Below are 144,179 nucleotides of genomic sequence, written 5' to 3' on the forward strand. Positions count from 1 at the left end.
ACTCCAAGAGGAGTTCTGATTACTTCCAGCGATGATCTTGTATTACTCCAGGATGACCCCCATGACAACTTCAGGGTGGTGCGGATTATTCCAGGATGACTTCATGAACGTCAGGATAGGTGGGGGATTACTCCAGGATGGCCCTGTGACAACTTTAGGATGGGTTTGAAATTGTGAACGATTATTGGAGACAACTTCAAGAGGATGTTGGTTTCAAACAATTTAGGAAAAGGGTTTGGATTCCTTGTGTGTAAGATGGGTGGTATTACTATAAGGTTAGACTTTTGGATAGTGTACTGGAAAACATGGAGTTTGCAGCCATTACTTGCCATCTTTGCCTTCTTTGCTAGAGCACTCAAATGAGTTTGCCGATTTAGTATACAAAACTACAAATCCACCCCCACAATGTCACGAACCAACCTCTAAACTCCCTCATTTCATAGCTCACCTCTAGCTAACATGGCATTACACCCAATAAACTCCCACAATTACAAATCACTGCACTAAAATACTTTTTGACACAGACAGAATCCGTTAAAGGTCTACCTGTATGACAAGACTGCTGATCACTTCACCCAATTTCAGTATGAGCAGCTAGCAATTAGTTTGACCATTCACCACACCCAAGAAAAAATAAGCTGACCCCCCCAACCGAAAAGCACAAAAACATGTACCATTTACAAGTTGGCATCAAACTACAAATTCACCAGATCAACTATAATCGTTCTACACACAAGAGCACTTGCATCTTCAGTTACACAGAGCAGCATGTGATCTACAATTACATTGTAGATTAGTAGCAGGGGCTGGCAGATCAACCAAACTCGGTTGTGGGGATGTTCCAATTCCATTGTTTTTTTTTTAAACCTTAATTGCGCAGGTGTGTGGTAACATATAGGTGTCACTTCATTGTCTAAACAGGCATGACCGTCATACTGTAACAAGAACACACTGTCTGACAAAACATTTGTAGCAAACAATTGACAGGTTACTTTATAGTCCAATGTTGCACAGCTACATCTCTGGGAACTGCAACATTACAGACATCTGCCGATTTAAAGCTGGGTCTATCAATTGTCCAGGTGAAATAAGAGGCAGGTTCTGAGGAAGGAATGTAGGAGGAATGAATAACACTAGCCATCCCTGCCAAGACTTTCCAGCTTTTGTTAACAGCCGTAAATTTTGGAATAGTCCGTTTTCACCCATCAGCTTTTACAATATAATTCTCTTGTTTTTTTCACAGCATCTTCTTTTTCCAGATTCCATCGGTAGCTGCTTTTTCTCCTCTACCTTTATTTTTAAAGACACAATTATAGCTTTTCGTTATTTCATCGAATGTTTCCTATGTACTGTTTCTTGGCTGCGGGTATGAAAAAGACAAGTTGAAACATTCATAATGTGACTACCAATACAACATTTTGCCCGAGCTGTACACTGGGGTGACTCCCTTTAAGCGCGATCCTATCCGCCCCCCTTAGAGTTTTGCTAATTCTTGCTCTCCTTGGCGCTTTCCTTCCCTCCCCAGGCAGTTACCCACAACTCTGTGTAGATGCAGTTTGTATGGGTACATACCCTTGAGTGTGCTGTGACCACTATAATTTATATATAGTGACGAGCTGCATCACCAATTCCACAAGGTCTATGCATAAAGACCTTGAATGAATAGGAGCAAAAACGGATTGGTATTTGCGAATCGCACTCTATTGATTCCCCAACCCGTGGACTACATTTTCAGGATTGCTCCCAAGGTAAAAAAATAATAATAAAATCAAAAAAGATAATTTAGGAATTTCGATTTTGGGAACCAATCCAGGAAGCACCACTAAACACTTTCAGCACAATGCGCCAGCCATCGACAGGTCTCTCTGGACTCAACCATTTATCATCAAGTACTATCAGAAAATTGTTTCAAGATATTTTCACAATCAACTTCCAAACCTGGTCATCATACGAGGTGTTCAATTTCAAGGCCTTGAAGACGGCGAACGCCAAAACATGTGTCGGCTGACGGGACTAAATTCACCTACAGATGAATAACCGGATATTGTTTTACTTTCATTCTAAAAGACTGTATATTTAACTTTAAGGAGGTGGATTGGTATTGGAGAATTGCACTCTATTCTCTGTCCTAGCTGCACACATAATCTGACCTGGACTACGGTCCCTGAGGGCGTTCCATAGCGCTTTGCCAATAACATAAGAGAAATCAGTAGACCAACTATACTTTAGAGAGTTACTCTAGAGGAAAGAGGTGCTGTAAATGAGGTGGGCATTGTGCAGCTTTTATCTGTATGTGTAAAAAAAGGTAATGACTCTGCCTAGGGACGTCAGAGATACCCACCTCCCCAAAACATCAAATAGGTGAACAAAAAAAATAAATACTTTGCTTACCTAACAAGAAAAGCATGAATGCCTTGAAATCCTTTTCTTCACGTATTTCTCTTCTACTTTCATCGATACCCTATATCAGCAATTTACAATTAACTTCACCAGGATTTGCAAAGGCTCAAATTCCCCATCCTTTCAAAAGCACAGAGAATTGACAGAATCAAAGAGTTCCATGATTGGAGTTATTGTCTAAAAGAAGAAATTTAAAAAAAGTACATTTAGCATGCACCAAGTGTTAGGCAGAATCCTGTGCAGTTCCCTTGGGGAACACTGCAAAAAAGATTAAGACTACAGGAGTAAGCAGTAAAACTAACTGGTAGCAGTCTGTACCACCCAGATGTACCTGGTAGCTGTGGCTGAGCAGTCAGACTTCTCTCAAGAAGAGTTCGGCAGTATACAGAGGATACACAATAAGGCTAAAAACACAGTAGAACAAGCAAACACTGACCAGAGCTTGGTATCAAAAGTATATAATTATTTATTTAACACACACTTTAGAAAATACACTAGCACTATTAATCAAAGCAAGTTCAAACACAATCAGAAAAATATACACAATTCCCTCAAGGATTATTAGACAAGTCTAAATCAAAACACCACTTTTTCTCAAAACAGAGGTGAGCGCGTAACCTAGATGGCACTCCAATAATTAAATAAAAAGGGAGAGAAAAAGGCAAGTCATAAAAATAAAACAGTTCCCAACACTTTTAAGAGACCAAAACAAGTTAGTGAAGGCAGAGTCTACTGTAGAGCCAAAGTTCATAGGCCAGGCCCACTTTAAATGGAGCAAGGTGAAATGTGCCCAAGATCACACAGTTGAGAAATGCATTCAAGTCTTTGTAGAAATGTTCAAAAGAGGTTGGGGTGATTCAAAAGGTAACGTTGGAAGGACTGGGGCCAACCCAGTTGGAAAGCAAAGGATTTAAGGGTCATCTTTAGCAAACCGTAGAAAGGGAGGCCAGGTGGAACACAGTACCTTTAAAGTTGAGGAAGCTCCAGCGATGGCAGTTGTTCTTGGCAGCGGGTGCAGTTCGTGGTTTCGACCAGGGGAAGAGATCTCGTTGAGGAGGAAACTTGGAGTCGTTGCACTGCTCAGGGAAGAGACCAGCCACAGAGTTTGTCGGTTAAAAGGTGCGTTCCTGGTATTCACGGTCACAGTGGTGAAGCTTGGCTATCCGGCCGCCGGGGTGCTTGGCACGGGCGATTCGACCAAGAGACGTCCTGGAAGGCGAAATGGCGAACTGGTTGATCCCACCAGCTAAGAGGAAGAAGACTCTTCCAGCAGAAGATCTCTTGCATCGGGAAAGTGGCAAGGTTGTTGCAGCAGGGCTCCACCGGTGGTGTCGTTGTTGCAGATGGCTCAGCTTCTCCCCTCTTCGGATTTCTTAGGTCCTGTGGCGACTTCTGAAGTTCCAGTCCCAAAAGCCCTGCTTTTATGCAGAAAAACCCCCATTCAACAGCCTAGCTGTCACTCATACATGCTAAGTGGTGAGCCGGGCGGCTCACCACTGGGCCAATCAGAACAGAGTGCGACTTGAGTTGCTAAGGCAACGCAGTCCAGGGTGCCAATTCCCCCACCCACACATCCTGTGGAATCCAGACAGAGTGGCACCAGTTGGAGGGCTTCTGTGGAGAAGCCTGCCAAAAAGTGACACAAAGGGCCTGACCTTGGTTGGAGTTACAGAGACGGACACGAACGTCATTTTAGAAAAGAGTTCTGGCAAAAAGACCCAAACGGGCATTTAATATTAAATAAATAAACCAACGGTATCTTTAACATTGCACCAAAAAGTGGTGCGTTTAAAATCAATGGGAAAATCCCATAGGAAATATTCCAGTGGACTATTTTGCGTGGTAACCACTGCCACCAGCCAGAAACTCGACAAGGGGGGACTGGACAGTGCCCCTTTGGAAACAGACCCAGGGGCAATCGAATGAACCCCTTCCAGTACTTCCACAATATGATGGTTTGTACTTGTTCTGTTCACAATGTTGGACTAGTAAAGTCAATTGTGACTTTACATGCCCTGAGAGACAGTAGTCAGTCCCAGGGTATGGAGTCTATGTTTGGGGATGACACCCCCTGTGTTACTGCACTGAGGGTGCTGTGTAACACATTCACAAAAACAGATGATACCCTATGGAGTAAAAAAAACCCATAGCCCATAAGCATACAAAAAGTCAAAGACATACCTCAAAGCATGCCTAAGAGTGGGAGGAAAAGAGTCTCACTCTTAGCAGGAGAAAACAACAAACCCCAAAAAGCAAAGCTGCTGGGGGACTCACTAGGTTTGGGGAAATTAGCTTATAAGAGAATTCTCCCTAACACCAAGTATTTGTGGAACAGGTCTGTACCCAAAACCATTAATTCATAGTGGGATTGCTATGGATGTTCCTGTATGATGTGTCCTGATTTATGCGAGAAGCGTCTCTTGGTGCTTGGTTAACTTCCTCCAAGGCTTCCACATATTGTGGCTTTAATTAGTTGCATCTGTTTGCAAAATTAGAGGTGGGTGTTCTGGAGAGGCAATACGTTTTTAACTGCAGAGCTCTTGTACCTAAAATGATGCAGTTATTGTGTGTGTGTCCTTTAAAAGGCAAGCACATGTTTCAGTTTCTTAAACGTAAATATCAACCATAGAGAGCCCCAGCTTGCAGACAGCAACATGCACAGGAAAGAGGAGGGTATGCAGGGACAGAACCCATGACTAAAGTGCTCTTTACTGGGGGGGAACAAAAAGTAAAAATTATACCTTAGCATGAAGGCCTTTGCTAATATGAGCCAGCCACCATCCTCCAGAAGGGTCGGAAGTCTACCCCCCCACTCCCCTATCCCCATAAGCATTGCTAATGTGCAATAAATGATGCACTACAGCTGAATTAGTGCAGCACTCATAGCAGTGGAAAAATCCTGCAAAAAAGTAAACCAAGCCATGGGTAAACTTTGCAGAGGCATGGTTTCTCACATATACACCACAGCCGGATACATGTAGATAACCTATTACATAGAGGGTTGGGTGCACCCATCTGAGGAAGGCATGGACTATTTTGTGTGGAACATTGGAGCAGCAACAGCATTAAAGCCAGAGAGGGGCAGCCAGTAGGAGCATTTATCTCCTACTTGGCGACGGTTTGAAAGCAATCAGCCTGCTCAGTACAACAGTCATTGCGTGAATCTGGGAAGCAGTCGCCCCACCCACGAAAAGGGGGCCTCTGTATGCTAAACAGCTAGGGCGCCTTATGGCAGAAGCCTTCAAACTGGGAGGCCCAAAGGATGCCAGGTGGTGGGGGGCTTTAAGGATTATGCTGACTTTGTAATAGAAAATAATAGCATTTGTGGCGGGGGGAGGGGCAGAAATTATTTTACTCAAGGGGGCTCACCATAAAAAGGCTTGAAGACCAATGTCTTAAAGGAATAAAGTGACCTCCCACTTTCAAATAGCAAAGCAATTTACAGCACTCCTTTCACGCCCAGCTCAGAAGACTCCTGCTACCGCGCCAGCCCTCTTATACACAAGGCTGCTGAAAAATCCAGACAAGCAAGAAACTAGCTCAACATCATCTAACAAGAATGAACTGGTCCCATCATTAGAGAAAAAGAAAAACCATAAAAAATCATTCACCCCAGATCATCATAAATAATGATCAAAAAAGATATCTTCGGGATCACTCTCCCTAGCAAGAATTCAATACAGTTTACAGACAAACTATCTTGAATTAACTGTTGAGGTCAAGTGGTTGGAAAAAAACAAACCGCATTGAAGGGGCAATAAAATCCCTCCGGTGTCCTCATCAACCTATATAGAGAATGTGACATAAGTATAACTAGAACATGCAGTAATCCCCGAAACTTACATTTGTATATATTAAATCATGTAGAGATTACCCCAAAGTGTTGAACAAATTAAACGTAGATGGAGTAGAGTATGAGTCATGGGGAGAATTAGAACACAGTCCCCTGCGCATTAAGGCTGGCACAATTAGCCCTACTGTGAACCTAAAAGGCAATGGAAAACGGGGGTAAACAAGCCACCTATGTGCTCTTTAAAATAAATGGCGTAAAAAGCTCTGCCTCACAGGTATAGCATCCGTAACTTCCAGCAGTGAATAAATTATATTCAAAAGCATTACAATACAAAATGTGTCTTTGAATGCCAGACAGTTCACTTTTTATGGGGGGCAGCTTTACAGAACCTCTTTAGGGGTGCTTTGACCTTGAACTTCAGTAGTACCTGCCCTGTACACTTTTCACATTACACAAAACTCAACAATCTTCCGCAGCTTGAAGGGGTGGGGTGTTGAGACTCTCCTTTAATGCAAATTCAGTTGCTGGACAATACATTTTTTTAGTTGGCTGGTGTTCAATGGCTTACGTGAAAGCAATGATCAGGTTGCAAGCATGGTTAAGAGAAATAAATAGATGGGGAGGGGGGTGGAATCTGTTCACTGTTGGTTAAAGGAGTCTTTTTCTCTCCCTTCTTCATGAGAGCTTGGATGGCCAATAGCTGCAACCATTCTCTGTGTGCAGAATCACAACAGCAAATCTAAGCCCAAAGCACCCTGTGCCACCAGAAGGAGGAATGCAGGAATCAAAGAACTCATTCATCAGTGCGTTTCAACCATCCCCAGCCTGAGACTACACCTGGCGGTGTGTGCAGCATACCTTGTACCACACAGCGGTTCAAAAAGTCTGCCACACAGTTGAAAACTTAGCCAGCCTTCATGCTAGCCAAACAAAACTTTGCCACTTGGCAGCCTGCTTCAGAATTAAGCAATATTAAAGATGCTGCGAAAGGCACACGCTTCACACAAGCCACACAACAATCCTCAACACAAAAGAAATCTATGCCAGCGGGCGTCTGTGCACTGGCATGCAGCTGTCTGGGCAATTTATTGAAAATTACAAGCACTGTGCCCTTTATATACAATAGACACATTCTCACAGGGGCTATGCGACACTGCAATGTTCTTAAGCAGACAACCGAGTCAAATCTCAAGTATCGCTGGGTCCGTGCAACTTTTTCCTTCACAGTAAAGCACTGGAATGATTTCGCTCGTACCCACTGAAGGTGCAGTCATGTGTACGAGTTGTATATTCACCTTACCGGACACATAGCAACGTCGCACACAAGGGCACAGCAAGCACGTGGATAATGGACGACTTTAAAGCGACCAGGGATTTTGCAAAGGTTTGTTTAGTACATTAAGCTTCCGCCGTTTAAGCCCACACGTGCACTGTCCCCTAGGGACCAGGGAGGATAAGTGCTCATCCAAACTAGCAATCAAAATATATGTTAACATATAGCGATGGCAGCAAGACAACAATTTGTTTTTTTGCCTTTTTTAAAATAAAATAAAAATCTTGATAACAAGATAGTCACTCTACAGACAGTGGTCTTCAAACTTGTTTTGCCCCCTGAGCCCTCTATAAGAAGAAAAAAAAAAAGACAAAAAAAAATACCTGGCTTGGGCCCCTCTATACACATGGACTCAAAAATCTTTATCTGGTGTAGAATGGTGCCAAATGGAGGTGTGGGTGCCAAATAACATTCTTTCAAAATTGTTGCTTGCAATTGGGTAAATATTTGTAAATGCAGCATTCAGATTTTTTTGCTACAGGGGACTGGACTAAAAGTACAACTTGATTACTTATCAATGCACTCACTTGCAAGTTGGAGAGTGGCATACTGGAGAACTAGTGTGAAGGGTGGGCCTGCCTTTCAGCAGTCAGCCATCACTATTGGGTTAAATGTTTTCAATAGCCAATCACAGGTTTTCTTCCAACTTTGACCGATATTTAGCCGTTAGGGCCGCAAGTGTTGAAAATCCAATCTTGCAAAGGTACGAAACAGTACATTGAATGTGCATTTGGATAAAGTAGGAAACAGCATTTTGCCAAAATCCACCCAAGGACAATTTTTTGAATTGGCTCTCCAGTAGGCGGTCACTTTGAAGTTCCATTAGTTCCTCCTGGAAGTCAGCACCTCTGAGAGTCCATTCCCCATATTGCGCACAGGCAAAGCTTCCCGGGGGAATCACGCAGTGCGTCCAAAATATATGTGGAGCTACTACCAACACTTCGCTTTTAACCCAGTTCTAGTACCAGACATTGAAGGAGCACCATCCAAGCAAATATCAACACACGCCAGTGGAAACTTAGGAAGTAGTAAACAATGTGATACAGTTGCTCTGCCCTGAATTGGTTTACAAAATATTTTTCCAATATTTCAAGCACAATATCAATTCTGTACTGATAGAAGAGGACAGGTCATTGATGCGGCGGAAAAGTATGGTGCCAGACATGAGGATACTTTTGCATTTCTCTGCTGCACCGTCACTAAGCATTACCCGGTTGACAGCGAGAATTGTTGGCAGAATTACTCCCAGCATCTGTAAAGGGCTTTTTTCCCCCCAGATAATGTGTTAAGAAGCTTCCAAAGCATTTGCAGGTACTGAGGCCACATTTTAACAGTGTCTTTTTGCTTGTGTAGGTTTTGCAGCTGCCATACAAACAAATCCCTGGTCTTTTTTTGCTAAAGTTTTGTTTCCAAATGCCGCCTTAATCGTGTTGGCTTCAGGCTTGCTAATGTAGCGCCACAAACCACACACTGCAGCTTAACAGCAACTGTGATCCATGTGAACCCAAAATGCAAAAAAAGACATTTCTGTGTTTTTGCATTTTTTTTTGTGTCCGTTTCCACCTCTCCTTCCGCTTTTCATTTGAGATTGCTACCATCTTTGGGCACTAGGAAACTATCCACTTCTATGTGTTATTTCTGCATTTCTGAACACAAAAAAGACTGATTATTTTCCCAGCCGTTTTTCTATGAAATCACATACTGCCCCCCTCCTTCCCCACCCGCTCATTAACTCGTCAATCGGGGTGGGGGGGCCTTGAACACCCAATTTCCCCACCCCAACACACGCATTCTACCCACATGCGCACACACACAGAGTCCAAAACTCACCTCTGCCTCCTGCGACGACTCTGCTGGGGCTCACAGCACCGGTCAGCCCCTGCGCGCACTCGTGTGCGACAGGGGTTTGACAAGTATGATAGTTTGATTTAGAAAGGCCACTCTGTGCGGTCACAGAGCGGTCTTTCTAAATCGATCCCCCCAAAATCGGTACAGTGAAAAAAGATAGTTTCACTTAGTACCACCAATCCATCTAAAAAGGAGCCTGACTGAAGACATTGCAAACCCCCACGTTAATTTATGTTACGTTATTTTTTTTAAAACCATTTCAAGTTTTCAAAAAAATAAAAATGCTTTAAAAGATTTAAATTGTCAAACACCACAGAAGATTTAAAATGAACCACGTGAAAAGGCTGGGGAGGAGTTTGGGGGTTTACGAGGGACAGTCCCCAAACGAAACCATGTGAACAGCTTTGGGGGGAGGGAGGGGGACGGAACTCAGCAGAAATGGGTCAAAAATGCTGTTTGGATTAAAAAAAACACCATATTAATACAAGTCTCAGAAGACTCCCTGTTCAGATCGTGAAGTTCTAACTTGAATTTTTTGTTGAAGTGTGGGGTCCTGGACTAGGCCACAGATTGGCAGCGAAAACACCTGGATGCACATTGCACAGGGCTGATATAAACCTTCAGCACTTCTACTCAACCGTTATTACATAGGGAAAAGAAATCCTTACTTGCCTGTGTGACTGGGTCAAGTGCTTCACTGGATTTTTCTTGCTGGGACACAGGTGGTTAGGTTGATACACCAACGCTTGGAGCAATGCTGCTGCAATGAAAATAGTTAGTCAAGGATACATGGGTTTAACGCTCACCTGGTATCCACGGGGACGCCACTCAGCCTGTTTGGACCTCCTACGACCTCAAACCCTTCCCTGGAATCTGTTCGACAGGAGACTGGGCCTGGAAAACAGGATTGCCAAAGTTTAACTATATTGTCTCTGCTTGCTTGACCCCCTCTTCCTTGGGGACCAAACCTTTCCCCTTGTCCACACCTCACCTTGTTTTCTTGTGTAGCGCGCTCTCCGTCCTGCCCTCCGGTGCAGGGGTGCGTCGAATGATGCGGGTTCGATGCTGCCTAGTTGCTTCACTTGCGCGGGCCCGACGGACTGGGCTTGCTGTAACTTTAGCACGACCGGTAAGTAGAATGAGTCTCATCAACTGTCCTCTTGACTCTTGTTCCTTCTATAATGTGTCTCTTCTCCCTTAGGTGTTGGAGGGGGGTCGGAGATGGCATCGTGCTGCTGAGATGAGCCGAGCACTAAGGGTGAGTGAGAGCACGATGCTGCCCGCTCTTCCTTGCATTAACCAATGTTCGTCTCTGTGTCCCTTTCCGGTGCTTCAATATCCCAGCGTGGTTGCCAGCTAAGAGGATGAGGTGCGGTGAGTAAGCGCGATGTGCGGCACCTCCTTATGCTTTCCGTGCTAACCTGGAATGTCTTTTCCCCTTGCAGGTCGCTGGGATGCTCTGGAGCTGAAGTTACCCCGAGCAGCTTAAGTTCAGGTAAGCGTTTGACTCTTCTTACAGTTTGAGTAAGCCAAGTTATGCAGAATGCTTACTAATGTCTTTTCTTCTATTCGTTTATCCTTCCCTAGGATGTGGCGTGCCGAGATAGAGATGACACCGCCGTAGCTGCCCATAGGACTGGAGAAGCGATGGATGGAAGCTGGATGCTCTTCAAGGCAAGTCTAATAATGCTGTTCTTGCAGGTGCGTGGGATGCGGAGGAAAGGCGCAGGCCTTCAGGAGACCGATCCGAGCACAGCGAGTGTCACGCTACAGGTGCAGAGAAACGCAAAGCATGTTTCTCGACCCGGGCGTGGTTTAAATAGCCTTCAGGTATCCCAGGTATCCCTGGGTTGAACTACACCCAAAAGGCTAGACTGCACACTCAGTTCAAGGAACTGGGTTATGTGGGGGCCTCCACCTTGCCCACAATAAATTACAAGTCCAATGCCAAGTGAATCGTAAGGTTGTGTGTGTGTCTGGCGCCACAGGCGCCAGGTCTGACTGCACATGGGTTTCTTGGAGGATGGAGAGGCCCTTAGGGGCCATAAAGGTGATCATGGCCTGGCTCCAGCCTGATATCTCAGAGGGCTGGGGGCAGGAATCATGACAGTGGCTCTACCTGTGACTACAAAAATGAGCAAGGGTTAAAACCAGCCCTTGTGTGTTAGGCATCAGCTAGTAAGCAGGACGCAATGCTGGAAAACCAGGAGAGAGTACACAGTGCACTGTAAATGCAACTCCCACATGAGATGAACTTTCAATACCGTCCGAAACTGCACATGAGAAAGGAGCAGCCTCAAACATAGGTTTGAAATCCCTGATTGTGACTCCTACTTTACCTTTAAAATGACCCACCATCACCCACAGCAAAATACAATTGTTTTTAAAAAAAGACATTCTTACCGTCGGCAAGTCCTATTACAGATGTCAGGATTTTTTATGGTGCCTTTGCTGCTGGGGACTTTGCTGTCCAAGATGGGATGATTGAGCCAATTTGTCTTCATGCAATTGAAAAAGTACAATAAAAAATATTAAAGACTTACCAGATTGACCATACCAATATTTGCGCACTACACTGCCAGTCAGCACACATCCTCCCCCGCACACAAAAGGGACCTAGGGTGCAGGGTCCAACCGGGAAATCTCCAAAGTTCCCTATAGGCCAGTCCACCCCAGCTGGCAGAGAGAGCAGTCAGGGCACAGACCTAAAAACGTGACTCATACTCAGTCACAGAGACAAATAAATAATAGAGCGAGCAAGAGAAAGAGCATCAGCTTGTTATATTTTACCCTTAACAGTTGAGATGATCAGCCTGCTGGCATTCAAATCATTCATCTACATAGCTTGCATAGAATACGACACGGTAGTTCTTAACTCACTGAGCTAACTTTCCGAAAAACATTGAGTAATAGCCATGTAGCTTATACTGCAGTTAGGTGACCACTGACGTAGCAGCAGACTGCTGCGGCTGCCATGCCAGGCACCAGGGCCCCTGGCTTCTCTGCAACATATGGCGCCAAATGCAGGTGAAGACCTGGCACCCACAGCAGGATGATATACATGAATTCCACTTTAAAATCACTTCTGTGGCAGCGGTGCACTTAAAGTGCTGTTGGTAATGCAGTGATTTTAGTACATCAAGGGATGCATAGACTTGCTCTATAGTAGATGGCTCCCGGGGTAGCTCAGCAGGTTGACAGACCATTGCTGAGACTGTGTTTAAGGCTGAATTTAACCAAAACAATAAAAACAAAAAAAATATATGCAAAACTTGTTAATCGAATGACTTTTTGCAATTACACATTAAAAAAAAAAAAGGAAGTGCTATAAAATGTGTTTGGCCAAGGGATGGGTTGGACAATGCAGGTAAATCAAGCAATGAAGGAAGTCGGTCCTATACAGAGAGAAAGAAATAGTGGGGGGGGTGGGTCATCAAGAAAGACATCTTGTGGTGCAGACTCTGGCCGGTGCAGCTCAATGCACTTCCGGGCAGCACTGAGCGGTAATGTCAGGCAAATCTCCCTGCAATGTTCAGAACCCCTCACCTCGTAAAAGGCAGTAAAGTTACAGAAATCATACCAAGGGAACTGCATGCCGTCGTAGTGAGCTCATTGCTGTTTTAACAGTGAAAGATGTGTTGCGCAGATAATGGCAGCACTGGTCATTGGGCCGGCTCTCGTCGGATCCGAGATCCGGCACCAGATGTGTAGCTGGATCACGGGATCCAGCCAGAGTCAGCCGTTGCAAAACCCAAACCCATGCTCTGCGCTGGGTTACTTAGGAAAAAAAAAAGAAAGCGCCCGCTGCAGCACGTTGTAGGGGGCGGAGCAGCTCATTGCCGCCATGAGCTCTCTGATGGCTCCGCCCACTTCGTGTACACAGCAGGACTGATACAGCTGCAGTAAAAGCAAACCAACTTCCTCTTTTGACCCCGTGCAGGGTGCATGGAGTCACTAGAGCAAGTTACAGTCCTCAGCCACGACCCGGTTTATTAATGCAATGTTTGTTGGATACTTGTATCCGACAAACATTGCATGAATAAATAAATACCCCTATTATCATTGAAACTATGCCACACGATGCTGCCACCCAACCGCTTTCAGAGGGGAGCTGCAGGAGCTGTGCCGGGTGTGGTTCAAGTAAAAGAAAACATGCTTATGGCGAACAGAAATCAACAGGTTTTAAGAATGAGGTTGCAGGACAATCCCTCGGTTTAAACCAGGATTTCCGCACCAATTATCTGCTCTTTCACCATTAGCTAGAGTAATTGCTCTTCTTAACAATTCTTTCACAGTCTGCTTAAAATACTTCTCTGCATGAGCTCAGATTACAGTGTAGACTAACATTGCTGTTGGTAGTTTAGGTGCACAGATGGCTGGTACGGTTTGCTCCCGTGTACATGGGCGGTCATACTGGCCATAAAATTGTCTTGGGCACCAATCAAAAAGTGGCCCATAGTTGTAAATAGCAATTCATTCCTTTTCAGACCCTGTTTGAATAGTACCCAAGAGGGAGGTTTTTTTTAAATAAAATGGGATACAAATTGTGCATTTTAAAGAATATTTACTCAGCAACACTGGTCAAAACTATTATTCACATAGTGAAGTAACATCAGCAGTGCCAATGGAAGTGGTTTAAAGTGGAATCGATATATAGTTTGGAAAAGAAGCAGCATGAATGAAATTGTGCCATTTTAAACTATTATTTTGGCCATTTCCTTTGATCGGAGGTCAACTGCCAGCTCCACCCCCCAAACCCTGCTTCTTTGGGTACCGCCCCCTTCAACTCCACCCCACCCTTGTGGGACCCCCCCACAACCAAATTGTTTCCTTTTCCACCACTGGATAAGGGTGAAGATGGCAGTACAACCCGACTTGCTGCTGGCAGCCAAATCTGCCCTGACATTCACTCGGTGTGTGCGGCACGGCCATAAACCACTTCTGTGGGGGTGGGTGGAGCCGAGGATGGGGATACCAGCCAAGAAGACACACAAAGATCTGCTGTTGGTGCAACTGAAATCAAAATGGGAAAAACAAACCCATCAGTGTTTTGTTCTCCCCTGTTCCCCTCCCTTGCCTTGTCGCACTCTGAACCACCTGTGTATGAGCTCGATATAAATACAAATATCATTAAATATACCTGGCACTTCTACGAGATAAGCGCATTATAAATGCGCAATCAAAAATAAATACCTGCCCGTGCACGGCATGGAGCGCTCCTTCCTCCGTAGACATCCCCCATCTGCTGCACATACCAAATCCTCCAATCCTCTCCCTCCCCCCTCCAGCGGGAGGAAAACTAACTGCTCGCTTTGAGAAGTCCCATTGAGAAAGGAGGAACGCACTGTGCCCATCCCCACTCCATAAAACACAACTCCCCCAGGCAAATTGCACATCTGCATGAGAAAACACCAAAACGAATTGAATCCACCTTTACTTTAAATAAATCTCAACCTATATACATTACAAATCCCAAAATACACAGAAATAACCCCTCCCCAATACTGCATCTGCATTAAAGTAACACTTAACAACCAAATAACAATCAACTATATGAAACGTGCTTTCCAACAGAGTAATGATCGCCCCCACAACGCCTTGCCTTCCCGCTCGTGCAAAAAAGATGATAAGGTGAACGTTAAAACCCACGTGATGCAGAGCAGCCCATATGATGAAGTGGACGTTAAAGCCCACGTGATGCAGAGCAGCCCACGTGATTAAGTGGAGGCGGGCCTTCTAATGGTCCGTTTCTCGAATAGGAACTAGACACTACCCTTTACGAAACGCTCATATCCAGTTTTTAGGCAGCATCAGGTGAGTGCATGCGATCCAGCTCTTGTAGTGAATTTTATATGCGTTTCTTTAAGCATCCATCAACTTAGACGTTCTCACCCCTTTGTTGTTATATTGTCAAGAGGAGCCCTTTTTCAACCTCTAGGAATGCACGTTGAAGCTGTAATTCCATGTATTGTACTTATCAATTGTTGAAATTAAATATTGTGAGTACGTGATTTTCTAAACATCTGGTTTTGAAATTACACGGGGCAGCCTGTTGTTGGCATAGACACAGTAGCTGCTCCGAAGCTCATTTACGTTACGGATCAGGTTCTGCAACGCTCTCAGACGTAGTAACTGCTGTGCAGCTACTACACAGACCATGCTCTTGGTGTAAGTTACGATATATGTATATATAGTGGTGGAAATGGAAAATGGTGGGGGATCCCACAAGGGCCGGGTAGGGGGAGGAGTTTGGGGTGGCGACTGAGGAGGCGGGGTTAAGGGGGGGTGGAGCTGGCAGTTGACCTCCAATCAAAGGAAATGTCCAAAATGATAGTTTAAAACGGCACAATTTCTTTCATGCTGTTTCTTTACCAAACTATATATCAATTCCACTTTAAACCACTTCCATGGCACCTATGCGGATAATAGTTTTGACCAGTGGTGCTGAGTAAATCTTCTTTAAAATGCACAATTTGCATTCCATTTTTTTTAAAAAAAACTTCCCCTTGGGTACTATTCAAACGGGGTGATTTCTGTTTGCCACGAGCAACGTTTTCCTTTACTTGAACCACACCTGGCAGAGCTCCTGTAGCTCCCCTCTGAAAGCAGTTGGGTGGCTGCATAGTGTTTGATGTTAATAGGGGTCTTTATTTTTGCAATGTTTGTCGGATACCTGTAGATGTATTTATTTATGGAATGTTTGTCGGATACGGGTATCCGACTAACCTTGCAAAAATAAATAAATAATCCGGGTCCATGTATCTGACAATATTCCAAAAATAAACCAGGTTGTGGCTGAGTACTGTTACTTCCTCTTGCATGGGGTCAACAGAGGAAGTTACAGTTTGCTCGCGGGCACTTTAAAAAAATGTCCTTCTCCCCAGCGCATAGCAGTGTTTTGGGGCAGCTGACTCTGGCCAGATTCTGAGATCCGGCTCCACATCGGATCTGGTGAGAGCCGGCCCAATGACCAGCCCATTGTATGCATATGTGTGTGTGTAATATATATGTGCCGGATAATGCTTGCAGACGTGGTAACTGCTGTGCTGGTACTACACAGACCGTGCTCTGGTGTAAGTGACTATATACTGTGTGTATATATGCCTGTGCCGGCTAATGCTTGCAGACGCAGTAACTGCTGTGCAGCTGCTACACAGACCCTGCTCTGGTGTAAGTGACTACATATATAATTATACCTGCGCAGGATAATGCCTACAGAGACACTATGCAGACCGTGGCGCGTCCCTCAGCAACTGAGACAAACCTTTTTTCGCGCGGGATCGGGTACAATACGGAGGCGTACGCCCCGTCTTGAACTATAGAAGAACTCGGGTCTCCCATTGACAGAAGAGCATTATTCCCTCTGCCGTCCCTCGTCACAGCAAGCAGGTTAACTGCAAGGTACATTTTCCGCACGTGAGCCATTTAGTTTCCTGGAGAAAGGGGGTTCAAACGGATGTAGTACATTCATTGATTGTCGTTGCCTATGTTTCACGCCGCATCTGCCTAATTTTAAGGTACACTTCCCGTATCTGTTCCCATTAGACACAGAGATGTGGGTCTTAACGAATCAAGCGCATTCATTGGGTGCTGTTTTACTTTGATCATCTATCCCTGTCTCCACTCAACCAGAGGTTGATCAAGGGGTTAGAAGATTTAATTTCTACACAAAATATCACTTTCTAGTCCTGACTAAGGCCCTGTTACACCACCTGAGAAGACCACTGCATGGATGTGTACTATCTCCACTTAAGAGGCCGAAACGCAGGGCATCATAACATCTTTGCTTGTCCATGTTTTCCATCTAAAAACGAAGGAAGATGACAGTTAACAAGCACTTTCCAGATACGGTGCTGGGTTTTTTCTCAAGGAAAAGAGTGACTATGAACTCCTATAAAACACACCTAAGGAGTGTTCTTCCCACGTTTAACAGCAATATGGGGTCTAATTACCAGGTTTTACCCCTGAAACATTCTCTAAAATACCGCTCTGACTTAGGAAGCTCATTAGATCAAATAGAACTTCCTCTTGAACTGGACAATAGCACAATATGCTTGGTATGACCATGAATGTTGTAGTGTGTATCTCTGAGTGCAGGTGACATCGCTGACCTGGAATGCTATGATGTCAGTGAGTGTAGAGTGCTGGTGTGTTATGTTCTGAACTGGGGTTCCAAAATGTACAGTTGGAGTGTAAACTGGCACAGAGGGACATGCCAGTGTTTTCCTGGCATATACCTACCAATAAACCTACAAGTAACTTACCTGCTGGTGCGGGTGTTTACTTCAATGAACTAACCCAGTATGAATGATTTTTGAGTTGTGTATATTGATTTGTTTTTACTTATGTATAAATAATATGTTTTGTTTAGATATTGATAGGATGTTTTTTCTGAATAAAATGTGTTAAAACCAATTGGTCTACAACAGTTAAGTAGAGTGACTAACCCCTCAGGGATAGTCTGTGTTTTTTTTTTGACGAATAACAGTCCGTAGGATAACGGGAGCAGGAGGTATTTGGTGGTTCATATTTTCACATATAGAAGTACCTTTTATACCACCTTCCCCTCGTACACAAAAAATTAGTAAGTACGACCTTTTGTTTACTGGTGTAAGCGACTGCATGTTTAATTATACCTGCGCAGGATTATGCCTCCAAAGGCAGTAACTGCTGTGCAGCTACTACACACACCCTGCTCTGGTTTAAGTGTCTGTCACAAAGTGTTTGTGTAGGGGTGATGGAGTTATTTCTGTGAATTATTTGCCGATTCTTGTGGCCTAGTAGTTATTTATTTAAATGTTTTGCTTTGAGGACTGTTGCTTTGTACAGTTTGAGTTGTCTGGTATATTATTTAGTCTTGTCTTGTGTATTGTTCCCTCCATTTTGCGGTAGTTTTTTGGCATTTTTTCAGTTCTTCTGTGAACCATTTTGCTGGCAGTTTTTTTGGTGTTGCTTTGAATGTTTTAGCTAGCTAGTACTAATTGGTCAATGGCCTTAGTGATCCAATTGTTGAGTGTGTCTTCTGTTGTATCTATGTTGGTATCGGTGGGATCTCTTTCACCTAGGTTGTCGTGGTGGGTTGATAGCATGGCACCCTCGTCCGCTGGTTTTGTTGCAGTTGGGGTTGTAAGAAGATGGTCTGCAGATCAGTAGGAAAATTATGTTGGATTGGTCGTTGAGTTCTATCTTGATTAGGAGGGATTCATAGTCTTCCGCATTGGTTGTGATGATTCGAGATGCTCAGGCATGTTTTTTGTGTATAGTTGCAATTTCACCTCCTCTTCAGTTTTCTCTGTTGGCGTGTATTAATTATAATTGTCGGGTATTGCCTCGTTCGCGATGGCTTTATAGTTGTCTGAGAGCCAGGTTTCTGCAAGGAAGAGCACTTCTGTGCCTCCTTCGCTTAGGTCATTGATTTCTGTTGAGTGTTTTGCCATGTTTCTAATGTTGAGGAGGCTGCAGTGTAGTTTGCTGGATTTCCCTTTTGTGTTGTTGTTAGTATTGTTTGTTCTGACCGGTGTGTCATTGGTTGGGTTTCCGTTGCAGGTGGGTTTTTCCCAGTTGAGACTTTTGGGTGCGGTGGTTCTTTGTTGGTCAGTCTCTTTGCCGAGTAGACCACTAAGGTTTATGGCGGGGTTGGTTCGTTTCTGGGTGGTAAATAGGGTAGCTACCCCTCTGTTATTCCAGTTTTGGTGATATAGGGGTGTAGAGTGAGTGTGATGGTTTCCAATGTGTTCCTTGTTGTCCATGGTGGAGACCAGGTTGGGATGGTTTATTGTCATCCGTTTGGTGTCCTGGTTGGGTCTGTATTCGTGAAGCTTGTCGGCTCGCGGGTCGTTGTTGTTGTGCTGTTTTTGTTTACCACGTTGTCGTATGTGGACAGGTAGCGAGCATTGTAGTCTGTCTTTGTTCTGTTATGTGTATGTCTCCTTGGGCCATCTCAGATGTTTGTTGAGTTTTTTTGTGGTTGTGGGATCATGCTGGTCTGTGCCTTTCCGAGTGGTTTGGGATTTCTTATTATTTCTGTTGTCTTTTCTGGCTTCTTTTTCTTTCTTGTGGCGAGGCATGATGCGTGGGTTGTGTTCCTTATTGGGCGTCCTCTTTCGATTGGTGTTTTTCATGGTCTTTTGGGTTTAGTCTTTGCTGCTTTATGGTTTGTTGCTTGTATTTGGTAGGTTGTGGGAAGCTGAGACCTTGTTTGATGGGACTTTGTGGTTCCGTTTGTTTATTGCTTCTTTCTTTCGTGGATCCTTTTTTTCTTTTTTTATTATTCTAGTGGTACTTTTCGTTATGGTTGTTGATTATTGGATTTTGCGCAAAGCAAACATGAATACTCTGTGAAGGAGTGCATGTGAATACTGGCATATATTGGTGCAGTCATGTTAGAGAATTCTTATTTCTGTGCTAATCCCCTTCAACCTTGGAGGCCCTGAGCTCTTTTGCTGGACGGTAGGACTTTTTAATTTTAACCCTGGAGTGAGTGAGACCCTTTTCCCACTGCCTCATGTGTTTTGACCTTTTGGATTATGTGTTTTCACTGTTTTGGAAGTCTGACAAACTCCATATGCATCTACTTTTTGTATGTTGACCCACAGCACCTTCTGTGCAGTGTCACTGAGAAATCCTTTAGATTTCTCATAAGGTTTAAAATACCTTTTTCTTGTGTGAACTACTGTTCCCAAGAATAGTAAAGTGAAATTGACTTTACTTTTTCTCTTTGTGGGTCCAGCACACACCATCTTATCTGGAGTGCCGGGGGGGGGGTTACCTAGTAGCCCCTTATCCTACATTTTCATGTAACATTTGTATGTTGCCCCACCCTACTTGTAAATGGCTAGTGGCAGTGGTTTAATGTTTCCTACTATTGTGCTTTTCTACCGCAGGCTGAACCGTCAGCTGCAGTGTAGCACCCATGGGTGACCATTTTATCAAAATGGCCCCTGTCTTCTTTTTTTGCCATTTTGTTTGTGAGGTCTTTCTTGGGTTTTACTCTGTGCGTCAAACAGATTGGAGCCCTTTGTTTGTCTAGCCTTTGGCACACTTCAGCCGTGAGGCCCGCCTCTGGCTCTAGTGTGTCTGGAAGGACAGGATGTGAGGGAGGGTCCCAAAACTCCCCTGTCCTTTGTCTCTAGGAATGCCTGAATGCAACCAGTCCTGAATGGCTGGCTGGCTGTCCTTTCAGTTGGAAGGTTGGATGGGCAGGTGCACACACCACTTTTATATTTCTTTTGTTTAATATAGTTTTTTTAATTTCACTATACTTATTAACAATCACAGGTGTAATTTGTTAAGTCTGTGCTACCAGACTAAAATGTAAAGAAATTGTGGGGTTCAACCGTTGTAAACGGAAGGCATAACAAATGCACACTTTTTTGCTGGAATCAACGAAAATACATAAATAAGCTTAACATTTCAATATATTCAACACAGTGTTTTGTGTGTATTTATTCCTTCATAAATAACATGTATACAATCAACTTTTGATCAATCACGGGGGGCGTGGCTACAAGGCCATGTAAGAGGACGTGTCCACTGAGGGGCTCCTGCTGATCCTGAATCGATCCGGATAAAAGCCATGCAGAAACTGTCCACGACGGCCGAAATTGTGTGTGCAAACTGATGAATACCCATGGCATGACTGGAGCGGCATTCTAAATGGATTGGCACAGTGATTCATGTGCATCCAGCTAAACGAAAAGTGCAGCAGCTCGTGGGGAAGGAAACAAAATGGCGGCCCATGGGGGACAAAGAGACTGATGCGACACTCGGAGCCCGTGTGGGGGTTGCCGCCTGCAGGCAAGCCAAGTGCACGCTGGATGACCAAGAACGGTCGGACTCAGATGGAAGGCACGTAAATATTGCTTGCTACGGACAAAATAGTGTGCGCAGGTTGATACACACCCAAGGTTCTGAGCGTACTGGCACAGTTAGTCGTGTGCATCTAGTAAAGTGTAGCGGCCCAGCGGCAGAAGAAACGGCACGGCGGCCAGCGGGACACAAGCAGACTAACGGAAACCCAGAGCCAGTGTGGGGGCTGCCGCTTGCCGGCGTGCCCAGAGCGCACCGAGACGAATAAAAATGCTCGGCCTCAGAAGAAAGTGCTTGGGATTCCCCGGCGCCACACAGACGGCCTGAGGCGTACGCCCGGGAAGTATGAAGGAGTGAATTGACGGTACAGTCAGCTGGGACACGTGTATACAGAGACACGAGGAGCTGCCCTGTGCAATGTGCACCGAGCGGATCGCTCAAGGGGAGACAACGCCGTGAGCGTTTGTCTCCTTTACTGAGGCAACATCAGGAGAGAAACTAGCACCGTAGCTGCTAACAGACAGATGATAATACGCTGAAATGCCCAAGACACACTAGATACAGTGCCACAACGGGAGACAAAGAAGCGCAGGAACATGCCCGCAAGCCAACCTACAACGAGCTCCACCAAGGCATCCTGTGAAGGCTGGTCAGCACAATGGTGTAACGAATTATGAGACACGGTCACGTTCAACTTATAAATGCTGATCCAGCCACCCAGGGCGCACAGACAGGCTTAGACCAGTCGCCTGTAGTGGGAACAAAGAAACGCATACAACGTGAATGGTACAACTGAAGATCGAGGTGTATGGGGTTGCCCCTTGAAAGTGGGGACCGGTAAGGGAGACCACCAGAGAGCACACTGAGTCAGAGCGGCGTTGGGGCAGGATTGCACCGTGGGAGACCCCACGAAAGAGGGTGGGTGGAAGCCCAAGCGGCTGCAGCCCGAGGCCACACAGTGGGTGGTAAAGGAGGGGTCCTGCCGGCTCACTCATAACTGGTCTGGATCAGTAGGGACCTCCTTCACCAAAATAAAGCAACCGGGGCACACAAACCCCCCCCCCTCCCTCACAGACCCATGGCCTGTGCATGAAGCAGGCATCCACGAGCCTGTGAGGAGACGGAGGAAGCACAAGGCACACCCAATGCCAAACAACGTCACACAGACAGGAGTGGCCTGTACCAATGTAAGCCAATACCAGGAACGCTACGCTGCATGGGGCAGCACATGCTCCTGACATCCAGAAGAAGGGCAGGAAAGGCAACTGAGTATCCTAGGTGATAAGCGGGGGAACCACTGGAAATCATGGAGACTGGGGCACTGCGCAAGGTGGTAAACTGAGAACACAGCGAGGGACTGCACGAGCCATAGCGACATCAAAACAGGCCCACACGCCGCTGGGCGCGCATACAGGGATAGGACCCACCGAGAGCCGGGCACAACAACAATAAGAAATAGTAGCTGCCAAAGAAATGGGAGGACGTAACCCACTCGTGACACTAAACCAACAGAACACAAGGACTCCCACCGTCGCTCCCCTCAAGCTTCATAGCTAAACACGGACTTACCCTGAGGCACTAAAGACCACACTCCTGAACGCCCGAAGAGGAACACACAGCAAAAGCTAGATGGCGAATAAACAGACCAAGGTCAAGGGCAAACAACCCACGCTGGAAGAATACGCCAGAACACTGCAAATGGCAGAGGGGGCCAGGAGTACGGAGAGGACCCCTGCTACAGAAACCGCCACGGCGAGCAAAGATCAACAAATCCTGGAAGCAATTGCTGACCTGAAATTAGCATGGGAAACAAAATTGCAATCGGCTATGGTCGAATTGAAGGCGGCACTGAAATTTAAAGTGGGGGCAGTACAGGAAGAAGTAAATCTCCTCGGGCAAGATGTCGGAACACTGGCAGAACGTACATGCAAATTGGAAAAGGACGTGGCCCCAAACACAGCTGCATTTGCGTCCCACAAATCGGAGATTCACATCCTAGAACAACACGTGTGTAACCTGGAAAATAGGGCAGAAGAAGCGGAGGGACGAGCCCGGAGAAACAATCTACGCATCGTGGGATTGCCGGAAGGAGCAGAGGGATCAGACCCGACGGATTATATTGAAACAATGCTGCTGCTGGAAATAACAGGAGGGGTGTTAACCAAGGATTTGCGGTGGAACGGGCGCACCGGGCCCTGACGTGGAGGCCACCACCAGGAGCCCCGCCGTGACCAATAATTGCCAAAATCGAACTATCGAGACAGGGAAAAAATCCTAGAGCATTTCCGGAAAGGAAGAACGATACAAAGGGCATCAGCGAACATCACGGCATACCCGGACTACACACTGCAGGTACAGAGATGTCGTATGAACTATGATGCGGTGAAAAGAAGATTGTGGGAAGCAGGTCACAAGTACATGTTAATATACCCGGCGAAACTGAAGGTGTATCACAAAAACAGGACATTGTTCTTCGACACCCCGGAGGAGGCGTCAGAATGGCTTGACATACAGAACTGCCCACCGGAAACTGGCACATAGAAGGAAGACGGCACAGATAAGTAAAACAGGGGCTGCGGCACCCACAGTGCTTCAGGCACAGACACTGGGACTAGAATATATGACGGGCCAAATCAGCTGGGACAAGGGCCACATGGGCCACGTAAACTTAAATGCTTCAGCGCGGTGGTATAGCGCAAACTGCAGGAGCCTCATGGAACCCGCTCTCACACCCCCACGAATAGACTAGTTAGAATACCAATAGCTCGGTAACACCCTGCTGGGTTCCTGATTTCGGCATCCTGAGATAGGACCAAATGCGGGGGAGCCTGAGATCCAGGGATGGAGCTGGGTGCCAGTTGGGGATGGGTGGGGGCGGGGGGGGCAGGAAAGGTGTGCAGTGAACATAGTTTTGGGAAACGGGGGGGCTAATTGGGGTGAAAGGGAGGGAAGGTTAGTTGGTGAGTTATTGTTACAATTGGGAGGGGAACAAGCCCATATTCATGCCAAACGAGACAAGAGAGAGGAACAAAGGGGGTGTTAGAGGAGACAAACCACAGAGTTTACGTTGGAAGAGGAAGGGGTACAAGCCCACTTTCATGTCAAACTAGACTGGAGAGGTAACCCGGGAGGGGAGGAGGAGGACCAACCACGCATGTCAATGGGTAGCCTTAGATTTGTAACCTGGAACGTGAAAGGCCTCAACAGTTATCTGAAGAGGAATAAAGTAATGATGTATTTGAGAAGGCTGAAAGTTTACATAGCACTATTACAGGAAACCCACCTCACTAAGGAGAAGCTGGAGGTGGTTAAGAGAAAGTGGAGAGGGTCTACCTCAGGAGCCACATACTCTGCTTATGCAAGGGGGTGGTCACGTGGGTGGCACCTCATGTACCATTCCAATTGCTTCAGTCCACAGTGGACCCAGAAGGTAGAATGATAGTGGTGCGGGGCATGTTGGAAAACAGGGAAGTGAGCATTATAAACTCATACGCCCCCATCCAAGACTCAGCAGCCTATTTTAGGGCACTATATGGTAAAATTAGCCCCCTACTGGGTGGCACGATCATATGGGGAGGGGATTTTAACTGTACACTACACCCGAAAATGGATAGGTCAGACAGTAAACTAGATGGACCCACCCCGGCTGCAAGAGCATTACAGGCCCTGTTGGGAGATTTTGGGCTAGAAGATATCCGGAGACAGCTACACCCGGAAGACAGGAAGTATTCATATTATGCGGCCCCACACAACCTGCACACAAGACTGGATTATGTTTGTTGCCTCTGAGCTGGTAGGAGAAATGATAGGCTCGGAATATAAGGCCAGAGTAGTTTCAGACCACTCCCCCTTGGTCTTGTAGTGGAGGCACCAGGCCCCTAGACCGAGAATCCCGAAGTGGAAGCTCAGAGCTGAGGCCCTGCAGGACTCGGGATTCCGCGATGACTTAAGGGAAGCGATTGAGTACTTTGATATTAATACAGGGAGTGTGCAGTCAAACAGAACCTTATGGGAGGCGTTCAAAGTGGTAGCAGCCATATCCAAATGTAGAGGGCTCCAAGGGGGCATAGAGCGGGAGCTACAGGAGACAGAGAAGGAGCTGGAAGAAATAATGCAGAGGGGGAGCACCTCACAGGAGGATGCCGAACAGGCAAAGCTGTTATAACAAACCAGCAGGGAGCACTGGGACAGATTATGTAAACTGAACTATAAAAAATATACTGAAAGGCAACATGCGGGGGGAGACAAACCGGGTAGGCAACTGGCATGGTTGTACAAAAATGAAACACCACGATCAGTGGTCAGGGAGATAAAGGGGGAAGAAGGCCAGACCTGGGATACCCAGGAGGGAGTCAATGAGGGGTTCCTTAGATTCTATTAACGCCTCTATGAGGACACGCGGGAGGAGATGGATCGAGAGATTCAGGAAACACTGGAAGACATAGGATTGCCCAAACTAAACGATCAGGAACGGGAGGACCTGAATGCCCCAGTCACATTAGAAGAATTAGAAACAGTGATTCAGCACCTACCCACGTGTAAGGCCCCGGGGTCAGACGGGCTCCCAAGTGAATTTTATAAGACGTACAAGCAGGAGGTACTCCCTCCCTTCCCCCCTCACCCCCCCACTGCTTGCCATGCTGAATGAGGCGCTGGAACGAGGGAGGCTGCCAGAGTCCTTGAGGGAGGCGGTGGTCATTCCGCTCCTAAAACCGGACAAGCCAAGCACGAATTGTGGGTCATACAGACACCTATCGATGCTCAACCAAGACAGCAAAATCCTCACAGCTACGCTGGCAAATAGGCTCAAACGTGTTATTGGCAAACTGATACACCCCGATCAAACAGGCTACGTTCCAGGCAGGAATATAACTGACAATCATAGGAGACTCCACCACATTATTGAACAGACAGAGAAGGACCCTGGCGACATGGTAATAGTCTCGTTGGATGCCATTAAGGCCTTCGACTCTGTAAGGTGGCCGTGGTTGCTAGCGGCCTTGAAGCAATATGGGATGGGGCCAGGGTACCTGAGGTGGGTCAAAATTATATATAGCTCCCCAATCACCAGGGTTAAAACTGGCGCAATAAACTCAGACAAATGGCAACTTGGAAGGGGTACTAGACAGGGCTGCCCCTGGTCGCCCATGCTGTACATTCTTGCCCTGGAATCACTGGCAATCTGCCTCAGACAACAGTATGGGGAGATGGGGATCCCCACGAAGGGAGGATCGCACCTTAAATCATTGTACGCCGATGACGTACTGCTATACTTGCGCTTCCCAGAAGAAAACCTACAATATGTCCTGGAGGTGATGGAATGTTATGCCACCCTCTCAGGCATAGTGGTAAACCCCAATAAATCAAGCATGTTCCCTTTGGGGAGATACAGGTGGGCCCTGCATAGAAATCTACGGTCTTGCCGATACCCTGGCAGACCAGGACATTCCGATATTTGGGAATCGACATATATCACATGGCCGAGGAGGAACACAAATACAACACGGTAAGGGTAGTGGAGGGCATTAAGAATAGCATGGGGTTTTGGTCCAGGCTACCACTGGCCATGGTGGGTAGGGCGGCTCTGATCAAGATGGTGGTCCTGCCGATATTGCTAAAAAAGTTTTTAACGAGCATCCCGTATATGCTCCCCAAATGTTTTTTTGCGATACTCCACAGCCTATGCAGGGGCTTTCTATGGCATAACTCCAGGAATCGGGTGGCCCTTTGGAAGTTACAGAACTCATGTGACAAGGGGGGTATAAACCTACCGAACTTCGAGTTATACTACCTGGCGGGACAGCTCCAGTATGTGGCCAGTTGGTTGGTTGTCTGAAGAAGAGACCGTCGAAGCCAGGCTATTGTACAATGACACTGCCCCCTTTTTTTTAAGAGAGGTTGTTATGTTGCCTAAATCAAAGTTGCAAGGAAGGGCTAGACTGTTGGTACTGGGCTGGGAAATATGGAGCAAAGCATGGCAGTTGGTGGGAAACCCGACCCCATGCTCCCTGCATGTGCCGCTAGTGGCGCTATGTGGGGAGGACCTGCAAATGATAAAAGGGATCTGCAGATACTGGGAACCGATGGGCCTTGCGACCCTCGGAGATGTATGGCAGGAGGGGGAGGCACTAGACTTCCAGAGATTAATGGAGGACACCAGGGGTGCATAGAGGCCAATATATTACCTATACAAGAATTATCAGACGGGTGCGAGAAAGGTGGCCTGAGGCACTGCTAGCGGAGCAACCCGATGCGGTCATTGAGACGATGTATGATATCTCGGAGGGTGGGCATAAAATATCCTGCATATATTAACTATTGATGACTAGGGTGGGCAAGTAGTTGCTCCAACTGAGGCGGGACTGGGAGGAGGAGGTGGGAGAACCTATGCTGGATGGACAATGGGATAGGGTTCAAAGGTACCACAAGAAGGTGTCCCGAAACGCAAGGTTACAGCAGATCCAGTTATATGTTACTCATAGGGCATATATGACCCCTAGCAAAATCGCCAAGTTTGGAAGCTCAGTGACATAGAAATGCCCTAGGTGCGGGGAGGTGGAAGCTGGGATGATGCACATGTTTTGGGCTTGCCCAGAGGTGGGTAGATTCTGGATCGAGGTTAAGCTATGTCTAGCTGAAAAAAAGGGATCATACTGGCGGTGGAGTCAGTTTGGGCATGGATGCTGGGGGGTTTTGCCAGACCACGTAACCTGAAGCACATTAGTAAGATGAAAGACCTGGCCTATATCCTGGCCAAACAGAGAATCGCAATGGGCTGGAAGGCAGCCCAGCGACCCAGAATAGTCCTGTTGGGATGACCTCCTGAAGTGGGCAGATGCAGAAACGCCAGCTTGGTATGAAGCAATCTGTAGGGGAGCGTAGGAGGAAGCGGGACCCTTGATAGCATGGAGACCACTGGCGGCCACGATGGCGGGACCCTCCCAGGCCGAACCTAGCGAAGACGACATGAGGGAACCCAATGTGGATGACAAGCCCGGAGATACGCAAGCAGGTGGCATTGAAGTAGGGGCTTGAGTTAAGGGGGCGGGAGTGGGGTGGACTGTGACTCGCAACATGTGAATATAATGATGTGAAGCTCAAATGTGAATGTCCTCGATGTTTGTAATGTTCGGAGAGTTGTTAATAAAAATTGTAAAAACTGTTAAAAAAAAAAACTTTTGATCAATCACTTTGCATAAAAGTATATACCACAATTTGTAGTGTGCATGATTCTCAATAATAACATTTTCAATATAACATATTTAACATAAACAAATTGTCTTAAGTTTCTCATAGATCTGTCTGTGTAGGCAATATAATATTCAAATTGTGCTGATAACCTCTATCTGTTGTTTCAATTGGTGCTCGTGAGGTGAGCCTCTAGGGCAGGGGTCGCCAACCTTTTGAAGGCATTGAGCAAAATTTGTATATGAAATAAAATGGTGAGCAACATACATTTTTTGAAAGAACATATAGGCGCTTAGTTGGTGGAAAAATGATTGCAACACAAATTAGAAATAATAAGGCCTTTAACTTCATTTGACATTAAATGGTTGTTTACAGGAAATGTTGAGTAAATTGAGTGGTCAGTAGGACATTTTTATACACATAAGACCAAGTCTAGTTAAATATAGTAGGACTAAAACATTACCAGGGGTTTCAGGTTCTTGAGTGAAATACTTTTTGAAAATACAGTGCAAATGTTTGGACAGTACAATTGGTCACAAATGGAGCACTGAATTTCAGGTGTACTTTAGGATTCTGCCTGGGGATTTTATGGGATCTTTGGGGCAAATTGTGCATTCCTAAGCATACAAGATCAGCTTGTTGATGATGCCTAAAGCTCAACAAGGAGGCATTGAAAGGAATTACTAATTCACTAGATATTAAGATATTCTCTTAAACCTGTTAAACAGTTCAGAGCCCACAAAGGAAAGTGTCAGTTTGTTAGTCTTTGGTTGAAACTATCCGGGTCAGAGCTGTTGGCAATCTGTCCCCAGGTTCAGGGAGTGCAGGTTATATATAGAAAGGCATGCCCCATGGTTTGAAGCAGAATGTAGAATCTAGAAAAGAAAATTGAACAATGATTTAATGAGTGGTCTGTACACAGCTTGGAAGAGTTATTGTTTCAAAATGGCATATAAAAATGGACAAAAGACAAACAAAAAAAGATTTATATTGTTAAACAATGGGAGCTTTTTTTTGAAGGACACCAAATAGTTTTGTGTTTAATGCAGTTGTCGAGACATGCATTATGCCATCTCCTGGGACAAGTAGTCCTTGGACCATCAGCCCCACACAGTTATAGGGAAATTTACTTACTGGACATTGCCAGTAACATATTCTCAAAATGTTTGTTGCTCAGACTGGAGGCGTGGACTCAAAGTAACATTTACTTCAAGCCCTCTCAAACGGGTTTCAAGGGATGGCTTAGTACAGTGGAATACTTCTTCACTCTGAACACCATCATGGAGAAATACAGTCAGGTTAAGGAAGGGAGATGATTTTTTCTTTTTTTAGATTTGGAGAAAACATTTTTTATTTGATTGATGAAAACATAGTGTGGCACAATTTACATTTTATTGTGTTCCCTAATGGTTTTTATTGTGGTCTCTTTTGGTTTATTAAATCTTATCCAACTATCATATGCAGACATCTCAGCATCTGTCCGATATGCAATATTGGAGAATTATACATTGTTTTTCCCCACCAATAAAGGTGAAAAGCAGAGATATTAGCTGTCCCCAATTTATTCCTTCAGACGTTGATTCTAGTACTCCTCTTAATCCACCCTTTCTCAAGGGTTCATTTTATAGCTTGCTTCTTTATGCCGAAGACACAGCTGTTTTGGACTTAACACTGGCAGGTCACAAATATGATGAAAACAAAAATGATGGTGTTTGGGAAAAGGGTGAAAACTTGTAGCTAGTGTTTAAATGAATGTAGAGATGAGGTGGCAGTCTCATTTTTATTTGAGCCCACTCTTCTCTAAGAGCAGTGCTTGGGTCAATCATTTTAAGAAGGCAGTTGAAAGGGCATCATTAAGGATTAATGGGCTTTTTTACATTTGTATTTCAAGTTTGTAGCATTCTGATTGGAAAAGTGCCTGGAGGAATATATTGCAAAGGTCTGTGCTATTATTTTTATGAAGGGAAGCACAATCTAGGCTGGTTCAAACTGTCATGTCCTGGAGGGGTTGCAAAATAAATTCCTGTGCCAAATAGCAAGTCTCCATGCAGACAGACACACCTGGTATCGCCTTATGAGATGAATTGGGGGTGTTCAGTTTGAAGGTGCCAGGCCACTTAAGATTTTGTACTCATTTTTGAAACGCATATCTGGGGTTTTCTGCTAATCATAGAGGGATTTTCGGTGTAAGTGCAATTGCAGCCTCCCCTGGTAAAGAAAAAGACTTGTGGTACAGGGGCGCGCAGTGTTGTAAGGCACTGTCCATTTGGATGGGGGTGGGGGTGACATAACTAAATTTGGCTTATTAAGTCAACTCAAAATATCTCTTAAAGCAAGAGCTTGTCCAACAGGGAGCGAGGCAGATGTCCAAAATATCAATTGGCTTGCCTCTTTAGCTTTATATGCAGATTTAGTACACATATAAAATGGCAAGGAGAAATCTGTGAAAGAAGGCCCCCAGAATTTTGGAGGCTGATGATAATGGTACAATTGAATGTACCCGCCCCTCAGTAAATTAAAGTGTGCAGGAGGAAGCACAAAGTGTGCCTGCAAAATCAGAGTTGATGAAGATTTGGTTCATTTTCCGTTAATTTGTGGTTGTTTCTGTTTTGTGTAAGCGTGGACATGCATGGGAGCTATGTTTTATATCATTAATTGTGATGCAGGTTTTTATATATAGCTTGTTTGAATATGCTAAAGCTGGGTTTTTTTCAGCTTGTTCTATGTGAATTTTATGAAATATGGATTTTTTTTAAAATGTTGCTAAATTAATGGAGAAATACGATTACATAAATATTGATTAATACTGGTCACTACATGGTAGACTTCAAAGATCACTACACTGGGGCTTTGGAGGTTACCTCCTGAATTATTTTGTCATGTAGTGCATTTTAAAGCTCACGGGGCCTGATGAAAAAGTAGGTAGGAATTAAAATTATATTTTTCTGAAGGATTTGGAGCTTCTTATCTCTTCCCAAAAGGGATTTTACACAAAGCTTTGAGCATTTCATGACCACTTCATAGAGGAGTGTTGTGGTGGTAACTTAATTGGCTGGTTAATTTATTTATTAAGTCATTTAATTGGATTTGAATATAGGGCAAATTAATTATGAAATGTGTGGCATGCCATTTACCTTATCTGCCCATTATCCACATGCCAGGTGGGCAGAGTATCTCAAACGATGACCATTTGTCCACTATGACACTATGTAGGACACTGTGTAAAAATAAATATTGGTCACACTAAAATGTATATTTTCAATAAATATAATGCATGGTGGCATCATACAAAAATCTGACTTGTACAAATTGCATTGCATGCAAATTGTTTATTAAAGGTAAGTTGAGCATGCATGCCACTTATTTGCCCATTATGATCCTACTAGCTGTACAAAGGATAGGACCATTTCCTCCGGGACCAAACATGTTTCAATCATATTGCTCAATAATACATTTGTCAGCTGGGCAAATTATCTGAAGAGGTCAGGGATTTAACAATGACACTGCTATAATAACGAAATTTATTGAAAAAATAATTTTCATGGTGGGAACAAACTCAAATCTTGCATATATAAAAATAAGTCACCTGGAACCACAGCAGACTCATGGCCCAACATTCTTGCACAGTCCAGGACTCTGTCCTGGCCATACTGCGACTGAGGTCTCATCCCTTCAGCACCTCCTTCTAGCCCTCTACACCATGGCCCAGAGCAACTGGCAAGCAACAATTTAGGGTGCTGCGAGCAACATGTTGCTCCCGAGCTACACGTTGGGGATCACTGCTCTAGGGTTTTAACCTAGGTCTTCCACTATGCGTTTCGGACTACTTCTCTGCCCTTCTTCAGGTGGTGATATCAGTACTTCCCTGTCTTTTTCTACAAAGTAAATATATATAGATACTTGATTAGTTTCTAGTTCCTTCTTTATTTAATTATACACACTTTTGGGCTCTTAGCACTGTACTAACCTTGATCAGCACAATTTGAATATAATATTGCCTACACAGACAGATCTATGAGAAACTTAAGACCATTTGTTTGTGTTAAATATGTTATATTGAAAATGTTTTTATTGAGAATCATGCACACTACAAATTGTGGTATACTTTTATGCAAAGTGATTGATCGAAATTTGATTGTATACATTTTATTTATGAAGGAATAAATGCACACAAAACACTGTGTTAAATATATTGAAATGTTAAGCTTATTTATGTATTTTGGCTTTTTCCAGCAAAAATGTGTGCATTTGTTATGCCTTCCGTTTACAACGGTTGACCCACACAATTTGGCTGTCCTTTCAGGACAGCGACCCTAATGTGTGATTGACAGCCTAGGCTGTGCATGAATGGGAGTAACCTGCTTAAACGGTGAGGGTTTTGGGACTAGAGGGCTTTGGGACTAGAGGCAGAGTTGACCACTGGGAGAAACACCTGACTAAGAAACCATGAACGAAGCTTGCTGCAGACCTGCTGCTGTGCTGAAACTCCCTTTTCAGGCAGAGAAGCTCTGGAATGGACAACTTCTCCCCTTGGGTTAGTGGGACCAAGTAACTCAGAGACGAACTCCACTGGACCATCTTCCCTGTCTGGCTGTACTTCTTCATTGCTGCACGAACCAAGTGCCAGGGGCCGAGTAATATGTAGTTGAGTGAAACGTCTGAAATCTGGCTAGAAGCTCCAGGAGTCTTCTAACGACCCTCCAGAAGCAAGACGACCAGAGCTAGGGTCCCCTCACCAGACCCAAGGAGTGAAGGAAGCCCAACTGTTACCAGAGATCCGCAACAGTGATGTCTACTAAGCGCTGAAACCACAAAGTGCTGCTGAACCGAAAAGAGCCCGTAGCTGCCAGCGACCTCCGAAGTACCACCAGAGGAGCCCTACAAATGTCCTCCCTCTTGTCCCCACGACTGCGGCTCAGGAACATGGGGTCTGCAATGCTGTTGCAGGACAGAAGCCAGCTGGACCACTCTACTTCAAACCAGAGGTACTGTTTAGACTTAGGGTACTTACCTCACTGTCTTGTAGTCTTGCTTTTCTCAGTTGGGAATTGCAGTGGCTTACTTTTAGAGTTGATTCCAACTCTGTTTTTACAGCTTGTGACCCTACAAGTGACTCTCCCTGCAGACTATTCTAGCCCACTGACTTTGATATGGTTTTTCCCTCATAGGTGGTAACTTGTTTTAGACTGTTATGGCTGGGAAAGGCTTTTCTAGATTTCATTGGAAGATTTAGTTGTCCTCACATATACTGAGAACCTGTTTAACCTTTTTCCTTCCTTAAACCTTTCCTTTCTGCAAACTCAGAATCTGCAAAGTATAACTAGTGTGATCTATAAATGCCTTATTGTCCTTGTGATTGAAGTCACCCCAGGGTGTAGCAATTGTGTATGAAGCATATCCAAATATTATCCACTAACTTGCTCTGATTCTGAAAAGTAATTTAAAAGTATATTTACACTGTTACATGAATTTTTTAAAGAACGCTTATTTAAACATTGATGTTAATTAAATAACTATTATATAACTGACACCTTGAGTGTAAGTGTTACTTGGCTACTTGTATTTACATATTTCATTTGTACAGCTCAGTTATCCCTCTTGAGATAGGCCTGGCTGCTCAGTTACACTGCCAACCTGTGTAGTTCAGACCTATACCAAAAGGTGGGCTTACCTAATACCAAGCAGATACGTGTTGTGTAGTCTCACACAGTGGGACTACGCCAATTCTTAACTAACAAGTCAGCATGGAAATGTATTGATTGTGAGGGTGCCTGGCTCCTGCTTTTGACTGGGATGGCAAAGGATTCTCACCCAGGGGGTGCATGCCATTTTTAGGCCTCTATCTTCCACTTTGGCCCAACCTAGCATTAGGCATTGTCAATGCCACATTGGGGATTGTGAGGGTGACGGGTGCCTGCTTTTGACTGGGATGGCAAAGGATTCTCATGGTTGCATGCTATGTTTAGGCCTCTGGCTTCCACTTTGTCCCAACATAGTCTCAAGGATCACTCAGCATAGGTGCAACTAAGTAGAATGACAAACTGTATTGGTCCGCATATCATCCTACAAACTCTGATGTTCTGAAGTAATCAGTAAGTCATCCCCAAATCATCAAGAACAAACATGTTTCATGACAATGCTTTTGAAAGCAGCAGGTCATCCCACAATCATCCCCAAATCATCAGGGACAAACGTGCAATCTCTTTAAGTGATCAGTAGGTCATCCTAAAAGCATCAGGAACAAAGAGTTTTCTAAAATGGGGATGATGTTAGCATATTCATTAAGGCATCCTAAGCCCATCCCCAAATCATCACTCACCATTCTGAGATATTCGCTGATGGCTTTAACAGCGTGATGACATCTCATGATGTGGAAATGACTGCTAGTGTAGTTCGATGATCATCAGATGACCCTAGGAGGGTCTCTAAAGTTATCCTTTTAGACCAGGGAAAAGTGTGGGGATAAAGAGGATCGCACTGAAGAGGATAGAGAGCATTGCGGGATGCCCAGGGCTGGAGTAAAGCGTGGTAACGTAAATGTTTGTCCAGGATTATGGGGAAGAAATGTTCACACTTGGAGGTAAATTGTCTACTGTGGGAGATGGTAGCAACATCTGCCCTGTGTGGGTGTTGGGGATGATGGTCATCACAGCAACATCTGTGTGTGGGGGGGGGTGTATTGCTCGCCAATAGTGCACGGACAGTAATTTATCACCAGTACAGCCGCAGAGCCAATACTTTGAACGCAGGTAGACAACGCAATGACTTACAACCACACGCACGCTTAGAGAGTAAGTAGTACTTATACGGCTATTTATTCATAGTTAGGCATATATACAATACAAGCATAGATCAGATAAATCATAGGAAAGACAGTAAATTAGCAAAAATACATCACCATGGGCGTAACTTGACAAAACCTCATCTCGCCAGAAGCGGCTGAAAGACCCCGATAACAGCCAGGCCAAGAGCACGACAGCCCACAGGTATATCGGACCAGGGCGTCCCCCCTCCGACTGAGGTCTTTGTGCTTATCCCGTCTGACCGTTGAGGGTTTCCGCATATATGCCCTCCTCAACAAGGTGTGGCAACTTCTCGAACCTTCTGGCAATGCGCTTGCGCATTGATGGGTGACCGTTGGTTGCCAGCTGGGTCAACCGACAGTAACCTCAAGGAGCAAAGCGCTTCCCTCTCTTAAACGCCCCGGAAAACAATTCCATAACTCATCTCAAAACCTTGGCGCAAGCATAGCAAACCAAAACAAACCTCGTTATCAGGTACCAGCCGGCACCTGCGGATCTTAGCTTTCCCAGCGCTGTGTCCTTGGCTGAGAAGGCCTGCATTCCAAACCCATCAGCGAATAACGTTGAAAACATGTTGTTTCGCAAAACAAGTGCAGCTTTCCACTGAGGCATGGATAAATATCCATTATGGCTCTGAGTTCCCCCAGAATGTACTGCGCACCAGGGCCATGTTTTTTAGTTCGAACACCACAGGGGGTCACGTCTTAACCTGGTAGCAAGGATGTGTGCCCTGATTGGGTGGAGACTCTGGTGGTGGACAGGTTTTGGGGGTAGCAATGTCTGCTGCGGAAGGGGTTGGTAGCAACTTTTTCCATGGTTGGAAAGTGTGGAATTGCAGGGGTCGAAATGATGCTTTGTGACCAGGAGAAAAAAGCAGCTCCTGCGTGTTGGGCATCACCGTTTAGACAGAAGCTAGAATGTTTTGCACAGCAAATCTAACGTGTGTGTAAGCGCCTAACAATAATTTTGTGTCCATTATGTTATTTGACATGCTTTAAATGTCTCTTAGTCTCTTTCATACACATTCCCAAACCTATACAGTTAATTGCATATCTATGTTTCTATGGCACCACTTGCCTGGAGAGTCACAAGTAGCTCCTGGTAGCTCTTAGTTTAAAGCTAACCAGGCTCTCCTTGGCTATATCACATGGCTATATCACACAGGAACGCTTATAAGAGCAAGAGCTAGTTTCTAGCAATACTAGTTTACTTGTTTCCATTTAATGTGTATGCTACCAATGTCCCTAGGCGGAAGAACACAAGGCGTCTCTGTCCCTGGGTTGGAGGTGGTGCGCCGCCTATCTAATTGGAAAGAGGAAAGAAAAATAAAGCATTTGTAAAAAGATAAATTGGTTGGACCAAGTCTGCCTAGTTTACATGGATATTTTCTCGAGGAAGTATTTCCTTGGGGCCCATGGGCCGTATTATTGCTTTATTGATCTTCAAGGAGTATGTGCATGTTGTGCAGATCAGATGGTAGTGTATGGTTCAACACAGGGTTGTAGAAATCAATTAAGATCAATAATAAACATAAATAGCTGAATGTTGAATTTATGGGACCAATAATTTTGTGTAAACAAGGTACCCTCTGTTTTATATTTTTACTTCACACCAGATAAATATGGTAAAAAATGAAGAGAAGAGAAATCGGTAATCTCGGTAAGAAGATGTTCGATGAGATCCTGTATTTCCTTTAGGGATATCGTGCATTAAGATGGTCGACTGGTTTAGATGATATGCTGATTCTGGTCATCTACTTCAGGACCTGTCGTTTGGATACGTCTCATCAGATGCCTTTTCCATCAGATGTGTTGGGGCCTCCACATCCGACCTTAAGCCCAATGGTGATGCAGTTCCATCTGGGCAGCTTTCACTTTTTCAGTCATAGTCAAAATTCTTAGTGAAGGCCTCCGGTTGGAATGATTCATGACCGGATCCCCATAAATGCGGGGTGATGTTCCGAACACAAAGCGCTGCAGCGGTCCGACTCACGCTGTCGGCACAACAAAATGGTTGCTAGGAGGATAGGGTGTTCTTCCGCCTAGGGACATTGGTAGCATACACATTAAATGGAAACAAGTAAACTAATATTGCTAGAAACTAGCTCTTGATCTTACAATACGATTTCTTTTATGAGACAGGGCTTCTTCCAGGATGTCTAGGAGCTTCATTATTCTAAGCAACAGCTGTTGGCTATTCCCCCACATGCATCGTTCCCACAAGCTCTCTCTCCACGTACTGGATGAGGTAAACAGAAAAGAGCCAAAAATCGCAGCCCTTGTTAATTCAAAGAATGTGCAATGTATTCTCAATCGATTTTAATTTATTTATAAAGAGCCGCAAGCCCTGGGGCATCTGTTTGCATACCTTGCATATGCATCGGTTCCAACATTACATAGAATTACATATATAACATATTCACAGATATTATATACATATTAACATAGAGGGTGCAGTAGGTTCACTTGAAGTATAATACAGTGGGCAGCAGAACATAATGAAAGAGAGGTTTGCTAAGTTTCCTGCTCGACGAGCCATGATTTTTTATTTTTCCTGAATGCAAAGTAGTATGGTTTGGCTCTGAGATTTAAGGGTATTGTGTTCTGTAATTTAGCCGCAAGGACTGGGAAGCTACTCCCTCCTGCCTTCTGAAGTTTGTATCTTGGGAGATTGAGGCAGTCTATCTGTGCAGATCTGGTGGGGAGGCTAGAGATGTTAAATGTTAAAGGTATTTGTACCGCGCACCGTTACCAACGGAATTGGTCCCCAAGCGCTCTGGCGGATCTGTAAAAGATAAGGTGGGATGGGTTAGTACGATGACGAGGGAGTAGGATAGTGAGAGGAGTGGTGTTCTGTTGGCAGCTTCAACTCTGTACACACCGGGTGCTGAGCTTTGGTGCGGGTATTGGATCGGTGTCAGTCCGCGTGTGCTGTTGCTTCGGCTTATGTGTTGTTGCAGTGTTGTGAAGTGTGTGTGGCTTGTGGTGCGAGAGATGGTTGTGTGTGTTTTTGAGTGCGATAAGTATGCAGAGTTTGAGGTTATATTGGTTAGGGGGTACCTGACCTTTAGCATGCTAACATTCACAGTTTTGTCTAAGTGTGGCACTTGTTGGCCTTCACAATCCTATCTAGAAGCGGCTCAGGCCAATGTTCAGAATTCTATCTAGGTGTGGGCATGCTAACATTCACAATCGTATCTAGATGCGGCGCAGGCTGGTGTTCACAGTTCTAAGTGTGGCACATGCTAGCATTGGTTTCATCTAGGCGCGGGCATGCTATCCTTCAATCAAAATCCTATCTGGATGTGACGCAGTCTAATGTTCACAATTCTATCTAAGTGTGGACATGCTAATATTTACAAATTCTATCTTGGTCGCTTGGTTTGTGAGACAGTTATGATTGAGTGATAGTGTTTTGAATGCAATCCTTTGATTGACCGATAGCCATTTCAAGTTGCGCCTGGATGTGGAGATGTGGTGGGATCTGGGAATGTTCAGTGCTGCTCTGATAGCGTTATTTTGTATGACTTTCATCTTTTTTAAGTTCTTTTGGTTGGTACCCAGGTAGAGGGGATTGCAGTAGTCCAGTTTCGATGGGACTAGTGCTCTGGCAACTTAAGTACAATTTGCAGAGGTTAAGAATGGTCTGCAAGCAGTGATTAATTTGCAGGTGTAGGCGGTGGAGGAAGCTGTGGCGTTAATTTGTCTTGTTAACGTTAGTGCAGAGATGTGGTAAATACCCAAGGTTTTCACATCCTTGGATACCTTGATGTGGTTACCGTCGATATTGAAAGTGTTGAATTGAGCATCTACTTTAAGTTTTTTGTTTGGGAACCTAGGAGGAGTAACTCTGTCTTATCATTGTAATACAGTCTTTGTTTGGCCATCCAGGCTTGTATGATAAGGTAGATGTAATTTATAGCTTTAGAGTCAGTAGCGTAGTCCCCTGTGATGGGGATGAGTATTTGGGTGTCATCTGCATAATTAGTGTAGGTGACACGCAAATAGTTAAGGTAATCGAACAGGGGTTTGGTAAACACATTGTATAAAGTCGGGGACAACCATGACCCTTGGGTGACCACAGGTGACTGGAGATGGCTCAGCCGAGGCAGCAGGTGCAAAGACCCTCGTAGATCTAATGTCTAGGAATGATTGGATCCACCTATTGGCTTTGTCAGAAAAGTGTGCCACTGAGGTTAGATGGTTGCAAAGGATCTTATGATCTACTAAGTCGAATGCAGCAGAAAGGTCTAATAGTAGAAGGATGGCAAGTTTGCCTTTGTTCTTGAGTTCTTCAATTTGTGTCTTAAGATCAATCAAGGCCGTTTCTGTACCATGTCTGGGTCGGAAGCCTGATTGCCTAAGACAGAAGAGGTTGTTGTTTTCAAGGTATTCTTGAATCTGTAAATGGGCTGCTATGTCCAAAATTTTCAGTAGAAACGGAACTGTGGTGATCAGTCTATAGTTAGTTGGGATATTTGGGTGTAGAGACGTTTTTTAGTAGGGGTAGGATCCAAGCATCCTTTAGGTTGTTAGGGACAGTACTAGTTTTGAAGAAGGCGTTGATTAGGGATGTGATGAAGGGCGCTAGTTCGTTGGCTGTTTCTTTAATGATGGGTGCTGGACAAATGTTTCCCTGGCATTTAGCCAGTTTAAGTTTGGCGATTATGTCTTCAACTTCTTTGCTAGAGAGGGGTGAGAAGTTAAATGGTTTGAGAGTATTCAAGACAGGGGTTGAGAGGATGGGTTACGTTGCATTAGGTGTGAGACCGACTTTTTTGGCTTCTATTTTGTCTTGTAGAGTATTCATTTTGCCCAATAATGCTTTTTGAATATTGGTGCACCAAGCAGTGTCTTTGATGCAGGTGTCAGGTGGAGACACCGGGATTGTCCAACTCTAAGAATTTTGAAGAGTTCTTTGGTACTTGATTTGGCCTGACCTATGTGGTCATTATATGTGTTTTCTTGGTCTGGAATATGGCTTCTTTGTAGTTAAGGGTTGCTATTAGGTATTTGTCCTTATTGGAGGCTATGGGCAGACTTTTCCAGAGAGCTTCTGCATATCTTTTGATTTTGCGTAGCGATCTGAGGTGCAGGCTGAACCATGAGTTGAGCTGAAAGCAGGGTTTGGCTTTGCGCAGTTTAATCCGCGCTATAGTATTGATGGCCTTGAGTAGGGCGTGGTTGTAGAGGTCAACTAGGACAGTGGGGTCCGTGTGTGAGATCGTTGTGTTAGTAATGGGTTGTTGCAAGGGTAGGAGTTTCTCCACAGTGATGTCATGAATGTTCCTTGTGAAAGTCAGGGAGTGAGAGGTTTTTGTGCTTCGTCTGAGTGTTTTCCTTAATCGTGAAAGAAATAATGTGGTGGTCTGACTAGGCCAGATAGGATGGTTATGTAGCATTGGAGGTCAGCCAGTTAAGAGTCCTTCCTTTGTTGTGTGTGGGTTCTTTGATGCGATGTAGAAAGCCTAGATCTGAGATTGTGTTGGCAAGGGATGATGCATTCAAATCTTTAGGGTCTTGGAAGCCTAGGTTTAGATTGCCCAATAGGATGAATTGAGATCCTGGCTTTGTGTTGGTCGCAAAGAGGAGGGTAATGTCTTCTTCGAAAGTGGTTGGGGGACCCGGGGGTCTGTATAAGAGGTGGATGGTAATTGTTGTGGATGCAGAGATGGGTAGTTTACTGGACAGTAAATCGGCTGATGGAAAAGATTGACACCTGGAGTGGTTTTAGCAATAAAAGCAAAACCGCCACCTTTGGTTAGGTTGGATTCTCTATCAAGGCAGATGATGGAGTAATTCTCTGGAACGGCCAAGGACAGAGAGGGACCAGCTGTGACATGGAGCCAGGTCTCTCTGATTGCTAAGAAGTCCAGGTCAAGGGAGGTTATAAGATCGGCTATATCCAATGCATGTGCGGGTAAGGACCTGGCATTAATGAGGGCACATTTGATCTGAGTGGTAGCATTCTTCTGCTTGCCTTGAGGGCGTGTAGTGTTATCCCAGGGTGGAGTGGCATTGTTTGTTGTTTGGTTGGTGGAATCAACTACTGAGGTGGTGAGTGTAGAGTTGGGTTAGGGGTGGGCTGGTGCAAATCTGGAACCCAGTCTGCTGTTTCCATTTTTCAGTGAGCGTGGTTGATTGCGGTTGGATTTCGTGGCAAACTGATTAATCCATTGGGCCGGTGTGAGGACAAGGGGATTACTCAGCGTGGGTTAAAAAGTTAGCATAGTTTCGGCTGGTTTTGGCAGCAAGGGGGTAGAAATGTTGAAGGTGGTATGTTGTCTGATGATGGTAGTCTATGGGATGTAGTTAGAGAGATGTAAGTCTTGGAGTGTGTAAAGGTCGTGGTTAAGACACACCATATTCATTTTGGTGTCATTATTGGCCATGGTGAACATACTCGGGGCGCTGAGTAGCAGTGGTAGGTATGGCCAGGATATGGTAGACTTAGGCATAGTTAAGTCCACTAGATGATGTGCTAGTGATCTTTGGGCGAGTATGAAGGTAAGTCGTAAGTGTAATCATTTACCTGTGGCCATGAATGCATAGGCCGTGGGATGCAATATAAAATTGATGAGGGAGCTTCATGTGAAACAGTCAGTTACCCATGGGTGTAACAGTCAAAATGGTTGCACATACATATGTCGCAATGTGCGATTACTGATGGAGAGTCACAAGTGCAATCATATACATACGGTCCTGAGCGCATAGGCCACGGGATGCATTGTATAGTTGACAAGGGAAAGTCATGTGAAGCAATCAACTACCAATGGGTGTAATAGTCAATTACCAGGGGTTACAAATATATATGCTGCAAAATGCGATTGTTGAGGGGAAAGTCACAAGTACAATCATATACATACGGTCCTGAGCGCATGGGCCGCAGGATGCATTATATAGTTGCCAAGTGAAAATCATGTGAGGCAATCAATTACCAGTGGTTACAAATATATATGCCGCAATATGCGATTGCTGTGGGAAAGTCACAGATGTAATCATTTACATGTGGTCCTGATGCGTAGGCCACGTGATGCAATATATAATTGACGAGGGAGCATCATGTGAAACATTCATTTACCAGTGATCATATGTCCATATGTCGCGAGCTGCATTGCGCTGGCGTGCTTCTGCAACTATAAAGGAGCAAGCAGTAATTGTGTGAGTGCGGGCATGGGATAGTCACTGTGAATGGAGTACTACTGGTAAGTTTTACAGTGGGCTTACTTTATGAATTGTTGACCATGGACTTCCTGTGACTGCAGGGCCTAATGGTTGGTGTTTCACTGCATGAATGGAGGGTGGGCAGGTGTGAGCACCAGAGATTATGGTTTCCTGCCCTTGCATTGTTTCTTCCTGAATGGAAGGAGATGCAATATCAGGGGGGTCTGATGCACACAGAGATGTGAAAGCTGGGCCTGTGCTGCTTTAGGGGCCTGTGCTGCTTTAGGAGATATCCCAACACGGAGCCCGTGATTCATTCAACTGTGAAACTGCATTCTTTGGTTGTCGGCCAGAGCCTGCTGAAAGGTGCTAAAGAATGCGATTGCCGGATGTGCATTTATTCTGCTCGTACTCCATGCGGCAGAAGCTGCACAGAAGGCCCATGCCTCGGGCCGGCTCTGTCCAGGGGCTAAATGGATCCCAGCTCCTTGCAAATTCGGACCCTGTATCTGTCCTGGGTGGATGGTAGCGGCGATGTCTGTCCTGGGAGGCTGGATGGCGTGGTTGGTGATAATGTCTACCGTGGGTAGGTGAGGGGCTGGTTGTGGTACCAATGTCTTCAACAACCGGATGGAGAGGGTGATGGTTGTGGTAGCAATGTCTGCCCTAGGCTGGTAATGGGACCGGCGGTGGTAGTGGTGCATGCTGTGGGCGGGCGGAGGGGGCATTGGTGGTAGCGATATCTGCCCCAAGCACCTGGAGAAGCTAGCAGTAGCAGCAACGTCTGGCTTAGGTGGATGGAAAGGGCGGTGGTAGCAGTGACGTGTGTCGAGGGGATTGGTGGTGGTGTTAGCGATGTCTGCTGAGTGGGTGAGGACCTTGTGGTGTCAATGTCTTCATCAGGAGAAGGGGGGGGCACTTGATGGTAGCGACTTCTGCCCTAATCAGTGGAGGCTACAGTGGTAGCGACACCTGACCCGGGTGGAAGGAGGGTCTTGGTATTAGTGATACCTGACCCAGGTGTATGGAGGGGGCAGTAGTATTAGTGTTGCCTGCCTTGGTTATGTGGATGGGTGGTGGTAGCCACAAAGTCTGCCATTGGTGGGTGGCGTAAATGTCTTAGCTGGGCATATTCAGAGGGTGGCGATGGCACATTTGATCAAGTTATACATTTTTTTTTTTCTTTCTGTGAGACATGTGATATGGATGCTTTTCATTGCATCTCATGATCCTTCCACGCACACCGCAAGGTTATTTATGACTCATTATGAGACCTAATTTCGAAGGAGCTAGAATTGTAAGCAGATGATGCATTTCTTCCTGATTAAAGTAAAATCTTGTATTTCTTACTGGCGCTAACAGTGCATGCTTCTAGTTACATAGGAACAATTATGTGAAGTGTTTCCATGAGTTTATATTACTACGTTAAAAAGGTTAATCTGTCGTGATACACACTGGGAACACAAGTGGTTGTTTCAAAAGCATATTCTCAAAATGAACTGAAAGGTTGGCTCTGTATCCTTAATTAACCCGTAGGTTAGTCATTGATAAATATGTTGAATGGTGTATGAAGAACATAATAGAGCTAGGTCTTTGTTTAGTGTGACTTCTGGCAATTTGATGGCCTCTTGTGTTTGGTTCTTCAAGAGTGTGAGGGAGACCAAATGTGAATCCTGACCCATTGTTGTGTGTAGATTTACAAGTACCCTTTCGCTGTATGCTGGTGAGCATCTCGATGAGTTGGGACACATGGAGTATATAGTGTTGCCATGTGGAATCCCAGGTGTTCTGCTTCGCTGCATGCTCGCAAGATTCACCCTATGAGCATGGTTAGGTGTCTGGCTAGTGTGATGGGATGATGCAACATGTAAGGGTGTTTTTTGGTGCAGCTTGAGCAGTCTTCGCTTTTTATGTGGAGTATGAGGTGGAGGTAGGAGTGTGATGGCGATTGTCATTAGTGCTTTTATCGATCTCAAAGATTGTGCGTGGGTTTGGTAACTGGGTGGTGAGGTAAAATGTAAGATAGCTATGCTCTTGAGCGGATGCAAGCAGACCGGAAGTATCCTGACCCTGTGTGCTGCGGAGCTTCTTTAAGTTCTTTTGTGCCAAGAGCTTTGGGGCATTTGTGTTCTAAAAGAACTTCAGTGCCTTCAGTGATGGGGATGCATTGTGTGAGACTGATTTGTTAGGTTTTTGGAGAGTCCTTCTTGTTTTCTGTTTGCTTTTAGGAAGTCGCCTGTGAGTGGCTACGTTGGTTTGCGTGTAGTGAGTTTGAGCGCAAACCTTGAGTAGTTGGTGGGTAGCATTAGCGATGGCTGCAGTGACATGTTACAGAGCAGATCAAGCTTTACTGTCATAGGGTCGAGGGAAGGACTGGTACGCCAAAACTGTCAAGAGACTTTAATGTAAGAATAGGTGAGGAAGGGAGTCCAGCACATGGGAGGATAGACTGTACACGGGGACCAAACATTCAAGCTACTGGCCAGCCTAAATTGTGTTCATTTTTATGGGGTGATGGGGGGGGGGGGTCCTGCCCCGAAACCCTACCCATTTCTTTGTGCTTAAACCAACCCCATTCTCACACGTTTTACCCCCTTACCCCTCCCCATATCTATTTTTAAACATTTGCAATGTTTTTCCTCTGTTATTGTATTCTCTATTATCACTGGATACCTGCAGCAGGCCATTACGTTTTCAGCTTATGAATGTGTTGAGTGCATGGGATTCCGTTTCTAGTGCCCACTCCGTTTATTTTCGAATTAAACCGAAGAGACCACATCACACTGGCCCTGAGAAGCCTACACTGGCTTCTAGTTAAAAAAAAAAAACGCATTAAAAAAAAAAAGCATTAATTCCAAAGCCCTCTGCATTGCTCACAAATTACTACACTGACAAGAAGCAGAATTATTCCAAGCCAAAATCAACCGCTTACAACCGGGAAGACACACTTAGATTGAGCAATGAACTCCAAATCGAAATGAAACACTACGAGAAAAGGAAATTCAGAGAAATCGCATTTTCCTGTTTGGTAGCAAAACTATGGAACTCTGTCCAGAAGGAAATAAGAACAACAGAAGATTGCCTAACCTTTAGAAAGAATGAAAACCTGGCTATTTAACTCACCGTGACTAGCATAAAAAACCGGCATCTTGCACAAAGGTTACCTCAGACCCAAGGCAACCCAGGGACAGTACGGATGCTGGAACCAAAAATAAAACTAACACACTGTACTAACCACCACGGCTACCCGCTCCTCTCCAGCATACCTCCCACATGTCACACACGTTGTAATGGACCATACTTAACTAAAAACTTAAAACACAACCTACGCATTTGCAAAAAAATAAACTGCTGCAACCAACCCATACACTGGGCGATAGCCCTCCGGACACAATAACCCCAGTGCACACAATCCCAGCACACTCGGAAAGCTGACACGCACAGACGCCAGTTTCTCCTGGTTCTGCAAGCACCAACAGAAGAGCACAACCTCTATCCTATCCCTCACTAACCTACCCAATTCACTTCTTACAGAGCCACATGAGCGCCTGGAGACTATGCAAATAGTAGCAGTGTGCAGTATAAATCAACATAACATTGAGGAAATGAATCCCGGTTGAGGGGAAAGTATGGGTTGTAAATTGATTTCTTCCAACGTGGATTGATTGATTGTTTATTTTTATAGCGCCTATACACAATGTGTTTCAAAGCGCTTCAAGGAGGTAGGGAACATGGGAGAAAACAAATACATTCTTACAAGTCCTTGAAACAGATCAGAATGTGAAAAATAACTATCAAATCATGACCGATAGTAGAGGAATAGAAGGGGTAAAGAGAGGAACAGACAAGTGACTATTTAGGTCAACGACTGTTCAGGGGAGGGAGTGGGAGGATAAGACAAAATAGGGGGGCGGACAAGCCATTATCAGTGGTCACAGGGACAGATGAGAGTTAAGTGCTGAGAAAGGGTTTATGGTGGGGGGGGGCAAGAAGGTTGCAAAGACAGGCGGCTATGAATTACTATGCCTAACTGCAATTGGGGTAGTGCCAGAAATTGACAGAGGAGGGAAAGAAAGGAAGGGGGGGGAATAGGGTGAGGGAGAGGGAGGAGAAAAAGGAGGGGGCAGAGGACATAAGACAAGAAGTGGAGAGAGGGGGGGAGGAGATCCTCAAGAGGGGCAAGGGGACATCACAAGGGGTAGAGGGTGGGACTAGATAATGGCGGGGGCAGATGGACAAACTGGCGAGGGGAAAGGGACACATGGACACACTGGCAGGGGGGACATGGCCCACACTGGCGAGGTGGCAGGAGGCACATGGACACACTGGCAGGGGCACATGGACACACTGGCGGGGTGCAAGGGGGCATTGGACACTCTGGTGGGTGTCGGGGGCACATGGACACACGGGCGAGGTGCAAGGGGGCACATGGCCGAGGTGCAAGGGGGCACATGGCCACACAGGCGGGGGTCGGGGGCACATGGACACACTGGCGGGGTCGGGGGCACATGGACACAGTGGCGGGTTGCAAGGGGGCATATGGACACTGGTGGGGGTTGGGGCACAGGGACACACGGACGAGGTGCAAGGGAGCACAGGGACACACGGACGAGGGGCAAGGGGGCACATGGACACACGGGCAGGGGTCGGGGGCACATGGCCACACTGGCAGGGTGCAAGGGGGCACATGGCCACACGGGCAAGGGGGCACATGGACACACGGGCAGGGGTCGGGGGCACATGGCCACACTGGCAGGGGGCACATGGGCACACGGGTGAGGTGCAAGGGAGCACAGGGACACACGGACGAGGGGCAAGGGGGCACATGGACACACGAGCAAGGGGGCACATGGACACACAGGCGGGGGTCGGGGCACATGGACACGTGGGCAAGGTGGCATATGGACACTCTGGGAGGGTCAGGGGCACATGGACAAGGAGCAAAGGGGCACATGGACACACTGGCGGGGTTCAGGGGCACATGGACACACTGGCGAGGGGCAAGGGGGCACACGGACAATGGCGGGGGTTGGGGCAAATGGACACACTGGCGAGGTGCAAGGGGGCAAATGGACACACAGGTGAGGGGCAAGAGGTGGAGAGAAGGCGTACTCGCGGGTCCCAGAGAGGGGAGGCTAGTGGCATACTGTGGTGGACAGGGGTAGATGGGACCTTAGGAGTGGGCCTTGTGAGGAGGGCCGGCCAAGCCTGCCGGCCTCCTCATTGGCCCAGTTGTAATTGGCCATGACCAATCCCAGGCACCCAGCACCGGAAAGAGAAAGCACACCGGTGCTAATGGAAGAGAACAGCCATCTTGGAATGGCTGTGCCTCGTGGGGTCAGTGAGGCCAGCACACGAAAAAGCACAGCAGCAGACGCACAGGTCTGCTAAAATGCTTGAAATGTATAGAAACATTACATGAGGCATATGTCATGACTCGCGGTGCAATTTAGATAGTCAGCTGTGGCGCCATCGTGCACCGGAACATAGAGCCCAGGAAGGGGCTTACCTACAGATGTAAATGAAGCGCCTCCGAATGATGTAGAGGAACTCATCGTTCCAGCTGCTCCGGTCACCGTAGAAGGAGGAAAATAAGTGGATGGGATATTGGATCTATTTTCTGAGATTCTGCTGCCCCTGAGGGTGTCCCCATGGATAGTATTAAACTGTGGATAACCACCTAGGCTCTTCTATGGGTAAAGTATAATTTCTTCATTTGTAAGTTGTTCTTGCTGCATGCTTGGGAGCGAACAAGGGCCTCTATAGTTGAACGGTTATTACTATAGAAGTCACTCAGCTGACCAATCCAGTTTTTCTTTATGGGGCCAGGTATTGATAGATCGAACTTTAAGACTTGATGTATAATAAATGTTTTAAAAAGTAACTGCACGCTTTTCGGCTTGTTACCTACCCAGGTCGATCTTCTTGCCCATAATATACATCTAGGGTTAATCTCTGTGTCCTTTTATTTGAGTGTTGATCCAGTGTTTTGTATTATTAATTAGGGAAACAGTAGTTTCTGCTAAATTTGGTTTTAACGGCACAACCCTTACCACTACACCCACCAAGGGGGTCGCTGCAGTTGGAAGTGGTAGCATTATGTCTGCCTTCGGTTTGACCACGAAAGGCTTGCCCATAGGAGTTATCTGATCTCCTAGATAATCAGACGGCACAGTTATCAACACAAACACCTGGACAGCTATCTTTTTGCTGTTTTAATTCTACAGGGCTCACCGCTGAATTGTGAGGTGATCTGGGGAGACCCATCAAACAGTAAAGTATCTAACGGAAGGCAATTTTTCTTTTTTGTAGTATACTGCGATAGCAAAGCTTTTCCCCTCCCTACAGTCATGTTTCCCCGCTCTCCTGGATCGTCTTATTAATATTCCTAATCATAATCCTATCATCCATAGTGTTGAATGAGCCCACAGTAGACTGCTTAAAAATGTTTAACAAATTGAAAATACTATTATACTTTAGATTTAATCCCCAAGCCAGTGTGGGGAAAGACTTGTATCAGTGTTCACATGCTCCTTGGCAGGAATTCTCCTCTGTGGCATTGGTAGGAGTTGAATCTGCAGCTTCTTTGGTAGTTTTTGATAATTAGACTTATGGGTTTAACAGCATTCTCTATAGTCCTACCATCATAAGTACTTCCTTTTAGCCGCAAGCTCTCATTGGAGGCCTGGGGGTTATTACTGAGCCCTCTGTTCTTGAGTCCAAATTTGTATTGTCTAGGGCTCTCTCTGCCATTTTGTATATCTTTTTTTTCCTCTAATTTACCTCTGATGGCTTTGAGATGGTCATCCAAAGTACCTTCCGGATTCCTTGTTGTAAGGGCCTTCACTTGTTTTTTTTGTTTCTTCCTCTCTGTTGAACCCGCTTGGTAGGTAGCCTTGCTTTTCCCCATTATTCTCGGGTCTAATTCCCCCACCAGGATGTAACTCCTAGCGATAAGCTTTATTCCTCTTAAAATATTATTTTAGAGTAAACGGGCCAATGGGGAAATGAATGACTACTAAATAGAGGGTAAATAATAGGTGCTCTATGCATGTGTAAAAAAACAGTGCAGCGACAGATACAAAGTACCTTCTTGATGATAAAACCAATGTTAAGCTCCATAAGCAGGGCTCTGTGAATGGAAAATTGTTCAATAAATTAAATGAATGTTATAACTTGGTTGCATTTTTAAAAGGATCAGGATACACAACTTTTGCACAGAAATGGTTCTAATATATTAACTTAAATTCAATATATCCTATATAACAAGAGCCCAGATGTATGTTTGTCCAATGCAGTCATGTTCAGTAGAGACTGCTCGCTTTGCCTGCTGTCACCGCTCATGGGAGTTGTTGCCTTAGACATATACAGTGGTCCTACTGTGTGAATGAAAACCTACTATATCCCACTTTAACACTCTGAAAATGTCTTTCTGCACGCACTTTGACCGGTGTACACAGGCTTTCACACTACTGTGTGTGTGCGTGTGTGTGTATCAGTTGAATCACAGCTGCAAATAATAATAAAACACAGGGCAGTCACTGATAAATCACTTGGGTCAAACAGGAACCTAACTATTTAGGTAGTAAAGCCTCTAAAATGTGAAAATCTGTGACCGAGCAAGAATAGGAAACCAAAAGAATTAACCAGCTCAAAGGTTAAACTCTGCAGTCACTGCTTCAAATACCCAGGATATACCAATATGCTTTGTGCTCACTAAATAAGCAATAGTAGATGTGGACAGCTCAAAGGCTACACAGCCCAGGATTGGTGCCTCAATGAGAATGAAAGCATGTCAGTTGTTCAATAATTCTCCACAGTTGCTTCATACATGTAGGCAGGTACACAGGCGTAGGAGTCCACAAGATTAAGCAGCTCAAAGGTTAAAATCACAGTCACTGTATGGGCTGTTAAATTCCCAAAATGAGCTAGTGTGCCTGATCATAAGCGATCATAAATGAGGGCAGCTTAAAAGGCACGGCGCCCACAGCACCACTGCCCCAAAGGTAGTGAAGGAATGATGGCAGTTCTCAGATTGTTCACTGTTTCATCATGTTTGAATTGTTTCCTGTGAATAAGCAGATGCACAGGTGAGCAGGAAGGGTTGGCTCTAGACCAGCCCCCCACCAAGCTCGTATCTGTTGATTTAATAATTCCCACTTGACTTCCAGCAGCTCACTCCCAGCTCCACGCGCTCCCAACATCTTCTGCAGTAGCAACCGAAAACCAGGTGAACATGCACAGAGCCCCAGGCTCTCAAACGTGGAAGCGGGCACACAAGTTCGAGCGAGCAAAAGCTGGGAACAGCTGTAAACAGTCTGGTGGTGACACTCTGTCTAAAGCTGTACCCACGTTCGTCTCCATTTTTTTTTTAACACCCCCTTTCTTGTTTTCATCATTAATTGTAAACACCCCTTATTATCGAAAATGAAGGAGTCCATAACAAATGTACAACAGCCTGATGCTTGAAACTTTCTAACCTGCACAAGATGACTGATAAGGCATGGGCACACACGACGCACGGTAAGTGTAGTTAAGGGTTTATAGTGGGCAGCAGCCACCACAGCACACAAGCTCTCATAAACTGCAGCAGGTTCCAGAACCAGTAGTGGTTCTGGAAAACAACAGAACATAACACATCTCCCCCCCCCTTAATAATAACACATAACACCCCAACAGCGAGCCCCTTTTAGCAAAGCATTTGTTGGATGTATTGACCCACTTTGCTGTGCTATGCGGCACCAACCTGCTAGTTCTGGTGCAAGAAGCAGCAACTATGGCAGCAAAACTCTTGTGCGTGCCAAAACCAACAAAAACCGCGTCCTGCAACACACCAAAAGAATGTATGCAGAACCTGCCACCCATGGTGCATGTGTGGTGGTATAGAGCACATGCTGCAGAAAAGGTGCCAGTGGGCTCCATGACCAGCAAACAGAGTGCAGAGGGAGAAGCAGCACTTTGCAATTGAAACTCAAAAATGTGCATACAAATGACATTTGCTTTGGTGCTAAAAACTCCAAAATGCCTATACCACAGCACTTTTCAACATCCAAAATCTTGCTTGGCTCTAAAATTCATGTAATCTTATGAAGCATTGCGAACATACAAGTCCTAAATGTGAAGAGCAAAACATTTCTTCAAGAAAACTGGATTGTCTGTAAACTGACATCCCCTGTCAAAATCTGTGTGTAGTACCTTGGGCTACCTGTGGATGACTGCTGCCAGAGGAGCCCCTGATGAAACTTCTAAGTATTAAACTAAAAGTCTGCCCGCTTAGCAAACATAAAAAAGATTGTTGCTAAAAGGAAAACAGATCTTAGTTGTGTTTTTGATCCCACAGATTGAAAGCTAAGAAAGTAATGTATTTATGTGATTTGATGCAGTAAGTTTGGTTTTGCTGGATTTTAATTAAGAATAAATTAGCTTTTCTGAGCTGCAAGAACTGGAAAAGCAGGTTTCTCCCAGGGGGAGGGAAGATCTCTCTCAGCAGAAACTCTCTGGGAGATTCTAATTGTGGGTTAGCCCAGACCTTTGTCTACAGAAAGAGAAGGAAAAATGGCAGAGCTTCAGCCCAGGAAACGGAGGTGTGAAGGGAGTCGTAAACTGCTCCTGGAAGGGACTTCCAAGAGGAGGGGGCTGTTCTGGGACTGCAGGGAGAGGAGGGGGCTGTTCTGGGACTGCAGGGAGAGACAAAGGGGCAGGACCATTTGCTGTTTAGCATGAGCAAAGAATGTTTAAAGACTTACAACTTGGTATTCAAAGTGGTGAAATATATACCAAGGACATATCTTTTAGTCTAATTTTTGGCTGCACGTTTTAAGAGGCGGCAGAACCGTGTAACATGTTCAGGACAGGAATGGCAATGTATGTGGTTTTATGTGAAATGTATTAATATTAGAATTGTGACAATTTACACACACATCCCCAGGTCGAACGCACACATTTGTGTTAATTTGCGGGAAATTCGTAAATTGTTTTCATGGCGAAAAGGACAAAATTCTGTAGAAAGGTGAAACAGGATCCCACAGCTACGGGATTTTGATGAGCAGATGCTACATAAAATATGGAATCGTTGTGTGCGATTTGTGTAAATCTGACCCATGTAGAAATATGTATTTAGGATGAAATCCAATTTTGGTACCATTAAGCAAACCATAAAATGTGACATCATCCGGTCTTAATCCAATCACTCAGTTGCAAGGCAGAGATGAGGTTTTGATCCAATCCCAGCTCACAGGGGCAGGCTTAGTTAAGCCGGCCAATACACCCATTTTGTGATGTCATTTTAAAGGATAAATAGAGACAGCTGACAACAGAAAGGGACTCACTGATTCACTCACTTTCCTGATCCCGGCGAAGCACTCTGATCCAACATTCTACATCCAGCTTTAACATCCTTCCAGATCCAGATGCCAAGACTCTTACAAACAGGAGAGAACTATTGTCTTTCTGCAAGGCTTAATCCTCAAACTTATTCTTGCAACCCAGTGAAGCACTGTGGTGTGAGAAGGCCTTTTGAACTAGTATCCTGAAATTCTCTGGCTTGCCAACACAAGGCGTGCCTGGGGAACTCGCTCTCCAGCTGATTGAAATATCGACAAACAAGGAGGGCAGACTCCATGCAAATCCGGTGACCGGCATAGCTGATCCAGTACCGTGCCTGATGTGATGACCAGAACTGACGGTCTAAATTAATAACTTATTTTGTGAGTATTAATAGGAAGAAAAGTGACCCGAATATATCTGCGTTGTATGATCCCAATCTCAAACCCGTCCCATTTTTAATTCAGAACCATAGTATTGCTAGAACTATCTTTGTGCTGACTCTTTTCTCATCTGTGTTCCTAAATCCTAACTTCTTATTGATTTTTTAAGAAAAGTAATTCCCAAACCAAACGGAAACTAGAGTATCACACATGAACTGTTATGAGCGGCTGCGAATGACCTTCCTGTGTGGCATTCTTCTTTTTGTAGTCTTTAATGTAGCATCAGAAACCCTACCTGTCATTTCTAACCCAAATTTCTGTTTTCCATTCTCACGCCTATTTTACAAAGCGTCTTTTACTAAAATCTCTATAACTCCCTCAGTTCTTATGATAGAAGCGAAATTTCAACTCTTAATTGTACCTAACATCCTTAGCTATCCATAGAACCCAAAAGTTTGCCGCGATTTGACATTCTGAGAAATTTTACACATGTGAATTAGCTTTAAATTATTTCCCACTTGGACTTTGAGATTTCAAATGTTTTCTTTTCACTAAATCATTGTTTGTGATTGTGTGCAACTGTTCAAAGTGGCTCCCATAGGAATTTATAATAATTTTAAGTATTTTTGACCATATTTGGTGTTTTTGCTCAGTCAATTCTAAAGACAATTTCAAAGCAATTCTGACAGCTAAAAAGTATTTTCTGTTTTTCTCTTGTGTTTGAAGGAGTAAGGTAGGAGTGATATTCTGCTTAATGTGTGCTATTCCTGAATACCTGCTCTGTCCTCACATCTATTTAATTGCCTATTGGGGGGTTGAGGGGTGTTGCAGGGGGACCCCTAACCATAGTGCCATCTATACCAAACCAACACAAAAGTATTATATTCTGTGCTGCAATTGTTTTCGTGCTCATTATTTTGACTCCTGGTGTATTAAAGAGATTATTCAGTGTTCTGCTGTTTACCTATTAAAATATATTGTGATTACATTTTAAATCCATAAATATTTACCTTTGCAAACTAGCCTGATTCCTGGTTCAGTGTGACCGGGGGGGGGGGGGGTTCCAGGAGAAGGGTGTGATATGAGTGATACATCATTCAGAATATTGAATTTAGAGATAAAAATAAATAAGGGTTTCAGTTGTGCACTACACGCTGGGCGTGACTTGGGTGTGTGCCGGATTGAAATCACTTACACATTATAATATGTGAATAGGTGAAGACCACTAAATTTAAAGCACCATTAAACATAAAGGACATTCTTAAACTTCACAGGACATTTCATAACTCTTCCACCAACACGCCGCCCGTCCATCACCACACTACTCTCAATATTACCCTGCGTACTCGCGCTTCCTCCATCCACCACCATATTACTTCCACCACTATCACTCTCCCCTTCATTCTGACCTTTACTCAAAACCAGCCTACCCTTTGACCACACCTCTCCACCATCCACAATCATTACACTGTCCCTCACAGCCGCAATCCGTTTTGGTCCCAAAAATGTACTTTCCAAACACTTGAGACCATACCTGGGATTCTTTATAAACACCAAATCCCCAACAACCCAATCCCATTCCTTTACTTTGGAAGTTTAATCAAATCCTCTCTTGTATTTACACAGAGCCTCCTCCACCAATCTCATCACCTCCTTTCTATCAACATTCATGCAACAAGCTAACCCCACCCAACCTGAACATAATTTGGTACCAGGTTACTGTCCCTTTAACAAGACAAAGGGAGACACTCTCCTAACCGAGTGAGGTCTAACACAATAGCTCCACAACATTTCTCTCAAAACTTTAACCAATGGCAGCCTTGACCTCATAGCCAACTGAATACTTCCCTTCAGGATCTATATACTCGCTCTACCAGACCATTGGCCCACGGGATGATATAACGCAGTGCAATGTGTGCCTAATGTCAAACTGTATCAAAAATGCCCTCCTGGTATCTGAGCAAAACTGCACACCATTATCTGTCATGATTTCTGTGGGAAACCCTTCCTGGAAAAAAGTCCTAAAAAAATATTACTAACTTTGCCATTGTGGCCCCCTTTAACTCTTTCCACTCAGTCCACTTCGAGTGATAATCCACCAACACCACGATATATTTGATACTGTTACCCAATCGCTGGATTGGACCCATCAAGTCTACTGCCACTTTCTGCCACGGCTCTTCAGGTACTCAAACTGGACAACATGGTGTCTCCCTCACCACTTTACTATTGTCACTTGCTAAACAAACACATTCCCTGACCTTTCTATCCACTTTGTTATCCATAGCTGGCAACCAGTAACTTTATCTTAACATCATTTTTGTACTATTCATACCACAATGTCCCTGATGAGCAATCTCAATTAGTTTGTACCTGGTGCTCTCAGGGGGAATCACTTTGTGCCCCCTCCTGAGCATCCCCCAGCCATCGACCAACCCAACTCGTCCCTTACCTCATAGAATCAATCACAATTCTTCTCTACTTCATCTCTGCGAGGCCAACCATTCACAGCCACTCCTTCACCTTGCTGAGTACAGAGTCACCTCTCTCGGCTACTATTCAAGCCTCTTCACTCAAGGCCCTTCTTCAATATTGGCTACAACCATCTCATCGTTCTGCAACTTCTCTTCAATTCTACTGTCCCCCCCCCCCACTGGAAGTCATGAGAGACAGTCCGCGACCACCTTATCCTTGCCAGGGACAGAACACATCTGGAAATTATAGCTCTGTAAACCTAACGTCCACTTTGAAATTCTGGGTGAGCCCTTGGCCCCGTTCCCTCCAGCTAACGTTTGCACCAACGGTCTGTGGTCACTCCTTACCTTAGACCGTTCTCCCCACAAGATAAACTTGTGCATGACACCCCAAAACACTGTTAACGCTTCTCTTTCCACCACGGAATAATTATTCTCTGCACCCCTTAATGGTCTGGAAGCAAATGCAATCACATGCTCGTCCTTCCCGCAGTCCAATTGTGACAATGACGCCCCCAGCCCCAGCAGGCTAGCATCCACTGTCCTCCGTCCACTCACAAATCCCCCCCAAAGGATGGTCTGTTAGCTATTCCTTCCTTTATCTTCTGTAAGACTTCTTTACATATCTCCGTCCACAAGAAGGTAACTCCCTTCTTTAGCAACTCTCTTAACAGCGTTGAAATAACAGCAACATTATAAACAAATTTATGATAGAACTCCACCATTCTCATAAATGACCTTAATTGATCCTTATCCAAATTCAAATTCTTTAATGTGATACAGTATGAAATAAATTCAAACTTTACACATATAATTTACATATTACAATTACATATAATACAAACATTACAATATATTCAATTCGAACCGTATACACATATATACTAATAAAATCATACTTGCAATACATGCAACCTTTATATTTGCCCACTTGATTACTGTTGCCACAGGGATTCTCTATGCACTCCCTTAGGCTTCATCCATCCTGTGATGATTCCAGTTCACATTTTAGTCCCAATTCAACTTGTTGCCAGATGTTATATAATGCGACGAATAGGTGCATATTACTGGTATTGGTACAGTACAGCCAAAAGGGCATTTCAGGAATGGTCGCATGATCATGCACAAAGTCCCCCAGATGACGTACAATCGTGGCTCTCAGTGCCAAGCATCCAGTGAGTACATGTCTAGCTGTCTCCAAACATTCTGTGATTTTACAGAGGCGACATATACGTTTATCAACCGGGATTTTTTCCCAAGCGCCTTGCTTAAACAGGGTCGGTAGTTGCTCACATCTAAATAGGATGATAAAACGTCTGAGTCTACTAGACGGAGACAGGGATAAATAAGCTTGAGGCTTCATGTAACTAAACAGGCGATATTTAATAAATTGGTAGGACCTAAGAGTACTTAAATGAGCAAAGTTCTCAAGCCAATCCCATAGATTCACTTTTTTACCCAGTGCATGCAGGGTTTCCCTGGAGACCATATTCCCTCTTTGGGTCCATCCAATATCAGTGAGAAATGTAGTCATGTCTTTATGTAAGGGTGACGTAGAATATTTTTTGGTCACCTCCTGGTGGATTACAAAGAGTAGGGGATTAGCAGGGCCATTTGTCATCTTGAGATGGAAGCCAGCTCTTTTCTTCAATACCATGGCTTTGAGGGACAATAGGCCCAATTCTAATCTAATCAGGGCCATCGGCACCCCTGGGGATAAACCCAGAATCCGCCTCCAGAACTTGCCCTCCAGTATTTGTAACCATCCAAGATCCATCGTATGCAGAGCATCAAGGCCATATATAATCATGGGTGCCATTACTTGAATATAGAGCTGCCGCGTTCCCCAGAGAGTAAAGCCACCCTGTTTTTTTGTAAACGAGGCGATAAGCGAGGTAACTTGCAACGCTCTTATACTCCGCCCTTGTCTACAAAGTGAGTAGTCACCGAGGGGCTCAATGTCAATGCCCAGGTAACGATACGAAGGAGCATAGGGTATGATGCTTCCATGTACTATCAGATTTACCCGTGTTGTTTTTTTCCTAGTGAATCTTAGGACCTTTGTTTTATCTAAATTAATCTTCAGGCCATTTAATTTCGCATAATCCCACAGGGCGGAAGCAGAGCGTCTCAGACCGCCTATGGTAGTGTCGAAGATCACCAGGTCGTCTGCATAAGCTAACACTATGCAAGGTATCTTACCAACTTTGGGGGGACAGTTGTTAACCTCGCTCAGGGCTACAGGGATGTCGTATACATAGAGGTTATAAACTAGGGGTGCGGTAACACATCCCTGCTTTACCCCACTATCTTGATTTACCTTTCGTGTTAGATTGCCTTCTTGATCAAGTCTAAGGCAAGCCGAAGTATTGTGATGTAGTAATTTTAGGTAGTAGAGCAAGCCGGGCGGGCATCCCAATTTCTCTAGTTTCGCCCATAGCCTCATTCGGGGGATGGTATCGAAAGCTGCCTGGAAATCGATATATAGAGCATACAGCGGAGGCTGTCCCTTACTAAGCGCCCGTGAGCGAAGTATGTCCATAACCAGAAGATTGTGGGAAGTGGAGAAATCTTGCCTGAACCCGCATTGGAATCTACTAAGAATGTTACACTTATCCGCCCATCTCTGTAACCCACTGAGAACTAATGAGGAAAAAAGCTTGCCCGAGACATCTAACATAGATAGTAATCTGTAGTTATTAGGCTCCATGCGGTTACCTTTTTTGAATACAGGTATCAAAATGGCAGTTTGCCAGGAGCAAGGTATTGTCCCCTGGTCTAGGATTTTCTTAAAGAGCAGGGATAGCAGATCTGCCCAAAATAGAGGGTGGCTCTTGATCACTATGTTAGCCAGGCCGTTAGGGCCAGGTGCTCTAGATGCCTTGAGGGCAGCTATCTTCTCCAATATTGCCTCAAGAGTGACAGAAAAAGGCGGACGTGGGGGTACTATTACCCCAAGGTTCTTTGGGGTTTCTGACCCTCCACTATTCCTTTCCAATAGGAATTTTTCCCACACCACCCTACTTATTGGATTAATTAAGGGACCTTTAGTCTTCTCCCTATTCTCATTTAGGAGTGCCCAGATACCACGGGAATTTCTAGTGCAAATAGTTTGCACTAGTTTTTGGTACCTATTATTTTTCTCACTGTTCTTGATATTTTTAATCTCTGCTCTATATCGATTTTTGATTTTCCTTATTTTCTCACGATACATAGATCCAGGTAGATTCATCAATTTCAATCTGCGAGTAGCTGCTCTTAGTCCTCTCTTGGCATCCCTAATTTCCCTGTTAAATGGAGGTATTATTCCCCCTATTTTTAGCATTGATCGCTTATTTGCCACTGCGTGTTTACATGAGAATCTGGATATCCAATCCTCAATCTCATTGATCGACATACATTCAAAATCGTGGATACCCAAGGATGCAATAGTTTCAAGTGATTCTTTGGCCATGGTAACATTTCTTTCTGACCATACAATTCTGGATCCTGTCACATTAGTTTGGATGGTGCCAATGTTCGAAGACATCTGCGGGTATAATGGGATATTTAAAGTACACTGCAGTGATGCATGGTCGCTCCATTCATTGCGCCCGACAGTCATATCCACTACTCTTGTCTGCAGCTCCGGGCACATAAATATATAATCCAATGTGCTGACCGACTTTCCATTTGTCCAAGTGGGTTTCCCCGGCCGGTCTCCCAAAGTTCGGCCATTTATCATGGCCATGTCCCAAGCTCCAAGCAATTGTAACCAGCCCTGCCCCTCAGCGTCTCTTTTCTCATGTGTCATAACGCACCTACTGTTAAGGTCCGGATTAGGGGGTAAGCGTGTTTCATCAATCATATGGCAGTTAAAGTCCCCCATGATCATTACAGCAACATTTCCTGTTTTTAGCCACCAAGATGACAACAGATCTTGTATCGCTTCCTGTAACAGATCCCGAGCCCGTGCTCCTGGGGGGTTATAGAGATTAATTAATAAGTACTGTCCCGGGCCTCTGTCGTCATGGAGTTCGACTTCCACCGCCAGTAGCTGCTCCTCTGCTTTGCACTTAATCCTATGAGACACAATCGAGTTCACTATCCCAATTAATAAACCCCCAAAAGGACGTCCACTGCTACCACGCTTGGCATCTGCTTGATATATGGTATAGCCATCGAGTAACAACGGATCGAGTAACCATGTCTCCTGAAGGCAGATGCAACTGTATTGTGCCAATAATTCTGCAGACCCCTTTGGTCTTAGAAGATGAGAAAAGCCTCTACAATTCCAGGAAAGTATTGTTAGGCATCAATGCTTCTTTATCAGTCGCGGGATGGCTTCTAGCAATGTTTTTAGAGCTTGTTGTATTTCGATGAGAGCAGGATTTCCATCTCCCATAGATTTAGTTGTCATCTCATCCTCCGTAGGTTTAGATGCCATCTCCACCTCGGATGTTGGATTAACTTCTTCTACTTCATGGGCTAATTGCTTCTCCAAAGGGTCCACATCAATTTCAATGTCCACTGCTATTAGCTCTGTTTTATATTTCTTAATCAATTGGGCTGTGGTCGGAAACATACAATGTATGGCTGATACATTCGGATTAGGACATCCCAGTGGTTCGATGAACATAAAATATATGGTATAGCCATCGAGTAACAACGGATCGAGTAACCATGTCTCCTGAAGGCAGATGCAACTGTATTGTGCCAATAATTCTGCAGACCCCTTTGGTCTTAGAAGATGAGAAAAGCCTCTACAATTCCAGGAAAGTATTGTTAGGCATCAATGCTTCTTTATCAGTCGCGGGATGGCTTCTAGCAATGTTTTTAGAGCTTGTTGTATTTCGATGAGAGCAGGATTTCCATCTCCCATAGATTTAGTTGTCATCTCATCCTCCGTAGGTTTAGATGCCATCTCCACCTCGGATGTTGGATTAACTTCTTCTACTTCATGGGCTAATTGCTTCTCCAAAGGGTCCACATCAATTTCAATGTCCACTGCTATTAGCTCTGTTTTATATTTCTTAATCAATTGGGCTGTGGTCGGAAACATACAATGTATGGCTGATACATTCGGATTAGGACATCCCAGTGGTTCGATGAACATAAAATCCTCTGTTTTCAGGACACGCAATTGCGGTATATGATATAATCTTTCCAACAGTTCCGAGCGTGCTAACCAGGGATTTTTACCACTAGGATATAGATTCTTAATGAAGATTATGCGATTAGTGGTAACATCATTCTCTATTTTTTTCTGGTCCATTGATACTATCTCCCCGGGGTTTGTCAATACCGATGTCTCGTGTACGCATTCCACCTGTGGTTGTATACTGAACTCCAGAACTGATTCCTCACGCATCACAGATGCTTCATTATCATCCACTTTGTCAGCCTTCTTTTCAAGTATCAGCCAATCTGACAAGGGGCCCTTGGCCTTAGCTGCCCGTTGGGCTGCTCTCATCATTCTTTTCCTGGCCTTTTTCGATCGTGTCTCCAGTACTGGTTTACTGCCTGGCGTGGGATGTTGAGCATCTAAGGCCGCCAGCTTATTCTTCTGTGCCTTTTTTGCACGTCTACGTTGTTTTCGTGTGAGAGGAGACCTAGGGCTAGGTTCCTGCTCCTGTTCATCCACCTCCTCCAAGGATATCTCCAGTATGCTGATGTTGTTAGGAGCCTCCAGGTCATCTATCTCCTCCATCTCCACTTCTTGTTCATTGATCTCATCACCTGCGCATAGCGCTGCTGATAGATTACTATCTGCATCTTCTCGGGGAAGATTTTTGGTATCCAAGTACATTGTAATGGCATTCGTGTTAGCCAGAATGCGCCCCGACATCTGGAGCAGTATCTTAAGGGCAAATTGTAGTGCCGCTACCGACGATTGCAGTTCGATTATCTTGTTTGCACTAGAGTGGACCTCGATGTTATCGTCCGTCCCATTATCAGGGTCATCCTCCATCGATGTCATTACTAGATTAGGTGAAACAGACAGACGTTCACTCCTTCCACCCACCTGATACACCCCTGTGGTGCTGTTCATACAATTATCTTTGGGGATCGTTATGACGCTTGTTGGTCTCGGTGAGGTTGGAACCCGCATCCCTCTCTGTATAGACAGGCAGAGCTCCAGCAAGGAATTATTATCAATGTCTTCAAAGTTAGTAGTATCTGGGGGATGGTCGTCCTTATCTTTAGATGCAATTGTTTCCTCAATTGCTGTTGAATTAATGGCAGGGGGCGGATTCACCGGGAAAAATTCAGTTATAGCTCCTTGAGTCACTGGTTGAGTGTGTTTAGCATTCTTTTTGGCTTTGCCCACTTTCTTTAAACACTCTTTAGCCTCCTTAGTCGGTAGGCACTTGGGTTTCCTCAGGTTATATATCGAGTGGAGGGCTCTACGTCCCCGCTGCATGTCTGTGGTATTAATCACAATGTTTTCTAAACCCCACAGATATCTGTTACTCCCAATTTATGGGGTATATGGTACAAGTAGTTGTGTGGTTAGGTAAATTTCCCTAGCTCCACACCCACAGGCAATGTTGTCTTCCTGCTCTTATTTTGTACTCCCCCTAGTTAATTGGTCAGGGGGCTACCCATGCCGGATCAAAGGCCCAGGCCCGCAGTCTCCGTGTGGGTTTCACAGTTTCCCTCAGTGTGGTGCTTAGGGTATGCTCTCCCCCAGTTAACTAACCTGGGGGCTACCAGGTCCCATTCGTAGGCAGGCCAGGGAATCACAATAGTATGGCACACGTAATCATGCAATCTGCCGAAGCTCCACCTGTTCAGTGTGTGCGCGCCGGCGGGTTCACTCATCCGCCCCCAGTTCACTGGGCTCGTCAGCTCACCTTAGTGCGCAGACTGCACAGGAGACGGCGCCGGCGCAACAGGCAGTAGGGGCAGGGAGACTGTGGCACAGGTCCCCGTGGCCAACTCCAGCTGTCCCTCGGCGCCCAACGCCAGGGTCCCAGTCCGGCAGCGGATCCCGCGGTCCGGTCACAGCTTGCAGCTCCCACTAACCGCACGCCGCACTCCACACGTCGCCGGTGTTGCCTTCACCGCCTCTCGCCTCTCGCCTCCCTGGTGAAGGAATTAGAGTAAAGGACCTCGCGCACAGCGTGACACGTGACTATCAAGCCGGCACCGCTAGAATACGAGTACGAGTGATTGTACTGCGGTCGCTTCCGATAGCGTGACAATCCCGTGGGGATGGGGCTTTATTTATACTTTCAGCAAACTTGCTTGGGAGAAATCCCTTGAGACAAGATAATGTGCCCCAAATATTCTACCTCACGCACACCAATTTTGCACTTACTGCGCTGTACTGTCAAGCCAGACTCACTCAATTTATCCAACACACACCTCCATACTCTATCATGTTGTTCAATGTCATCAGCAAAAATCAAAATGTCATCTTGCAACACAATCACATTCCTGACCCCCCCCTCCCCGCACAGCACTTTATCCATCACCCGCTCAAAAACAGCTGCAGCCGATGCTAGACCAAACGACATCCTAAGATATTTGAAAGTTCCTTCCGAGGTGATGAATGCTGTGAGGTCTTGACATTCCCTGAACAATGGCACCTGGCGATATGCTGCTAATAAATCTATGACTGTGAACCAACTAGAATCTCACAACACAGAGCCTCAGATATGACTGGTAAAGGATGCCTCTCCACTAAAATGTTCTTGTTGAGCTCTCTCAAGTCAACACACAAGCAAATCTTCCCATTGTTCTTTGCCACTAATACTGTTACGCTCACCTGGTCTCTGCAAGGACGTTGGGGCACAGTTGGAGCCCTCCCTGGACTTGGCTCTCCTGGATCAGTCTCTGCCCCCAGCTGCTGTAGTGTGGATTGCTCTGGTTGCTGTCAGTGCCCTTGGGAGAAGGTAAGAGGCAGTGAAAATGCTGCGAAATTGCGATTTCCCCCTCAAACCCTTCGTTCCAGAGTGAAATGAGCATACGTTTTCCCATATGGTCTCACCTGTTGTTGTTTTGTAACGATGAGCTCTCCATCCTGCATCTCATCAGCAGGGGCATAGTTGAGGACCTAGTGGCTTCACTGGTCCGTGTGCGTGGCGGCCCAGTCCGGCTGTGACCAATCCACTTTGTAGGTAAGTGTTCATAACTATGATTATTGTCCGTATCCTTTGCAATACCTTTCCCCAATGATTATTGTCCGTGACCTTTGCAATGTCTTTTCTCTCCCCCAATAGATGTAAAGATGGCCACGCAGTGTCGCAGTGTTGGAAGCGGGTCAAACAGTGCCAAAGGGGAATTGAGCAGGCCCCACTCGAAGGTAAGTATGGTTTTATGGTTGCACGCAAGGCTTATGTGTTGCACGGCCAAGTGTAAGATGTTTATGCAGTGTCTAACCTGAGCGTTCCTTTTCTCTTTCAGGGATGACCAGGCGGCGGCGATCCGAGGACCTGTCGGCGGTGCCAGATGGATGGGTCAGAGAGGATGCTGGAACAGGTGAGGATGCTGCCCGACTCCGATGGTTCCGGGAATCGGGTAAGGAGCTACACGCTGCAGGCAATGGGTTTGCAGAGTCAGGTAAGGTGCGTGCTGAAGATGCAGAGTTGGAATCAGGTAAGCTGCGCTCAAGCAATGGTATGGCTGGAGTCAGGAACGTGCTGAGCTGGAAACAGGTAAGCGCTTCAGACAGCGGTAAGCGTTACGCTGCACACAGCAGACTAACACAAAGTGCCTGCATGCGGGTGGGGCTGGCTTAATTAGCCAGGCTCCAGCCACTCCTTTAGCCCCGCCTTGTGGCTCCACCTTGCCACTCCCACAGACTTCTGCACGTGCCTTCCAATGCTTTCCAATGGCCACGCGCCTTAACCATAAAGTGTGCAGAGCACACTTTCCTATGAGCCTGGTGCCAAAGGCGCTAGGACTGGGTCCATTTGGACCCTTTTGAGTATATTGGTAGTGACCCTTGACCAGTGGCCATGACAAGTACTACTGGGGATAACCATTCCGTACCATGTACCCATTCTATCACACCCTTTTGTAGAAGACCGTCTAATCCTCATGCAATTGCTGTTTCGTGTTGTGGGGGAACTGGACGCACTTTGTGCACCACAGGCCGAGAACTACTCTTCACTTTGATACAATGTTCATAGTCCTCTAACTTCCCCAGATTCTCTGAAAATACCTTAGGGATCTCTGCCACCCATTTGTCATCCACTTCTTCTATTGACACTTGAATCGATGCAGTAGTTTGAATATGAACTCCCAATTTTCTTTGCTCTTCCCATCCCAATAGGGATGAACCCTTTTTTGACACTAAAATGTTCGCTACGCATTCTCTGCCTTTATAAGCCACAAGCCCTTGACATTTTCCCAGCAATTCTATTTCACTCTCACCGTAGCCACAAGGTTGTACTTGAGTGGGGGTGGGGGGAGACGACAATTGACGTACATCCCTCGACAGAGTACTCGTTAAGATGTTCTCCGACACTATGGTCCAAGGAGAGGCAGAGTGCACTTCACTGATGGCTTCGAGCCATCAATTTGAAATACATCCACCAGACCTTCTGCTCCTCCCAGTCATTGCTGAAATTTAAAATATACATCGAGGCGTGACTTCTCCATTTTGGCTAAGTGGGTTACTTTCTTGTTCACCATGGCTTTGTTTGTGCCCCACAGCACTAATGGTAGACTCCTTGCACATGCGTGCAAAATGCCTTTTGCGTCTTCATTTGATGCATTCTGCATTTCTCTCTGGACACAACATGCTGGTTGCTGCATGCCTAGGGTTAGCACATCTGGAGCACTTGTGCCCTATCCACTCCTTCCTTGACCCAAATGTGTTTTTTTATTTTTTTTTTTTGGTTCACAGCGTCCACTTCTTGACAATTCTTTTCCATTTCATTTCTTCCATATATTGCGTTTTGTTCAATACTCCTGGTCAATTCTACTGATTATTCCAATGTCATATCCTTTGCCAGCAGTATCTCTTGCACTCTGGGATTATTGGTGCATCTCACCAGCTGATCGCTAATCAACAAATTTGTCTAAGCACCAAATTCACAAGTGTGGCTTAATGTTCTCGGTACAGCCGCATACCCTTCTGCAGGTTCCGATGGGTCTTGAGTCCTTTGGAAAAATTAGTGTCTTTCGAAAGTCACATTCTTCTTTGGCTCGAAATGCTCCTCCTATTTTTTTTCACCGTCAATGTAAACTCATCTAAGTGCCCTGCACCTTTGCTTTGTGGTTCTGAGAGTCCATCAAAAACGCTGCTTCCCTCCTTGGCTAAAATGTGCAACAACAATGCTTGTTTCCTGGATGGGTTGAACTTGTCCCCACCCATGACCACCAAGTATGTCTCAAACATCCTTTTCCACCTCTTCCATCTTATCAGTGATGTTCCCGGTTCTGCCAGGAATGGGGGGCGGAGGAGGTATTGTAGCAACCATGGTTGCACTTGCTAATAGTTATGATTCCTTGTTTCTTAATTGTTTTGCACTTCAAAATTCACCCTAGAGTATTCCTTTTAATTTGTTTATCAAGGGGGGTTCCAAGTTGAGATGTGTGCAGTGCACTGTATCTTCAGTTCCCACTTTTCCTTTGTGCTTAGCTAGACCCTTAAAATGGTCTTTATTCCAATTGTAAAAATGTGCTTTGTTTTCCTTTTGTCCTTTTCAGGAACGTGTCAATATGCTGTTCATAGAGTTCTTATGGTGATGTGTTGCGTTGCCTAGCAACGTGTCACAATGTCTGGCCAGTAGAGGAGATCACATCACGCGTACTCTGTACGTGGCTTTGAGTATGGGGCGGCGCTTGCGGGGCAACGTTGCTCGCTCACGAGTCTGTTTCATGGAGATTTACGCTCCTTGCTTTTAACTTCCTTCGCCTTTTTTTTTTTTTTACGTAGGCCCTCTGCCCCCTGTGGGATCGCGCTGCGCCCCTCTCACCTTGTTACTGGGCAACACGCTCCCACGAATCCTCCTCTCGGCGGCGGCTGCTGCACTCCCTCTTCGTCTGTGCCCCATTGAGCAGAGCGGCTCCACGTCCTCGTCGCCACGGATAAGGCGGGGGCACACACGACACATGGTAAGTGTAGTTAAGGGTTTATTAAGATACATAGGGAGCAGCAGCCACCACAACCCCCCAAGCTCTTGTAAACTGCTGCAGGTTCTGGAGCACAACAGAACATAACGACAACCAGACATCTGTGTTTTGTCCAGCTTGTCTTCACATCACAGAATTGATTCACACAAGCGTCTTCTAAATTAAATAAGCAAGTGTTTATGCATTATTAACTCACTGTTTTTATGTCAATTTGGACACATCGCAGACTAGCTAGAATAAAAATCGGGTTTATGTGGTGCAGGCATTTACTGAGGTGTATACACAGAATGAGGGCCTTTGGTATGCTAATGGCTGCTTCCCAGTGACTTGTAGAGGGGGAGGGGTTATACAGTTCAAAATGCACCCCTTTCCTTGTTTTCAGAAATGAGGATGCTTGCCACACAATAGTTTGTCCCACCATTGGGGAGTATGGCTTGGTATGGATGCAGGTGTAGGCTCTCCCAAGTGCCTCCCCTTCTCCTCCACCTCAAGCAATCAAACTACAGCGGGATTAGCCTGCTCACATCTCCTCTCTGCTGAGGGTAGGAGATTTTTAGTTCTGTCTGACCTGCTCATAAACATTCTACTTGTCCTATCTTGGAGTGCAAAATTTGCACTGGTCAATGTCTAGTGATATGTCTATTGGCAAGTAAGAAATGGGTGCTGTGTGTGTATATGTATAGATTTGAGGTGCATGTGACTTTTTAATGGCTGGCTAGTAGCTTACAATTTGAAATGTGTAACCCTGTCATATTTGTGGAATTTTTGGCCAGGCTCCAGGCATGTCCAAAGTATGTAATATATTGAGTTTCAATCTCATATAGTCTCACCTGATGGAGATTAAGTTATGTACTTTGGAATTTTCCCCAGTAATGGTGCAAACGGCAAAACTTCCCAGGCAGCAGGTTTCGTATAAAAAAACATTTTGGTTGTGGCATAACTGCTGGCTTTTCTCCTATCTCCTCTTTTAAGAAATGCAACGCCTTCCATGAGGTTGACATTTGTAAGTATTCTTAGTTTATCAATTGTTTTTGAATATTTACTCATAAGACGCTTTCCTGTGCATCGTTGCTAAAGGGTCAACATGAAAGGATTTCAAGTAGTACCCTAAAATGAAAATGTAACAACCGTTGCTATGCCCTAACCCTTAGTGGCTTCCCTTTCCACTGTAGGGAGATTTGTGTAATAGTTTCTTCTCGAGTTGTATACCTTTTCTGAGTACCGGTACAGCTAGCTGTTCCTTGACGTTCACTGGTTCTTTTTCTTTGCATTCCTTATGGAGAAAGTAGTTTGTGTTTCAAACTGCCTCCCTTTTCCCCCCTGCTGTCCTGCTATTCTCACTTGCTAGTGCTCCCCCGTGTTTATGCGATGTTGTGAATGTTGAACGTTGGTGAAACCCTTAAGTGCCAAGGGCGAGGTATCTTGTCCTTGGGATTACCTGCCTGTTGCCAAGGACGAGATAGCTCGTCCTTGGCACTTAAGGGGTTAATGAAACAGAAACCGTTAGAAGGCATTGAATGGCGAAATACCAGAAACACCAAAAAAGGCCTTGGCACTTGCGGGGGAAATCCCATGGCAGTTAAAATGCTAGTTTATCTGTGACAGTTCATACTGGGCGTGGGTGGCTATTGGCTGTGAGTGGCCTCATCTTTGTGTCATATATTACCTAAGCCTGTACCTGCTTCCTGTAAATATAATACTTCATGAGAGAGGGCTTCAGCATGTTTCCTGCAGCCCCTGGCATCTTTGACAAAAGTGTACCTCATTTGATTTTGCCCCTTTTAGTTAGTTTCTGTTCCTTTTTTCCCTGTATCATTTATAATTTCCTTGAGAAAGTCCAGTGTTTGAAACCTGTTGGTGATCTTAATAGGGACTCATTCATACACCAATGTGGGAAAGTTTGAGCAGTAAAGAATTAACTTAATGATCTGTTAAAGGATATAACCTCTATTACTTGTGATCATTGCTGACCGTGACAACAAACAACAACAGACATTTATTTAGAGAAATAAAATGGGAGGGAAAAGCGTTTTTTTTTGTTTTTTTTTGTTTTTTTTGTGCCATCACACTTCTTCTGAACCAGCGACTTTGAGCAAAGTATTTGCCGACTGGGTGCCTTTCTGCACAGAGCGGCAGGAAAGGGTGGCGGCTGAATGTGATGGGTATGGAGAGGGGTGGGCCAAAATAGCATGACGGGAGGGGGGCACAGAGTTGCTCTGGGGACAGAGGCTGAGTAACGGACAAGAAGGGGCCTGGCCTGGTGGAAGACCAGAGATTTTTATCCCCGTACACCCACACCCAATTTGTATAATTTTTTTAACCCCCCCCAAAAAATTTGATGATTTCTTTTAAAAGAAAAATCTGCGGCAAAAATCCCCGCGAAAAAACATCTGGTGATGAAATTACGTCGTACCCTTCAGGTATCTCGGGCAATTCGATGGCATCCAAAATATTCTGCGATATCTTCTCCCGAATGCTAACATATAAAGCGCTATAGTATGCTGCAAATTCCTTATTGATGCTTTCACTTTCTGTGACAATTGTGCCCGACGACTTCATAATCCCTGTTATTGACCGTGTCCCTCCTTCCGCCCTGACCATACAAGCTAAGGTTCTTCCAGGTCTGTCTACTTCCCCATACATTTGCGCTAGAACCGGTTGGAGTTATAAGAAGTCTCCCTTTCCGCCAGGGAGTAGAATGTAAGAATGTCTCTTTATCCTGCCAAGAGTTCTTTTTTTTTTCTTCTTAGTAATCCTGTATTCGTTTTTGAGATGCTGCCTCTGCCCTTTAAGATCATTTATTTGTTAAAGAAGCGTTTCAAGTATCCCCACAGATGAGGACATCAGCTGTCCTCTCATGCATACCTTAAATGCCTCCCAAACCATAAACGGAGATGACAGAATCAATCTTGTTCGCAGAGAAGTATTCTATCTTGCCTGGGAGAATCTGCCGGGATGTGGTCTAATTGCATGGAGGATGGCATCCTCCACAACTGTCGAGGCCTGGGGCGATGCACTCATTTAAGCAAGACTACTAGAGGTGAATGATCTGAGAAAGTACGAGGCAGAATGCTGTATGGGACATAGGGACATAGTAACATAGAAAGAGGCAGAAATCAAGCCAGTAATCAATCCTTGACAGGGAGTTATGGACAGTGAAATAATATGTATATTCCTTACGGCCCGGATGTATGCATCTCCACAAATCTAGCAACTGTAGTTGGGACATTGCCTGCAATATAGTTAAGGCTGTTGATGAGTGCAAGGGGCGTTGGTGTAACGTCCAAAATTGTATTGAAGTCCCCCCACACCTCCCCACACAACAGGGACGTCCACGATCTAGCTAACATAGCCACCAGCTGTCCATAAGTATTTACTAACACGTTATCTTTACCCGCCAATCTTCCCCACACAATAACATATCTCCCCTGTGAATCGATACATGACATTGTGGATTGAAATGCAACAGAATGATGAATAGGGGTGATTTACCCCCGCCACCCACCCACACCAAAGCCTGTGAAGAGTATTCCGTGTTACAACTACTTCCCGACATTTTGGTAATGGCCCTGTGCATGTCACCAAGTGCATGAGTTCCCTGCAACCAAAATACTTTAGGTGAGTAGCGCTCTATGTAAACCAGCAGCTTCCTTGCTTTTACTGGGTTATTCAATCCCGAAACATTCCACATAAGGAACTTAATTGCCTCACTCATGATCCCTGTTTATCATGCAACTAGAGAGAACAATATGTATGCCTGGGCTGTCAGCCCGTACAATAGTTAATTTTATGGCATAAATCGGAATTGCTACCAAAACTTGTAAACCTTCAACCCTCCCTGCCCCTGCCCTCACCATTCCCCCGTACCTGGTGTCAATCCCCAGCACCCCAAACATGAAATTCAGGGTTGGTGATAGGCGCAACAACCAAGCAGGGTGACTAGCGGGTTTCCTGACATTCTATGAGCCGAGCTACCGCCCTGATAAACCAAGATAATTATCCCATATGACTTTAGGGACATTCATTTTACAGAGTCCGATAGACCAGCATTCAAGAGGGTGGGTATTGGCGGGATAGATGGTTCATTATGGGAACGTGCCTCACTCAGTGTCTAAATAAGTACGTCTGAACCCCATGTTTGTATGCATAGCTTAGCAGGAAACCTGGCATAGAGGATGTGGTGCTGTCGCAGCAGGAGTTTGAGCAGGTCAAATGTCGTCCAGGCTGCCTGGATTCCCGTGAGAAATCTGGGTAGATAAACACCTTGCTGCCCTCTAATTGCAGTGCTCCACTTTCCTTGCCACTCTGAGGATCAAGTCTCTGTCCCTATAGTTCAGCAGTCTCAAATGATTGTGCTAGTGCACGCGTAGGCACGAGCACCAGGCCCCGATGGGCTCTCTCAACCAGGAATTGCGACGAAAACAGAGGGTTGCCAAGTATCGACCTTAGCCGCCCCACCACAAACGGCTCCATAGGAGCTTTTGAGGCACTCTCGGGTACCCCCACAAATACGGACATTGTTCCATCGTGACCTTGACTCCAGGTAGTCACACTTCAGCTGGATCACCTCCAACTCCTTCTTAATCACCCCATCATCGGTACCATGCTGCGCCATTCTGTCTTCCAGGTCACTGATTCTCATTTCCGCTTGTGTTCTATGTCCTCTTTCTCTGTTCAGCTTAGTTTGCACAGTGTTTCTGTTGGCCAGTATGTTGTCCAGTTTGGTTTGGAGTTCAGTCGTAAACCCATTCTGCATTGCTGCCATAATCTGGTCCAGTTGGTTAGGGGTCCTTGTAGTACTCCCAGTATTGCTACATGCCAACGTCATCTCAGGAGGCTCTTTAGTGAGCGTGCTAGTGTTTGGAGTCCAGAGGTCCACGTCCCCCCCCCCCCCCCCGGCCTCCTGCCCCCCCCCCCCCACCCACCGATCCCTCATCATAGCACTAAAACAGCAAATCGACAGTACCTCCAAGATGGAGGGCACACGCCACTATAACCGCGGAGTAGTCCCACGAGGCACTGGCCAAACGGTGGCCAATACCCCCTAGCAATGATCCCACAATGATGGGTAATACGGAGTATCCAGATGGGTAATAGTGGGGGCTCCCCACAGACCACAAACCTCCTAGTGGTTAACAATTACAGTATCCACACAATGGGTATCTGGAGGGATCTGCCATCCAATATAGCGGGGTCAACATGTCTGCACCTTCACCTGCACCAGCATCGCCACTCGACCCTCCCTTCTGTTGTGTGCCTCAATATGATGGCCGTGAACAGCGCCTCAGGCGCTCCACAGACTCGAAATGTTCCAGTCCTCTCGGTGCGGCTGCCCACCTTTTCCCATGAAGGCCGTTACCAAGCCAGGGGTTACTCCTCTGCTCTGGCCTGCCGTGCCCAGCCAGGATGCCACGTCCCCAGGCCGAGAAGTCCTTTACTTCTCTTTGCCGATTTGGGACCCGGCACTTCAACAGTGTTGGGTGTAGCCGTACTGCAGATAATGCCTCAATTGGTCCCGGAGCGCACCCTGCACCACCACAGGGCAAGCATGACTCGTCTCCACAGTCAGTGACACTCTGAACAGGAGTTTGTGCCACAGGATTTACATTGGGCTCCGGGCTTAGAATGTTATGCCTGCTGCACAACATATTCAGGATAAGGTGCTGGACCTTCCTTTCAAAGGCAAAGATTTTTCATAGCTCAGCTGATGAGCTCACAAAGAGGAAAACCAGTCCCTTGACAGCAGAATTACTCTGTCCTTACCAAACCCACAGGCCAGACGTCTACCTTCTCAAAAAGATTTGATATTCACTGAAGTGCCTGTGCAGGTTTTCATAGCTTTCGAGACCTCAAATCTAGAAAGCCAGACTGCTCTCCCATTGTTGAAGGGTAAAAGCAGCAGAGGACTGAGGGTCGGGGGTTCTTTTTCCACTGCTCTTCATCTTCTACTGGAGCACCTTCTACCAGCACTGACTAAAGCTTTAAGTGATGGTCATGAATGGTCCCATGGCTCTCCGGTGGGGGCGGTGGATGTATTTCTTGCCATCTGGAATCATGCCGGACCATAGCATTGGAGGAATTGGGTCTTTTTGGTGGCTTGCAAGGGATTCCACCTTCTGCTCCCCCCCCATCCATCCTTCCTGCCCCCCCACTCTACCAGATTGGATGCCCAGCTCTCCTTGCAGAGATTCCACTGTTATAGCTATTGTAAGGAACTCATGGTGGTAACAGTAAAAACAGACACGCGTGATCACAGTTCAAGGGTGCTTATTAAACTTTATAGCTAGGTTGGAAAAACGCCTAATCTAAACCAAAATTGAAGATGGGTGCAAGCTTCGACCATCAAACAATAAGGCAGTCCTAGTGGTGTCTATGTCAAATAAAACAGCCTATACTGAGAAAAACCTATTTCCAATCCTTACGCTAAATCCAAAAGAAATGTGGGATAATGTTCTTAAGAAAGAAGGAAGTGTTCACAAATAACTCAGGATGCGGTAGTTGTGGTCTCCCTTCCCTACGTTTTAAGCACAGTATAAGGTAAAATTCTGGAGCACAGCATATGCTCTAGCTTTCCCAACAGGAGCCAACAATTCCGCTCTCAGCAAGCAGGGTCTTCTGTGGTTAAGTCTCTTTTCTACAAAATGTCTCTTGCCTCTGAGGATCTGATGGGTTTCAAAATAATAAACAAAACTTCCTTTCTGTACTCACAGTGGGTGAAGCTTTTTCACCCCTGGATCATCCTCTTCCAGGCGCAGACCCTTCTCGAATGTTAGCTTCCCTTCGTCGAGTTTCTATGGCTTTCAATGCAATTTTGTCTGTGACATTCACAAATCTTACTGTCTTTTTAAACAGTTCACTGTGGACATCCCTCGGCCGGCTTCACTCTTGTCAACACGCTGTATATTGGGACTATAGACTTCGGCCTTTGTTTATCGACATCCCTCCTTCGGGTTCACTCTTGCCAACTTTGTCATCAGTTTTTACCAGGCGGGATTCACTTCTCTTAGCTTCACAATCATCTGTCGGTCAAAGACCTTCGACTGTACTGGACCCCTGTATGACCACGTTGACCCCCTTTCTCGCCTTTCCCAAGCCCTTCTGATAATTATAGTTTTAACAATCTGGTAATCGCCCAGAGGTTCCTGAGTGACCACCCACGTGGTGCTGGTCTCCTCTGTTGCTGGTTTTCCCCCTTTTAGTATCAATAGTTCTTTGTGCTTTCACAGTTCAATTAGCCGTTTGCTACTTTTCGTTCAACATAGTTTGGTTTCTTATCAGCTCTCCCCTCGACTCATCGGCTGTGATGAACCGCTTTTCTTCTCTCCGGAATCAAAGTTGGTACCACTGAGACCAGCGTCTCTCCCTGGTTTGGTTATCAGCGGAGGAGAGTTCTGTGTACCCTTGACATCTTCTGCAACACACGCTGGCTATTGTTTGGGTTCTTAAGATTCCTTCCGTGGAGGTTTCATGGGCCGTGGTCAGAAAGGACAAGGTCACTTCTCTCCTTGTCACCCTCTCAGTTTGCGCAGTCTTTCTCCTCCTCTTGAACTGCCGTGCTTAGTTGGCTCTCTCGACGTGCAGTCTGCCTTGCTCGTATTGTTCTCTCGTGCTCCACCTTTTATCCCTGTGAGGAAGGGAAAGGGCTGCCAGGTGTGTGCGATTCTGATCAATTACCTGACTCTTGTGTTGGTACACAGCAGGTAAATGGCTCAAGTGTTAGTCCGTTGTCCTTTGTGATATGCGAAGTGTCCGTGTCGGAAAGGAGGGTGAGGGGGTAGAGTGTTTGCATTTCCTATGTGGTAGGTTGGGGAAAAGGTGTCAAAAGAAGGGAGATACTGCGTCTCACCCATCTATGTCCCACTTCCACTCCCGAGGACCCCCCCATCCTTGTGATCCTCCCTCACTGGTCTTCCCCCTATGACCTCCTCCAGGACTGGATCCGATAGCGATGGCCGTGTCCTGGCCACCTGGGTGATAGATCCCTGGGGACTAGTCAGGGAGGCGCCTTTAGGTTTCTCACACTATAGAGAAAGTCCCATCGACTGAGCAAGGCAAAGGTTTGTATTCTCAACTTTTCCCAATCAGGCTGGCCTGCGCACAATACTAGACCTGTCAGATTTCAACCCAAGATGATCACCCCTACACGGATCCAATCTACTTTACAAGGCGATTATCTCTGTGTTGTGGATTTGAAAGATGCCTACCTCCATATTCCAATATGGCCCATCATCGGCAATGTCTTTGTTTCTCGATTGGGGGAATAATTATTTCCAGTACCCAGTTCTTCCTTTTTGGTCTGGGCTCAGAGTTTTCACCAAGATGTCTGCAACAGCAGCCCTCCTCAGGCTTCAAGAAGTCCATGTATATCCTTATCTGAATGATTGGCTGCTCTTATCCCATTGTCCTCATATGCCGACTTGCCATCTCATGTCCCTACTCAATCTGTTTTACTATCTTGGCCTGTTTGTGACCTGGCAGCAGAAATTATCAGATGGGCTGGGCTCTCTGACCTGATTTTCATAGGGTTTTGTTGGAATATGATAGTGCCAATGATTTTTGTGATGAAGAGGGCGGGACCTCTATCAGACTTGCACCCTTTTCCTGAAATCCACCCACATGACCGCATTGTGGTTTAATGGCTTCATGTGTCCTGTTGGTACCATTAGCGAGGCTCAAGATGAGACCACCACAATTGGCATTGAGGCAAGCTTGGTTTCAAGCATCCGACACTCCGTCCCTGTGTGGGACAACCTCAATTGGTTGAATCAGGGAGACCTAATGAATGGAACCCCATTCCCACTGACGACTCTGTAGGTTGGGTAGCAACAATGGATCATCTGGAGCTGTTCAACCTCTGGTCTCCAATGTAGAGAGAGGAGCACAAACCTATTGGCGTTATCAGATATTTTCCTGGCTATAAAAGCTTTTCAGAGGAATATCGAGAACAACGTAGTGTACTTTTGAAAGGACAACGCAGCATCAATGTTTTACATAAACAAGCGGGGAAGAACCAGATCTGACCTATGTGGAGATTCCTGTGGATCCCCCCACAGAACCCTTGCCTAAAGGGTCCTCTCAGGTGGCCTGGAGAGACCAGACGCTTCCTGATCTCAATCCTGAGGTTGGTGTACTTGGGGAGGATCACTTGGGTGGAGATCGGGCCCAGTGTAATGGGGGGATTTTTGCAGGGTGAGATGCAGTATTTCATCTTGAAGAGGAATATCCTTACCACCAAACTGGAGGAGGAATTGGCTTTTTGCCATTTTTTATATATCTCAGCCCCCTTTTAAGGATGCAAAGGTACATTCTAAACAAGTGACCCAATCTAGTGTTGAGCACAAAGAAAACATATTTTATACTCATAAATCCCCATATCCTCCACAATACCATTTTTTTAAATTTTTTTTTTATTTTTGCATCTGTGTGTGTTATCTTCCTGCTGCTAAACTGAATGTGTGTTTGGTGCGCTTTAATTGAAATTGAAGTACTTTTGTAATTACTTGTGAGGTTCCATCAGGTTCTGTGGATTGTGTGCCTGGCTACATGTGAGGTTAGTCTACTAACTTTAAAAGCAGCATTTGGCTTTGTGCACTCTGCTTGAGCTACTTGGCTAGGGAAACTACATTTCCCAGCAGCCCACGCTCTTCAAATCAGTTGATCTGGCACACTTGCTACAAGCCCAGTATTCCCCAATCATCGCCGGCATCGACATGTCAGCAGGTCGGCTTCTTCCTCCCGTAAACCCTGTTCTTCAGGTATTCTGTGCTTTGTACACGTTCTTGAAACCATATGAGGTATAACATACTGCCTGCTTTTGTGTGCTTAGCCTCTGCTCCATGTTAATAGTTGTACATTTCACTGTATTCCGTCCTCTGACGGAAGCTGCCGCCTACCGCGGGCACTTCAGTGACCAGAAGGTCGTCACTGTTCCTCGCCGACCGCTGCTTCCGCTAACTAAACTGCCCTTGATGCATGCGAAATTAGTCTGTAGTACACAGTTCACCTTATAAGAAAGCCCATTCTGTGTTTTGACTCTACAGCCCCCCGTATCTCGACTTGTGAGATGGGGGGTGGGGGAGGAATTTCTGCAGCACTGGAACTTTTCCTCCCTTCTCAAAAACTAGAGCGGCTTGCATCCATCCACAAATATGCCTTAGAAATATTAGACTCCTCACCCCCCCATCGAAAGCCATACAACTCCCCCTGGTGACACAACACTTGAGGCATCAGCGAATGCCAAAACCATCAATACAAGGAAGCACAGTCAATTTCAGACCCCCAAACAGTGTCCGGAACCCAAAACGGCAGTTCTTGAGACCAGGGAACCACATAACCCACGCCCCTCTAATAAAGCTCTTCCTGTACGAAGCACCACAAACAAAACCTTAAAACTGGCCCTCCTTAACACAAGGTCCCTACATAATCATGCACAGAACAGCCATGATCTTATCATTCAAAGGGACTTGGATATGATGTGCATTACCAAGACTTGGGGAATGCTACTCCCTCTTTAGTAAAAACAGAGACCGGGGGGACGTGGGGCGGCAATTGTAGCTAAAAACACCCTAAAACTATTCCCCTCCCTGTGTGCTTGCTCGGGATGTGAAATAATGCATCTTAAATGACACCTTCAAATCAGTCATGTGTTAACTTTGTCTTGATATATCGGCCTCCTAATCCCATGCCGGACTTCAATGTGGAAATCATCCCGGACTTCAATGTGGAAATCATCCAATTGTTCAATACACTTTGTGGCCCTAACACTCCCCCCTCCCCCTATTCTTAGGTGACCTTAATCTTTGGCGAAGCAAGCCCGCGGACCAAAGAGCCATTGATCTGGAGGACTCTCTTACAAACATAGAGTTCCATATTATGAATAATGAACCAACCAATGATAACAACAATCAACTGGACTGGGTAGGTGCATGAAATCCATCAGTGGATATTTGTCAGACAACCCCTCCCCCCCCCACCTGCGTTTGGTTCGATTACTATCTGATCGAATTCGCCATCGATTGTAAGACCTACTCTGACAAGCCTTCCAATCCTTGTACGAGGGTCATGAGTCGGAAGTAAAAAAAAAATATATCCCTCATCGCCATTGAGTTGTGCCTAACCACAATCATGCAGAGTTCCTCAGATGAGGATTGAAATCCTACTAGATATCTATACTAAATACATGCAAAATATGCTCGACAACATCGCCCCTCCTAGATTAAGACATATTAGAGCTAATCCTAGACATCAGGACTGGTTTACTCCAGAGTTGGCCATTCTCAAGGAAAACGAACGTTGACTTTGAAGCCAAATGGTTGAAGATCCATACAAGGAAAGCTGAAAAGTCATGGACATCTCTTACAGAGCCAAGATAGTCGAAACTAAAAAGATCTTCTTTAATACACAAATAGAAGAAGCCCCGAACAAACAAAGTGAAGTCTTTCAAATGTTTTAATTCCTCGAAAAACGTGCCTCCCCTGCCAGTGCCCTTACCCCCTCAGTGGAGGACTGCAAATTGGTTCAGGTGGCTTTCAAGGCAAAGATTACCAAAGCAAGAGACCAAGTCCTAGCTGCCCAAAACAGTGACTCCTAGTAAGATCAAGACGATTCTAAAGGACCTCTCCAACGCACCCAAATTCACTTTAAATCCTATCACGGTATCTGAAATGGAAAAGATCCTCTCAAGTATGAAACCCACCTCATGTGTGGAAAATCTCTTACCCCCTATACTTATATAGAGCTTAGTTCCATCTTTGCCCCCTTTCTAACACGATTTGTTAATTCCTCTTATCGAGATAAACAGACCCCTTCTCCCATAAAAGTAGTTACGGTTGCCCAATTACCAAAAAAAACAGGCCATGATCTTGCAAACCTTAGGGCCATAACAAACTGCTGTTTCCTTTTTAAGATACTGGACAAAATTGCTACAACGCAGTTGCAAACCATCCTAAAGTCCAACAATATCTTGCATGGTAGCCAATCGGGTTTTAGGCCTGCCCACAACACCGAAACAGCCTTATTAGACCTACAGACCCACCTGGTTTGCCTATCCTGCTGGATCTCTCAGCAGTGTTTGATTTTCTTGACCATCTTCGCCTCCCTCAAACATTAGAGACCAGGGGTAATTTACTCTAGCAAAGCCATTGACTGGTTCACATCCTTTCTGACTAATCGTATATCCTGGATACATTGGGGAGACGCTCTTTCTCCTCCTACCACCATCCACTACGTGTGCCCCAGGGAGCCAGTTTATCACCTGTGTTGTTTAATATGTACATCCAAGCCACTCTGTGTCCTGCTTGAGAGCATGGGTATCTATTTCACCAACTACGCGGCTGATACACAGCTGGTCATGGAAGCTAGTGGGAACCACCCAGAAGTCTCCTCCACCCTTCTAATGATTTATAATTGGTCGAATCATGGATGGTGGAGAATTGGATGTGCATCAATGACAGGAAAACAAAATTCCTCATCTTCTGCTCCTCACAGGCCAGGAGCAAGCTTAGCATGCATTACAAGACTTTCAGCATAAACAAATCCCTGATACCAGTTCAGACTAACGTAAAAACCCTGAGTCACTCTCGAAGTCTCCTTAAACTCGGATGAACATGTCAAAATGATCAGCAAAAATGGTAACCACTACCTTCGCCTCATCAAGAACATTGTGGCAACTATCGCTCTTGCAGTCACTTTACCAAGTCTGGATTACTGTAATGCGCTGCTCCTTGGAGCTAGTATTACCTGTGTAAAGAGGTGCAGGAGGATACAGAATGATGCAGTGCGAATTGTTAAAAGGAACCTTGTGAAGGAGCATATCTCCGACCACAGGACTGTATCAATTTCAAAGCATGCACCATCATTCACCAATCCCTGTATGGCAACGTGCCCTTCTACCTCAAAACAGCAGTAACTCGCTATGCCCCCGGTAGACGATTGCGCTCAGCGGACAAGGCCCTGGCCTCCTTCCCCGCTTTCAAATGCACAAGGTGGATGGCAGATCTTTTCCAGTCCGTGCCGCCCAGTTGTGGAACTCTCTCCCTCAGAACCTAAGGCAGGTAACAAACGTTTTACTTTTCAGGAACATGTTGAAAACGAACACTTTTCAAATAAATCAATCCCTTTCTACCTGACATTGCCTGCTGTCTCATTTCTCTTCCTGTGTTTCTGTGTTCATGTGCGCCCCGATGTCTGTAGGCTGCCAGGGCGTTCAAAATATATAAATAAATTAAATAAATAAAGAATGCCAAAAGGAACAGCAAACAGGTGACCTTTCCTGTCCCATCTGTCTCTCAAAAGGTTAAACCTTATAATTCCTCTTTGAATAATAACAAGGGAGGAAAAACTATCCTTAAACCTATAAAAAAAAAATTAAAAAACTAAATTTTTCTAAAGTGAACTGCATGTCCCAGAATCGCTCAGGGACTACGGAGAAGAGGGCTGTGGAGGCATGCAGGAAATAAGGGCAGGCAGGCCTAATAGCATTTGGCAATGACGGGCATCTAGTCCTAAGGGTCTGTATCTGAAGCCAATTAACCCACTTGAGGGGCATAAAAAGCTGCAGCAAGGAGGAGCAGTAGAAAGAAGCTGGAGCAGGAGCTGAAATGTTAGCAGTAGAGTAAGAAGCAGAGCTTGAGGCTGGCAATTCACAAGGAAGTGTGACCACAGTATGGATGCCTGAGTAGAAGAGCAGATTTAACCTGCAGGCTCCGAGTTGGTCCTGTCCTCACAAACCCTGTTTGGCTGCGGCAGCATTGTAAGATACTAGGAATAAGAGCCAGTCTTTCCAGGTGTGCCTAATTGATGTAAATGTAGAGCTGAAGTCATGGTTCCACCTGAGGGCTGTGTGCAGTGGCAAGCCGGGGGAACCTGGAGAAGGGAAGACTGTCTGTTAATGAGGCTGGATCGGAGACACCCTTGTTACAGATGGATGTGGGTCCCTAAGAGTGCCACTAGCAGTAGCAGCACAAGTTAACGTCTGGAATAGAAGCAGCTTGCAGTCGCTGTGATTGTGGAGTCAGTGAATGGAAGCTCCGTACTCCAAATCATCCAAATGACCTTGCTGGTTACTGTAACCAGCTTAATTTATACTTGTACGCATTACAACGCAAGTACAAGTTGTTCGTAGAAGTGGGAAGTCATTCTAACAATGGAATTGTATCACAGGCATATACCAACAAAACTTAGGTACTTGCATGTGGAAAAAGCTTCTCTTTTCCCCATTGTTCGAAATAAACTGTTGCTGACGGTGTGCCTCCTATTAGAGATGAGAACAATGCTGGTACTTCTTAAGAAGAAGAAGCTGACTTGCCCGCAATGTTACAACCTCATAAAACATCAGGAAGAGGTTGATTACATGAAACTTTGTTTCCCAATTATTATTTTTGTATGCATAACGCTGACAGGGAAAAGGGAACGCAAATCTTTAAAGTGATAGTTTATCATCTAAACGAAAGTGCGTGTGCCTGATTTTGTTTCTACAGAGAAAGTTGTTGCTTGTAACATACTGAACAATTATATAGCAGTTGTAGGCTTTGCTGAAGTCCAACAAAGGTCTAGTATTACCCAATCCGGTAGACCAAACCCATTTACAGTGAAACCCGCTCATTTAAGAACTGCACATCATTGTCAAGTTGTTGAACAGTCAGAGTACACTGATACATGGGTGACAAGGTTACCGAAGGCTAAAAGAGTGACTACAGATTTGGGATAACTATTGACGACAAGAGGGTGTATATGAAGCTGGGTACTTGTTAAAGGAACTCACTTTAAATCTGTAGAGCTTAGACTGGTTAAGCTAAGGGGAAGCAGTCTGGGAGCTAAAGGCAGATTTTCTGGTAGCTGCAAGATCAAAAGGAAAGACAAAGTGGCTGCCCTTTCTTGACCTACAATAAGGAAGAGTGCCTTGCTAACCTGTAGAGATCGAAAGTTGCCGTAAACTGTAAGTCGCGGTAGCAGCAGTAACTGTGGTTGTCAATACTGTTGTCAGAACATTATTATTTTGTAATAGAAACAGAAGCACACTGCAGGACAAGGGACTCTAATCTCACAGTATCAGTGGTAGAAGGGAATTGCTCGAAGGGATAGCAAGCCCTGAGAAGAAGCATCCTGACAAACTGTATTTAAAGATGCTGAAGAAGTTACAAGAAGAAGTGTTGCTGAGCAAAAGTGGTACTTTGTCTTAACCTTTAGCCATCCTTTCCTGGAAGGAGGCTATCCAGGAATAGCATTGGTGCTGTTATCTTCTTTGTGAAACTTGGAAAAGGGATATTTTTCATCACGCGAAGAAGGAACTGTTACCAGTGGATTTTTGTTTGTGTGAACCTTTTCTTTCTTTGTAAATTTCCAAGACTTTATTTAGGACCTTCTATCTCTTAGAGGAAATTGTCTTTGGGACATTTCTGGGGGAGCAAGATCTGCCCAGGATTAACTGAAGTCCTACAAGACACGGGTTGCTTGGTGACCTTTTTACTTGTGTTGTTTATATGTTATTTTGAATGTTTTGTTGGTTAGTTCTTTGAATGCTAGGTTTTCCCTTGGATCCTATACTAGGTAGGGAATCCCCTTGGTAGATTAGGTTTAGTTGGGGTTTATATTCAATTTTGATTTAAAACTAAATGTCAAACCTTGAAAAAGCTAAACATATGTGTGAGTCTCACATTACTGACCCCCCTCACACCAGCCTAGCTCTGTTTGCGAGCAGGGGCAAACCGGAGAGGAATATGGCTGCAAGTGATTCATATTCCTGGTCTAGAAAATTCAGCAGTGGACTCCCTCGGTCGCCGAGGGACAGTGAACCACAAATGGAAACTAAACAAGGTCCTCGATCAAATTTCTTATGAATGATGCTTCCCCGGGTCGACCTGTTCTGAATGTCAACAAGAAACTTCCCTTGTACGCTTCAAGAGAGGGACTGAGGCCCAGACTCTCTAGGGGACGCACTGGAGATCTGTTGAGACATGCCCACATTAGCGTTTCCGCATCCACCGCTGATCCATCAAGCACTTTTAAAGCGCAGAAATGAAATTATCTGAGTCCCGGAGCTTATAGCACCATGGTCGCTAGCCAGGTTCTGGTTCTCGGACCTGACAAGTCTTTCGATGCACCCCATAGAACATGTACTGGGGATTCTGAACCTCCTCTATCTGAACAGCGGTGTGGTATGTCATCCTTCCCCACAATTGAAGAATTTGGTGGCATGGTTCCTGAGATCTGCTCATTAACTTAGCTTGGCCTTTTTTGCATCATCATACAAGTGGCACTTAAACATCTATGCAAGCCCAATATGGGCATGAAGACCCTTGGGTAAAGGTAGTCCCTGAACTGAATCGACTTCCAAAATGCATGAAACCTATCAATCTTGAGACGTTGGCTTCAACTCCTTGAGTACCCAAATGTAACAACCTCTTTACGTCTGTGAGCAGCATGTGTTACAAATGTAGCTCTGCCACTGCATTCTGGTATATGTAAGCAGGGTACCAAAGCATGTCTCTAGGACTTTAGGCGAAACGAGACCCTGAAAGAAAAAGATTAAAGAACATAATATTGCATTTGGTAAAATGAAGAGAATTGCTATTCTGGCACCCGCAATAAGAGTTAAGAATTTGAATGTAGATTGTGAAAAGCGAAAAAGATATGATTATTGTGGGCTTCTTTCGGCTCTGTGCCAAACTGGGCAGCTTCACTCATCTGCATTGAAAAATAGACTTCATACATGAAGCATCTATTCTTTGAACCAACAATTTAATGTATCTTCACCTAAAGGCAAAATGTTGATGTTCTGTGCTGACATCCTCAAGCCAGTCTTTGGTTTCACTTTTTTATTTGAGACATCCCAGTGCCAGGTTACCTTTTTTAACTTTGTGTATATTTTTAAAACCCATAATAAAACGTGAATCCTCACAAACATTTGCAAATGTAATTGTTGGCGTAGTCATGCCTGCTGTTGGGGAAATTCTTCTTTTTTCCCCCTCAATCGGACACCCCTTATATCCGACTTTTTTTAAATTTTATTCCGGGTGCTTTTAGCAGGAGTGAGGTATCTCTACGCTCATCTGCACAACACGCATGTGAGTGGGCTGTCCCTAAAGCTAGATGTGCAGAGAGAGTTGTTCTCGCCTTCACGTTTGCCCGTTTTGTTTACTTTGTAACCCAAGCCACATTCAGTGAAATGTTAGATATTGTGTGTCCATGTTTCTTTTTGCCTGCCAACATGTTCTATTAGTTTTGATCTGCATTGGACATGCTTGTGGTAGTGAACCAGGTTTTACATTTCATCCCAGTGCGGCACTGTGCACCATCTGTATTCAGGGCCATGTTCATATGCGCCTCAGGCTTTATGTCCTGTCAATATGCCACCTTGCATTTTTGTACCTCTTCATGTAATCTGAGACTGGAACCCCCTCTCCCCCCACCCCCTCGGTAAGGCTATGCACTTTTGCAGAAACCAGGTTTGGATGCTCAGGCAGTGCTCAGTGTGTCGGGAACTTGTTGAAACGGTTATTCGGTTATTGGGACTGACTTCACCTAGAGGTTGACTGTTGGTGGGAAGATGTGAGGCTGCTGTCTGTCTGATTGGACAGCCACTACATGTTGCAATGGTGCATAACATTGCATTGGTGGGCTGTGTAAGCCCCCCAGGCCGGATTTTGGATGAGGTGGGTGGAGGGGTCTGGATCCGTTCTGGAGGGTGCACACTGGAATTAACCTTTTGAAGAGGTAAGATGTGACCAAGAGGAGCCACATGACTGTTGCTGAGGGAACAAGCTTTCTCAAAGCTAGACACCGGGGATCTCCTGCATCCTTTTGAGAGATTACGGAAGATCCTCGACATTCATCATGTCTGCAGTGTTCTTGGGGGAGGGGGGGGTGGGGGAGGATCATCATTGGAGTACCAGTAGTCCTAATCCAAGGTAGTCTCTTCTTTCCAGCGGGGGCTTCTCTGGAACCGAATCTGGTTCAAGAGATCAGTACCACCACTCGCTGGACCCAAATCCAGCACCTACCTCAGCCACTGCACATCTGGCCCCTGAACCATCAACATGAGTAGTTGGACCAAGCGATTCCTACCTAACTTGGATTAGTAGTTCTTAGGATTGGAGTTCTTGGATCAAATGTACCTACCACTCTTGCTGCCCCCTCTTGTCCAATAGGGATTCAGTGGGCACAAAGTCCAATCCTAACTCTGCCCTACCCGACTCTAGGAGGTGGAGTTCTAGTTGGGAATTCCTCCCGGGCGACCTCTCTCTGCACTTTCCAAGAACTTACCTGTTGGCTTGGGTCAGGTCTGGTTGAAGGGGACTTTGTGAATTCCTAAACCCCAACCCAGGTACTTGCCTGTGAACAAAATCTTTCAGAGCATTGGGACCTTACTTAACTAGGTAGGGAAAAACTGCTTAGGTTTACAGTAACTGCCTTCTAATTTACATGGTACCAGCAAAAGAACCTGTAATCCAAACGGAACAGACCTAACACTTGTCAATTGTTGAAAATCAATGATCCTGTAGGTCACTGTTCTGATTCACTTATCGATTGCTTTGCGTTGCACCCTGAAGTAAACTGCACTGAGAATGGGCACATGGGCTGGCTGACATACCCTAGAGCATGTGTTGAGGGCGGGCGGAGTTGGTGGGGTGTCCAAATGTCATGTAGCCAGTAATGTCTGGAGGATCTTAACAGGTAACTATGCAACTTGTGTTGCAGATTGGCAAAACCGTGTGGAATTGTATAAGGAACAACACTTTGCCCCAAACCCAGACACTCCCACATTTACACCTCTAGATTTATAAAAGATATTATGTTTAGTCACTTTCTTCTCCCCACATTACCTGAAACAGTTGTGCTGTTCTTGCAACTGTTCTTAATTGTAAAGTGTTGTGTGCTTCTCCATTGGAGTTACCTCTTGTTTACATAGATGTGTAGATAACTATGTATGCTATCTAGTGTCTTGATTTTAACCTGGATGTGTTTGGATCAAATAAGTCGTAGACTGGATCAAATAAGTATTATATTTGTATACATCTGTGTGGACCTCTATTATTTGACTATCACCAAGTGATTAGAGTACCTACGTACATAACCCCTGATCTCCTAATACTACACCTTACTACTCTGCCAATAATACCCAGAGAGTTTGGTTAGACCAAGAATGAAAAACCCTTGCTTATCCACTAGATTGGTTTTGTAAAACCACATAAGCGTGTTTGTTTTGAAGATCCCTCCTAACATACGCTCCTGTTTGCACTTCATGGTCTAAGCAAGAATAGTACATTCTGTCACATTCCAGATCAGTTTATGGATTGTGTGTGTTGAGCCTTGCCTATCTGGAGTCTATTTGCTTAAATGTTTAGAAGTGCATCTGGTTTTGAGGATTGCACACAACAATAATCAGCCTTTTTGTTTTTTCATCATTACCATTTTGCCTTCTGCATGGCACCTTTTTGGTCCGGTTACTGCATTGCGTATTGTCGGAATTTCATGGTGATTCCATTATTCCAATCCCCTTGTTAATCAGTCTTCCCATCTGGTTGGAAATTGCGTGCACCAAAACCAACTAGTAGAGTGAGCAGCATGGTGTAGTGCGCATTGTTAAACAAATCTCTTGGTTCTAGTCTCTTAGATTAGATTGCAATTTCTTACAGCAAAGGAGTTGGACGACTGATTTCTTTGATGCACGTGTTTTCAGGCATCCGCTCCACCCGTGAATGGATTTCTGAGTAGCTGCAATGTACTCTAAACTTGACTATGTGGGTCTTCAACTTCTCCCAAATGTTTGACCCGCTCTGTCACAATTAGACATTGCTGTTTTTAACATTCACTTTGTCTTTTGTGTAACATGTGGAGGTATGACCATTCTTTTTTTAGTCTAAAGACTATAAACATGACGCTGCTTCCCTGAAAACAAGCAACCTGTATATCCAGAATAGGAAGAATAATGGCTGATGGATTGCTTCATTAAGTCAGACACAATTGAACGGGTCAGTGGAACAAGAAGAACCGACCCCTTCATTATAGTTCTCAACAATCACATATTAATGTCTACTGGGAGACACAACACAGAACAACATTTTTGTATTTCAACGGTAATGTTAGTTACACAAGGTATTTTTCCAAGATGCATTACTTGGAATCAGGTACACATACTGGACGCACTACATATCCTACTGTCAAGGTGTAGCAAGACGGGAGTCAAAACCTTTGAACAAATACAACTATAATGAAAAATGTTGAAACAATTGAAGTGTGTGATCATTATTGGTATGTGTGATTTGTTTTCTCACATGCCGAAGGGGTCAGTTCTTCTTGTTCCACTGACCCGTTCAATTGTGTGACAATTTAGGCCTCAAGGGCAGAATAGGGTCGCAACCAGGAGCCCCATGTAGATTGCTTCATTAAGTGACAACTACAAGAGGTTGCTTTTCTTTACACTTTAATTGCTTGTGGGCCTGTGTGTTTTGCTGCTGGTGCTCAGACGGCACCACACTTAGTTTGTCCTCTCCACACTGTCATGGGGGTGGTTCCTTGATACGTGATGACTTCGGCATTGTGTGTGTGTGGCTTCTACCTACTAGTATTCCGCATTGTTGAGACCCTTTGTTTCCCTTGCTTTTCCATGGTGTGTGTGTGTGTTTTGTGTGTCGCTTCTGAGTACTTCTGGAACAGCATTTGCCTTCTTGTTTACGGTGGTATCTCTGAAGCAGCCCTCGGGCAACATGAGCACCGTTTAAAATGAATAAAATAATTAAATCTATTCTGATTGCTCCCCCCATCTCTTGCTTGGCCATTTATCTTAGTCAATTCACGTGGTGTCCTGTCGCCACTTCTGGGATTGTAGTGGCTCTGGTCTAAGGGTGCATTTGTGTCTAGTGAGAGTTTCTTCATAGATTGCGGTTGGTGAGTTTTTCCTCAATGTACTAGGTCTCCTCCACAGCAATTCCACAGTTGGTCATGCTTATATGGCACATATATTTAGTGGCGTTTTTTTAAAATCTGGTTTGCTTAATGTGTTCACCCTCATATCTGAGTTATTTATTGGATTTGTTGGTGTTGGCAGACTACACCCTCCCTTTACTATACCCTACATTTCTGCTTCACTAGCTATGTATTATCTATATGGGGAACGCACAAACGGAAGCCTTTAACTTCTTGTAACGCAAATCCGAAGCTTCATCCTTAATTTCTTTTTTTGTTTTTCTTTGACAGATGAGGAAGCCCCAAGCATTGGCAGTGGGGCCAGTTTTGCAGATTCCTTTTCGCAGTGTCTGAGGATGACCTTAGAGCAAATCTTTGCTAATATTGACTTAAACATCGACGGTCAGCATGAAACCTGCCCACGAGAGAAACCAGGAATGCCTTCCTCCGAAGAAAAGGGATCTCCCCCAAAGCACAGAAGAACCCACAAGGCCAGCAAATGTCTCAGTAAATGACTCGCAGTTGAGTGATGCTGGAGAGTGGCCAAGGGGGGTGATGGTGGCAGCTGGGCAGGGTCAGGTGGGGTTGAGATATGGTGATGGCGGTGAGGCACTTACTGGCGTTACTGTGGATCAGTATGGCAATTTATACAGAGTGGCTGTACCTGCCGGAAACTTATCCTCGTCTGCTCTGCATCCCGTAGTAAATATGAGTCCGCTTTCTCATCCCTTCAGTGTAGGTGCCCCTGTAATGCAACACCCAGGGATCTCTTATTCCCCTATTCAGTATGCTCCTCTCTCACATACCTCAGTGCAGTTCATAGGCTCCTATGCAGTCCCCTATGCAATGCCTCCTGGTTTTTTGTCTAGTCCTTTGGTATCCCCTCCTGTCACACTGGCACCCTCACACATCCCCCATTATGTGCCGTACAATTCCATTCTCTCTGACGGAACCACACCTCCCCCACAAACCTCTTCACATTCTCTCACTTTCAATAAAGCTTCCTCTGCAACCCACACTGCTGCTACTCCTGCTGGACAGCTGCAACACCATGCCAATACCTTGCCACTGGCGATGACCCAAGGTAGAGTGCCCATATACTACCACACCAATGCCCGGATTCCAGCAACATATGAATTGCACGAGGAACCCTTATGCCCAGAGTCTCCTGCAGAAAATTCAAAAGAACGCTCTCCATTGACAGTAATTCCTCCAAATGGGGGGCAGAGAGAGCAGATCTGTAATCAAGGAAGGAAGGCAAACCAAACCATGGAAATCCATAGCAGAGAGACGGAGGACTATGCACCTGGATCTACAGTGGACAGTGTTATGAATTTACAAGTGTTTCAGGGTTACCAAACACGGGGAGAAGTAGCAGTCCCTGCACATCGTGGTACTCCTGACACCGATCTTGAGGTTCAGCGAGTAGTGAGTGGTTTGGCTTCCCAGGACTACCATTCCTTGTTGGTTCAGAAGAAGGATGCATCCAGTCCTTTAAATCTTTCCCAGCATGTAACTGAAAACCAGGGGGGGCGCAGGAATTTGTCAGCCCACCATACACAAATAAATCCCTCCGAACCTATTGTGGAGAGAGGTCAGTTGAAGCACTTGTATACCTCTCCCTTTGAGCAGGGTTCCCATGAGCAGTTACAGAGAGCCATGGTAATTGCCAATGGGGAGACTCTTCTGGTGCCACTCAGTGCAGCGCAGGGTCTGGTTTCTTCTGCGTCAGATCTCACAAAGGGCAATTTGGGATCAAAGACTCATGAGAGGCAAGCAACCGATCTTCCAACAAAAGAGATGTCCTTTTCAGCGGCGGCCCCAACTCCTTTACAACCAGCTCTTGTCCAGCCTCCGGCACCTTCTCCTCTACCATCCCATTTCATGAAGGGAGCTATAATTCAATTAGCCACTGGAGAGTTGAAACGTGTGGAAGAGCTTCAGACTCAGGACTTTATTCGAAGTGCAGAGGTGAGTGGGGGGTTGAAGATAGACTCCAGCACCGTGGTTGACATTCAAGAGAGTCAGTGGCCAGGTTTTGTGACCTTGCACTTCATGGTGGGTGAACAGCAGAATAAAGTCACACTGGATGTGCCTCCAGAGCATCCTTTTTTTGTCTATGGTCAGGGCTGGTCCTCCTGTAATCCTGAACAGACAACGCACCTTTTTGCACTTCCCTGCCACAGATTGCAGGTGGGCGATGTCTGCATATCAATAAGCTTACAGAACTGCAGTGAAGAACTTGCATCTACATCAGAGTGCCCCCTAACTGGTCATTCACCACCAAAGGAGAGGACAGTTCAACATCCAAGGGAGCAGGCCCCACCATTGGACATGAACAGTGAGAAAAAAGGTTACACTCCGAGGGACAGCATGGCCCGAAGCTCCCACACAGAAGCTTCAAGCAGTGCATTGTGTAACCCGCACTGTTGGCCTGATCCAGCTCCAGGATTCCAAAGATACAATGTGCAGGCTGAGGGACGTCGATCCTCTCCTGCCCGTCCCTCTTTCATTCCACAGGAGGTGAAACTCTCTATTGAAGGACGCTCCAATGCAGGAAAGTGATTATTCCCATTGCGGAAAGCACTGTTTATTCGAGCACCCACAAGGAAGTAGGGTTCCATTTGCTAAGAAAGCTGTGGCTGATCGAGGTGTCTGATTTCTAGAGCTGTAGCTGGATTCATCCAATGGTTGACTTGGTAGCGTGCTAGGAGGGTATTTCTCCACTGGCATGCATGTGTTCAGTGCCACAGTGGTGGCCCTGTGGTTGGCGGCCCAAAGGTGTGTGGCACCTAGAGTGGGCCAATGGGTGGACCCCAAGGTAACCTATGATATGATATGGAATGGGACTGGTAGCCAGATGGCACTAGACATAGAGGTTGCAGGCCCAAGTGTGCCATTTGACATGGTAAGTGGGCAGTCTCCAGTGTGGAACACGCCTTGAAAAGTGGTTGGTGCCCAGGGTGGAACTAGATGTAAGCTGCCATTGCAGTGATATTGCTGATATGATGCATTTGGATGGTGGTGGAGATGGGACTCGTAATATGCCAGGCTGCCACCAGAGATCAAGGAGCTTGGGATAACCTGCAATGGTGCTTTAGTTGCTACATGGAAGTCTATAGGTTTCACTGCTAACTGGTAATGCAGGATCCTGGAATGTTATGGAGATGTGTCTTTACTGCTGCATTGATGATACCATGGAGTTGGCTATGACGAGCCTAGAATTGCACAGTAGATGAATTTTAAGGAGCTGAGGATGCAATAGAGAAGAGGTGAGAGCTGTAGGATAGTGTAGTGATGGTCTGTGAAGAATCGATTGACAGTAAAGATGGGGAGTGAGGCGCCCAGGGATGATGTTGGGGGAAAGGGGGTTGGAGAGGTTCCAAGAATAAAGGAGAGATGAGGTACATTAAGGCTACTGGGATGCAGCACACACATTGGATGTAAAGGTCTTGACTGAAGCAGTGGGATTGGGGGTATGCATTTTGCATGTATCAAGGATTGCATGGGGGCAATTGTGTTAGACAATAGAAAGTTTCATTGTGGCAGCCTGCTTTCTTATGGCTTAAGAAGGGCAAAAGCGCTAGATCTGCCATTGTTTGCCTAGAAGAAGCAGTTAAATGCTATTTAACAAGAAGTTTAATATGTCAACCCACCATGAGGTTAGGCAGGTTGAAAGGGACCCATGCAGCAGCGTTTTGGACAGGGGTAGGTCGCTTGAATCTTCTCTTCTGGAATGAAATTGAGTTCTTTGTTTGACTTTACTGGAGAGGGATTTGTATTTTGGTTTGTCTCCTTCAATGTTTAAGGCTGAACCGTGCCTGTCTTGTACTTTCTTCCTCCGGTCTCTTTGCACATCTACGTTTTTGTTTGTTTTACTTTCAGGTTGGAATATTAGTTCAGTTGTTCATATTCGTTGTTTGAAGGAAAGTAGGTGGTTCGACTTTATATAAATGTGTCCTTGCTTGGAAATTCAGAAGACAGCAATGTGCAGTGCGCATTGTAGAACATTTGCACTGTAAGATGGGCAGAGCGTGTAATGTTGATAAATGTATTGAGATGATTTACTACCCCATGATGCCCTGCCTGGTCTCACGAGCACTTAAGCTAGAATTCACAGTCCAAGTGCCATTCACTGTCCCTCACATGGCACATGAAGGTCAGACCAGGAGAGACTTGGATATGGCTATCGCCATTTTTATTATAAACTAGGATTAATTTCGTCCAAAATGTTCTTAACACTTTTTTTTTAATTTTTAAAAAATGTTTTAAACGCGTAAATGCTGAAATTCTTTATGCCACATCCGCAACCACCCTCTCCCTCGCCTCACCATAGTGGTCGCAATTAAAAAATGCACTTAAGGTGGTTTAAGTATACTTCCAAATATGGAAACCATTTTCAAAAAATGTTAAGATGTATGGCTAAAAACTGGTGCTATAAAATGTACTAACTTGCTCCTATCCAGGCTTTGCGCCTTCTACAATGCCAGTCTCATGCGGAAAGATAATTTCAATTGCATGCTTTCTTTGATTGTCGAGTGCTGCAATCTGCCCAACAAGCACAACTGTTTCATATCCAAACAGGGCCATTGTGCCTAGAAATCGATGCCTGCCCTGTAACATTACTGTTAGTGGAAAGTATGTATTCTTTATTCCCCTGGATTACCCTTCCAACACTGATGGAAAACCCATTAATCGGGTTGACAAGTCTCACTGTCCAGAGCAATAGGAGATTTTCACATGGGGCTGTGTATGATTGACATTGCCTCTTTTAACTATGATGGAAAATATTTGACCACATGCAAACCTAACTTCCCATCAGTCTGCCTGTGATGATGTGGGGAAATCCTTTGGTTGGTGCTTTTTAGCTGCTTACACACTGACCTATTTGATGAACGCACTTTGATTAGGTTATTGTGGGAACCTACTGTTCACACCCTGTATTCACTAATTATAATGGTTGTATGACCTTGCAGATATCGGGCTTCCCAATTCCACTGACGAACCCCCCCCCCAAACCTACAAGCACACACGATTAACTCCTAACCTGACGGGAGTAAGTGTGATCATCCCAGTCTAGATGTTTGCGACGAAACCACGCTAATAGTAAACCACCTAGGTGCTCTGTTGCCACACTCTCTAAATTTATGTTAATCATTTGCCTCTGTCAGCTACGCACCGTACCTGTGTGGATAGGGGAGGAAGTGTGAACCCCCGCAGTTCCAAATGTGATTTTAATTATTTTATCATATGTATACAGCTCTTTGAATAATGTTCACAAAACCTGTAGTGTATGGACCCATCTTAAAGTATTCAGGATTTAGTAAATGGCACATGCATTACCATGGTAAATCTGTATTTTGTGTCGCCAGCTCTGCTTTCCCCTGAGGAACAGACTCCCTTATGTGGCACAGAGTCTGGGAGGCTTTTACTGGAGATGGGTACATGCACGTTCCACCTCTCCCTGTGAATTGGGACACCCTGGATATTCACCTCCATTCTTCTATTCCACTTGGGGTACCAGTATGCAGATAGATGTGCCTTCCCCATCACCTGTTTCTACACAGGGACAAAATGATCCCATCTAGATTTGCTGATTTCACAGCAACGCTTGCATTGTGCCACAAGAAAATAAGCTGCTATATGTCCAATCTGTGGCTCATCCAGGTGACTCATTCTGTAGAAACCCGTGATTTCACCAATTTTAGTTGTGGCCTGTGGGTGATATCCTGAAGGCTAGGTTGAAAATTAATTTCACTCTCCTCTTCCAGACCTCCTACTGCAGCTGGTGTAAATGCATACTGCTGTATTGTTTCTAAGGATGGCTTTGTGACTGGGCTTGTATGTTCTTATGTCCCTCTGCAAAAAGTATAAACATCTATAGCATCTCTTATCACAGTCCTAGGTGCTTCTTGACTGGCCATACGCGAATGAGGTTGGTTAATGGTAGTGCAGGATTGAGGGTGAATGGAGCAATGTCACCAGACCTTTTCTGCAAATGTGCCTGGCTTTCAGTGGAACAGACTGTCTGGGTTCGTTGTTAGCTGAGTAGCATTTACCTAGAGGGGTCCCCACTGCAGGATGCAATTGGTTCCAATTGCACTGCATGGAGAGTAAACCCACAGTGCTCGGTATTTTAATGATCTGTTGATCGACTGGAATTGCAATGAAGAGAGAATGCACCATCCTTTGGCTAATTCCTTGTTGGGGGCATGGGATGGCATTGCAGGAAGAACTATAGCCAGTTCAGAGGATATTTACGTTACTGCATACAAATGCTACCTTTGATTAGTGCCCATAAAAAAAGGGTTTTATTAAGTGCGGATTACACAACCTTTAAACGTACCCGTGATTTTTAACCAAAATTCAACACCGGAACAGGCTATGATTATGGGTATAAATATCTAAGATTGTGTACATTTGTTTTGTGTTTAACCTTGTTTATACTCTTCCACCAGTCATTAATGTGGAATGTGATAGATGGTATTCTGAATAAAAAGAAGCTCTTGTACTAAGGATATCTGCACTTCATCTCTAAGAAGATGCAGAATCCTTTAATTGTGGATTGCTGTGGTACTCAAGACGGCCCCTTACCAATCCCTGTGATCCCGGCATGCGCAAATGGTCCTGAACAGGATTATCATGAATCCAGTGTTCCGAATTAACCACATTCCCTCGCCACGCTTTTGAAACGGACCAACCTAGAAAGTGCAAAGGGTTGTGCTATGTGTTACTCATGTTCATTTAGGAATGGCCATGTGTAATGTCTGCCTCCTTTGGCCAGAGCTCTCCTGTTATACTGCCGGGTGGGGGGATAGAGGAGATGGGGGGGCATTTGGGAGAGCTGCAATTCCCTATGACAAAACTCTGCCATAATACCAAAGTGGACACACCTCGCTCTTTGGTCATTCATCTTTCCAGAGGTGTAGCCAGGATTGTCTAACAAGTGGAGCCTGAAGCTAATGTCGTTGGGCTCACCGCAGTGACATTGACATCTGTAAATGCCCACACAGAGCTGCTGAGTGGGCATTTACGGAGGAGTAGGCAAGCCTTTTTCAATTACTGTGGGCAAACCTCCAACAACACGTGTGCAGCAGCTCTTCACTCCCCCCTTTGGCTAGAACTGGTGGATATTTTTTGGACCCTTGCCAACACTTTTTCTTTTCCAAGATATGGGTCTACTTAATACCCCATACATTTGGGTTGGCATTAGCCATGATTATTGTTGAACCATCTCTTTAAACGTCTCTATTTATGCATTTGTGCACATGAGGCACAGACCAATCATTTGGCAGTTTGTAGAAGATTTTTCTGACACACTCCTTGTGTATTGGGCACCAATTCTGTGTCTGTAATCCCTCGTACAGTAAGTAATGGTTGTTCTAACTTGTAGCCAATATTGCATTATATGGATGCCTTAGGAATAGTCCGCTGCTCTCTGATACCATTTTTAATCTTATTATCCTACCTGAACTTTAACAAAGCATTAATATAACGATAATCAATATTTTGTTGTGTTTTTTTTGTAACTGTTTTAAATAAATCAATTTATACTGCACCCATGTACCTCCTGGTGAGATCCTAAAAGGTGTTTCACCCTGTAAAGCCTCAGTCTTTGAAAAGTGTACAAAGATTGTATTTTTCTTGGTCTCCTTTAAAATGTAAACCCACTATACAGTGAAACTCTGTATTAAAACATCCCGTCTTTTTTCCCCTTGGTGTTTTACAAGTTCTTTCAACACATTTAGTAATTGCTACTTATGTATTTGGTCTGACCAGCCTTGGTCCGTGTATGTAACTTAAATTCTGTGCTCCAATTGAGCCAACTATTCACAGGTTTGTTTATTTCATGTCTTCTGCGTCCCTCTCATCATTACTAGCGTTTTGTGATTGGTAACCAGTGACATCACTTGACACGAGTCACATGATTGGATCAGTATTCACATCTGCTTCTCTGTGCTATTCCCGAAAAGACTCGTGGGCTGGATACTTTGCAGCTTGGCCCTCTGGGCTACGTCGGTGGCAGGATCACTGCCTGTTTGGGCTCTGCACTCTGTGGTGCCTTAGTTTCACTGCAGTGTTCCGTGGCCTACAGCCTCACCCATCCGCTATCATTGACATTGGCCAATTGGTTACCAGCAACAGCACGTGACCGCTATCGCATGAATAAACGATTCAAAGAATTGTACCTTCCTTATTGACAAATCATATTATTTTGATTAGTGCACCACTCCGAATATGTAACTATGCATATGCAGTTGCATAAGCCCAAATGTTTCTATTACTGATAAATCTTATATTAACCTTTTCCCGCGCCATCTATTTAAAGGCCTAAGTTCATGACACCATTAATCGCAAAGATAATTGAGGCAGAGGTGACTGGCAAATCAAATTGCAGCACCATAGACCACAATATTCCCTTGGATCATATGATTGAGGTGATAGGGAACAGGGGAACAGCATTCGTCTAGCTCCACTCTTCTATTACAGATGTGGGACAACTGGTTCAACTGGGGCACTTTCCCATTCCCTTTTCTGGTGTGCAGTGCCACAGGGTTTGTAGCTATCCCCTCGTCTTTGACATTTATGTTTTGCCTGGCCCATTTGAATCAGGTGTGTGGCCTGTGGTGTCAGATATATTGTCAGATGTATGCCGATAATGCCTACGGTTTGCTTGACCTCCATACGTGGTTAATGATGGCACCATCCTCATGCAGCTGGTAATAGACTTGCTATTTCGTAAGAACCCTAATTGGCTTAACCTTAAAGGGAAAAGAGAACCAAATTCTCCTTCTGGGTGGTTCTAAAGCTGGCCCTTTACCATTTCTTTGCCCTAAAGAGCTTGGTGCAACCTCCCCCCCTCCACACCCCACACATTAATTCAGTTCACAGTCTAGGGGTTAACCTTGATTGTGAGTTGTCTTTGAGGACCAGTCTCTGGGGGTAATGAAGACCATGCATTGCCATTTTTTTTAATTTAGCTAAAATATGCTCCTTGTTGAGTATGGCCAACAAGAAAATTCTTGTTCAAACTATTATTCCAGCTTGATTACACTACTGTTCTGCAGTTTGCCATAAGGTATCCAGAAATTGCAGGCTACATCACTGTCAGTTCGGAACTAAATTGTTTGTGCCATTTTTGTCAGGGAAGATTATTGCTTGGCTGCTTGTAAACTCTTTTTATTGAATTTAACGTGCTTGGACCTGTTTGGAAGATGGTTCATGGTCTGGCCACAATTTGCTTAACCAATCCTCTGGTGTGTCCTCTACCTACCAGAAATGTACTATCCTGAGTTGTCGCAAATTGAAAGTGGCTCGGTCTGGCAAAGCTAGTTTGTGGCTAATCCCTGCAGGTTGTTCGGTTAAAATTGTGGAACTCTATTCCCGATGTATTCATTTGTTTTTCATTTTTTGTGAGACCCGGGTTTGATGCTTTTCAAAGGAAACTTAAGCATTCCTAATTTAATTCCTTTTTTTTTTTCTTACAGGTTACTTACTTTTTTTAATCATCTCTTCCATGGACTGACTTTATGGACTGGTTCTATCTGGAAGTGATTATTTTATTGATGTTTGTGTTGTAATATGTCTGTGACTGTACTTTTGCAGTCAGTTGGCGAGAGGCGCTCTCGTATTACAGCGATTAGTGTCCAAAAATGGTGGCAAGTGTTGACTGCACTGGCTGAGGGATTCTAAACAAACTTAGATGGCATTCAGAGTCTGCCCGATGTCACCCACACAACATAATTGGTAAGGGAAAGTCCCCTTGGCCACCACCTTGTCGGTAAACCAACGGAGACTGGTGACATAACTGAGACAATACAGCAGAGAACGGTCCCTTGTAAGAACCCCAACATTTTTGACGCCCCTCATAGGGATATGGGGAGTAACTGAGAACAGCAGCCGATTGATGCAGTGTAGGGCAAGCAAAAGTACAGTAGGAACAAGTGAGGGTCGACCACACATGCCCCTGCTCTTTGCCCCGTAACGCTCATTTTTGGTTGCGTGGAAGCAGTGCTACTAATCTGGATCCCACGTGATATCCAGTGCTTCCAAACAACATCTACAAACATTGATTTAAACAGACGGGGGAAAGGAAGCGGCATGCCCCCAGCAAAGACTGCATTTATAGAAAAAGAATGATGAGTAGTCGTTGGGACGCAGAGGTGCATACTGAGCGCATCCCGAAGAGCTGATATTAGCAATCCCACAAGGTGAAACCCCTGCAGAAATATAGTCAGGGGTGGCAAGCAGAAGTCTAAATTGGAAGGATTTACCAAAAAGCAAGCGGCAGTACAACCAGCTCCACCTGGACTCTGACACCACATCGAGCCCAACACTGGACAATACAGGGGCTGCCAAAACAGACAACCAATTTACTACGATTATTTAGCAGCTCCATGCCTCGTTATCCAAAGTGGACCAAAAGCTTGATGTGTTGGATGCAAAGGCAGAATCCTCACATTTATAAATTGGATCTACTGTGCAGTCGAATGACCGAAGCAGAGCAGCGCATTACCAATATGTAAGTCGACCTACAAAATGTGCAACACATCCGTCAATGCAAGGGGAGCTGCCGCAAACCTCATCAAAACTTAAGGACCTGGAGAGTCAGTCATGACGGAACATCCCAGAGACCACTCGGGTAGGCCAACTTAAAACATTCTTTGTGAAAATACTGCCCAAGCTGGTAGGCAATCCATTCCTGTCGATCACTTTCAATTAGTGTGGGCGGACTGCTCTCTGGCCTCAAGACCCGGCACCTAGCTTACCACCAAGAATTATGTTAACTTATCTAACTATCAAGACCACAACCTCATCCTGAATGTGGCGTGGGCAAAGGGAGACCTTCAATATCAAGAGTCGAAGGTTATGATTTTTCCTTATTACAGTCCGCAGCTACAAGCAGCCAGACTAACCTGTGACCAAATATGGGGTAATATTTGAGATTGTGGAATCTAATACTCTATGCTATTCCCAACTAAATTGAAATTAATTTATGGAGGAAAGTCACACTTTTTCATGACCCCAAGCAAAGCTGATTTCTTCATGCAAGCAACAATATCTAGCAGACCTCCGGGAAAGTAAGGCGATAATCCTAAGCAAAACATGAGACCGGGACCACTGCAACCCTAGCAACGAAAGCAATGTCATCTCGTTGCATCCTCTCTATGACCTGAGGGAGGCGAGGGGCATCTAACTTACCCCCAAATCCCATTTGCGATCACAAACTTTTCAAAGTTTTTTTCCTTTACTTTTTATTTTATTTTAACCTTAACTTATGGCTGTTCCTTAGGACCATCCTCCTTGTTCTATACTGGTTAAAACAAACCAGTTTACTAATGATCTGACTGAGGAGTAGACCACTTTTCGCACCAAGTTGACCGCTTCGCATTTGCTATAAAGATTGTTTTTATACAGTGGTTTATTGGGGCACGCTCAATGGAAGTTGGGTTGAAACCTGTGTGGGAGGAGGGGGTTCAGAGAAGTTAATGCAGCTGAAACTAAAGCATTACACTGTACATCTAGCTGACCATATTATAAGACCTTATGACTAACTAGACAGGACAAACCCATAAACATGCATTAATCCAGTGCAGATCCAAGGTCCACCCCCAAATTCACAAGTACTCCCGAACAGAGTCTAAACAATGGTGTCAAAGCCAAGAAAATCTTCAACGCCACACTGTTGGGATCTCAACAAGAGACTTGCATGTCTGATGTGGGTCACTGACAATTTGCTAGAAAGTGAGGAAATAATAGGAGGTATTTCAGTTTTTCATCCCGGTCCCGTGGAGTTTTGACCCTGAGACACTTAAGATATACAGTTGCATCTTCACAAAACAATACGGGCCACTGAAGGATGCTGGGTAATAATAAATGGCACACTAAAGGGGCCACACATAACGATAGACAACATCTATGCTCCTAGCTATGGTAACCCAGGGTTTTCTGTCTTATTTTCTCTAAATGTGATTTTAATAGGAGGCATGAATACAATTAAGGACTCAAGACTAGACAGATCTTCCACTACTAGACGTATACAATTGAGTGCTACCAATGCTGAATGGCCACTTTATCCCTCTGTGATGTATAGGGCCCGGGGAAAAAACTTTTTACTCATCTGTTCACAACTCGTACTTGCACACAGATATACACTTTTCCTGAGCATGCATTATGGGGGCGACCAGGAGATGAAAGATCCTTCCTCTTATAATGTCAGGCCACTCCCTGGTACAAATAATCTTGGATCGCCATATACAAACCCCACTTACTCGACAATGGAAATAAGTTGACAGGCCTGGTTTTCAGAGAAACCCTAGCAGATAAAAACGTTCTTCTTTAGTACCAGCCTAGGATCAATGGAGTACTACAGAACTTAAGGCACACATATGGGGAGTATGCATTGCTAACAAAGCTGGGGTGCTCTGAGCCATGCACTCCACCATTGAGTTCCTAGAGCGACCTGTAAGGCCTCATTACATAGTAAACTGGTGCAATTTAGGGAAGCCACAGAGTGTGAGGTCCAGTACCTATCGAGACGGACAATGGCTAGACATTATAGGGCGAGTAAAAAACCTGCAAAATGCTCTCATGAGTGATTCGCCAAGACCCTGAAGAACATCTAATCTGGGAAATTGAAAAGACTACTGGTGACATAGCGCAAGGGGATAAAGAGCTAAATCTGGCATTCTACTATTCAACCTTCGACACTTCTCTTTGTTGGTGGCCTGACGATGCCATCACTAAATACATTGAGTGGGCTACTCTGATTTGGTTAGAGCCAACGCATCATGCAGTTCTAGGATCCCCCTTAGAACTGGCAGAGATTAAACGTGCAATTTGAGAACTAGCGTCTTGTAAGGCCCCAGGCCTTGATGGCCTTATGATCGAATTCATAAATGAACTTGCCCCACAGCTAAATACATTGTACCATACCTTCCTACAACACGGCCAACTGACGCATTTCACCTGTGAGGCGTATACGTTTTATACATTCGTTTTAAACCTGGTAAGGGTTCAAGCAAATGCCACAACTATAGCCCCATCTTGCTAGTTCATCTAGACCACAACATTCTTCCAAAGCTACTGGCAAATGGAATCCTTCAATTAATGCCACTCAGTATTTAGCACTGGCATATCGACACAACTTAACATACGCTGCCTGTTTAATGGCATGGAATTGCTGGACCCGTCTGTGCAAGTGACGGCTACTTTCCTAGATGCGGAGAAGGCATTTGTTTCAATTTAATGGCCCTAAATGCACCAAGTTCTAGGTGGAATGGTAGTGGGAAAATCCTATATCTCATGGGTGTCGCTAATGTATCGGGAGCCCACGGCAAGAGTTCTTACTAATGGCATATTATATCAGTTTTACCTAGCCCGGGCCACAGGACAGGGGTGCTGACAGTTGCCTATCCTGGTGCCCCTAGCGCACCATTCACAAGAATCATCTGGATAGAGGACTTGCACTATATTTGCAGAAACTCCAAACCTCCCTATATGTGGGTGGTGATCTGCTATTTGTGCGAAACCCAGAAACCAACCTGGTCCCAATAGTTGAAGAGGTCAATAACTATGGCCTTATCTCTGGCCTAAAGATAAATTGGTCCAAATCCGAGATTTTTCAATTAATGGATTCCACATGTAAAGTGGGCCAGAATGTAAGGTTTTAGACGGTGCCCAGCTGTTGTTCGATACCTGGGTATCAATATAGTGTGCTAAACCTCTGAATTCTTAATCATAACTATGTCACTTTGCTACAATTGACTTGCAAGAAAGTCTAGCGCTGGTCCAAACTTCCAATCTCTCTCATGGGGAGAGTAGTGCAAATAAACATTTTGGTAGCAGGGGCATTTTTCATATCTTTTCAATAATATCCCATGCACCTCCCCATGACATTTTTCAATAAAATCTGATCACTGATGCAGTGGGCTGGTAGAAAAGTCAGATAGCTGGGACACTCTGGCAGTGTCTGTTAGTCAAGGAGGCCTAAATGTTCCTGATTTCAGAATATATTTTACCTTGTGACTAAACCATAATAACTGTTATGAGGCACATGTACGATTGCAAAACGTCAGACTAGAACAAATTAATGCACATCAAGAAAACATACTATCCATTCTTCTTTCCACACCGAATACGAAACCATGAACCATGGACCCAGTAAAGATCATGATGTGGGCTGTCAACCAGCTACATAAAATATACCAGTTATTGCCCCTGTATACTCCTCATATATATCTGGATCACATTCATAACATCCCATACACATACAATTACCACAATTACACAGGCACTATGTACACTAGATTTTGTGATACTGGAAGATTTAAATCAATCTGATAAGTTTATATCCGAACAACACTTGAAGTAGTAGGCACAACAGTAAATCACACCATGCTGTACCATGCCTTAATGGTAAAATGTCGGAACAGATTTCCAACATTCCCAGCAAAATCACCACCCAGTGGAATATTAGTATGCCTTACTCAGCCCTTTGATGAACATAAAATAGTCCTCACGCCCCTTTACAAGATAGTGATGCAATGTTGGAAAACCACGAGGATAGAGGCAAAGAGACTTTGGGAGACTGGACTAGACATGCCCATACGAGATGATACATGGCAAGAGAATTTTTAACCGGCGTGGAAAATATCATTAAATAGCCAGCCCAGACTACTGCACTTCAACTACCTACACCATGCATATTAAACCACTTTCAAAATCAAGAAATGTGACCAGACATACCTCTGGGCATGTCTGAAATGTAAAGCGGTTGATGCAGATTTTGTTCACCTAGCATGGCTATGCCCTCTAGTAGCTACATTTTGGGATGAGGTGATCCGAGAGATTTTAGGGATAGCGGATGAAATAATACTTACATAGCCGTTGCTGTGTTTACTGAGTTTCTTACACTACCTAACGAAGCCTGTCTGCTGTTTGGTAATCTGGCTTGTCTTGTAGCATGCAGGATGATCTTCAAATCATGGATGAGATCTACTGCTCCCACTTGATCCCTTTCAATAATGAGAAAGAAGCCGGTGTCCACAGACTGTGGAACACTTGTCCCCTGCACACCTGGTGTGTTTGTTTGTGAAAACAAACAATAGTTATGAGCTATTTGTATCGTCGAGTTTAGGAAATAAATTCAATCATAAACTTTTTATACACAAAGGAGTGTTTGTTTATTTATTTGGTAATGCGCACCAAACCCTTAGTCTTATAGCTTAGTTACAGTACGTAGCACAAATAGTACAACGGATGCATAAATGCAAACAAATACAGAGCATAGCCTTGGTGAGTCAAGGAAACACTGACATGTATAACTATATAAACACATATACAACCATACACGTATACAACATCATATATCTGTAGTGCATGCATATATAAAATTATAAATAATCATGCGTGCACAATTGCCTAATATCCAGTGTGATTCAGAGGATGCAGAGGTCAGGTAAGGGCCGGGAGTGATAGGAATGGTGTAAATCAGGTTAGGTATCGTTGGTGCGCAACCAGCGTGTTATTAGAAGGATAGGCATAACATCCAATACATACACACATATTTAAATCACATTTGCAATTAATTCAGATTTTTGTCAAGTCCATATATTTTACATATACAAATTATTGCTCAACGCCACAAGTTCCATTGTGTTTTTTAAATCAACCTTCACTGTGATCTGTATTTCAAAATAAAGAGTAAAGTATATCAGCTTTTCTCTACTCATTTGGTCCTATATACCATATTTGAATGTGCATATATAGTTTCTATCGTGACCGCACACTAGTCATTCACCTGGTAAAGATCTCACATGGGTGTCCTCCATTCTAGGTGTTTCCGGGAGATGATGATAGAACCTATCGAGTGAGTAAGGAATTAATTAGGATCTGTCTTATAACTGGAGGTGCTGGGTATTTAACATCTCAGGTTGAGTGGTCATGCGGTCCTCTTACTTGACTAAGGTGTCTTGAGAAGAAGTTCTGGGTGATATAATTCCTCTTGTTACCTATGGATAATGGCATTCAGTCAAAACACCATCTGCAAATTCAGAGATCAGTGATGGAGGGACAAACCACTAGTGGAGCAGCAGAGGCCGGGAAGCCTAAGCATATATGCCCAGTGTGTTGAAGGAAGATGCAGAGAACCCTGTGAACAAAGGGCTGCCCTCTAGGAAAGAGATCGGAAAGGTCCTGGAGAGCCATGCGAGCAGGAGAATGCACAAACCGGGAGAAGCAGCTGTGTTGAGGAAGCGATGCAGGAGCCCCACCGAAAGGCAGTGGGAAGGGAGCCAAGGCATGCAGAAATCTAAGAGAAAGCTGGGAAAATGAAGCTACGTCGCCCTCCTGCAACACCCACCCAGAGGAGCACCACAAAGAAGTCAAGGGTACGCAGTTGATCCAGGGCACTGGATAATAGGCAAACTAGCCCCAGTAGACCCAAGACAGGGTGACGGCAAACCAACCCTGGGGCAGAGTGAAAGCAAATAATCCCCATGTTTGGGTGGAAACAAGCCGGCCCTCAAGTCTGGGAGAAAGCCAGACCCCAAGGTGGGGGAGAGTCCGCCCACAAGACAGGGTGCAGAACACAGTACAACCAGGGTAACCAGCAGAGAACAACTACTTGGAAGGTTTTCAGCAAGGCTCTTGAATGGAAAGTCCAGAGTAAGTACCTGGTGTGGATATACGACCCAGGAAGCACCCGAAAGTCAAAGCAGTCCAGAGACTGGGACAGAGTGTTTGAGTATTGCAAAAGAAAGAGTCTGCTCTGTGATTGAATCCCTAAAGAAGGGGGCTATCGTATTAGAGAAACCTGGTGTTCTGACTGGAACTATGCAGCGGGCAAGCAACCCTGATCTTTTGAACAAGAGGTATTTATGTGGAGTCAGAAACCAGTCAACATTCCTGTTGGGGCAACAACCCTTTATTATATTTTTCTTTTCCGATTCTCTTCTTTTTTTTAACAAAGTGGTAGGCACAGAAATGGGGCCAGAATAGGCTTCTGGAAGGTGGATTGAGTTAATTTGAAAGACATCCTAAAGAGCAGTTCTTGGGTTTTAAAAGGTTCTAAGAATAAAGAAACCTATAACCGAGATACCATCTTGTCCGTCTCCTGATTCCGACTTACCACACACATCTTTCATATAATACAGGAGATATGAAGGCCTCTAATACTAAACTAATATCGCTCAAAGTATTTGGCATTCCTGAACCGGGGAATCTTTTCCACCATGTTCAAATTTAAGCTTGGTAAGAGAGTGACATGTATTAATGCAAATGTGAATCCAGCAACACACGGATGCTAGGGCAATGTCTGTTACTGGAATATGACCCCAAACTGAGGATGGAACACCACATTACATTTTGTATATCACTGAACTAATGTTTCGACTTGGACAATACTCCTCCATAGTTACTATATCCTGTATTTAAACAGCACACTAAATTAAATGTTTTTCGTCTATCAAAGAGGAGGTTGCCAGCGTACAATTGAAGAGTAATCCCTGAGCATCTTGAGCTGACTAATGCCTTTTACTGTTGCTTTATTTTCACGTGGCAAGAGGAGCAAATCCCTAGGTTTCCAGAGGGCCGGTGTGAATATTCTTGGCATGCCTACACCATACTCTCACTTCTTGTGATTAGGCTGCCCACTTCCATTCATAGTTTTCTAAATAAACGATAATCTCACTATGGCCAAGAAATCTATATTTTCAAAAATTAAGTAAAGATGAATATTTTTGATAGTTGCCAACAGCACAATGTCATTGACGAGCACAAGAAATGGAGTGACACCTATCCCTAGCGGAGTCACCAACTACATTTAATAAAATAAACACCATGCCTTTGAAATATTCTAATCCATGGGGGCACCGGGGTATGGGCCAAGGATGTTGTAGACATTACGAATGACTGAGCCAGTGTCATGCTGAGCCCGTACCTGTTAAGCTTTGCACTCCTACTACCATAATTGCCAATATGGATAAGAAAGCCCTGGAGTTTCTTTCCCCTTCCAAAAAACACTCCTATATGCTTGCACCTTTTAGGAACGCCAGAGCATACCAGAAATGTAACCAGTGGCAACGGTATCCCCATTTAATATTGAGAAAATCTATCCCCATACCTCGGCATCCCTTTTGGTTCAGGAGCACTTCCACAGCTCCCTTCTCATTCAGCATGTTTCATTTACTCTTTCTTAGACCCGACTTCTGGTTTACCCCTTTTTTCTATGTAACCTCAGTAAAAGGTGAGGGGGATAGTCCCCTTGAAAGTGTGGGTTCTGTTCTCCTGTTGCACCTTCGGAGAGCATCCTAGAGGCCATATCTTCAGGAATTACCAGCAGCCTGACTGTACCTGACTTTAGCAGCATTGGACGCGTAAAGGCTATTCATCTGGCCATTTTTGGCACAGACCTATAACCTAGAATATTTTTTCATAGTTTCCTCATATTAGCTGTATAGAACGTGGATCACAGACTGAAATGCTGCAAATGTTTTTCCTGTTGCTTGATGTTCATTTCGCAAAGCAATTGAAAAAGTGGAACATTTGGTCTAGAGTACTGATGGCCTCTTTTGAAGCCTGCTTGGACTTTTTGAGATTTTCATTTATGCACTGTGCTCTTGCGTAGCACGTCTGTGCTTGCTGAGAGAATGCTGCAACTGCAATGACTGGCATTAAAGTCTGGTGAGAAGGATGACCATACTGTATAATTAACATTAAACATTATTGCACACCCAATTCAGTCCTGCATCCTTGTTGACTTTTCTGCAATCTAACTGCAGTTTGACCTTCCTCGACTGAGAAGCGTTGAATGAATCGAATTGAACTTGTAGAGCATCACACACCTCAATGATTTTCCTGGGCCCAGCAAGATTCTGATGTAAAGGTTTCATAAGTATGCAATTCAAACTGGCGTTGGAAACTTTTAGTTGAAAGGAATGCCAGTAGAACGACTCATCACTGTTGCACTAGGAATTATTTGAATTCTTAATGTAATGACAACTCCCCCTCCCCCGGATACTATTTAACCATTTTTCCTTTCCATGAGAGCTTTATACAGTTTCGCAGTACTTCTAGCATCTGGGTCATTGGCAGTAGGAGCTTTCACACGGCACACAAGGGTGGATTTTTCTCCCCTGCATATTTTATATTGGAATTAATTTAATTGAGTGCATTGTTAAAAACGAATGCTCTATACATTGACTTTGTAGTGTGAAACCTGAAGCAACTGATGGTTGGCCATCTAAACTTGATTTTAATAATCAAAATATTACTCTTATACACGTGAATTTTTGTAGTAAGTAGTGAAAAACTTTAAGGTATTTCATGGTGTTTTTTCTTCCTTGCAGAATTTCGCCAATATTTATCAGCCCTAAAGTAGACTAGGACAGTTGCTAGTTGTCGAAACCAGTATTGATTAGATGGCCTCAACTAGTGAGATTTCAGTATTGAATTGAGGCAACCAATATGTTATAATGGTTTCTAAAAGGAATTTCTCTTTCTGTGTGCTAGTTGGCATTTGGCAAACGTGATTTATGCACATCCTGTGGCTCTGTACAGATTATTAGAAGAAGGAGGTCGAGGTGTGTGTGTGTGTGTGTGTGTGTGTGTATATATATATATATATATATATATATATGATCTCTGGTGCTTGTGGATCTGCTTAGATCGCATGCTCTGCATAGTCTGACATCTTGTGGAAGTCGCAGAGTATTACAAGATTGTTTTTGAAATTCAAACGGACATCAACAGGGTGTGTTAGTAATACTGTCCCTAGTGTGATGTGTACTGTACCCATGGTCATTCACGCGTCAAGGTCCTTCAAATTGTTCTTTTTTTCCACCATTGAAGTCGGTTGCAAATGGAGAGTTCTCTTCTAGGCTGATGTCAATTAGTTGAACATTTAATTTTGTAGACTTTCTTTCCTTTATTGTTCGCTTTGCCGCAGAGCTAACAGACAGATCGACCTGTGGAATATTTTTATCCACACCAATGCGCCACACTGCACCCCTTTGCCAATGGGGAAAGAAAACTGTCAAAAATGGAGGAAATAACCCTGTGCGCGCCAAATCTGCAAAACTGTGCATGGTTCAGAAACCACAAAAGAGCTGCACACCTTGCCACACACAGGCAAAGTTGGTGTAAAAATAGGAATCACTGCTGTCACCTGTCATCTGTCACCTGTCACTTGAATCAATGCCACAGAAGTGGGCTAAAATCTGAAAATGCCCTTAAATACAGCTTTCTAATCAATGGCATCCTTCAAAGTGCTGTTTCGGCGCTAAATTCGTTCATTTTCCCCAGTGAATTATTGAAAGGAAAGTGTGCTGAAATCATGGATTCTCCAGGCCGTCGGAGGAATCCAGGCCTCCCTGTCCGGCAGCTGTATCAGAAAATTAGCTGTCACACCCAGTTAAAAGTGTTTGTTTCCTGATTAAAATGGCAAAATTCACCTATTTAAAGCATGTTTGTGAAGGGCTAATTCTTTAAAAAAATGTCCAAATGCCTTATAACCTGTGCTTGTATTTTATATGTGAAATGAAAAGACTTTAAGTTAAAGGAACCAGTCTGGATCAAATCAACCATTTAATTCTGATCTGACAGCCCAGCCTGGGAAGATTCACATTTCAGCTTAACACTCAGTTGCTACAGGAAGGCTTAAGTGATGTTAATGGTTCCCGCATAATGAGAACAAAGAAAGCCTCAGACATTTGTCTCCTGGCTGACCTAAGGACAAAGGAAGGCTTGGACACCCAGCCTCCTAAAGGAGGGGCAGGGTGTGGAGGAGGTTTCTCAGTGAACTTCAAAGGACAGGCCATTTACTCACTTGGGAAGTAAGAACAAACCTGGACTGGATTTTGAATGCAAATTACTTGTTTTTGCCTCAGAACTTTGACATTTAACATGACAGCCAAAATAAGTAGACAAGTGAAAAATGCACACTTATAAATCTGAACTCATGCTAGACAGTTGAAGATTTGGTAGGAGTTCTTACTACATAGGGAACCAAAGTTATGAAAAATGTCTTATTGTAGCAGAACGATCAATGTTGCAAACCTAAAATTGTATGTACATGATCCACTGATCAGTGGTCAGAGAGGTACCGAATTAGAAATGATTAGTCCAAACAGTTATGGTTAAAATTGATAAAAATCCATAGAATGAGAAAGACAGCTCTCACAAGGACGGGGATGGAATGAGGATGTAGACAATCAAATATGAAATATATGTGTCCAATTTTATTAGGGTAGCTAATGTTAGAAGTGTACATGTGTGCAAGAGTTATGTTTTGGTAAAAATCAAGGTGAGTTCCTAAATCCTGTCATAATGATGACCGCTCTGTTCAGACTGCCAACCTTGACAAAGCACATGCCTGTAGCCACTCACAGACATGGGTGTGCTTTTGAAGATATGCCCAAGCCATAAACATTAATGTATAAATATAGGAGTTTCACTACACATAGACACACTGCTTCCAGAACACACTGATTCCAGAACACCCTGCTTCCAGAGCCCATCCAGATTTCAGTGCAGCACCTTATTCCAGAACTCATCTTGTAGCTGACTCCAGAATTCTTTGAAGATCCAGGTTTCTTTGCAGAATACAGACTTAGCATTGCTGAACTCTTGTCAGCTGACCCAATTGCAAACATACAGAACTTAAAATAATAATTCTGATTCAGCTTGGCTTGCTACCATTAAGGCTTGCCCACTGAAACTTGCATCCTGCTATCTACTGTGTCCAGTAACCAGAAGGGGCCCTTCTAAAGCCAGTCTGAGGTGCAGTCCAAAATTGACCAGAACTGCGCCGCTGATCCAAATCCCTCCAGAGGTGCTCTGCTGTCGGTAGACCTGATCCAGCTATGACCAGAACCGGATGGTCCAATTTAATTATAAAGCACTGTAAGTATAATAGGAAGACCAGTGACCTATAGTATATCTGCATTGTATTATCCCTATCTCATCCCATCTTTAATTCATAACCTTAATAGTGTTAGAATCCTTCTTGCGCTGATTTTCTCTCATCTGTGTTACAAAACCATAACTCCCTAGTGATTTTGAAGTAATTAAAGTAAATCCCAGAAGAAATTGAGGACCCATCACGTTTGTTTGTTTATTTATTTATTGTGCGCATCGGACCCTGAGGTATCGGGGCGCATAAGACAAGAGGGCTTACAGCTTGTTTACAGAAGTTACAAGTTTGCAGTACATGGTAAAAACACTTTACTTGACTCCACAGGGTGAGGGCAGTAGAGTACATGTACAAACGGTATGCAGACAATAAGTCATCATATAGCTGACGTTTACATAATAGCAAATCTATATCCGGAACAATACATGCGGTAGGTACGTGGGCAGAATGCGGGTTACATAACATTCTCAGTGAGTCATTTTATTGTGTTATTTCTGAATTGAACGTTTGGTCAGATCTAAGTGCGTGAGGTAGGGAGTTCCACAATTGAGCTGCCCTAACTGGGAAGCTGGACCCACCAATAGTGGTCAGTTTAAATCTGGGCACTAGAAGGCAGTTGGGGCTAGCTATTCTTGTTGGTCACACGTGAATGGTTGCGCTGGCAACGTAGCCGTGAAGATTCATTTGTGGTCTCTTCTTTTTCATAGTCATTAAAATAGTACAAGAAAACCTATCTGTCATTTTTAAATCTAATTTCTGTTTTCATTTTCGTGCCTATTTTGCAAAAACGCCTTGCAGTAAAAACCTCTATAACTTCTTCAGTATTAAAGATAGAAACAGAATTTCAACTCTCACTGATACCTAAGACCCTTAGCTACATCCACAACTAATCTCGAACAATATATTTGACCCTTTTTTCTTCAATATCGCATAGTAAAAGTTTGCAGCGAATTTGCAAAGTTCAAAAGTTTACACGTGTCATTCTCCCATTTAAAGTGCTTCTTCCATCCCATTCTGATCTGGAGTGTGTATTGTTGTGTATGCAATAGCTCATGTGTGTTAGGACTTGTTTAGAGTTGCTTTCCTTAGAATTTTTCTCCAAATAAGCGGTTTGGACCATTTTGCAGTATTTTACAAAGCTGTTTTTCACCTGTCGGTTTAAAAGAGTCCATTTTACAAAATGGTTTTTTCTCTCTTCTTTGGGGAGGGAAGATTGCCTATAAACTCTAGAACTTGTATTTCATTCCTTAATACCTGCTGGCTACTCACATTTGTGTAGGATTGCTAATTTGTATTTGAACAAAACTTTGCAGGGGGAATCTTAACCTAAACGCTATCTGTGCACAAAACAAAACTGTTCTTTTATCTGTGTTTTCCATTTTTCATCATTATAAGTGAATTCAATCGTTTTGCTTAGTTTCTGAATTGTATTGTCACCCTTTGGGTGATTGTGGCCCATATATCTATATATATTAAACTTATGTGTGATTTGAATATTAAATAAATAAATGCATCTTTACCTTTACAAACTAGCCCGATTCCTGGTTTTGTGACCTGGGGGGTATTTTGAGATGGGTGTGATATGAGTGGTATATCATTCAGAATATTGAACTTGTAGACAAAAATAAATGAGGGTTTCATCGCACGCTACATGCTTGGCGAGACCAGGGTGAGTGCCTGATTGAAATCCCTTACTGCTTGGGGGCTCATGTCGTGATTCTGAATTGAAATACCAGCCGTGACAGTCTAACACAGCATACTAGCCTGCAGGGTACAGACCCCTTGCTGGGTTGGCATACTGTGCTACACTGTATAGGTACCCCTCAAAAGAAATACTCAAAAAAAAAAAAAAGAAATTGGGCCCGTTTGCAAAAGTAAATTAACCCTGAAATAAGTCAGAAGGAAATGGATACTTCTGAAATGGCGATCCAGGTAGAGATTTATATTGCTAGGGAACACATCCTGCACAAACTGTCAGGGGTGAGGGGCCAGAACAGAATAAACCGGTATGGCTACAGGAAATAAAACAGCAAGTGGCATACAATAGACCTAGACAGATGGCAGGACAATGGTCCATTAGACCAAGCGCTTAGCGAACTGTACATGGCACCAAAAATAAGAGGAGCAGTGTAAAATTGCAAAACTAGCGACCTACCTGTACCTCCACATAGGAATAATACAGGAGAAGCATGCAGACAATATAGTTCTGGCAAAGAAGCAAGGGGAAACACTGCAGAAAATCTAAACTAATCTGGACTATGCCAAACAAAGGCTCCAGAAGAGCCAAGAAACGGAGGCTAGGTAATATATCACCAAATTAAAGGAAGATCTGGCACTCCTGCAGCAAAAGAATGCAGAAGATCTCAAATTACAGACACTGAAAGATGAGTATTGGGAAAGGGTTGACTCTTTAAAACAGAATCAGCAGAAGCTGGCACAACAGTTAAATTGCAACAGAGCATGCACAGAACAGATAGTCACATTACAGAACCACATAGAATCCTTGAAAGAGGAAAATAATAAATTAATTATTAAAGATATCCACTCTCAAGAGGAATTTGATGAGGAGCGCCAGAAATGTAGTGCATTTAAAAAATGGAGAGATGACCTGGCTGCACAGAGGGGATCTCTAAGTCAGGAGAGGGACGCCTTAGGCCAGGACATCGGCCAATTAAAAACTAAGTTAGAGGAAAGTAAGCTGGCCCTCCAGGAGTTTAGTGAAGTTAAAACTGAATATGAGAAGCTACTAGAGCACACCAGGCGGGTAGAGGATGCTCTGGCAAAAAACACTAAGACCAATAATGTTAAAACTCAGGAGGTGAGTTTCCTGCAGCAAAAATTGGCCCAGTATTTCCAATCCAGGCAGGAAGCACAGAGAGACAATGAGGCTCTCCGTGAAAAGAATGACATGCTCCACAAACAGATAGCCCTGCAAGAGCAATTCATTGAGACCAGTAAGGCCTTAATAGAGGAGCAAAAGAGTCAGATTTTGGCATGTCACCAGGGAATAGGGGCTGAAAGAGATGAGGTAGGAAGGGACAGATAAACCCCTGAGAAAAACATCAGGACCCCTGTCATCAGGGACTTTAACCCCTTCAGTACCATGGACTCTGCCGCCCTCATGTCCACTGGCTATATATATATATATATATATATATATATATATATATATATATATATATATATATATATATATGAACCAAGGGCCACGGGGTGGTAGACTTCAGCAGAATGGGAAACCTGAGACTGACAGAGCAGCGTCTCCCAGAAATGGATGGCCGGGCGTCTCTGTAGATTCCCAAATGTTAGGGCTAGCCTCTCTTATCAGGAAGAATCCAGTGAGGGGAGAATCGGGGAATTCAATCCTCAAAAATACCGTCTACCAAAGGATCAGTCTGTAAAATTTGGTGGGGAGCTCCATGAAACTAGGCCCACAAAGAGTATCTTAAAGACCTCTACCCAGCTAGGGCAGCAGGGGCTAGGGGGGTACTCCGCCAATCCTGGGAGCAAGGGAGAGTCAGAAGAATCTTCTGAGCGCCACATGTCTCAAGAAACCAGGCCCCCACATTCTGCAAGCCATTCCCAAGCTCGCAGAATCGGGGAGAGCCTAGAGGAACAGATAACCACCTCCGGTAGCAGTGCCTCTGAGTCCGAGGATGAGTGGACAAGGGTGACTAAGACTAAAAAGGCCAAAATAATTAAGAGGGCTCTACTGAAAGATCACCTGAAACAGATCAAGGCCATTAGGAGCATCATAACTCCCTATCGTAAAAATGCCAAGTATTCAGTTTGGGAGTACCTCGAGTTATACGAGCAAATGATGGATACTTTCCATTTGAAAGATAGCCAGAGTTGCATTCAATATGTCAAATGGACATTTTCCCCTGAATACTCCAGCTTCTTTGCAGGGCTGGAGGAACAGAACCACTCAAGATGGTCCACCTATAGGGCGGCCATCTTAAAACATTTTTCTGTACATAAGAGCCCTCAAGAGGCCCGCAGGCAGCCAGCAATCTGCAATGTGGGGAAGACCAGGCCCCATAAGAATGTGTACAACAATTAAAACGTGCCTTTGCGCAGACCACCAGGAGGGTGCGCACTGACAGTAGGGAGTTCATTAATACCTTCTTTCATGCACTCCCGAAATACATCATGACCCAGCTGGTGAGGGACTTTCACGAGAAGAGATCACTAGACTGGGTCATTGAACAGGCTAATAGCATTAATGAAGTGCAGAAACCGGAAGAGAATACAAATGCTAATAAAAACCCCAAAACAGCACACACCCCTGCTGCTGCTAAGGTGGCAGAGGTGAAGGTTGCCCCCATTTTAGATCTGGAGATGGAGGGGCCTAAAAATATTCCTGTGCAAAATCCTCCTAACCAAAGACCCCGAAGGCCCTCGAGCCAATCCCAAACAGGTAGTCAGGGAGGTAATCCCACAAATGGGACCCCTAACTCCCCTGATTATATAAGCCCCCTGTTATAAGGGCAACAGACCCATCCTGGGATATGTGTGGACCCCCCCAGCCCAAGGGGGGGTGGGAATCCAACCAGGTAGCTGCCAACCCAGGAAACTTCCCTCCTAACTTTCCCTAGGAGGGCAGTAATCCGCCAAATGCTGGGTTGAGCTCCTTTCCCCGGTACCTGTCAAACTTCAACTCCCAAAATAACCCTCCTTTCTTTCCTCACTTTCATGAGCCCAGACAGCCCAATCTGGGAGAGGGGAGACCAAGGGTGGAGGGGTGCCAGAACTATCCCAACCAAGGGTATTATGGGGGAAGGGACAGTTACCCTTCCTGTGATCCACCTAGGATGGACCAGAGCTGGTGTCCCAACTGGAGCGCCAGGTCCAGAACTTGTCACAGGATCTGGGTCGCATGTTGATGGCTCAGCAGAACCCTCAGATGAACATGGTGGCCCAGAACCCCTCAAATCAAGGGTCTGGTACTCCAGGACAATGATGGGGCGAGAACCCTGACAACTCACTGGTTCCAAGAGAGGAGGTACAGGGGGAAGGGGGTGTAAAGCCTTAGAGGAAGCTTCCTTCCCCACTTGTGAAAAGCCCCTGGAAACCCAGGAACTGGAACCGGAATCTCCTGCCCCCAAAAGTCTGCAACCTAACAGAGGGCGGGTAGGAGAAATAAAGGGCCTAAAAAGACCCATTTTGTGGAGGAGGTTAGAGTCTTCTAATTTAAAGGAGAGGGGTCCTCAGAGGACTCTGGGAAAAGGATCTTCTTCAGGGATGGGGGAACTCCTCCCAAAGAAAAATGGGTCCCGAGAGATCCTAATCGAGACTAGGTAAATGTGGGGACCGAGTTAAAACCGTCCATCATTGAACCCCAGAATGACAAGCAAGGAAATCACCTTGCCCAAACCAATTCTGGTGACTGCCTCCAAAAAGGGAGGGGGAGCGGCCCATAATCAGAACCAGGGGAGCCCAAAACTTCCCTAATATCCAACTGTCACCTTTTTCTTACAGATTCCCAAGTTCCCAAACAATCCTGCCCAAACTACCGCTCTGTCAGAATCGAGAGTAAAGAAATGAACCGACCAATTGGCCCAACATGCGCATTATCTTTGCCCCCTTGAGAAAAAGGAGGGAAGATTTTATGCCCCGGTCCAAATATAGGGGCAATGTACATTTTTGCCACTGGCGGACACTGGATCCCAAGCCACCCTTCTGTCAAAAAGGGCCTTTGATCAGCTGAATTCAGGAAGGGGGGAGAGATACCAGATCCCTCTTACCCCTCTTCCTGGACAACTTCAGAACTTCGATGGGAATGAAATTCATGTCGAGGGGACTGCCGATTTAGATATTAAAATTGGGCGACACAAGGTGAGACACCTGTCATAGTTGTGACTCCAGAGGGTACACCATGTTTACAAGGGAATGACATCCTGCGTAGATTGTACCCTCTAATAGATTGTGTAAACAAGGTCCTCTGGACCCCGACTAACCGACCAATAAAATGAAAACATAGTGTCAACCATGTTAGTCTAAATGGCACATGCCACATGGTTGAACAAAAACCTGACCAAATTGAATTCCATTTTCAAAACAACCAAAACCCCGACGTGACGGTAATTGCAGTAGGACAACAAACTGATGAAGGGAAGTCCTCTCTATTTCTGAAAATCAACCTTCCTCCAATCTCAAGTGGCATTCCACACTGGAAGGAAATACTCTGAAATTCTATACCAATTCACAATCAAAAAATCCCACTTCTATAGTCCCAAATGATGAGAAACCAGCTCAAAGCTTGGCTGACATTCAGAAAATTGGAGAACAGTTGTTCATCCCTATTCAGTTAAATGGGGGGAAGGACTCTGTTCTCGCCCGAGCGTGTGTGAACAACGGTAAGAGCTTCATCAGCAAAGCCGTGTGCCAAATTTAAATTGATAGACAAATGGGAAATGGACCTGGAAACGTCCAATTCCAAACGTCTCCTGCCTAGCAGGTGTATGCACAAAATGTCCATAGGCAACAAGAGCATAGCCCATAATTGTTGGGTCGTGCGAGATGTCCCTGCTGCATTTTATTTAGGTAGCGACATTCTCAATCGCTTTGCCATTAGTTTGGACCCAATAAACTTCAAAGCCTGGTCCCGATTAGCGGGTAATCCCGTGGACTTTGATGATCCAGAGAAACCATTTCGGTCATCTCAGCTGCTGGCATATGCAGTTGAAGTTCAGATTGGAGAGAAAGTCGCCATCCCAGAACGGCCCCGACTATTGACACTTGAAGTAAAAATTAAGAGGATAGAAACTGCAAAATCCTGACGCATATGTTCACCTCAATGTACATTTCCAACAGTAAGGGTTGGGGTTAAACCCAACACCACTAGTCAATACAGAATGCAACACCATTCCAATAGTGGTGGATAACAGCGACCTTAGGAGTATCACTCTGGGCGCAGGCACCATTATTGGAATGGTGGTTGATGACTGACATTTTTCCATAGTATTAGGTAATGAACTAATAGGACCAATCCCCAATGACTGTTGTGACAATGATGGCGACAATGACACAACACCAGACAGGCTCTTCACCCGGCATTGGGGGCAATTTCCTGGTGTACTCTTCCTGCCCTTATGGTAAGGAAGAGGTGACCTGTGACTTCAGGAGGGATGAGGTGATCTTTCAAGTCCGCCAGGACTGCCTTCCCCACCTGAAGCCATCCGTCCAAGTCAGTACTTTAACCGGGGACTTCTCCACCCTGCTGGAGGAGGCGGCTGAGATAGCCAAACCAGAAGTCTTTCCGGGCTTCAGGCAGATGGTTGAAGAGAGAGTCAACCTAGCTGATGCCTGTGAGACTAGAGCAAAAGCAAAAATGTAAACAAGTTTTCTTAGATTTTCAAGATCTCTTCGCGGTGGACTCATATGACTGGTTGCACCGAAATCCATGCAACAATTCCCACGGACCCTGGCATGACTCCAGTGTTTGTGAAGCAATACCGATTGCCTCTCGCATCAATGGAGTCCCTCACAGAAATAATTAAGAACCTCGAGTCCCGTGGGATAATTCGTCCAGTCCACAGCACCTTCAATAATCCAGTGCTTGGGATTTTGAAACCAAATGGCCAGAGGGGACTCTGTGCTGACCTAAGGGAGCTCAACAAACTGGTCCACACTTCCCGATGGCCTCTTCCCTACATTGACCAAGGGCTGTCCCAGATCCGGGGGACAAAGGTATACACTGCCATTGACCTGACCAACGGGTACTGGACTATACCTGTCAGTAGGGAGGACCAATACAAGCTGGCCTTTACCTTCGGGGGGCAGCAGTACACTTTGACCCGGACTCCCTTCGGATACATAAACTCTGGCAATTTAATATCTTTTTGCATAAGGCCATACCCGACTTGGGTGAAAGGGGTAACCTGGCCTATGTAGATGATGTTCTAATCAAAAGCTCAACTGTGGAGGAACACATAGCAGAGATCCGTTATGCTCTGACACAGTTGAGGGCTGCCGGAGCAAAAGTATCTTTCCAAAAGGCACAGTGGTGTACGACCCCTGTCAACTTCTTGAGGCATGAGATAACTCCTGAGGGTCTCTGTCCCCAGGAAAAGAAAGTAGAAGCACTCCAGAAACTCAAAGACCCCACAAGTCTGCGTGAGCTAAGGAGCCTCCTTGCACTGACTTATTACAGTAGAAAGTTCATTGAGGATTATGCAGAGATCACAAGACCCCTGATCCATCTGTTGAAGGGGGGGTCAAGTGTGAGTGGGGTCCAGAATAAGCCGAAGCAGTAAGACAACTCAAAAGAAGCCTCTCACAAGCGCCTTGCCTAGTTTACCCTGTCAAAAACAAGGTGTTCTTCTTGGAGACTGGGTTCTCAAATACATGCTTGACTGCAGTATTATACCAAAAGCATGACAAGGATAATAAAGTAATCTCCTATACGAGTAAGACTTTATCCTCTGTGGAGGAAAAATTCTCGACTGTGAGAAGGCACTCCTGGCAACGCTGTGGGCATTGAAGAATTACCGCCCGTTCATCCAGGGGGAACACATCATAGTGGAGACTCCACACCAGCCTCTGCAATATCTTCAAAGCGACAGAATCCAGGCCGGAAATGCGAGTAATTCCTGAATTACTTCCTGGATTCTGTCAATGCAAGGCTTTCCTGTGGAGGTCAGATATGGCCAAAACAGAGGCTATTATGACACTTCAGAAGACCATAGAGAATAAAATAGACGTGGTAGCCATCGACCTGAACTTACTGCGGCAGGATGTGCGCTCCATCGCCAGCAGAACGGACGCACTGGAGACCCAAGTTCGGGACAACACCGAAACCAAAACACAACTTTTAAAGGAAGTGGATATTTTGGCACAAAAGGTGAAGAACCTGGAGGATAGGGCTGATGAGGCCGAAGGACGGGCCCGCAGAAATAACATTAGAATCATCGGCCTGCCCGAGGGCATCGAGGGCAACGACCCTACTAACTACATCGAAGACCTCCTCATACACGAAATCGCAGCCGGAAAATTATCACAGGGCTTCACCATAGAAAGAGCCCATCGCTCCCTAGCCAGGCGACCCCCTCCGGGGAACCCACCCAGACCTATAATAGCCAAAGTCCTGAACTACAAGGACAGAGAAACCATCCTGGCCTTCTCCAGAATGGGGGGCTCTATACAGAGGGACTGTGCGAGGATCGCCATATATCCCGACTACACCCTACAGGTTCAAAGGAGCAGGGCTCAGTTCAACCACACCAAAGCTAGACTCAAAAGCGCAGGCCTGCGTTATTTACTCCTCTACCCGGCCAGACTGAAAGTCCTACGCAACAACAAGGCACACTTATTCAATACCCCCGCGGAGGCCTGCGAATGGATAGACAGGGAACAGATCCCGGACATCGAACTGAAGCAACTCAGGCTCTAGCCGCCTACAGCGTTAGACCCTTCCTCACTTCTCTTGGGCAGCACCTTCTAGACACAGAGCAACACGCCAGCGAAGGCGGCGACACAATGGCATCGGAGCAGCGCCAGACACGGCGTACCTCTCAATAACATCCCCGGAGGTAGTTCCTCCCCTACCCCCAGACTAGTTTGGGTGAGTTCACCCGCCCGTAGGGCACCAGGAGACCTAGGTCCGATGGGGCAGAAATGGGAAAGTCAGAGCAAGGAAAACCTCGCTAGATGTGTTATGTTTAAAGTTAAGTTAGACGTTACTATTCAAAGGGGTCGGAACCCCAAGTTGGGATCTCAGTTAAAGTTTTCTACACACCAGACCAGGACCACGTGTGGCGGAATCGCCACCAGACCGACCAAGCCCGCCAGAGACCTTGACCTCAGGCTGCCCACAGCCCCACGACCGCATTTAGACTATGGCTGACAAGATCGGAGTCATGTCCTGGACCGTCAGGGGACTAAACAGTTACATCAAACAGCGCCGTATTCACTCCTACATGAAACGCCACAGAGTTGGAATCGCCCTGCTTCAGGAGACCCACCTAAGCGCCCCCAAACTAGCAGCGCTGGCCAAAGTCTGGAGGGGAACCTTTGTAGGCTCCTCATATTCCACATACTCAAGAGGAGTCTTGATATGGATTGCCCCTTTTGTCCCCGTCTCGCTGACCTACACCAAAATGGATAACGAAGGCAGAATGGCCCTGGTACAGGGCACCATAGAAGGGTGCGATATACGCTTGATCTGCACCTACGCCCCAAATCCTGCCGCAACCCTCTTCTTCCACTCATTGTACACCCGACAAATGCATAACAATATGGGGAGGCGACCATAACTGCACCTTGGATCCTCGCATGGACAGATCGGACAGTAAGCATGTCAACCCCTCCCCACCTGCCAGAATACTGAACGCCCTCATGCAACAATACACCCTGAAAGACCTGTGGAGAGCACAACACCCCGAGTCCAGAGGCTACTCCTTTTACTCTCCTCCACACAAGGTTCACATCAGAATAGACTTGTTTATTCGTTAGCGAAGAGCATGCTGCCAGATGTGAGGACACGCAGTACCTGGCCAGAGTGCTATCGGACCACTCTCCCCTGATGACCTCGTGGGCGGTTACAGCTCCTAGACCCCCCATCCCAACATGGAAGCTCAGAAGCGAAGCATTACTAGACAAAGCTTTTAGTGAACAAATCAGGGATGGCACCACACACTACTGGCAACTAATATTGATAGTGTCCAACACATAAGTACAGTATGGGAGGCCTATAAAGTGGTTACAAGGGGGGAAATGATAGCCGCCGCTGGTGGGGTCCAAAATCTCATCACGTCCCAACTAGCGCATACTGAAGCCGAACTGCAAGCCCTCGAAGCAACACCATCCATTGACCCATCCCACACGCACAAACTGATTGAACTCAAACAAACGTGCCTGACACACTGGTAGACACTGGGGAAACTAAGCTACGCTAAATACACCGAAAGGAACCACGCCCTAGGCGATAAACCCGGGAAACTACTCGCGTGGCTATATAAGCGAGAAACTCCCAGGAACCCCATCTGCTCAATCCGAGACAAAGACGGCCTGACCTCCCACACGCAAGCGGGGATTAATGCAGCATTCAAAGAATATTACCAAACCCTCTATTCTGACCCTGCACCGCCCCCAGACTCTGCAATTGAAGATGTCCTGGACATCATCAGGCTCCCACGCCTAGACGATCATCTGGCAGATCCCCTTGAAAGCCCTGTCACCCCAGACGAGGTCACGGCTACTATTAGATCTCTACCCTCTGGGAAAACGCCGGGACCAGACGGACTCCCCGGCGAGTTTTATAAAGCCTACGAGGACATACTCGCCCCTCTATTGTCCAAAGTATATAATGAGGCGTACGAGAAAGGCCACCTCCCTGACTCCATGGCCGAGGCCATCATCATCATCATCCCTTTACTTAAACCCAACAAAGACAGCACTGACTGCGGCTCGTACCGGCCCTTGTCTATGCTAAACGTAGACAATAAAATCCTCACAGCACTATTGGCTAGAAGGCTTCAAGCAGCTATCCCACATCTCATTCACCAAGATCAAACGGGTTACGTGCAGGGCCGTTCCATCACAGAGAACCTACGCAAGCTGCACCATGTTATACACAGCACAAACAGCGAACCTGGTAAATACGCAGTAGCGTCCCTCGACGCTTCTAAGGCCTTTGACTCGGTCCGATGGAAATGGCTCTACGCCGCCCTATCCAAGATGGGGATCGGACCGGCCTTCTTGAATTGGGTGAAACTCATCTACACCAATCCCACCGCCAAAGTGCGTACCAATAACACCTTCTCAGAAAAATGGAGCCTGACTAGAGGCACCCGGCAGGGATGCCCCTTATCCCCTTTACTCTACATCTTAGCTATCGAACCAGTGGCGGCATATCTCAGGCAGGAGTACGGAGACGGGGGTATAACGATAAATGGGGTAAACCATCTTGTCTCCATGTATGCGGACGACATGCTCCTCTACCTAAAAGATCCCGAACACATTCTCCCCTACAATCTTGAAACCCTAGATGGGTTCCATAGATGCACCGGGATCCAGATCAATCACGGCAAGTCTTGTTTATTTCCCCTGGCTGCCCTCAGCATGACCAAGAAAGAACACCTCCCCCCTCTTGCTCTCAAATGGGAACCCGCCACATTCAAATACCTGGGCGTTATGATTCACCGCGACCCCGTAGCTGAACACGCGCTAAACACAGGAAAGGCAAAGGAGGGCCTGGCTAAATCAATTGACTTCTGGTGTAAGCTACCCCTCTCGGTGGCGGGTCTCCTTAAAATGGTGGCACTCCCGCGCCTCCTACACTTCTTTACCAAAGTCCCGTACAACATCCCACAACAATTCTTCAGAGACCTGAATAAACTTTGTAGGAAACTTCTATGGCACGAAGGAAGGCACAGAGTCGCCCTAGACATAACGCAGAGACCGTATGACAAAGGAGGCCTAAAAACCCCTAACTTCGAGCTCTACTACATAGCAGCCCAGCTCAAGCACGTGATCCAGTGGATGGCTGATGACACCTCAACGGACACTCGCTTGTTACAGCCCACAGACACGTCCTGGTTGCTCAGGGACTTACTCTGGATTAAACCGGAGCCGAAAACACAAAATGCATATCTAATCCGCCTGGGCACCCAGATCTGGAATCGAGCCTGTAAAATGGCCAAATTGACTGACCCCTACACCCCGCAAATCCCAATAGCCGCAATTATGTCTACCAGACCAGAGGACCAAAAGGTGATCTGGAACATATGGGAACCCTCTGGTATCGCCACCCTGGGTGACCTGGTGGATGACCAGGGTATCCACACATTCTCTGAGCTGCACGAGATGACAGGGATCCCGCTGGGTCAGTTCCTCCTACACGGGGCGGTGTTGGAAATGCTCAAGAAGCGATGGCCAGATATAGAGACCCTCTACACCGGGCACGAGGTCATCGAAAACTTGCTGAGCGTCGCAGAGGGGGGGGCACGAAACTTCGAGGCTCTGTGAGATCCTACTCGATAGCACTACACAAAACGAACTCAAGTGTAAAGGTAAATGAGAATCTGAGTTAAATACGCAGTTTGAAGATACGGAATGGGAGGCCATAACACATTACCATAAAAAAGTATCCAGGAATGCCCGATTTCAGCTTATTCAATTCTACATTATCCACAGGCCTACCTTACCCCAGATGTCATCTCAAAATTCAATGGCACTGGTGCGGCGACGTGCCCCAAGTGCCAAGAACCCTCTGCCGCAATGACCCACATGTTCTGGGGCTGCCCGGCTATACAGACCTTCTGGTCCCAAGTACAAGCTAAGGTAGCAGAAGCGGATATAACACTGGACGTGCAGTCCCCTAGGGCTTGCATTCTGGGCTCATACCCGAGAGGCAAAAAGAACAAGCCTCTTAACGGACTGAAGGATTTAATGTACATCCTGGCTAAAAGACGTATCACCATGGCCTGGAAATGCCCCAGAGCCCCTAGTGTCACAGCATGGTGGGAAGACCTCCGTAGATGGTCTGTGGCCGAAACCGGGGCCTGGGAGCTGGCGCAGCGACAACAAAAAATAGGTGACTCTGAGGACCTTCTACAGTGGATAGCCCTCACAGTGGCTCTGTTCCGCACCAAAGAAGACAGCTCCTCCGGCGAGGACCTGGACAGCCAAGGCTCACCCTAGCGTAAATGGTCAACAGCACAACGTCCTGGTCTTGGTTTAATTTGGGGGGGGAGTTATTATTGACACAAAACTGATTATTAAACTGATGATACAGGTTGTACTGTATTGGAAAAAAACAATAAATATATTTAAATTTAAAAAAAAGATATGTCCAAAACAAGAAGAGTCCCCTCTCGCAAGATCTGGCTGCCTTGCATGATTGTGCCGGAGAAAACTGTCTCAAGGACGAAAGTCTTAAAACCAAGGACATCATGGAGGCCTACCTTAATTTCACACACAGTCAATGAAGAAGACAAGTGTGAGGGAATGCCCACTGTCTATGTGGATGGGTGCTTCTACCATGTTGACAACAACGGGGAGAAGGAACTTGTGGCCGGCGTGGGGAAATCATGGGTAAATGATGCCCCAGAACCCTCCGCTGGGTACAAAATCGGTCCCCGTAGTGGTCAAGTGGCAGAGCTGATGGCTGTGCATCAAGCCATCCTCACTGCTGTCCAACTCCACGAACTGGTCATAATCACTGATTCAGATTATGTGCGGAACGGGTTAGTGGAGCACCTGATTAATTGGAAAACCAGAGGCATGCTATGTGCTAACAATAAACCACTAAAACATGGAAAACTAATAAAGACTATTGATGATCTGGTCACCTCGAATGGGATGACCATCTACTGGAAAAAGAGCAAGGATCATTCCAAAGTAGAGGGACCAGACAAAACTGGAAATGACTTAGCAGATCAGCTGGCCAAAACCGGAGCCATCCAAGGGGATCTATTTGAGATTGAGTCCCTGTTGGGGGAAATCCAGGTACCTGCTATCACCAGGTCCCAGACAAATCCTCACAATGAACCCTCAACTGCCCAGTGGAGTAAGGGGACCCCATATACCGATTTGATTACGGTTCAAAAAGGGATCCAATAATTAGTAAGTTTTATCAACACATTGAGGACCCTGAGAACTTTCTCCTGACGGATACGAATTGCATTGGGAAAGAGGACCTCAGAGTGTTGATGAAATGTCCAAAAATGTTCCGAATCCAAGACGGTTTGTTGGTGAGGAGGTCCATATCTCGCGATGATCAGTGGGTCGTCCCTACCTCATTCCGAAGCCTGATGCTAAGTCACGCCCATGATGCGGCCACAGCCAGTCATCAGGGGTTTCGTACGACATTAGAAATCATAAGATCTTAAGGGGGATGACACTGCCTTGGTCAGATTTGCAAGTCCATTTCATCGGGCCCGTGATTCGCTCCTCTAGGGGGAACAAGTACATGTTAACCGTAACATGCTTGTTTACTAAATGGGTGGAATGTCTCCCGGCCCCAAATTGCAAGGCAGAAACAGCAGCTGTCCTGATGATCAATCACATCTTCTCGCGTTTTGGACTATCCCAAAGGATTGAGTCCGACCGAGGTAGTCGCTTCACTAGCAAAGTGATGAGAAAGATGTGGGAGATACTTGGGGTAAAGAGGAAATTACACATTGCATACCACAGACCTCTAGTGGTGGAGTTGAGAGGTACAATAAAACTATTGTGAGCATATTAAAAAAGTTTTGGGGCAGACTCTGGGCCAATTTGGGACATTCAATTACCCCTTGTCCCGATGACCATCAGATCTACTCCTTCTTCTGCAACATTTGAGCTGATGACTGGGCAAAGGATGGTGCTACCCCAGCATCTGCTCTACAGAACCCAAGAGCAGACCTTGCTAAATGTCTCCACAACTCATTAGTATGTTGAGAATCTGAGAAAACACCTTCAACATGCTTTTGCTCAGCGGAATCTAGAGAGATCTGCAGACAGTATGAAGACCCACTATGATCTTAAGACAACTAAAAAGGAAGATCAAGTAGGAGACCGGGTCTACTTGTACAATTTCTAAACGAACCAGGCCAAAGAGTGCAAATTCCTCCCAAGTTGGTGGGGTCCTTTTGAAATTGTGGACAGAATCTCACCAGTCACCTAAAGAATCCGCATCCCCAAGGATAATTTTACAGAGGGGGAAGACAAGTGGGCCCACATAAACCAGCTAAAGAGTTGCCATCCCAGGCATACTTTGCAGCAAATAGGGGAGCCAACCGAAATCCCAGAAGGGGAAAATCCGGAGACATAAAAATAATTATTAAATGTTCATTGAGTACGTACAAGGAAAGAGGGTTAAGACCATTATTAAATATAGGCGGGGAATATTGTAAATTGTATTCAATGCATGCATCTGCCCCACTACACCCCTCGGGGAACAGTAGTGGGGACATTTCCATAAACGTGCTATGTTCTGTTTTCTAGAACTGGAACTAAGAACCACCTAATCACCAAGGAGGACTCCTCGGGGACCGGAAAAAAGGAACCAAGAGCCTGGAGTGTTGCTCCACACTTCCAACCAGAACCAGCAAGGAGAGCGTGTTGCATCCATCGCTAGTGGGAGAAACAACTGGATTTTTTCACCTGGACCGAAAGAAAACTAATCCCACTTGCCCAACTCCCCCACGACTGGACATCATGCTGGAGTCGGGGGGGGGGGGGCGGATCTGTGGAATATTTTTATCCACACCAATGTGCCACACTGCACCCCTTTGCCAATGGGGAAAGGAAATGGTCAAAAAAGGAGGAAATAACTCCATGCGCGCCAGATCTGCAAAACTGTGCATGGTTCACAAACCACAAAAGAGCTGCACACCCTGCCACACACCAGGCAAAGTTGGTGTAAAAACAGGAATCCCTGCTGTCATCTGTCACCTGTCACTTGAATCAATGCCACAGAAGTGGGCAAAATCTGAAAATGCCCTTAAATACAGCTTTCTAATCAATGGCATCCTTAAAAGTCCTGTTTTGGCGCTAAATTCAGTCATTTTCCCCAGTGAATTATTGAAAGGAAAGTGTGCTAAAATCATGGATTCTCCAGGCAGTCAGAGGAATCCAGGCCTCCCTGCCTGACAGCTGCATCAGAAAATTAGCTGTCAAACCCAGTTTAAATGTGTTTCTGTTTCCTTATTAAAATGGCAAAATTCCCCTATTTAAAGCATGTGTGTGAAGGGCTAATTCTTTAAAAAATGTCCAAATCCCTTATAACCTGTGCTTGTATTTTATATGTGAATTGAAAAGACTTTACGTTAAAGGAACCAGTCTGGAGCGAATCAACTATTTATTTCTGATCTGACAGCCCAGCCTGGGAAGATTCACATTTCAACTTAACACTAAGTTGCTACAGGAAGGCTTAAGTGATGTTAATGGTTCCTGCATAATGAGAACAAAGAAAGCCTCAGACATTTGTCTCCTGGCTGACCCAAGGACAAAGGAAGGCTTGCACACCCAGCCTCCTAAAGGAGGGGCAGGAACGTGGAGGAGGTTTCTCAGTGAACTTCAAAGGACTGGCCATTTGCTCACTTGGGAAGTAAGAAAAACTTGGACTGGATTTTGAATGCAAATTACTTGTTTTTGCCTCAGAACTTTGACATTTAACATGACAGCCAAAATAAGTAGACAAGTGAAAAATACAAACTTATAAATCTGAACTCATGCTAGACAGTTGAAGATTTGGTAGGAGTTCTTACTACATAGGGAACCAAAGTTATGACAAATATCTTATTGTAGCAGAACGATTAATGTTGCAAACCTAAAATTGTATGTACATAATCCACTGATCAGCGGCCAGAGAGGTACCGAATTAGAAATGATTAATCCAAACCGTTATGGGTGAAATTGATAAAAATCTGTAGAATGAGAAAGACAGCTCGCACAAGGACGGGGATGGAATGAGGATGTAGACCATCAAATATGAAATATGTGTCCAATTTCATTGGAGTACATAATGTTAGAAGTGTACATGTGTGCAGGAGTTATGTTTTGTTAAAAATCAAGGTGAGTTCCTAAATCCTGTCATAATGATGACAGCTCTGTTCAGACTGCCAACCAGGACAAAGCACGTGCCTGTAGCCACTCACAGACATGGGGGGGTGTTTTTGAAGTTCTACCCACGCCATAAACTTTGTAATGTATAAATATAGGAGTTTCACTACACATAGACACACGTCTTCCAGAGCACACTGATTCCCGAACACACTGCTTCCAGAACCCATCCAGATTTCAGTGCAGCACCTTATTCCAGAACTCTTTATCGTGTAGCTGACTCCAGAATTCTTTGAAGATCCAGATTTCTTTGCAGAATCCAGACTTGGCATTGCTGAACTCTTGACAGCTGACCCAATTGCAAACATGCAGAACTTAAAAGAATAATTCTGATTCAGCTTGGCTTGCTACCATTAAGGCTTGCCCACTGAAACTGTGTTACAAAACCATAACTCGCTAGTGATTTTGAAGTAATTAAAGTAAATCCCAGAAGAAATTGAGGACCCATCACGTGAATGGTTGCGCTGGCCACATAGCCGTGAAGATTCATGTGTGGTCTGTTCTTTTTCATAGTCATTAATATAGTATAAGAAAACCTATCTGTCACTTTTAAATCGAATTTCTGTTTTCATTTTCCCGCCTATTTTGCAAAAACGCCTCTCACTAAAACCTCTATAACTTCTTTAGTGTTAAAGATTCAAATGTAATTTCAAATCTCACTGATAACTAAGACCTTTAGCTACATCCACAACTAATAACCGCATTGCGTACAGTGTATTTGACCCGTTTTTCTTCAATATCGCATAGTAAAAGTTTGCCGCAAAGTTCAAAGGTTTACACGTGCCATTCTCCCATTACAAGTGCTTTCCATTGATCCCATTCTGATCTGAAGTGTGTATTGTTGTGTATACTATAGCTCATGTGTGTTGAGACTTGTTTAGAGTTGCTTCCCTTAGACATTTTCTCCATTTAAGCATTTGGACCATTTTGCAGTATTTTACAAAGCAGTTTTTCACCTGTCGGTTTAAAAGAGTCCATTTTACAAAAGAGTTTTTTCTTTCTTGTTTGGGGAAGGAAGATTGCCTATAAACTCTAGAACTTGTCTTTCATTCCTGAATACATGCTGGTTACTCACATTGGTGAAGGATTGCTCATTTGTATTTGAACAAAACTTTGCAGGGGGAATCTTAACCTAAACGCTATCTGTGCACAAAACAAAACTGTTCTTTTTCCTGTGTTTTCCATTTTTCATCATTATATGGGAATTCAATTGTTTTGCTTAGTTTCTGAATTGTATTGTCACCCTTTGGATGATTGCTGCACCATATATCTAAATATACTAAACGTATGTGTGCTTTGAATATTAAATAAATACATAAATCTTTACCTTTACAAACTAGCCTGATTCCTGGTTCAGTGTGACCTGGGGGTATTTTGAGATGGGTGTGATATGAGTGGTATATTATTCAGAATATTGAACTTACATACAAAAATAAATAAGGGGTTCATCGCGCGCTACATGCTAGGCGAGACATGTGTGAGTGCCTGATTGAAATCCCTTACAGACCAGATGCGGCCTACAAGGGCCTCCACCCCAGAAAAAGTTTGTAAATCCTGTAAACTTTTTTGACCAAAAACCATAAATGATTGGCGGACCAAATGTTGGGTCACTCATGCCACAGGCGGAGGCCTCATCGATGTGACGTTAGACTCCAGCGAGGGCAGTATCGGGGTCATGAGTGACGCCAAAGGCTAGCGGGGTTCATCGGAACCCCATGTGCGGGCACCCAACTCCAAGAAGCAGGCCTGTGGCTTTGTGATGGAGAAGATGCCAGGGCACATCCAAGCACAAAGCCACTAAAAACATACCCCCCCGCCGACTCTCGACGGTACCGTTGAGCTTCGTAGGCCACGCAGAGTTCAAGGAAAAAGCCTCATGTTCTTCACTGTCCTCTGGGCCATCGCGTATACTTTCGCCTTATGACAGGCCTCCAAAAACCAAAGATCGGTTCGGACGCCGCACATAAAAATGTCCTCCTTTCACGTGCCGAAGAACAGGCGGCGAGAGGCGTTTTGGCATCCCCAAGAAAATGCTGAAAATGCAAGAGTTAGTTAAGAAACACGTCAGTGCTTCCCTGCAGGAATGGTTAGCAAAACAATGGTCTCAGGCAAGCGGTCAGTAGGACAATCTAGTGGTTGTTTCGCTAACCTTGGTGCAAGCTCTTCCGTGGTGGTCCAGGGACAACCTACTAAAAGGAAAACCCTTTGGGCTTCCACCAGCACAAGCGATCCTATCTTCAAACGCCTCCCTCACTGGTTTGGGGGGGGGCTTACTTCCTCCACCACAAAGCCCACGGCCAGTGGACACATGCCACAACACAAAAACATCAACTTCCTTGAACTATTGGCAGTCCTCGAGGCTCTTCAAGCCTTTCAGCAACATCTCACAGGTCAAACAGTGCACATCCTCACAGATATCACCACTGCTATGTTCTACCTGAACAAGCAAGGAGGCACAAACATTCTCAAAATCTGTCCAAGCTATCTCAAAAAATATGGAAGTGGGCACTGAAGTGGAACATGTTGCCAACATCTCAGTATGTTCCAGGGGAACTTAATTCTCTGGCAGACACTCTAAGCATATACCCTCGACCAGAAGAACACGAGTGGCAACTCGACAGAGGTATTCTAGACAGAATATTCTCACAATGGGGTCACCAAACCATTAGACTTGTTCTCCCCAATCCTAAACGCAAAATGCACAGACTTTGCATCCAGGTTTCCACAACCAGGGTGCAACGGGAATGCCCTGTGGATGAACTGGTCAGGAAAATTTGCTTATGCTTTTTCCCCTCCGACACCACTCCTGAGCAAAATAGTGCACAGGATGCACCAGGAACAAGTAACTCTAATCCTGGTTGCTCCTATGTGGGCGAGACAACCTTGTTTCTACATCTTCTCAAACTGGCGATGTGCACCCAATCAAGCTTTCGTGCCCTTACAACAAGCAAACACAACACAAGGGAGCATCCCTCCATCTGCACCCTCAGTCGATGAACTTGGCAGCTTGGCTCCTGAAGCCCTAGAGTTTGGCCACTTAAATCTTCCACAAAGGTGTATGGATATCCTAAAAGATGCATGAAAACCCAACACCAGACACTGCTATTTCAATAAGTGGAAGAGATTTGTGATATGGTGCACATCACAAACACTAAACAGAACAGAACTTTCTCCAGATAACATTCTAACTACATGGTAGACTCCGGCCTAGTATTTAATTCCATCAAAGTGCATCTGGCAGCCCTGTCGGCTTACACCAATTCACAGAACAAGGTGTCCTGGTAGAAAGTTCCTGTCATTAATGCATTCATGGAAGGGCTAAAGAGGCTATACCCCCCCTCAATTTCCAACCCTCCCCTGGGTTGGGATCTCAAAGTTGTGCTCTCCAAGCTCATGGGTCCACTCTTTGAGCCTATGTGCTAAGATTATAAACTGCGGTATGAATAAGCAATTGTTTACCAACTCGCTCACCTTGACAAGTCGAAGAATCCAATATGGAAGAGGCAAATGCGGCTGTGAAGATTCCCCAGAGGCAATCCTGGCCCCCAGACCTGGAAATAGAATTACCAGGAGAGAGGACAGGACCGCCAGGGAAACCCTCTAATGGGAAGAAAACCCTGGATGAGTCTGGAGTCTCGAGGTTCAAGCGGGTGTGGAGTGAAGATGTTCCTGAGGTGCAGTAGAAAACTGATGTCCTCTGGGAGGCTTCCTCTGGAATCACGAAAGGAAGACAAGAAGAGGGTTAGAATGGAAATGAGAGTTGGAGGTTTAGTAAAGGGCGGAAGGAGGATCCTCTTACCGTTAATAGAGTCTAGAAAGGCTTAGACTTGACGAGATGGGTACTCGAAAGGTTTGCAGGTAAGTAACAGGAACTCTATAAGAACACATAGGTAAGTGCTTTGATTGAAACAAAGAGCGGGGAGTTCAAAGGAAACAGGGCTTACCCTTGCGGGATCCTGGGAGGAAATGAAAGCCAGAGAGACTTCTCTCGAATCGGCTGGATAATGTTGGATAAGCTGGACTGAACTGCACTCGCAAGGAATGGGGGCTGAGTAGAGCAACTGTAGAAAAGGACTGGGAGACAAAGAATCAGAAGAGTAAGAAAGATTAGCATGGAATTTTCTGCAAGTAGGCAAGAAAAGCGAGGGCGAACTCACGGAACGTAAGTAGCAGAAGCGACGCGAAGATCCGTATGCTTTGAGTCTGGAAATAGTCACGTGAGCGTTCTGCGGCGTCTCGCAGGGACATGGGAAGACTGAACCGCTGCCGTCCGCTCGAAGGTCTCTATGGGCGTCCATCTTGGAACTGCTCCTCCAAAGGATACCACTCAAGCGGGTACGTGTACCGTATAACTGGGTACGAGCCCATATTGACCATTTACGGCCATGTGTAACAGTATACCCCCTTCTGCTGGGGGGCACCGCCGGTTTACCCGGGTGAAGACGAAAAAACCGGCGCACCAATCTAGGTGCATGAACACCAGAGGCCGGTTCCCATGTTCCTTCCAGTCAATCAAAAACTGCAATCTGCCGCGTCGATAACGAGAGTCACAAATATCAGCAACCTCAAATTCTGGACCAAAGTCCGTAAGGACAGGAGGCGGAGGAGCACTTCTGTTCTGGTGAAATCGATCTTGCACAACCAATTTGATCTGAGATAGATGAAACACAGGATGTATACGAGACCAGGAGGTAGGCAAAGCCAATTTGACCGCCGCTGCACCCACCATGGACAACACCTTAAACGGTCCAAAGTATTTTGGAGAGAGTTTTGATGGGACAAGGCGGCAAGGAAGGAAGCGGGATGCCAACCAAACAGAGTCACCGATAGTAAGTGTCGGGGCTAATCTATGATGAAGATCGGCGGATTGTTTAGCACGGTCTTGAGCCGCCAGAAGAGATTGTTTAGCCAGTTTCTGCCCTTCCTGAATGTCGGCAATAAGGCTATCCACTCCCGGGCAACTGGAAGTAGACGTTGAAACAGTAGGAACGAAAGAGGGATGGTAGCCATAAGAACAATGAAAGGGACTGGTCCTGAGAGCAGAATGGTAATAATTATTGTAGGCAAATTCAGCGAATGGAAGCAATTCCACCCAATTATCCTGAGCTGCTGATACGAAGCATCGTAGATTTCCTTCTAGGGTCTGATTCAAATGTTCGGTTTGCCCATTGGTTTGGGGATGGTACCCTGAGGTGAGGGCACGTTTGACCCCTAAGACTTGACATATCTTTTGCCAAAAAAGGGAGGTATATTGAGGACCCCGATCTGAAACAATGGTATCCGGTAGACCGTGACGAGAGAAGATTTCAGAGAGGAAGATTTTAGCCATTAATGTTGCTCCAGGTAACTTCACTAAAGGGGTAAAATGAGCCAATTTAGTGAAATAATCTATAGTCACCATAATGGTTGTTTTGCTCTCAGATAGAGGTAGATCAGACACAAAATCAGTGGACATAATGTGCCAAGGTCGGTCTGGGATAGGCATCCTTGCTAGTAATCCCAAAGGTGGGGTTCGTGGAGTCTTTACATGAGCACAGATACTGCAAGCTGCAACGTAATCACGGACATCAGATCTTGGATTTGGCCACCAGAAATGTTGTTGTATAAGTTCCAATGTGGAAAGAACCCCACGGTGACCCGCAGCCCGTGAATCATGACACATTTGTAGCACTTCCAGCTGTAACAAAGGAATGGGAATCAGAACCTGCGTCCCATGAAAGAAATAACCCGTTTCTTTAGTAAGCTGATGGGAGGAAGCGATACTCTCACACAATGATTGATTTTGCACTGTAGCAATTCGCACTTTTTGAAGAAAGTCCGTTATAACAGCAATAAATTGAGCATTGGGAAACATTTTCTCCGAACAGAATTTAGAAGTAGGTGAGTCCTTGCGGGATAAAGCGTCTGCCCTTTGTGTTTTCCTGGCAAAAAGGTGAATTCGATCTGGAAGGGAAGAAAAAAATAAGCCCAACGGGCTTGTCGACTGTTAGTAGTGTAAGCATTTTGGAGCACTCTGAGATTCTGATGGTCTGTACGAACTTTAATAGGATGGGTAGATCCTAATAGTAAATGTCTCCATTCCTTGAAGGCCTGTTTAATAGCCAACAATTCTTTCTCAAGTACAGAGTAGTTCTGTTCTGCAGTATTGAAGGTCTTCGATAAGTAGGCCACTGGTCGTTCTTCCCCCTGCTCCGTCTCTTGTAGAAGTATGGCTCCTAAAGCATATTGTGATGCATCTGTTTCCACAATGAATTGCTTAGATTGATCGGATGTGATAAGAATGGACGCAGAAGTAAACTTTTCTTTTAAAGTTTGGAAGGCTTTCTGAGCTGAATCGTTCCAAGAGAACATGTTACCTTTTTTCAAAAGTCTGGTGATGAGTAGAATGATTTCGGAAAAACAGGGATTAAACTTCTGATAGAGGTTTGCGAACCCTAAAAACCACTGCACGTCCTTTACACATGCAGGAGATGGCCAATCCAAAACTGCTGATACTTTCTTCGGGTCCATAGAAATTCCCTGAGACGACAGTACAAAGCCTAGATAGTTAACTTGTTCCTGATGAAACTCACATTTGGCAGCTTTACAGTAGAGTGTATTTGATTGAAGCCGTTCCAAAACTGTGTTAACATGTTGGATATGATCCTCAGAGTTGTTGGAATACACCAGGATATCATCCAAGTAGATGATGACAAAGTGAAATAAAATGTCGGCAAATAGATGGTCCATAAACTGCTGAAAGATAGCCGGGGCATTAACCAAACCAAACGGCATAACGTGATATTCGAAATGCCCAAAAGGTGTGCGAAAGGCCGTCTTCCATTCATCTCCTGGAGCTATTCATATGAGATGATAGCACCTCTAAGATCGAGCTTTGTGTAGACAGTCTCCCCTCTAACTGCTTCGATGATGTCCGTTATGAGAGGCATGGGGCATTTGTCAGCGATGGTTATTTTGTTTAGACCCTGGTAGTCAATACAAGGGCGGAGTTCATCTGAGTCTTTTTTGGGGATGAAAAACAGAGAAGCTCCCGCTGGCGACACTGATTCGGTTATAAGGCCATTTCGTAAATTGGTTTGAAGGTACTTTTTCAAAACATTCTTCTCACGTTGGGAGAGTACATACATCCTGCCAACAGGAATGGGCTGTTCAGGAAGCAGATCAATATGGCAATCATCTCTCCGATGTGGAGGTAACGTAGGGAACTCGGGATCTTCAAAGATTGCTCGGAATTTCCAATGACATTTAGGGACAGTTTCTAGTAGATTGATAGTTGCAACTGAAGGATTAGGAGCCTCTACAGAGGGGATATGTAAACCTACCGACTCCTGAGAAAGGCAATGGTGTACACAATATTCTGACCCAAGGAAAAGAGTACCCGCTGACCAGTTAATGAAAGGATTGTGGAGTCTCAACCACGGAAGCCCCAAGATGATAGGAAAATGTGCAGTTTTGATCAGATTGAAACTAGGGTTTCCTTATGGTTAGCTATCATGCAGGTAATTGGATTAGTTTGTTCTTTAATAGGGCCAGAGCTTAAAGGACTCCCATCTTCTCCTTGGATAGGAGTAACAAAGGCCTTGGTTATGTGAGGAATACCGTGTCTCTGTGCCCAATCGAGATCCAAAAAAATACCTGCTGCACCGCAGTCAATCAACACGGGAATGCCGGGTAGTAAATGTTCAGATAATATCATAGATGGAGATACTACCACCCTCGTCTGGTTATTTGTAGCTTTGTCTAGAGTCATATTGGTTTGACATGGGGAAGAAGGATTCTGTCTCCCTACTGTCTTCCCCTAACGGTAGGGTCTTGGAGTTTCCCGACTTGGTGTTAGTACTACGACGTGGGGAACCAAATGACAATCTTTTAATAATACATGAGAGGAGGACCCACAGTACATACATAATCCGAGTGTCTTTCTCCTTTCCCTCTCAGTCGTAGATAACGGTCCTCTTATGTTCCCTATTTGCATAGGTTCTTCATTTTGAGGGAGAGTTTTATTCCCTGTAGAGGAAAAATCACTATGTGATTGTAGTCCCTTGCCCTTTCTTCTTTCGTAGGAACGTTCATGCATCCTATAGTCTATCTGCATAGTTAGAGCGATCATATCAGCCAAGTTGGCTGGGTGGGGCACTTTAGAGAGCTCGCCCTTAAGTTCTTCTGTTAATCCTCTACGAAAGAGGGTAAGAAGTCTGTCATCTGGCCAACCCAATTCCGAGGACAATTGTTTGAATTGGGTAATGTACCCTAGTAAATCCTTACTCCCCTGTTTAAGATCAAGGAGTCTTTCTTGTGTGGCAACTGTTATTTCCTTCCTGCCAAACATAGATTTAAGGCTATTAGCGAAGGCTGGGTAAGAGTCAAGAATAGCATTGTTAGAGGTGACTAAAGGAGTGGCCCAAGCTAATGCAGGGCCCAAAAGATGAGAAATCACATATGTCACTTTGTGTTTGTAGGGAAAAAGCGTGATTTAAAGGTGAACTGTAAAGTACAACTATCGAGGAATTCCTTAAGTTTATAAGGATCACCATCATACATGATTGTGTGTAGGGAGGATGGGGGAGTGTCTGAAAAAGCCCTTGCGACTTGCTGTCGCAGTTGAGCGTTATCTTGTTTCAAAGATTGCACCTCTAACGACATGGCTTGCATGGCCGCCATTAATTGCTGCATTTGTTGTTCCATGAGGATATCAACTTGTCAATACTTTTTGGCGTCGCTAACTGTTAAGATTATAAACTACAGTATGAATAAACAATTGTTTACCAACTCGCTCACCTTGACAAGTCGAAGAATCCAATATGGAAGAGGCAAATGCGGCTGTGAAGATTCCCCAGAGGCAATCCTGGCCCCCCCGACCTGGAAATAGAATTACCAGGTGAGAGGACAGGACCGCCAGGGAAACCCTCTAATGGGAAGAAAAACCTGGATGAGTCTGGAGTCTCGAGGTTCAGGCGGGTGTGGAGTGAAGATGTTCCTGAGGTGCAGTAGAAAAGTGATGTCCTCTGGGAGGCTTCCTCTGGATACACGAGAGGAAGACAAGAAGAGGGTTAGAATGGAAATGAGAGTTGGAGGTTTAGTAAAGGGCGGAAGGAGGATCCTCTCACCGTTAATAGAGTATAGAAAGGCTTAGACTTGACGAGATGGGTACTCGAAAGGTTTGCAGGTAAGTAACAGGAACTCTATAAGAACAGATGGGTAAGTGCTTTGATTGAAACAAAGAGCGGGGAGTTCAAAGGAAACGGGGCTTACCCTTGCGGGTTCCTGGGAGGAAATGAAAGCCGGAGAGACTTCACTTGAATCGGCTGGATAATGTTGGATAAGCTGGACTGATCTGCACTCGCAAGGAATGGGGGCTTAGTAGAGCAACTGTAGAAAAGGACTGAGAGTCAAAGAAACAGAAGAGTAAGAAAGACTAGCATGGAATTTTCTGCAAGTAGGCAAGAAAAGCGAGGGCGAACTCACGGAACGTCAGTAGCAGAAGCGACGCGAAGATCCGAAGGCTTCGAGTCTGGAAATGGAGTCACGTGAGCGTTCTGAGGCGTCTCACAGGGACGTGGGAAGACTGAACCCCTGCCGTCCGCTCGAAGGTCTCTATGGGCATCTATCTTGGAACTGCTCCTCCAAAGGATACCACTCAAGCGGGTATGTGTACCGTATAACCGGGTACGAGCCCATATTGACCATTTACGGCCATGTGTAACACTATTCACAAGGCCAGCCTAAAACATCTGACTTACAAAACTGCATTCCTTGTAGCTATCACCTCCATAAAACGAGTCAGTGAGCTACAGGCTTTGTCCGTACAAGACCCTTTTTCCATTACACACAAAGCCAAGGTTGTCCACAGAACGCATCCTAGGGTCTTACCTAAGTTAATTTCAAAGTTCCATGTGAACTAATCCATAGAACTTCTTACCGTCTTCCAAAATCCATCTAACTCAGAAAGAAGCCTCCATATACTTGCTGTATGTAGGACGGTCTTGTACTATGTGAACAAAACTGTACTTCTAAGGAAAACAGACTAACTTTGTTTCCATAGCACCTGGAAGAGAAGGTAATCACATAACAAAGAACAGCATCTCCAGATGGATAGTCAAGTGCATACAGCTCTGCTATTCCCTATAGAAGAAAGTCTTACCTTTCACCCCTAGGGCTCACTCTACCAGAGGTACAGGAGCTACCTTAACTTTCATTGCACAGTTCCTCTAGACACCATTTGCAAAGCTTATGCATGGAGTTCCATCCATACGTGCACAAAGCATTATTGCATTGACACACAGACTAAAGCAGATTTGCAGGTGGATCAAGCGGTCCTAAAACATCTTTTTGCCACTGTACCTTCTCACTTCCTTCTCCAGATACTACTTGCTAATCTATGAAGAGCATGTGATCTAAGCAGATCAAGAAGCTCCAGAAGGGATACATTACTCACTGTAATCATATTTCTGGTGCTTGCATCTGCTTAGATTCACATGCGCCCACCCTTCCTTGTCTACTGGAGCAGAAGGCGCACTGATGTTTTCTGGGTTAGCACCGTTTCTGCTTTAGCACATCTACACTCGCGCTACACTACATGCAACTTCATGTCGGAAACAATCAATCTGAGGGACCTCGACGTGTGAAGGACCATGGGTACAGTACATGTCACACTAGGGATAGTATTACTAACACACCCCATCGACGGCAGTTTTCGAGTTTCGAAAACAAATCTTGTAATACTCTGTGACTTCCACTAGATGTCCGATTACGCAGAGCATTGGAATCTAAGCAGATAGAAGCACCAGAAATACGATTACGGTGAGCAATGTATCGTATATATTTATTTCTGAGGCTCCTTGAATCTGCTTAGATCACATACTATGCAAAGGCTGACATCTAGAGTATTACAGTTGTTGTTTTCGAAACTCAAAGGGACGTCGGCAGGGCGTGCCAGTAATACTATCCCTAGTGTGACATCCACTGTACCCATGGTCCTTCACGCGTTGAGGTTCCTCAGATTGTTTTTTTCCACCATCGTGAGCGAACGCTTATCGCAGAGTTCAATTTCGGGTTACGCCATTTACTTATGACAAATTAAAAATAGTTTACTCTTTCTGTCCTTTTCATTCCGACTTCGACAAGTTTATCGACGCCGTGGAAAAGACAGCCGTCGGAGGAATTCAAGATTCAATGGACTCTTTCGGCCTTGGAAGGCCGCACCGGGCCTCTGCCCTTGCAGTAGGGAGAGTGGGGGGCGGTCATTGTAGAATGCATTTCCCCACCCACTCCCTTCCTCTCCTGGTTGCCCTTCCCAAACATGGATAGAACACTTTTTAAATTCTGCCCAATGTGCAATAAGAAATTCGTGTGGATACACCAACACAGAGTGTGTAACTTGTGTCTAAAACGCAACCACAACGAGGGGCATTGTCGAGTCTGCAAGCTCTTCAAATCCAAGACTCTTAAAGACCGAAGAACCAAGCACTGCGCCAATCATAAAATGCAGGCCGAGGCCGCCATTGACGTGGAGGGAGCTTCCAGTGCGGGCAGCATTGCTGCCTTTTTCGGATGGCGAGGGCAACGAGGAACAGTCAAGTTCCCAAGTGCGGGCCTCTGACCCCAAGAGACAGGCTGGTGGCTCTGTTATGGGGACGACATCCGGTGGCAAAAGCACTTCCACTACCCCCGCCACTACACACATCCCGGGGTGACAATGCCCAAGTACGGCGTCAAGGGGGAGGTCTGAATCCCTGTCCTCTGGGCACTGGAGGTCCCGATCGCCCCATGACTGGGCCCGGAATTCGAAAGACGCTGTCCCTAAATCGCCATCTACCGAACGCCATACGTCAGCTGACGAGGAGGAGGCCCGACCCACTACCGAAAGTCAACATCATATGTCGAAATCAGCGGTAGGGTCAAAAAACACTGGTTTATCCCATTTAGTCAAACGCGTCCCGGAGAGCCTGTTAAAGACTAAGCACTCCAAGAAATACTCCTCCAAGAGTCCTAATCATAGGGATAAATCTCAGAAAGACAAATCTACCCCTGTTAGGGAACCTCTCTCTGTCCCACAAGAGGAAGGTTCTTTGTCTGAAACCTTACAGAACAAGGGCCTATCCTTTTGATTTGTTTTGATTTTTTACATTTATAAAGCACACTAAACGAAATGAACCGTATATCGGCGCAGATGACACATCTAAAGGTAGATACACAAATAGAGAAAGATCCCAGATGAAATAGGACCATCTACCTAAAAAGGAAAGTCTTCAGTGCCTGGCGAATTTGAAGAAGTGAGCTCATAGTTCTTAATGATAGTGGCAGAGAATTCCACAACCTGGGACCAAAGACAGAGAATCTTCTGTCACCTCTGGTTCTGAAAACCGAGTGAGGGATAATAAGGAGATGTCCGTCACAAGATCGCAGTTGTCTCATAGGTTGATATGGCTATATTAGCTCTTGTAAATATAGCGGAGCAATACCATTAACCCATTTATAGACAATACAAGCTGTCTTGAATTTGATACGATCATCGACTGATAGCCAATGCAGCTTCCGTCGAAAAGGTGAAACATGATCAGTTTTCCTCAACCTAAATATTAGTCTGATGGCTGCATTTTGTGCCCTCCGAAGCCGCTGAAGCTGTTTGGTAGGAATACCCGACAATTGACTATTGCAATAGTCTAAGTGGGCACTAGTTAAAGCTCCTACCACAGATGCATGATCTTTGGTTGGTATATAGGGGAGTGCTTGGCGTAGCATTCGGAGGACAAAATGTACTGCTTTAGTCTTGGCTCCCACCTGAGCTTCACAGCCCAGGTCTTCTTGCCACATACAACCCAGATTTTTTACTTTGGATACAAATTTAAGTCTCTTGCCCAAGAGTAATGGAATAGGCAGCTTCCTGGCTTCTGACAACCGGTGTTTAGGTCCAAATAGAATTAATTCAGTTTTAGCAGCATTGAGTTGTAAATAATTCTTGGACAGCCAGCTGCCTATTTCTTCCAGGCAAAGCCCTAGTTTGTTAAACGCCTCCTGAAATTTGCCGATTCGTATGAAGATCTGGGTGTCATCGGCATATGAATGAAAATTCAGCCCATAGCGTCTCAGAATTTCAAGTAATGGCCGAATATACAAATTGAACAACAGTGGGGACAGGGAGAATCCCTGTGGAACCCCACAGTTCAAGCAAATAAGGTCTGACAGGAACTCACTTATTCTCACCCGCTGTTGACGGTTGGTCAGAAAGGACCTAAACCATTTCAATGCTAAATCAGATACTCTTCCTACCGCCTGTAATCGTTCCAGGAGGATTTGATGATTTACTGTATCAAAGGCTGCGGACAAGTCTAACATAACCAGGAGGGTAAGCTCCCCTTGGTCCGCAGCATTTAGCAATTCATCCTGTACTACTAGCAGGGCAGTCTCAGTTCCATATTTTGGACAAAAACCAGACTGAAACTTGTCCAACAGTAATTTATGTTCGACAAATTTCTGGAGCTGGTTGGTTACAACCTTTTCGCGGACCTTAGCTGGCCATGGTAAGCATGCAATAGGATGATCATTTTGCAGCACCTCAACATCTAATGAAGGCTTTTTCAGTAAGGGTGAGACAATTGAGTGTTTCAAACTCTCTGGAACAATCCCTTCCTGTAGTGACTTATTAACAAAGATGGTGATAGATGGCGTGAGATCATATGCCAGTTTCTTTGCTACATAAGCTGGCAAGGGAGAGAGAGAATCAATTGTAGGTTTAAGGGCACTGATAAGTGGGAAAATCTCTTCTTCAGTGACTGGGTGAAAATCAAAAACAGATGGTAAAGTCTGATTTGACGAGATGTTTACTTCAGTCACTTGCGGTCTGACATATGCCGATGAATTTGCAGAAGCTGTTTGTTCAATTTCCAACCTTATTTGCTCAATCTTGTCTATAAAGAAAGAGTTAAAAAGATTAGCTCGTGCTGCAGAAGAATCAGACACTGCATTTTTACCGGTGGGATTACAAAAACTTGATATAATGGAGAATAGGTCTCTCGATTGATTGTTAGCAGATTGTAGTTGTTTCCCCAGGAAGTCTTTCTTGGCCAAGAAAATGGTCAGTTTATATTCTGAAAAAGCATTCTTGGCCAAAATTTTATTCTCCAGGGTTGGCCTTTTAAGCCAGGTCTGATTAGACCTGCCAGCTAATTTGCATAGATGTTGCTAATCAGCGGAAAACCAAGGTTGAGAGATCTTCTTAGTCTTTCGTTTTAAGGGAGCTATTTCATTACATATAGTACGTGGGGCTGAAAAGCCTGTTGAGAAAAAGTCCTCACAAAACGCTGTGGGGTCCTTAGACGCCAAAAGCCTAGAGATTTCAGTGTCAATGATTTTGTCTAGATCTCTGGCTTTCCGTGAGTGGAGGGCATGTCTATTTTAACTGCTGGTTTTGACCTGAGTTGGTATAATCAACGTAAAAAATGTAACGAAATGGTCTGACCAGTGGATTGGCACAATCTCCTTCAGAGTAGTGCATCCACCTTGTGATAGAACAACATCTAAGCAGTGACCCTTTACATGTGAGGGTTGGACTCCCAGTGGATGGAGATCATGGATGTTGGATAACTCCCAGAGTTCCATAGAATCTGGTTTCGTTCTGTCATCAAGCCATATATTCCAATCACCCACAAGGATCAATTCCTTATATTTTGTCCCCTCAGTACTGAGAAAATCATCTTCACCCCTAGGACCAGTCCCTACTCTTCAGTATCCTGGGGTCATCCACAGTTCAGCCCAATGGACTTCAGAGGATATAGACGGGGTAATGATAAGAATTACCTAAATGGCCGATTTCTTAGAAAAAGGAACCTCAGGCTTACTAAAACTTTCAGGTTACACCACCTGCTACTGAGGCTTCCAGCTCTCAGCCCCCATCCCCCAGCAAAAATGTCTTGTACAGAATCAGTAGAAGTACAACCAGTACTAGCGGACCTATATAACGTTCATACAGACACTGAAGGGGATAATAAGGACTATCGGCACCCTGATCATCATCATTATTATGATGATGGTGATGATGATTAAGAGGCAGAGGTGTACACTCTGGCCTCACCAATTCAACAGGACTCCCCAGCACCTGATTCGCCAGTGGATAATCAGCCACTCCATAACGACATATTAATCAAAGCAGCTTGGTATCCAAACACAGGAAACTCAGCAAGACAAAGACTTTGTGGAGGATAATTTGGGGGATAAGAAGGCTGCCACCCAATGAAGATTCCCCCTGCTAATAGCGCAGGGAGCTCTTGATTCTATTAAAGACAAGGAGGCGAGCATTAAGCTTCATCTTCTTTATTCTCTACTCTCCAGCAGTTTCAACAAATATGACTTGGTAAACTTTCAATTTAATTTTTTTTTTTTTAAACAAACATCAAATCCCATCAATCGTGTAGTCCCTTAGTCTCTGGCCATGTGACCTAGTCCTTCCTGTTCCTCTGTCCTTCCTCTTCTTTGACTGCTTGAACTTGTCCTTTCTCTTTAACTGTGCACTCAACTGTTGAACTTGTGCTGAACTTCCTGCTTTGTACCAGATAGATCTTCTCACATACGAGCTTTCGAGGCTGTTCTAAGCGACCTGCTCTGATTCGGGCTTTCAGCTGTTCTTTTGCTCATCTCCTAAGTCAATAAGAAACAAAATGGTATACGTTAGGGCGGGAATACACACCCTATTCTGGAAGAAATAGCCATGTTAATTATCAACAGTACTTTACAACCTGTATTTTGTTATTGCATTCATTGTGTATTCGGGATGGGAATTTAATGCTCGCCTCCTTCAAGAGCACCCTGCGCTATTAGCAGGGGGAATTTTCATTCTATGTCAAGACGGAGGCGAGCATTAAGCTTGTTCAAAGCTTCTTACTACTACTCCTGCTATTGCATTAATAGGTCGGTAGTAAAAACATTCTGAATGTCGTATCACTAGCCCAGTCTGCGGCTTTCATGATGTCTTGTAATGATGCGCCTAGTCCTAGTGCTTTCGAGGCCATCGCTCCTCTGACTGAGTGTGCCCCGAATCTTGTCATGTCTACGCCTGCTAAACTCGTAATGTTTCTGACCCACCGTGCTATGGTGGCTGTTGCTACTCCTCTGTGTGGCTTTCTGCGCGCAATTAATAGAGTCGTCCCTGCCGGTCTTAGTTCGGCTGTTTTATTTTCGTATTCCTTAATACATGCCGCTACGCACCATTTCGGGTGCTCCTCCATGTACGGGTATGTGATGGTACTAGAATCCGTTTTAGTTCGTCTGGCTAAGCTGAACGTCACGCCTTCTGGCCCGTACGTTCTCCTATTCACTTCTAAGACTCTCACGTCTGCTACTCTCCTGCATGACACCGCGCATAGTAGCATGGCTAGCTTTTCGGACAGCTGTCCTAGAGAGAGATACTTGATGTCGGGCCAGTCCGCAAATAGTTTCAATACTATTTCTACGTTCCATAAACATTCATATTTCGGCTGCGGTGGTTTCCTGAATCTTATTCCTCTTAGTAGCCAAATTACAGCTACGTTCTCTCCCACCGGTACTCCTTCCACGGGTAGGTGGCCTGCTGATATCGCAGATCTGTATACCCCTATTGTTCTGTATGCTTTGCCGTCCTGGAGGAGTTTGGCTAGGAAATTCAAGATCTCGACTAGAGGGGCAGAAACGGGATGAATAATTCTCCTTCTGCAACCTGTCGACCACTTGTTCCAAGCTGCGTCGTAGCTCCTTTGAGTCAATGGAGCCCATGACTCTGCGATGAGACTTGCAGCTTGTGCCGAAATGCCCAGGAGATTCCAGCGTCTCCTGCTATCCTGCACGCCATCAATGGCAGTGTCCCCTTCACTCTCAGAGGGTAATATGACCCAGCTGGGTCCGTGAGGAGGTGTTCTCCTTGGGGCAGTATTCTCGGGTAATCTACCAATAGTTCCATGAGTGCTGGGAACCATACTTGGGATTTCCAGATCGGAACTACCATTATCAGGTCCGCTGTCTCTCTGCGTACCTTTGCTAGCACTCGGTTCACCATTATGAATAGGACAAAGGCGTAAAGCGTGTGCTCCCTCCAATCTTGTAGGAAAGCGTCCACTCCGGCTGCAGCTGGGTCCAATCTCCAACTGAAGAACCTCTCTTTCTGAGCGTTCAGCCTGGACGCAAACAGATCTGTGTATATTAGGCCCCAGATCTTTTCCAGTTTCTGAAAAATCCTCCGGTCCAGCATCCAGTCGCTGG

The 144,179-nt window shown here is 45.1% G+C and overlaps 1 protein-coding gene across 2 annotated transcripts; it reads left to right on the top strand.

Moving 5' to 3' along the window:
• Positions 1 to 15,090: 15,090 nt before the first annotated feature.
• On the top strand, positions 15,091 to 95,203 carry ATXN1L (ataxin 1 like). 2 transcript variants are annotated; one of them, XM_069635495.1, is made up of 3 exons: positions 15,103 to 15,188; positions 66,390 to 66,568; positions 87,782 to 95,203. In XM_069635495.1, the coding sequence occupies exon 3, from the start codon at positions 87,899 to 87,901 to the stop codon at positions 90,053 to 90,055; it is 2,157 nt and encodes a 718-aa protein (XP_069491596.1). In that variant the 5' UTR covers positions 15,103 to 15,188; positions 66,390 to 66,568; positions 87,782 to 87,898; the 3' UTR covers positions 90,056 to 95,203. The 2 variants fall into 2 exon arrangements, with proteins under 2 accessions (XP_069491595.1, XP_069491596.1); XM_069635494.1 differs by lacking the exon at positions 66,390 to 66,568 and having other exon boundaries at positions 15,091 to 15,188.
• Positions 95,204 to 144,179: the final 48,976 nt, after the last annotated feature.

This window comes from Ambystoma mexicanum, chromosome 1q, assembly GCF_040938575.1.
Source record: "Ambystoma mexicanum isolate Mex_15411 chromosome 1q, UKY_AmexF1_1, whole genome shotgun sequence".
NCBI classification, from domain to species: domain Eukaryota; kingdom Metazoa; phylum Chordata; class Amphibia; order Caudata; family Ambystomatidae; genus Ambystoma; species Ambystoma mexicanum.

What these genes read in the sequence shown, in the direction of transcription:
- ATXN1L (XM_069635494.1), top strand. Translation starts at nt 87,899, where the DNA reads ATGAAACCTGCCCACGAGAGAAACCAGGAATGCCTTCCTCCGAAGAAA.